The 144,179-nt window shown below is 38.5% G+C and overlaps 4 protein-coding genes across 4 annotated transcripts; 2 read left to right on the top strand and 2 right to left on the bottom strand.

The window, feature by feature from the left end:
• The first annotated feature begins 2,802 nt into the window (after nt 1-2,802).
• Nucleotides 2,803-4,400, top strand: pou4f3 (POU class 4 homeobox 3). The gene is made up of 2 exons (XM_026234039.1): nt 2,803-3,055; nt 3,354-4,400. The coding sequence occupies exons 1-2, from the start codon at nt 2,960-2,962 to the stop codon at nt 4,254-4,256; spliced, it is 999 nt and encodes a 332-aa protein (XP_026089824.1). The 5' UTR covers nt 2,803-2,959; the 3' UTR covers nt 4,257-4,400.
• A 13,457-nt stretch (nt 4,401-17,857) lies between these two features.
• Nucleotides 17,858-41,603, bottom strand: LOC113063874 (DNA repair protein RAD50-like). Its single transcript, XM_026234277.1, has 21 exons — nt 41,470-41,603; nt 40,063-40,191; nt 39,403-39,568; nt 38,761-38,954; nt 38,457-38,663; nt 38,156-38,338; nt 36,657-36,814; nt 35,824-35,999; nt 35,129-35,366; nt 28,935-29,124; nt 28,357-28,483; nt 27,741-27,934; nt 26,506-26,616; nt 26,321-26,413; nt 26,102-26,215; nt 25,695-25,822; nt 25,241-25,468; nt 19,908-19,993; nt 19,654-19,796; nt 19,185-19,318; nt 17,858-19,046 (listed from the first exon to the last, which is right to left on the bottom strand). The coding sequence occupies exons 1-21, from the start codon at nt 41,482-41,484 to the stop codon at nt 18,860-18,862; spliced, it is 3,201 nt and encodes a 1,066-aa protein (XP_026090062.1). The 5' UTR covers nt 41,485-41,603; the 3' UTR covers nt 17,858-18,859.
• Nucleotides 41,539-49,225, bottom strand: LOC113063875 (DNA repair protein RAD50-like). The gene is made up of 6 exons (XM_026234278.1): nt 49,152-49,225; nt 44,193-44,347; nt 43,765-43,848; nt 43,116-43,258; nt 42,400-42,585; nt 41,539-41,674 (listed from the first exon to the last, which is right to left on the bottom strand). The coding sequence occupies exons 2-6, from the start codon at nt 44,319-44,321 to the stop codon at nt 41,572-41,574; spliced, it is 645 nt and encodes a 214-aa protein (XP_026090063.1). The 5' UTR covers nt 44,322-44,347; nt 49,152-49,225; the 3' UTR covers nt 41,539-41,571.
• Nucleotides 49,226-61,777: 12,552 nt separating this feature from the next.
• Nucleotides 61,778-66,017, top strand: LOC113063877 (D(1)-like dopamine receptor). The gene is made up of 2 exons (XM_026234279.1): nt 61,778-62,368; nt 62,467-66,017. The coding sequence occupies exon 2, from the start codon at nt 62,693-62,695 to the stop codon at nt 64,019-64,021; it is 1,329 nt and encodes a 442-aa protein (XP_026090064.1). The 5' UTR covers nt 61,778-62,368; nt 62,467-62,692; the 3' UTR covers nt 64,022-66,017.
• The last annotated feature ends 78,162 nt before the right edge of the window (nt 66,018-144,179 follow it).

Genomic DNA, 144,179 nt, shown 5'->3' on the forward strand with positions numbered 1-144,179 from the left:
ATAATCATGTTTTTAAATAGTTCTTGTTATCAGTTATGTACATTTGAGCTTTATGTTACATCTTCTGTTGCTTAATGAAAGTTTTTTGCATTATTTAAGTATCACGTGTGTTACCATGATGGTGTTTTGTGTTTCCATAAATGTGCACCTTCTATATGTTAATATATACTTCTGCTTGTGGTGAAGCTACTTGTGATGAGCTTTGATACTTCATGTGGCTTTCTCTTATACAGTACCATCTTTATTATTATGGTGGTTGTCAGTATTTTCAAGGTACAAAACAGATTTAATTTTGTGTGTTGTTGAATTTACTGGTTTATATTCACATTTTCTTGTTTGTAAATTACAGCTTTATATTGTAAAATTAACAGTTTTTGTCGTAAATGTGTTTACAGTTTTCTGTATTTTTACAAAATTATTCTGGCAACCACAGCTGCCAAAAAGTTTTTGTAAAAACAACAAGAAATTTTTTACAGTGTGTAAAATGTGAGGGACTTTATATTAACTTGTATACTGAACTGTTGTATAAAAGCAATATCCCACAACCAAACGAATCATATACAGCCATAACAGACTCTTATGCCATGTCATAAAAGGGTCAAATTTTATAATGTTTTTAAAAAACATACTGAAATTTCACACAGCCATAAGAGGGTAGTGATATAATTACCTATTATGGTTTTCTTATCACAAGTATTTATTAAAGCCACAGCATGTATCCCTTTTTTACATCAATGAAAAATCCTATTTTTTAAACCATAACTTTAAGCAAATGTACATTGATAAACTAATAATAATGATATTTTAGAGCTGTAAAGAACAGATTTTGTGGAAATTTTAATCCATATGTCAACTGATCATGTGATTTATGTAATCAGAAACGGTAAAAATTTGCTCTGGCTTAAAGTTTGTTGTCCCAACGAAGGAGAAATATGAACCATATCACTGACCAATTACTTTATCTATTCTTATCATGCTCATTCATATGTCGTATGATATACACTGTTAAAGTCTTAGAGAATTCAGTCTCAAAGAAACTTGTGAACATGACTATTAAAACCTACAACCAAAAAAGAACCAAATGACAGATTAATAAACAAAACAAACCATTTATTTTGATGCTCAACTCAAGATTACCATCACAGTACGGAAAGGTAAGTGTTCATGTAAATCAAGATGAACCGATGAGCTATGAATGGGGCATTTTTAGGTTCTGCTTGTAAAATATTCATGGGTTGAAACTCTATCTTGAGAAGGATAGCGATGTGACTTTATCATAAAAGGCATCATAAGTAAGATGAGTTAATATAATGACACAGTTGGCATTACAAGTTGACTGTTTACAATTTTGCCAAGACAAAAAAGGTACACAGCGTTAATCTGCGTAATGAATGAGAAAATGCCAGAGAGGTAATGGATGCCTGCCACATAGCAGATAAATAATTGAGCGTCTGGGGGAACAGGAGATGTGGATGGGATCAGATGGTGCATCTGTGTCACTGCGCGGCCTGGCTTCTCTTTCTGCAGCCACCAGCATGCTCACCACGTCAGCCAGCCACAGAGAGAGAACAGGTGTTTACTTTCAGTGGCCAACAGCAATGCTATTCATTTATTGACCAAACAACTTTGAGCTGGTGGAGTTTTGCTGGAGAGTTCAGTGATGTTCAAATATTCCAACACTCTAAACTTGAGTCTTATTATGTTTATTATGACTTGTTTTGCTAATGCAACTCTTGTATACGATTTCTTCTAATATAGAGTTACAAATCATTTATTTGACTTTGGTACCAAAGGAAAACAACTTCATAAATCTTTATATTTAATAGAGCTGTTAAAGTGTTTTTGAGGGCTTCCTTCAATGCTCAACTGTTAGCAGGGCAGAAGAGAGGAACTCTCAGACTCCACAGCCAGTGAAGACTGGGGGTCAGCCAAGGTGAAGGTTCACTCTGAGTTAATACGGGTGTCGGTATGCCATTGAGATTTCTTTTTAAAAATATATTTTTTAAAGGACTAAAAAAACTAAAACTGTAATAGAACCTAATAACTGTATTTAGTTTTTACTTTTACTAATACACTAAACATTTTACACAGCACACCATATTTATAATGATTTTACAATAAATGTATAACAATGTATAAATGCTCTGACTTTAAAATTACATTTTAAACTAGATCGCTATTCGGTCACACATTTCATTTGATGTATTCCTTGCACTAACTGTGGAATAATACAGTTCTGGATATTTTTACTACATGAAACCAAAAACTCTATTTGTCTTGCTTTTGACATGAAAATAAAAAATACACTATTATTAAACTAAAATCAGCAATAATTATAATTATTATTAAGTGTTAAGAGGCATATATCATTAAAAGGTAGCAATTAGGGAGCACATATCCACTATTAACTAAAAGTTTCCTCGATTACTGATAGTACTATCTATCTGCTTTTTAAGTAGCCTACTAATAAATTGTCAATATGCTAGTAATATGCACATTAATAAAAAACTAAATATATATGCAAATCCCGCAAAACTACTGTATTAATATACTGATATAAAGACTTTTTTAACGGGTTTTTAAAATTCTGCACTTTATTGCGTAGTGTTTTATGCATAACTCAAATGTCCGTAAAATTACGAGCATATTATTTATTTATTTCTTTTACTCCCCAAAAATAAAAATAAAAAAATAAATCACTTCGCTGATAAAGAAAAAAGTATTTAAATACAAATAACATGTTTCGTATGGTACAGACACAGAAGCCTATGCGCGTCAGACCACTTGTAAGTTGAAGACCGGAGCAGGTGGAGGCGGGAGGGCGGTGTGAGGGTGGAGGTGGTGGGGGGAAGAGCCCGGGAGGCGCTGCCAATGGAAACAGCACACACGAGGAGCGTCGAGCCAGAGAGCCGCGTCGCCTCCATGTCAGGTCCACTCACCTGCAAGGTGCGCAACGAAGATGATGGCCATGAACGGCAAGCAGCACTTCTCCATGCACCCTGCGCTGCACCCGGGCTCCGAGGGCATGCGGCGGGTGTGCCTGCCTGCCCCGCAGGTACGTCTCACGCTAAACTCCTCGTACTGTCTTCGTTCTGTCACTTTGAGGTGTTTTGAGTAGCTCCAGCATCCATCCATCCATCCCTCCCTCCCCAGCCTCCCCTTTCTTTCCTCTGAACTCACACTCTATCTCTCTCCCTCTCTCGCTCTCTCTCCCACATGCCTATCCAAGCAAAGCTGCTGCTTTCATATTAATTTTTATGACCTGTGCTTTGAGGAGGGTGCTTGGGAATGTTCTTTAATCCGGAGTTGACACAATTCCCCACTGACTTCCATATGCGCGCTCTTACTTGCAGCTCCAGGGCAATATATTCAGCGGCTTTGATGAGAGTCTGTTGGCCCGCGCAGAAGCTCTGGTGGCGGCTGACATCGTGTCTCACGGCAAGAGTCACCCTTTCAAGACGGACGTCACCTACCATACCATGAGCAGCGTGCCCTGCACCTCCTCTTCGTCCACAGTGCCCATATCCCACACTTCATCCAACCTGCCCTCGCACCACCACCACCACCACCTCAGCCACCAGAGCCTGGAGGGGGATCTGCTCGACCACATTTCCTCCAGTTTATCGGTCAGCGGCATGGGTGCGCCGCCGGACCCGTCGGTGATGACCACTCAAGCCCACCAGCACCACCTGCAAATGAGTCACTTACACCAAGCCATGGCCATGGGCCACCCGCACACCCTGTCGGTCCACAACGGGATGCCGTGCGTCAACGACGTGGAGTCCGATCCCAGAGAGCTGGAGGCGTTCGCGGAGAGGTTCAAGCAGCGGAGGATAAAGCTCGGAGTGACCCAGGCGGATGTGGGCTCTGCCCTGGCCAACCTGAAGATCCCGGGGGTCGGCTCGCTGAGCCAAAGCACCATCTGCAGGTTCGAGTCCCTAACCCTGTCCCACAACAACATGATCGCTCTCAAACCCGTCCTCCAAGCCTGGCTGGAGGAGGCTGAAGCGGCTTACCGGGAGAAAAACGGCAAACCAGAGCTTTTTAACGGGAATGAGAGGAAACGAAAGCGCACGTCCATCGCGGCTCCGGAGAAGCGATCGCTCGAGGCGTACTTCGCCATCCAACCGCGACCGTCGTCGGAGAAAATCGCGGCTATCGCCGAGAAGTTGGATCTAAAGAAGAACGTGGTTCGGGTTTGGTTCTGTAATCAACGACAAAAACAGAAAAGGATGAAATATGCAGCAGTCCACTAGTGCTGTTAGAGCAAAGTAGACATTTTAGGAACACCACAGGGATCTAAAGCTTTTCTTTGAATCATTAGAAACCTACTCCAAGTAGCCTACTACATTTGGTGTCGCCTCCAACTGATGGAGCCAGTGTGCGAATTATTCCAGGGGGGCTGTACCCCTAAAAAGGCTTGGCAAGAAGTCAAGGGGTCTTAAAAATATATAAAAAATATATATGCATTTGCACATTTTAGTGAGGTCAAAAGTTGTATTACATCAGTCGTGGCCGTGTGTGCCTGTGGTAACCAACGCAACACTAGTTGCTTTAGAACTTTCACTAAACATTAATATCGGAATTTATGTAAAACTTATTTCGGTTTGAATAGTGGCGCAAAAAAGGAATTTTGGTTTGCGCGAGGTCGACAAATCTCAAACTATTACGTGCTTAAAATTACTGACAGCATCTTCTCAACTCACAGAAGGCCGAATAATTCGCACACTGTAGTAACTGACCATTTTTAAACAAATTTGAAATTATATTGATCCTTTACAGTTAACATTACAGTGTTCATGGTACTACGAGAAAGTAACACTACTGAAAACCGGGTAGCTACTTAATGTGTGATTTTTCTTTAGCTGATTGTGATTACACATCGTTATGGTTATAAAATAATTACAGGAACATGCACTGTGTAACATGGACACCGTAATGTAAAACGGATAATAATTTAGCACTATATTTGGCTACTTTTGAATCCTTGCTTTCATTTGAAATAATACAACTTTTAATATTATTATTTATTTATTTATTTTTTGCAGGAGATTAACTGCTACTAAAACTTTGTTTCAGTATTATCACACGTGAAATTATATTTTGAAGTGTGTACGTGTGTTTTTGGTATTTAAAAAAATATATTATACAATTTGCGCACAATGTCTACCTTATTGCATACTATCACATGGAATGTCATTTGAAATATATGTGTACTATAGCGCTTCTAATAATTGTTTGAATGTCTTGTCGGATGTGAATGCAATCACGGTGGAAATCACATAGGCTATTCTCACAAACTGTCACGATTTCTTTTTATTTTTTCGTGAACGATCATCAGTTGAAGTGAAACTAATATGCAAAAACTGATGATGTAATGAAGAATGCTGCTATCTGCATTAATATAGCCACTGCAATCACTCTCACGTTTAAACTTCACTTTACAAAATGTGTGACGTTGAAAGTTATTTAATAAATTGTTGATTTTTTTTCAAAGCCTTTGTGGGAGATTTATTTATCTATTTTATTATTTGAATCACACACATGCAAAACAGGATAACAAAGTGTATGATTTCCATTGTCAACATAGGAGTAAAAAAAAAAATAATAATAATAAAATCTCAGAAATACAATATGTATACAAATATAAACATACACCTGGATTGCACAGATTTCATTTTACATAAATTATCCAGAAAGCTGCTCGCATTAAAATAATTGTAATATCATTAATTTTTAAAGACTAGCGCTGTTTTATTAATAAGCTTCTTGTGATTAAACATTCATGAAAATAATATTGACTAATCACCAACTAATTTAAAGATAATTTATAGAGAACAAAAAGGAAAAAAATCAAATATGTATAATAATCAAGCTGTTTTTAAGCACCATTTCCTCTTTTCTATTTCGGATTGCCAACTTAAGCAGACACCGCTGAATAATAAATGTCTGTCACGGCTTTGTGCAGAGGGATTTGAAATTATTAAGTAATGACGATGCAATATTAATTGTATATTGGTATAAAACAGGCAGAGAGCTGAAGGGAGAGTTGTTAGTCAGGAAACGCTTCGTAGAGGCTCAAGGGAAGGAGGAAGAGACGATGCTCAGGTAAGACGATGATCATCCGAGTCATTCTGTGCCTCAGTTCACTGGCAGGTTTCAAGAAGTAGGCTAATTGGGAAGTTCTATTAGAATTCGTATTATTCTACTGTACATAATACAATAAAATGAAATAAATACGTATGTAATTTTATTGTGATAAAGTCAAATTAAAAGGTTAAATGTGATATGAAGCTAACATGTTTCCCGTTAATCAAATTCGCTTGACTCGAGTTTATTTTACATTTTATAGCCGAACGGGTTTAAATGGAAAACCTTTTATTTATTATTTTTTTTTACAGTAAAGAAAATGTTAAATAATTGTATATGCTGTTTTATTTGATAACCTTAAATGTTTTCATTATTTCCCTCTACTTTTCTCTTTCCTCTATTAATATACGTGAGTTGAAACAATCAAATTGTTTTTTAGCATGTATTAAATATTACGTTTATAAACATAATATGAAGTTAAAGGCTATATTCAATATTAGTATACTGTTTTAGTTTTCTTTACGCACGAAATAAATGCCAACATAATACATTTAAATGCATAACAAGTAACAAAACTAAATTGCACTGTATTTTTTTTTTATCCCAAATTATATTTTTTTCTTATTTGCAAAGAAGGACCGTCAGAACAAACGGAAGTTGTTAAACTAATGAGATTATGAAAGAGGGTTACATTCATTGGAGATGTCGGATCATTAAAAATTAAGAACTTTTTATTTATATCATAACCCAAACAATGGTGTAAACCAATCTATGATGAGCACAGAGCAGGGGCATGTGGCCAGTGGTGAGGACTAAATTATTGATGATCTATTGAAAGGTAGAGGCCTAGGCCAGTAACTCGTGTGTCACACGAAACATTCTATGGCAGGTAATGTGCGGACACTTGCCCCAACTTAGGTTATATTTGAGTTTTCCACAATTTCTCCGTTCAAAATATGGAATCATTTGGAACCAGTGAAATAGTCAGCGTCATAATAATCAGCTAAAACACATATTTACTTTTTTTATTTTTATTGGACATTTCAGTCCGCATGGGAACTCTATGTATTACAGTTAAATGAAATTATAATGCTCAAATATTTTCATTAAATTCCTTTTATTAAAAAACAAAAAACTAATTTGTTTTGGGCCATGTTATAAAATAGTATTCAAAATTAACTAGCTATAATTCAGAAGGAATCATTTATTTTCTGATTATGGAAATTGTCTTACATTAAACGTTTAAAAAACTTTACAGAATGCTTTTTAAATTCCACAACTAATTTTAATTAGAAAAACCGACACTTAATAATAAAAAATAATAAAATAAAATAAAACTGAAATCCTGACGAAGATCTTCCGAAAAGAGAATGGGTGAATCAAGGTCAAACACTTTATAACCGACTCCTAACACAGTTAAAATCGCTGTCCTTTATTTTTATAATAGGCTACTTGCGAACTTGAGGTTGCCGGAGACGTGCGTGTCTGAGAGAGACAGAGAGAGAGAAAAGTGATTTCATGTTATTATTTCACAGCAAAGAAGATGTGACAGAATGAGGGTGAAGCTATGCAACCATGCACTGTCTCTTGGAAGACGTGGCGCACCCCCTCTCTCTCTGCGGGACACGCGCTTGTTCTTGCGCCCATACTCCGGCTCTGCGCACGAGCACGGCGGAGTTAAGACACCGGCGCTTCAATTATTCATAGAGCGCCAGCAGCAACACAAGAGATAGCAGCCAATGCGGAGGCAGACAGCGAGCCCGGTGTGCTTTATTAGTCCGTTCCTATCATCATCACACGCCAAGCCACCTTAAGGCATTTGCCCGCGGTGTCTCAAAGCGATAACTCACGGGGTTATCCACGGGGTCCCCGTGACGGGGATAAGTTACCGGGAAACCTGAAGCCGTCCTTCAGAGGTGAATTATGGGCGTATATGTAGCCTATCCTAAAGCATTTATGTAGGCCCAGGCCTACCTGTTAACAGAAAAGCCTTATAATTAATTCAGATTGTCACAAAATTTGTTTTATGCTGTTGTTGTATTGAAGACCTATTTCGATCGAGTGAAATACTCTGAAAATGCATAAAAAAATCTTTAAAGTGAATGACAGCACAACAATTTAAAAATCTTAACAATCACATAACTCAACCGAGTTTGTAAGCTTTTTTAATGGAAAGAAAAATGTCTTATTATGACTGATCAGGGGTGGGTTTCCCAAAACCATAGTTGCTAACTAAGTTAGCAACTTTGTTTGTTGCAATGCAATTTCCTATTGCCAACCAACTAAGTTGCTAACAGGTTAGCAACTATGGTTTTGGGAAACGCACCACAGACTGATTATGGTTTTGTCTATTTTTACCAGTTTGTGTTTCAGTGCTCAGACAACGTTGACAGTTGTGAAACTGTATAATTTCTATTATTATTATTTTAAACTTAACTTTCTGTAAGTTTATATAAGTCTATTTTAAGTGCTGAGTGGATGATTACAGTTATAGTGAGGTTAATTTTGAGAAAATAAAAAGAAAGTCAAATGAAAAAGTATACCTGCTTTAAAAACATTCTAGTGATCATCTGATAATCTGTGATTAATTTCAAATTGGAACCTATAATATAGCTAATCATTTCCTCAATGGCGACAAAGCCATTTGACTTTCAAATGTGATCATTTTAATCAGCTCATCATGTAAAGAGCTTTCTGGAGCATTTCAGCCTTTGGTAGTGCGTGGTAATGAGTTGCTTTTAGAGTGTTGCTTTCATGTTCCCGTTTGATAGCTATGTTATAGTACATAGTTTGATTAATGGCACACGTCATTACGTCAACAAGTGACACCATCTGACGCCATCTGACGTCCCCTCCAGAAATTCACATATAATGTGTTGGGCGAGAGCCATGGGAACGGAGCAAAGCTGTAGTTAATGAGTAAGAGTGACACCTGTGATACTCATTGGTCTCAAGTCCCGTGGAAGAGCTCTGGAAAGATAAAAGGAGGAGTATGACACTGAAGGACGAGAGAGGACCAGATGTGGGTTTTATTTTGTGTTTTGGTTTTGTTTTTTTGCACAACAGTCACCCGCGAGGGGTCATATAAGAATTATATGCAACTAAAATAGGAATACTCCACATGTTTACATGGTAGATTCTTAATCAGAGTATTGTCTTAATTGTGTTAAAATCGGATTATTGTTGTCCATGTAAACATACTCATTGTCAAAAGATATCCAGGAAAAAGTCAGGAGATTGAAACAAACTAATTCAAAGGCTCCATCAGTGCACAGTGAAGTCTATTATAGAGAAGTGGAATGTATTTGGTACAACACAGACCCTCCCTGGACCAGGATGCCACTCCAAACTGGATAAAAGAGCCATGAGGAAACTGGTCATAGAGCTGACCAAGAGGCCAACATCAACTCTGAATCAGACCATTGTGTGCATGTGACAATATCAGCACAATATCAGAAATTCTCCACAAATGTGGCTTGTAGGGGAGGGTTGCAAGAAAAAAGCCACTCCTCAAGAAAGGCCACATACAGTCACAACTTAGCTTTGTCAAAACGCACCTTAAAGATTCTTAGGCAGATTAGAGTAAAATGTAATTATTTGGCCTCAACACCAAACAGTATGTCTGTTGGAAAACTAATACAGCTCAGCATCCAAATAACAGCATTCCTCCAGTCTGCAGCAGGGCCGGGATTACTTGACAGGATAGAAGAAAAATGGATGGAGCAAAATACAGTCACATTCATGAAGAAATTCTGCTGCCCTCTGAAAGAAAGTTGTCAATGGGAAGAAGGTTTACATTGCAAACATGCCAATGACCCAAAGCACTAAACAAAACAGAGCACACAGAGGTTGAAGGAGAAAAAGATGAATGTCCTTGCAAGGCCTAGTCAGAGCCCAGACTGAAAATCCATGGAATGACTTGAAGACTGCAGTCCACAAATGGTCACCATCAAAATTAATCTGAACTTGAGCAATTCTGCAAAGTTGGCAAATATTGTCTACTAGTTGTGCAAAGTTAGACATATCCCAACAGACTAAAGGGTATAATGAAAGCAATTTACTGATACAAGGGGACAATCCTTTTTCCAACTCAGTGATTCTGGTTATTTATAAAAAAAAAAAAAAAAAAAAAAAAAAAAATATATATATATATATATATATATATATATAAATGCTGGTGTTATATCTTTCACGTGGGTGGTATAAGTTGCACTGAGTAAATATCAGCTGGATAAACAAAAAAATATATATAAAAAAATAAACTGTGTCTGTCTTCATTTCAGGCTGCAAAGCAACAAAATGAGATTGTTTTAAAGGGAGGTGATTCATTATACCCACTATCTGTGTGTATATACAGTATATACAAAGCTGTTAATGTACTTAATTTTATGAACATGACTAAACTTTCATTTATAATTTAATAATTTTATTGTTATTTGTATAACACTTCTTACTTTTTCTACCATTCACAATGTGTTTGTGTGTGTGTGTGTGTGTGTGTGGAAGCTGATGTGGCTGTGTGACCTGTCCTTGTGTCCCCCCAGGTCTGTATGGTGTTAAATAATTACTGGCATAAACCTAAAGCAGGAGTTCTATAATAATCTTAGGAGACACACAATTGTGAATGCTATTGATTATTATTATTATTTATTTTTTGATGGATAAGTGATATACAGTAGTCCCGTGGATCCATGATGACAATACTCTACATTTACATATGTGTCTAATGATTGCAGATCTTTTCCTGATGTGTGCCAGCGGGGATCTTATTCAAGGACAATGTTTTTAACTCCTTACATTGGGCTTACTGTCCAAGACGTGGACAATATGCCTCCAACAAACAATGTGTTTTATTTTTGGCCTCATTTATCCACTAGACCTTATTTACCCTAAATCACTATTTGTAAATTTCACAAAGGTCTACAACTGATGTAGTTCAGTAGTTTATATTACTATTGTTGTGACTAATTCAAATTCCAGTATATTGTGTGTTGTGATTTCCTTCATTTACATTTATGCATTTAGCCAAAGTGACTTATAGTGCATTTATTTATTTATACATATATGAATTTATTTTTTTTACTAGCAGTGGGTTCCCTGGGAATTGAACCCATGACCTTTTGCACATCAAACGCAATGCTCTACCACTGAGCCACATGAACACCATATAGAGAAATAATATGGTGAAATGTTGGTCAATGAAGACTGTCAATATACTGTTCAGTTTTTTTTTTTTTTTTTTTTATTTAATTGTTTTCTTAAATTTGAAATAGAATGTAAAAGGGCATTCATTTAAGTTAACTTAAAAATTGGGACCTCACATTACTCAATTGAGGGAATGAGTTTACACGATCGAGTTCAGGGGTTTTCAGTGTGTGTGTGTTTGTGTGTGTGTGTGTGTGTGTGTATAAGCAAATATTCTAATACCATCATCCCTATCAGATTTTATGCTAAAATATCAGTGTCAAAGGCAATGGAAGATGTTAAAACTCTGATCTTAAAATTATAGTACACATTTAATGAACAACAGAAATACAAAGAAACACCTAAGGCTGAAATAATTAACAAAAAGCTCTGAAAAACAAGAAGAGAATCTTCTGAGTGAAAGTGACATACAGCCAAGTATGGTGACTCATACTCAGAATTCGTGCTCTGCATTTAACCCATCCAAAGTCCACAAACACACACAAACACACACACACTGTGAACACACAGTGGACAGCCATTAATTCTGCAGCACCCGGGGAGCAGTTGGGGGTTTGGTGCCTTGCTCAAGGGCACCTTAGTTGTGGTATTGCCGGCCAGAGACTCAAACCCACAACCCTAGGGTTAAGAGTCAAACTCTATAACAACTAGGCCAAAAATTCCTGTATAACATTTTTTGCTACATCCAATCCTAAATCATTTAAAACCATACTATACTGGTGAGGAGTCAGGGGAACTGCATTACCATACTCACTATGTGCAGAGGCTCTAGTTTTTAACCCAGGTACCAGAGAAGAGTAAGTCCAGGCTACATGACACCAGAAAACTGTAATAGAGTTGACCCTGCCGCTGATAGGCACTGGTATCTGATCATTCGCGCCCCTTTAAAAGCATGCCGGATTGTGGGACGTGTGCACACTTGGCTCTTGAATAGCCTCTGAATAATACATGCACCCATGCAGTGTGGTAATATCACTTCACATGAGCTCCCACTATGGGGCAATGATATACATGTCGCTGCTGTAAGCACAAGTGAAAGGAAGGGGCATTCTTCTTCCCAAAAGTAGTGCAACTGGTGGCACAGTGCTCTAACACCAGGTCATGGGTTTGATTCCCAGGAAACATAAAAATGATGAAATGTTACACTTAATGAACTGTGAACTTAAAGAGGAGCTGCATTTCAAATGTGACTACTGTCTCTTTGAAAATTAGTATTGATAAATATTAACAGCACCATTTAGCTATTAAACACCAGAATTTGATCAAGCTGTATCAAAGTGTCTGTGATCCACTTCCTGTAATATATACAGTATGTCCTCTGGAAAATATAAAATATAATAAAATATAAATTACAATGGATCTTAAAATATAAGGCACACAAAAAGTCATCATGTTTAGACAGTGTATATCTTAAATATTTAATGCTCAAATTCATTATTTTTTTTTAAATTCAGTACAAGTAATATAGATCACATTTTTTAATCAGAGACTGCACAGAAATATTGCACAAAATCTGAACCTTATATAAAAACAGACCATATTAAACAATTAAATATATTCAAGCAAAATTTGTTCATGCTCAAAATTATATAAATATTTTACTTGGCTTGGCTAAATATAATCTTAAGAAATCTCAGAAATAGAAAAAAAAGAGCTGAACATAGTCCAGCTAAGCTTGTGTTAATGTACTAGTGGTGTGAGGGAATAAAAGTCCAAGTGTATCATCTCACCTTACTATCCATGTCATTCATTTGCAGATGTTTTTGATAGATGATCTTTTCCTAGAAATATCAGGTACAATTAATATTGCAATCACGTTTTGCTCTGTATATTAAAATATTAATAGTTTTGGCTTACTATAATTAGTATACTAGTTAAATCTTACTCTGGTTTCCTTTTGGAAATGTTTCATTGCCTTGCTCAGCTCATTAATAAGCTCTCCCAGTAAAGCCTTATCGGTGTGTATTGCCAGAATCCTATGGCTTATCTCATCTTTCTTTAAGAAATAACTTTCCCCCTACAAATAACAGGTAAAATTAATATTGCAACCCCATTGGGTATATTAAAGTAGACAGTCCCAGCATACTAAAGGTACTATAATACACTTCGGTTAAATCTTACCTCGGTCTCCATTGGGACATTTTTCCTTGATGTAGACCGCTCATCAATGACCTCTTGTAGTAATGCCTTATCGCTGTGTCTCTCTGGAGTCTTAATGGTGTGTTTTGCAGGAGTCCTATAGGACTTAAAGGGTTAGTTCACCCAAATATTAAAATTATGTCATTAATAGCTCACCATCATGTCGTTCCAAACCTGTAAGACCTCCGTTTATCTTCAGAACACAGTTTAAGATATTTTAAATATAGTCCGAGAGCTTTCTGTCCCTCCATTGAAAATGTATGTATTTCAATCAGGACCACTTCTGTCAAGTATATTTATGACAATTATAATTGCATACCAATTGCAACACTCCACACGCCTGTCCATGCAGCCATGCTTGGACAGAGCAGGGAGAGCAGCAAGACTAAACCCTCCTGGGGTACAGAACAGAACCATTATAAGCATATATAATTACAATTCACAATAACATGAGTTGTAAACAAAATGTCATAGAGACTGCTTCCAATGAAGACACTGTAAAGAAAGAACAAGTTAAATCGGATTACAGGTTCAGTTGGTGGATTTGGGGTTGGAGGAGGGAGTTAATTGCAAGCAGAAATGCGATGGAAGGACACTGAAGAATGGGAATTTTAAATAGACCGCAGGTGTCGAGACTGGATTGGTACACGTCAGGAACAGCTGACTGTCAGCTGATGCGAGCGTGACTAACGTGGCCTGACTGAACTAACACGATGCTCGATAGTAAACTGTCCATGTCCAGAAAGATAATAAAAGCATCATCAAAGTAGTCCATGTGACATCAAAGGGTCAGTTAAAATTTATTAAAGCATCGAAAATACATTTTGGTCCAAAAAAAAAACAAACATTGACTTTATTCAGCATTGTCTTCTCTTCCGGGTCTGTTGTGAGCGCCTGCTGTGACTGTTGACGTACGACGCTACTGACATGTTTTCTTTGTTATTGGGCGCTCCAGAAAACACCTCAGTAGCACCTTGAACATGCTCACAACAGACCCAGAAGAGAAGACAATGCTGAATAAAGTCGTCATTTTTGAAAACATTTTGTCAAAATGTATTTTCGATGCTTCAACAAATTCTAACTGAGCCTCTGATGTCACATGGGCTACTTTGATGATGTTTTTCTTGCCTTTCTGGACATGGACAGTATACTATACGTATATTTTCAATGGAGGGACAGAAAGCTCTCGAACTAAATCTAAAATATCTTAAACTGTGTTCCAAAGATGAACGGAGGTCTCACGGGTTTGGAACGACATGAGGGTGAGTCATTAATGACACAATTTTGATATTTGGGTGAACTAACCCTTTAAGACTTCCCTCAATAAATAACAGGTAAAATGAATATTGCAGTCACATTCTACTCTTTATATTGAAGTATAGACAGTGTTGGCTTACTGTATTTACTAAACTTCAGTTAAATCTGACCTCTGTTTCATTTGGGACATATTTTGCCATGTCCAGCCCATCATTAAACTCTCCTATTAAAGTAATTTCACTGTGTTCTGCAGGAGCGCTGGGGACGAATACAGTGAAAGCAAGGAGTAGTATAGTCTTTAGTTTATATAGTGAGTTTCTCAAGACTTTGTTTGTTTGAAGGCCAGAGGTACCTGATTCCTCCACTGCCGAATGCTCTGTATATATACTCTCAGAAAGACAAGACTTGGCTACGAAGCTTCCTTTTTTTTTTTTTGCATCGTAAGCTAACAGTGCACTCAATGTATATCTTGAATGAGATGTGGTTGATATATCTTGAAAGATCATAATGATTTTGGGTAACAGGTCTGTAGATTAGGTGTTGAAGGCCACATTTTGACTTTATTCGCTTGTGCAAATAAGTTTCAGTACTGCAAAATCAAATTATCAATATTAATAGCTTTTTTGCAGCAAATCTGCATGTGTTTATGATTGCAGTTGTGTTGATACGCTGGAGATGCATTAGTCGTTCAGATGACGCCAGTAAATGTCAGACGATTAACAACATCTGAAATCAGATTTAAAGATGTTGGCTGGAAGAACTCAATTTCAGAAACACATATATGACAAGTAATCCCTTTAATGTCACATTAGTGAGTCTCATACAATGGCTTTTACAAATTTGGACACTCAAGTCACACCTAAAATGTATGAAATTCATTGCATAAAAATGTTCAAACCCAATGACATCTCTTATCGCACAACTAATTCATGAGGCATTTTTATTACATAAACAGATTATTTAAATTAACTTTAAAATAAATGCAACTAGGTCTGATCTTTAGATAAACTCCATAAACCGTAGAGCCATCATATACTTTGAAGCATTCAAATTTAGCTGGGAAAAATAATGTTAACATACGTTTATTGTTTGCTGATTAATGCATTAAAACAACACAATTAACACAATCTTTAAATAATTCATCAGGTAAAAGAAAATAAGAAAGAACCTATAACCATACAGTGGTAATGGTCAAAGGAGACGGTGTTTTTGACGTGAGTGGACGTTGCAGTGCTGGACAAAAAGTCAAAAAGCCACTCCATCAGGTGTGTCAAATTCAGTTCCTTAGAGAGCTACTGCTCTACAGAGTTTTGCTCCAACCCTAATTAAACAACTGAACAAGCTAATCAATTATATTTTGGAGCTGGATGGAGCTACACTCTCCAGCACTGAAGTTTAACACATGCGCTACATGCATCATGGGTTTCTCTCTAAAAATGCATAGTATATTTGTGCGCACTCAGCGTTCCACTGGAAAGATTTTTTCAGTCACTTAACAGAAATCCTGCACAAAATCTGAACTGTAAAACATCAGACCATATTTAAGATTGAAAAGGTATATATTTATATAAATTTATTTCTGGTACAAAATTATATACTGCTACAGACAACGTACACAAAATAATACTCTGAAAAAGACAAAAATAAATTTGATCTTTCATAAATAAATTTTACTTGAGCTGACTATATGTAATCTTAACAGTTGTCAAAAGATTTTTCAAGAAATCATGCAGAGGGATTTGATCATCTTCACTAGCAGGTTTGCAGGTTTGCTGAAATGAAGTAAATGTCATGGTTATTTAAAATGTATTAGGAAGGCGGAATTGTATAGTGAAGGCATCAAGTTCCAGAGATGAACTCACCACATGTTGCTTGTTATACATGTTTAAAGTTCTCATTAGTTTCTTGTCAGTACGGAAATGGTCAAACTTTTCACCAGACAGCCCAGAAACCTTTTCCAGTTCTTTCTCAGCCTGGCAGAAAATAACCTCACGCTTCTAAAATATTAGAAACACAAGTTAGACCAGGGCATCAATTCTTTGAATTTGATTGTTAGCATTAAAAAAAAATGTATCAGAAATAGAAAAAAAAAAGAGCAGAACATAGTCAAGCTAAGCTTAATATGGTGTATGGTTGTATTAATGTACTAGTGGTGTGAGGCAATAAAAGTCCAAGTGTATCATCTCACCTTACTATCAATGCCATTCATTTTCAGATGTTTCAGATAGATGATCTTTTCCTAGAAATAACAGGTACAATTAATATTGCAATCACATTCTGCTCTGTGTATTAAAAGCATAAAAAGATTTGGCTTACTATTGTTTCTAACTACTAGTTAAATCTTACCTTGGTTTCCGTTGGGATAGCTTCCATCGTCTTGTTCAGCTCATCAACAAGCTCTCCCAGTAAAGTCTTATCGGTGTGTTTCACCGGAGTGGTTGTGACAAGAGTGCTGGAGACGAATACAGCGACAGCGAGCAGTAGCATAGTCTTCATCATTGTGTCTGTCTGCTTGAGTTTCTCAAGACTTCGTTTGTTTGAAGGCCAGAGGTACCTGATTCCTCCACTGCCGAATGCTGTGTATATATACTCTCAGAAAGGCAAGAGTTGGCTACAAAGCTTCTTTTCTGCATCGTAAGCTAAGCTTCGTTCATTGGCTGATAACAGTGCGCTCACTTAATATCTTGATTGAGATGTGGTTGATGATTTTTCATATTGTCCTGATTTCCTGGAACTGACACCGACAAACTGCCTAGAAAGATCATGATGATTTTGGGTAACATGGCTGTAGATTAGGTGTTGAAGGCCACATCTTGGCTATGTTTGCTTGTGCAAATAAGTTTCAGTACTGCAAAATCAAATGATGAATACTGATAGCTTTTTGCAGCAAATCTGTATGTTCATGCTTGCAGCTGAGTTGATACGCTGGAGATGCATGCATTAGTCATACAGATGACGCCAGCAAACGTCTGACGATTAACAACATTTGAAATCTGATTTTAAAATTTTGGTTGGCTGAACTCAGTTGTCAAAGCCAATTTTAGAAACAAGTGTATATGACACACTCTAATGACACATTGGTGAATAAAAAATTGGCTTGAGAAAAAAAAAAACTCAATTCACACTCAAAATTGTGTGTGGATTTCATTGCTTAATAATCAACAAAACAACAACAAAAAATCATTTCTATTTCTTTTAATTCAATTTATTCTTCCCCTCATGTTCTAGAAGAATAAACACATCAATATAAAAAGACAAGAGTTAAATAATTCAAAACACTGTAGAAGACTAAATTTACATGTGCATTATTTAAAATAAATGCAACTTGATATTTTGATATCCAATGTAAAGCTAAAGTAGCTATATTTTCCCCAAATTATGTAATTATTTAAAAATTATATAATGTTTTTGTCGTCAGGCTGAGCAGATTTAAATATCGTTAGGATTTATGTGAATATTGCTTTAAGCTCACTTAAATTAAAAGATGAATAATTAGATTGATTAATTAATTATGATGAATTAGTACTTTTCAAATCAACAACAATAGACAAATACTTTTTGATGCAAAGATAACCTATCATGAAATAAAGCCACACATAATTAGAATATATATATATATATATATATATATATATATACAATTTACAAGAAGGCCAAACTACACTTTTAGTAGGTAGGTAAAGAAAGGCTGATAAGTCTTTTGTTTAGATAAAAAAGCCAGCGGAGACCAGGACATAAATACATAAATGCAGCCTCGTCTGGTCAGAGGAGAACTGGCCCCCAAACTGAGCCTGGTTTCTCCAAAGGTTTTTTCTCCATTCTGTCACCGATGGTATTTTGCTTTGCTTTGTTACAATCAGTATTGTTAAAAGCGCTATATAAATAAAAGTCAGTCACGTGACATTCAGCTGAGTATGGTGACCCATACTCAGAATTTGTGCTCTGCATTTAACCCATCCGAAGTGCACACACACAGAGCAGTGAAGACACACACACACACACACAATGTGAACGCACACCCGGAGCAGTGGGCAGCCATTTTTATGCTGCAGCGCCCAGGGAGCAGTTGGGGGTTCGGTGCCTTGCTCAAGGGCACCTAAGTCGTGGTATATAAAGCTGACTTGACTTGTAGACTAACAGTCTTTCTTCTCTCATCTGATCTGATGCATCAGTGCAGGTAGGAGTTGAGAGTGTTGATGCTACACTTTGTGATCTCTGAACACTGGTCCCGGTTCTTCCGGATCCTGTAGAAATACTCCACATAGTTGGATCGTCCCAGGAGCTCCACGAAATCCTCATCGTGGGTGATAACAAGAAGCTGGAAGTTACGCTGCTGAGAACGACTCTTAATTATCCTGCAGAGATACCAAAAGTACATCTTTCAGTTAAATAGCAAATAAAAGTTTTTTTTTTCCCATGTTCCATTGTGCTGAAAATAGACTATGTTTCCTGTTTAAATACTTGTTGTTGTTTCTGTTTTAATAAAGACTTACTCCACCAGTGCGTGTGCCAAAGACTCTATATTCTCTCTGTCTAGGTTGGTAGTTGGCTCATCCAGTGCCAGAATCCCACAGTTCAGACAGAACGTCTCAGCCAGAGCCAACCGTATGATGAGAGAGGCCAGAACCTGCAGACATGCAGTAAAGCCAAAGATTACATACATTTAATTGGATTTAATAAAACAGGACTGTTTTGCTTTTGTTTTGCAGTTAAACATTCTGATCTATTGACAATCTGATCTATCGACCGATAAAATCATCGGCCAGGTGTGCTATTGGCAGTTTGGTCAACACAATTTGCACTGCACAGATAAAGTTTTCATTAAATTTGCAAAACAATTGCACTTAATGTACATAACCAGGGGCGATTCAGTGAGTGAAAAGAACTTTCCAATGGAGTGGTAAGTAAATATACTGTGCATTTTTATAGAGAAACCCAAGATGCATGTATTGGCTTAATGACCTTTTGTCCAGCACTGCAACGTCCACGCATGTCAAAAGCGGTGTCTCCTTTGACCATTACCACTCTATAGTTATAGGTCCTTCTTTTCAGGCCAGCGGAGGCGTTTTCATCCACATCAGAGTGTATCTCCACATACTCGATGTCTGCGAGAGATCAGGAGACTTCTAAACAATGCCATTTTTACGGACTAATATTTTTATTTCAATAAATAATCAGCATGGGATAAATCAAGTCAAGAAGCAATCATGGCAGACCTTGTCCTCTGTACGTGCTCCGCCATAAATCTCTGATGATTTTATTAATTTCCTTCATCTTCATGCTGTGAAACTTCATTATCGTTCTATAATAAAAAAAACATGAAAATAAAAAAAACAAATAAAAACAATAATAATAAAAAAGACTTGTACATATACATATAATATTTGTATCATATTGATTACAGACTTTTTTTATTATTATTATTAATTGGTATCGGTCAATTCTGGATATTTACAGTAATTTTCACTCTCATTTGCTATATTTTTGCATTTAGATTACCTTTGCCATTATCTAACACCCCAAGCAAATCTCAATATAGGATTATTTTTTCAAACTGTAAATTATAATTAATTTAAATTAATCTGACTGATTTGAGTTTCTAGTATTTTATTATTAATAATAATGAATACAACTTATTATTAAGACAAAACAGTATTGAACTTTGGTATGGATTTAGACTTTAGCTTGTTAATATTAGTTAATGCATTAAGCATCATGAACTAAAATATATTTAAAGTATTTATAGCAATATACAGTATTTTTGTGTTAATCTTGATGTTGTGTATATGTATACTAATGTATACTAATATTTATTAGTTGTGGTTAATTTGTATGTATACTAATAAATGTTAAACGTCTTATTGATACCAGTGGAATTTTCATTTCAGTGCATAATACATACAGTAATAAAGCAATAAAACAGTAAATTATTCACAATAATGCAGTGGCAATAAAAACAATAAAATACTTATTAGAGCTATCTGTTAGAGTAATAACCCCCCCCCCCCAAAAAAAAGAAAACTTGTTAAACACTATTTTTACAGTAAGTCTTTTTTTTCTTCTTTTTATTAGAACTGATATTAGACGAAAGCTTGCACCTAAGCATGGTGTGTCCTATCAGATTGCCACACTTCCTCTAGTCTTTTGCACAAACAGCAATGATGGTATCATTGTGAGAAGAACGGGTCAGCTGGTTTAATGTCAGACACAATAGTTCATCAGAAGAAAACTGCTTTACCAGGCTCTAATCAACCAAAAGCCCAGAAAGCTACATATTTTGGACAGCTGTCCATTTACAGTGTCCATTTAAAGCATACGGCTGTACAGAATTTGATTAGTGATGTGCATAAATCCCAATTCTCAGCCTTGGCAAATGTGTAATCAATCTTTGAAGTGGCGATACCTGGCAGGCAGTTACAGAGACTAGTTCGTTTGGCTTTGATGTACTAGTGGTCGACCAATATGGGTTTTCAAATGTTCAGGGCAGATCCCTTAAAGATATTTTGCAATGCTTGAATATTCAAAATATAAAAATCAATCCATTTCAGAAGGGAAGAATGTTTTCCGTGTGCATTCCTCCTAATGCCAGGGTCGGTGCCTGTGAGGACCAGAACCCCCCATCAGACTAGTGTGCTATCCCTTCTAAATTTTCTTTAAATGCGGAACACAATTCTACTTAAACATAATTTTGATCATATCTGCACTGATAGTATAATTAAAAAAAAAAAAAAAAAAAAAATTCTCTTTGATTTAGCAATTACATGACAGCACATGCCTAGGTTATTTCAATTATAATCAGCTAGAATTTACCTCTTTTATTGGTGAGGTTTTTTTTTTTTTTTTGCATTTTACTGAATGCTTATATCATGCCAAGCTCATTTTAATAGGCTTAGTATTGTATTTTCTATAATATAACATAACATTATTTAATAGTGACTGTGTGACTGTGCAGCATTACTGTTGTTAAACTTGTTAGCATGCTCATGCCTTTTATGTGTTGTTGGTAAAGTAACTACTCAGCATCTGAATGATTATCTGAAGAGTCAATGTGCAGTGTAGTTCTGTATTTAAGTTCTGCTCCTGGTTTATGCGACACAGCAATGATGCTCAATAGAGATGTGCACGGTGTAATTCGGTGTGAATGTTTGAGCCTTTTGTGTCGCATACATAGGTCCATTTGTACAGCAGTGGTCTCAAACTCAAATTCTGGAGGGCCACAGGGTACAGTTGCTGGTAATATAATTAGAATATCATCCAAAAGTTGATTGAGCCATTGCTGTGTCGCATAAACCAGGAGCAGAACTTAAATACAGAACTGCAGTCCAGTCCTTTAGACAGTTCTGACACTGTCTGTTGATCAAGAGTGGCTTGACACAAGGAATGTGACAGCTGAAATCCATGTCTTGCATACGTCTGTGTGTAGTGGTTCTTGAAGCACTGACTCCAGCTGCAGTCCACTCTTTGTGAATCGCCCCACATTTTTGAATTGGTTTTGTTTCACAATCCTCTCCAAGGTGAGGTTATCCCTATTGCTTGTACACTTTTCATCATTCAATTTCGCCTCTCTATTAATGTGCTTGGACACAGAGCTCTGAGAACAGCCAGCCTCTTTTGCAGTGACCTTTTGTGTCTTGCCCTCCTTGTGCAAGGTGTCAATGGTCATCTTTTGGATAACTGTCAAGTCAGCAGTCTTCCCATGATTGTTTAGCCTACAGAACTAGACTGAGAGACCATTTAAAGGCTTTGCAGGCGTTTTGAGATAATTAGCTGATTAGAGTGTGGCACCAGATGTCGTCAATATTGAACCTTTTCACAATATTCTAATTCTATGAGATAGTGAATTAGGGATTTTCCTTAGTTGACAGTTATAGTCATCAAAATGAAAAGAAATAAACATTTGAAATATATCAGCCTCTGTGTAATGAATGAATTTATTATATACAAGTTTCACATTTTGAATGGAATTAGTGAAATAAATCAACTTTTTGATGATATTCTAATTATATGACCAGCACCTGTACATCTTCAACCATCTCCAACTAACACCAGCTTGGAAGGTTCTAGTGATCCTGAAAATCTTGATTAGCTGGATTCAGGTGTGTTTAATCAGGTTTGGAGCAAAATCTTGCAGAGCTGTGGCCCTCAATGAACTGAGTTTGAGAACACTGCTGTAAATGGTTCATGAAATAAATTCATAGATAGATATAAGTAAATAAATAAATAATCCTTCTGTCAATCGCCAAAGATAATCAAGTGGCGTAAAGTATTTTGAATTTATCTTAATAATAATATAATAATATACAACTACAGCTACTGTGTCTCCAATACTTGTTAATAAATATTTGAAATGACTGATCTTTAGTATACTGATAAGTGTGATGTATTAATGAGTAAAGAAAAAATCATTCACACAATTTAAACATAAGAAATTGAAAATAAACAAGAATAAGAAAAGATTATGGCTCTGCACTGAAGATAACGGCAGAGTGACATCCACAGACCTGCTGATGTAACTTCTGTGAATGCAAGGGATGATATCGATCTAAACCACTGATGATGACTTGAGACTTCCCCTGTATATTCCTCCATGGGAAACCAGCAACATCATTTTGACTGCCTTTTTATAATAATGCTAACTGCTTTATCAATATTAATGAAATTGTGTAGTAGTGCAGAAGCCAGAATGTTAATGAAGGTTGATGTGAATTTGAGTTTGTCACTTATTGAACTCGTTTACAAAACTGAAAAAACCTGGGGAGTTGCTTTGGAATTCATTTTGTAAATGTAAACACATTTATAGCTTCCCTATGTCCTCAGTGGAAAAACGTCATTATAATTTTATCAGAACCAGTATTGTTCCACAAAAAAATGAATTTAGTTCAATACTATTTCAACAATTGCATTGTAAAAATGTCAATAGAGACTGATGGCTCAAAAGTTATTTGAACCTGCTCTATCACCTGTCCATTACATCCAATTCCCTTACATCTTTCACGTATTTCTAATGGGCTTTGGCCCACACTCACACAAATCTTTAACACAGCTTTTACTTCTTGTAATTTTCTTTTTTTGAAGTTTCCTTGAGGAAAGGGTTTCCATGCAGCTAACCACTGGGGTTCTTCAGGGTTTGGTATCTGGTCCTCTCCTATTCTCAATATACACAAACTCTCTGCATTGCTCTATCCGTCATTCTAATTTGACAACCCCATCATTTAAGCTGGTATATCTGCTTGCCTTTCAGACATATTATAATATCAACGATTCCTCGGTCTTTGTTGATCTTCAGTCAACTAAAAAGTGACCACCTTACACCCCTTTTGGACTCATTCCACTGGTTGCCTATTGCCGCCTGCAGACCATGCTACAAGACACACTGGATAACTGGCCAATCAGAGCACACCTTGCTTTTCAGAAAGATGAGCTTTGTAAAAATCGGCGCGTTTCAGAAGGCGGGGCATAGAGGAGAAACTATTAAAACCAAATAAACAAGTTGCATGACACCAAATACACAAAATAATGTTATTTTTAGCAACATCGTATGACCCCTTCAAAACTCCCTAGCGCTACTGAATGAAATGATGATCCATTAAGTGGTATACTGTAGGACCATGCAAGATTCGTATGTGATGATGGAAGCAATCTAATTCCATCTATGTTTTGATCATTGTTCCGAGTCTGATCCTATCTTTTTCAAAAATTATTATTTTTTGTTCAAAATGTTGCTTTTTACATGAAACTTACCCACATTCAAGTGTTATAAAAATGACATGAAGCTAGAACAAAACAGGTTTTTTTTTGTTTTTTAAAGCAGAGGTTAGTCTCTGTTCTTTGTATTGACATCGCATGTTCACATGATCATACAACAAAATATTCTGAGTGCCATTCAAATCTTGTGAAAATGATACAAAATGCTGGCGGTGGCTGGCAACTTAGAAAAAACTAAAATACAAAACACACAAGAGTTAACAAACACCTGAAGACACTACTTCAACCTACCAATCAAAATAATTTCCTACTAATAAAAAGATGGCATTTTCTGTCTTTTACTTTTTTGCATCTTTATTTCTGGTCTAGCTTATAAAAGCTTAAGTATTTCTGTACTGTGAGTATTGTGTGTGCCTGTATGAAAAAGTTGTTTATGTTTCTCAGATGTAAATCACTTTGATAAAAGCATCTGGTTAAAGATTTTTCAGTAATTTCAGTAAAAATAAATAATTCTATATACACATAGTGTAATATATTGTTTATATTGTAAATATATTCTTCCTTATACTGTCATCACCTAAAGATAGCAAGATGACTGCTTTTGTGGTTACAAAAGTTGCAATGGTAAGTATTTTCTCATATCTTTGGGGAGTCCCTGTAATGAAACCCACCGGTTAGTGATGATTCAAATGCATCATTTGGGCTAAAAAGTCTGAGTCAGACATGGCCTGTTGCTGATTGCTGCTTACTGTCTGCTGAACCACATCAAAACCAAACCTCCACACTGACAAACCGCTACCTGAAACTACCTTCCAGGAAACCCCTGATAACAAAATCTACTTACTGGTCTAGGGCTTTATAGTAGATGTCCAGGTCCTTATTGGCCAACTCTGTTGTTCTCATCACAATCATTTTGTCTCTGTAGAGATCATCGGCCCGGCAATACTGGTCCTCACTGAGCTCTTTATGAAAACAGAGGATCTCGCCCTCGTAGCCTTTCTGACGACCAAGTGCCACATTGTGGTTCTCTTTCAGGTCCTCCAACTTTTGCTTTTTTACTTCTTGCTCCTCACTTGACAACAGAAGACATACTTTTCAAGATACACATTCATTTGATGTTCACTCTCACGCTTCCAAAAGGTGGTTAACATTAAAGTAATTAGGAGATGGATTCATGTAGGTTAGTTATGGTAACTAAAGGGCATATACTTGGCATTAAGTTGACCTTCTAAAAGTGGGTCAAACATTGTCAAGACTTCCAAACTTGCACTTGGTGCCTATTTTAAGTGATCTCATACTTGTACATTTGCAGATCTTGCATGTTGCCTTTCTCTTTAAGTAAGTCTTCATGTTTCCTGGACACTTCTTTTAGCTCCTCCACACGCTTCCGTAAGGTCAAGTTGTCCTGTAGCCAGCGCTCTTGAACCTGTTAAAAAACATGATTTAATAATCATATAACCACAAATAAAACAGCAAGCCATATACTTTATTTTAGGAATAAAATGTATGAATATTGTAATAAAATACACATTCAGACAAGTGGTCTCAGATGATTAATCAGGTGTAATTGCATAATTTATAATTAGCAGTCTAGTCGCATCCAATTAATTAAGAAGTCAGAAGATTTTCCAAATGTCAGCATTCTGATGTTACAAGTGTTCAATATGCTCTCAAAAGCAAAAACACAGGAAGCTTTGCTTGGCACCTTCTGAGTGTCAATATCTTGGCGAATGTTGCCGATGTCTTTACTGATCTTGTCTCGCTGTTTCTCAGCCTCATGTAGTCGTTTTTCTACCTCTTGTAGCTCATTTTTTTTTTGCTAAAGAAGTCAAAAAAAAAAAAAAAATACATGAAAATAAATGGTAGTGGGGGAAATAAACAAACTTGCATACAATGAATGACAGCTAAAAAAATTTTGTTGTACCTCTTTGTTGCTGTCTTTGCCGTCTTCTATGTACTTGGTAATCACATTTTCAAGAAGGGTCAGATTTTGTACTTTTTCCTTGATTGCACTGATCTAAAAGAAGATTGACATCATCCTGATTTAAAGTAAATGTCCACAACATTTCATATAGTACACTGTGGTAAAACAGAAAACATAAGTCAGACCTTTTTCTGTCCTTCCTCCTGTTTCTGCCTCTTGCGCTCAGCAAGGTCCTGTTTTTCATGCTGGAGCTTCTCCAGAGCAGCAGCTAGAGGAGACGCCTGCTCCTCTGCATCCTAACAAACAAACAAATCATCATGAAACAACAGAAACAATGATTGATGGCAGTACTGGTCAAATGCTTTTTTTTTTTTTTTTTTTGTATACTCACCAAGGCTGCAATTATTTGGTAAAAAAATACAGCAAAAATACAGCTGTTGTGAAAATTTTATTTTTTATGTCTTTCTCATTTTAAAATATATAAACATTTAATTTATTAATGTGATAAAAAAAACAAAAAACAAACAAACAAAAAAAAACTTAAATTTCAGCAACATTACTCCAGTCTTCAATGTCACATGATCCTTCATTCTAATATGCTGATTTCAAGAAACAGGAAATAGAACGTAAAAAAAAAAAAAAAAAAAAAAAAAAAAATATATATATATATATATATATATATATACTGTCGAGTGTCAGATTGAGTTATTACATATTTGATTAAAATCCATTTTATTTATCCATGGCACAGGCATGTTTTATATGTAGCCTAAGTAAATGTATCCAATGACTTGTTTGCACTATTTAGCCATAATTATTATTCTTTTTTTTACGGCAATAGTTTTTTTGGTAACACTTTACAAAGCAAAATTTATTAATGCATTAATTAACATTACCTAACAGGGAGCAATTATTATTATTATTATTTTAAAAATTAATCTAGTGTTCTTCAGCATTGTTGGTGCCATTCCATGAACCATTCCCCCACAGCAAACAGAACAGAACCAAACTGAACCGTGGCTCCAAAACCGTGATGCGAACCAAATCGTGGGATTGGTATATCAGCACACCCCTAGTGCGCACCATCACTCCTCAGAATTCTCTAAGAAGGAAGATATCAGCAAAACTGAGGAGTACTTCAAGCAATGCATCACCTTTTCCTTGATACTCAGGGAACCAAGGTCACATAAATAATAGGTTACTCAATGCTGCATCAGTAGCTGACACTGTGGGAACAGTATACTGCAATGCAATACAACCAGGTAACTGCTGGGCTTCTCAGAATGACAAACACGAAAGACTGACTACCTGCTCATAACTGTCACAACTGGAGGGTGTTTATGTCTTCTACTGATGCAGTGTTGAGTGAACCTATAGAATGAAACTAAAGGCACATTAAAGTGGAGTGGGCGTTCCTCACTTGAATGTCTCTGTGGAGTGTTTGGATCTCAGTGGTGAACGCCACACACTGCTCCTCCAACTGTTGACGTTTCTGCATATTGCTGGAGATCTGGAGCTTTCCTCCACGAATCTCATTTACGCTGCTCCTCAAGGCCTGGATCTGATCCTGTTTGTCCTGGATCAGTTTCCTCTTCGTCTCCATCTTACTGCAGGCTACACAGAAGGATCATCACATGGAAACACAGTAATAAACAGGGTCATATTGGCTTTAGAACTGATTTGACCAGTATCTGGGAATGTGACATGTAACACTTTGGGAAGTCCTGTGGTGTGACATGCTATATCTAAAATAATTTTCAAAAGCATTTTACCAATAGATATTTATATTAATAATGCATGCAGGTTTTATGACACTTATGAACTGAGTGCCTATCATTTGATCACAAAAGCAAATAACTATTTAAAAAAAAAAAAAAAGTAGTGAAGGCAAAGGTGATTTAAAATATTTGATCAAATAAATGCAGCCTTGGAGAGCATAAAAAAAAAAAATCTTACAGACCATAAACTTTTGAACGGTAGTGTACATTCACATGAGATTCACGGAGGTTTTATTCTACATAACCTGCTGAACCTACTTGTGTCCAGGCGGTGTTGGGTCTCTTGTTTCTCCTGGCTGACCTGCTGCATTGTACGACTGAGGTCAACTCCCTGCAACTTGGCTGCATGCTGAGCGATCTTCCTCTCTACATCCTTCAGGTCAAGCTACACATAAAAGAAAACATTCTGATTACGCACAGGTGGAGAAAAATACAGCTTGTTAAGTTGTATTGTATTGAATATTGTTTCCAGGTATAAGTCTCTACTCCATTTCAAGTGAGATTACTACAGTATATTAACAGCCATTTTTCTTTTTATAGCACACCTTAAAGCTGAACTTCAGAAAATCAGGGTGTACACTATCTTTTAAAGTCAGTCAGGCACCAATATTTTCAGGCACCAATATTTTCAGCTACTGTTAGATTCATGAAGTCTTAAGATTAAGAAAGATATACATTTGCAGTGCTGTGTATATTAAATCCGAATCACAATACTACATTATTCTGTGTTCTAGGTGTTAAATAAGTCTTTAAAGGACATGTTGTGTTGTACTGATGTGATATATGTGACTGGATTGTATTTTCAGTGTTTGGACTAAATGGAAATGAGTTCAAACCTGATAGCGATCCATGAGTAATAGGTCCTGCAGACAGGCTTTGGCTGTTTCTTCCTCAGACATCATTGTGCAGAGCAATGTTTTCTGCTCCTCAGTGTCACCTTTCAGCTTCTCAATGTCTCGATTCACACCCTGGAGTTCATTTCTGAGCTCTGGCAGATCTTTCTCCTGGAGCTTCACTATAGACTGCCTGTCAATACAGTAGATGGACATATTAGAAAATGATTAATCTATATCTTAAACTGTATGAATCTGATGAATGGATGAAAAAGGTAAAAATGTAGAAGGGTAGATGGATGGACGAAATGATAAATAGGTGAATGGATGAAGAATATTTGGATGGGTTATAATGAATAACAGGACAAAAAGGTCAATGGATGGATAAAGAGTAAACTGATAAATAGTTGAAGGAAAGGGTGGATGTATGGATAAATAGGGGAACAGATTAATGGATGGAAAAGGGTTAAATAGGCAAATGGATCAGGATAAACAAAGGGGTAAAACGGTAGACAGTAGATGTAGGGGTAAAAAGATGGATAGACGAATGCATTTAGGGGAAATTAGGTGAATGGATGAGTGGACAAATGAAGGGGTAAATAATTGAATGGATGGATGAGTGGATGGATGGATCAAGAGGTAAATGGATGGGTGGATGGTTGATGTGGTAAATAGGTAAATGGATGATGGATGGATGATGGATGGATGGATGAAGTAAATAGGTGGACGGATGGCTGGATGAATGAGTAAATATATGGAAGGACAGATAACTTAACGGAGTTAAGAGGTGGACAGGTGGATGTAAAATGGATAGGTGATGACAGCAGTTTTAACTCAGTGTTAGAGCAACTCTCATTATTTGCATGTGCTTTTAAATGTTTCATTCCGTGTGTTGGTGTGACCTGTGCTTTTTCAGAGCGCAGCATACACATAAAACTAAACTTGCGACAAAATAAAGTTTATAAATTACATGTAGACTCAGTTGGTTATGTATAAGGTGAAAGTAAACAGTTGAGAGGAAAACGTAAAGTATACATGCCTGTATATTAGATGCGTGCAGGTCTTAAAAAGACTATTAAACACGCAGCCTACTGTCATTACTGTAAAGGGATAGATCAGCCTAAAATTTCATTTCTGTCATTATCTACTCACTTTCACGTTGTCCCAAACCTGTATTAATTTCTTTCTTGTGCTGAACACAAAAGAAACCCATATTGAAGAATGTGGGTAACCATAAAAAAAAAAAAAAAACTAAAAAAGAAAAACTAAATCGAAGTCACTGTGGACCAGCAACTTGTAATGGGTGTCTGAGGCTGGAATCGAACTCAGGTCTTCTAGTCCACTGAACTACCTATTCACCGCTGGGCTATGGTGGATGATAGATAGTCGTTGGACCCAAGAGCAGAAGAACAACAAGAAGGCTTTGTCAATCGAACAAAAGGGTTTTACTGAAGGTTCCAAGTTCCCAAAGTACAACATAGAAGCCGGGCTTTCTCAGTGAAAATACAAAAAAAGATAGCACAAGACTGACCACAAGTCTAAGGAAGAGGCACACTTAAATAGGCAGAACACCAACAAGATAATAACCAGCAGGTGGTAGAAATCAATCACTAATTAGTGGTGACCCAGAGAGTTCTACAACGGCTGGGCCACCTAGAGGATGGGAGAGTCATTGCACCTCATGAGTGACAGGGCCGACTAATGGTTGGGGGAGTCATTACATGAGCAGCAACTAGAGGCTGGAGCCTTACAGGAGCCCCTCCTCCACGAACGGCTCCTGACGTTCCCTTAGCTATGTTGACCACGATGGTGGAACTCCCCGATGAGATCTGGATCGAGGATATCTCCGACTGGCACCCAGGACCGCTCCTCTGGGTCATACTGGGGTGTGGACCAAACTGACATTCAAAAGGGGACATGCCTAAGGAAGAGTGGTGTAAAGTGTTGTGTGCAAACTCAGCCCAGATCAACTGATAGCTCCAAGCAGTCTAATTGTTAGACACCAGGCATCTGAGAGTCTTCTCGATCTCCTGGTTGACCCTCTCAGTCTGTCCATTTTATCGGGGGTAAAATCCAGAGGATAGGCTAATGGATGCCCCAATGAGGTTACCGAAATACTTCCAGAATCGGTAGGTGAATTGTGATCCCCGGTCAGACACCATATTTTGGGGAAGGCCATGGATTCGGAAAACATGTTGCATCAACAATTCCACAGGCTGGCCCGCTGTGGGAATCTTGGGTAATGGTATTAGGTGACAGGATTTAATCAGTCTTCCACCACCAGAATTACAGAATTGACACTTGGGTAAACCAGTTACAAAGTCCAAAGATATGTGGGACCAGGGGCATCTAGAGATGGGTAGTGGGTGCAACAGGCCATGAGGGTGGCTTCTGGGTTCCTTGTTCAGGGCACACACAGCATATGCAGCAACAAAAGCCCGAACGTCTCGTTGCATGTTGGGCCACCAAAACCTTCTCTGGATGAGTTTCAATGTCCTTGTGCTCCCAGGATGGCCCGAAGAGAGAGAAGCATGGCCCCACTGTAATAATTCAGAACTCCCAGTATCAGGTACAAAAAGGCAACCAGGTGGGCCAATACCTGGGTCAGGATGTTGCTGTTGAGCCCTCTTAACTGTGGTCTCATTTCCCCACTGAATAGATGTCACCACTCTGGAGCTGGGTATGATAGGCTCAGGTATGTCCTACACTTCTGGTGGATCAAATTGTCTTGAAAGGGCATCAGGCTTTGAGTTCTTAGAACCTGGGTGACATGAGAGGGTAAAATCAAAACGATTAAAGAAGAGGGCCCAACGAGCCTGACATGAAGTTAATGTCTTGGCCTCACGGATGTAGGTGAGGTTTCTGTGGTCGGTCCAGCTAAAGAATGGGTGTTTGGCCCCCTCCAGCCACTGTCTCCACTCCTCAAGTGCCAACTTTACTGACAACAGTTCCAGGTTACCAAGGTCATAATTATTCTCGGCTGGGGAGAGTCATCGTGAAAAGTAAGCACAAGGGTGAAGTTTGTGGTCATTTCTAGCCCTCTGTGATAGAACAGCTCCTACCCCAACGTCCGAAGCATCCACTTTGACAACAAATGGCAATTCAGGATCTGGGTGAGTAAGAATGGGTGCGGACGTGAAGAGCTGCTTGAGTCGGTTGAATCCCTGATCTGCCCTCTCAGTCCACTTAAAAGGGCTTGATGTCATGGCAGCTTTTTCAGGAGGGCAGGTACCTGGTAGCAGATCTATTGCACAGTCATACGGTCTGTGGGGTGGCAGAGAAGCGGCACGGGTCTTGCTGAAAACTTCAGAGGTCTGTGTATTCTGAGGGGACTCGAGACAGCTCAGGAGGAATCACTGGGATGCTGGAGGATACAGGTCGTATCTTGGGGATAGTTAACACCTCTGTGGATTGGGCTGGTGGCTTGAAAGGGATGGGCAGCAGCTTGGAAGTGGTTGGGGAGTCAGAATTCGCCAGCAACTCAATTAGTACCCCAATCAACCACTGCCCTGGCTATCCAATCTATGTGGATTATGGAGGGATAACCATGGGAAACCAAGGATTAAGGGGAACTCTGGTGAATGAATCAATAAAAACTGTATCCTCTCCTTATGACAACCGATTTGGAGATGGAGGGGTGTAGTGCACTGACTCACCTGACCATAGCCCAGAGATTTCCCGTAAAATGCAGTTATGGTCAGGGGTTCATGAAGAGAGACGGGCTGAATTCTTAGGTGTCTGGCTAAAGTATAATCAATAAAATTTTCAGCAGCCCCTGAATCTAGGAAGGCCCGAAGCTTATGATGTTGGTTGCCCCAATTCAGTGACACATTGAGCGAAACCCCAGAAGCTGTTGGTTGGGGGAATGTGATTACTCTCGTCCCAGCCCCCCTCTTCTCAGACGAGAGTTGTCTTTTCCTGTCAGCTCAGGAGACTCAGTTTTTTCACCTAAGCATTGTAGGATCTTCAGTAAGGGTTTTACTGAATGTTCCAAGTTCCCAAAAAACAAAAGATGAACAGTAACAAAACCAGAAGCCTAACAAACTTGACTTCCTAGGCAAGGATTACACACGATAGGTTAGCTCAAGACTGAACACAAGTTTAAGGAAGAGGCACACTTAAATGGGCAGAACACCAACAAGATAATGACCAGCAGGTGGTAGAAATCAATCCCTGGTTAGTGGTGACCCAGATAGTTCTACAACAGCTGGGCCACCTAGTGGATGAGAGAGTCATTGCACCTCATGAGTGACAGCATCGACTAATGGTTGGGAGAGTCATTACATGAGCAGCAACTAGAGGCTGGAGCCTTACACAACTGTTTTGTTTTCCTTGTTCCTCAAAATAGCATTTATGTTCAGAAGAAAGAAACGCATTTAGGTTTAAAACCACTTTTGAGTGAGTCAGTGGTGGTATAAAAATAAAACACTATGAAGAAATGAAAGACAGCTGACCGAATTTTTATTTTTGGATGAACTCTTCCTTTAAAGGGGGGGTGAAATGCTATTTCATGCATACTGAGTTTTTTACACTGTTAAAGAGTTGGATTCCCATGCTAAACATGGACAAAGTTTCAAAAATTAAGTTGTACGTTTGAAGGAGTATTTTTGTTCCAAAAAAACCTCTTCCGGTTTGTCACAAGTTTCGGAAAGTTTTTTTCGAGTATGGCTCTGTGTGACGTTAGATGGAGCGGAATTTCCTTATATGGGTCATAAGTGCGCGCTCTTCTGCCGGAAGAGCGCGTGCTCCCTTATAGCAGAGCACTGGCTGAGCACAGCCTGATCAGAGCGAGAGCGTCGCGAAAAGTCACAAAAGAAGTGTGTTTTTGGTTGCCAGGGCAAGACAACCCTGCACAGATTACCAAAAGAGAAACAGCATTAAGGGACCAGTGGATGGAGTTTATTTTTACAGAGCATCAACGGAGTTGTGCAAGTGTTTTTGTTTGTTCCCTGCATTTCGGATTGCACGTCGTTTATTACTTAAGGATAATGCAGTCCCAACGGAAAAGGGTCACGATCGTGTGTTGGAACCACATGCGGTGAGTAAAACTGCTTCAAATATCTCTGTGTTGTTAACTTAGCTATCAGCGCGTAAGCACACCAAGTAAACAACATGCAATGTTGTCATCAAACTGCACTTTCCACATGTACAGCTTAAAAAAAAAAAAAAAAAAAAGACGACATAAAGTGGAACTTAGTCATTTTCCAAAACCGCTAAGCAAATATTTACAGTTTCAGTACATACCACATAGCATATCGCCTTTGCTGATGCTGCTCTTGTTAAATTTCAGCCTCTGGATCTGTGTCACAGCTTCCACGTGCTCTCAACTCAAAAGCCTACTGGCGCTCGTGATTCTTTAGCTCCGCCCACACGTCACGCCTCTAGGCGCTCGTGTTTTTCCGGGAAAAATCGGTACAGACTATCTTTCTCTTATAAATATAATAAAAATAAAGACTTTTTGGAGTTATGAAGGATGCAGTACTACTCTATAGGTACTCAAGATTAACAGGATATTGAGTGAAAACGAGCATTTCACCCCCCCTTTAATGTTAATAAAACAACAAAACAGAGAAAGATCACTCACTGCTCTTGACTGAAGAAATTTAATACAGCTGCTTTAGGAATCAGCTTATATAGTGTTTTAATTTTTATAATTGTTCATTAAATTTCTTGAATGCTCCTGTTAAATACACCTATTGTACCTAAAAATAAAGCACTGTTTGTTTTAGTTGTATATTATGAGTATTTGTCATTCCTTTATCTTTGTTACTAAACAATAAGAACAAAGATTTTTATCTTTGTCCTAAATATCTGCCATTCTTTTTTTGTTACCTTGAAAAGGCTTCTTCTTTATAATAGGGAAATTAGTTTGGCTGTAATGCTCAGAAAACTTGCAAAATAGTAAAACCAACATGATAAAATCATGAATCGTGATGCAATATTGATATTTTTCCATAGCGCCCACCCCTATCACGAAGTGGTGTAGGATGGATTGATAAATATATTGAGTAAAATGGATGGATGGTTGAATGACTTAATAGGTGGACTAACAAATAGATGGCCAAAAAGAAGTAGGCTGTCTGGATGTAAGAAGTGAGATATAGGTGGATACAAAGGTAAAGTTAAGGATGGATCAGTGGAGGATATTTGAATAGACAGATGAAAGAATGGACGGAAAGAAAGACATGAATTATTGCCTGATTGGCTTCAGTGCGACCATTTCTTCACGCCTATGCTCCTTCCTCTTCAGGTCATGCTCAGTGTTCTTTAGTTTGTCCGAGATGAGCCGCAGCTTGGACTGCATGTCATTAATGACGTCCTGGAGCTCTGCCTCTGATGGGAACTCACGCTGACATACGGGACAGCAGGGCTCGCCTTCCTCCGTCAGCTGACTGATGAACTGACTGTAGATGGCTGTCTCCCCCACCAGCATGGCTGCTCAGAAAAAAAAAAAATCCAGGCCAGAGATTAAGACACTGAGAATCACATTAAGAACATCTGAGAAAACTGGAGATGTTCTGAATTTGCATACATACAGGGTAATGCAACTGCTACAGACTACTTAATCTCAGCTGTGTGGGTAACATTAACATCTACAACATTAAAGTCCTCAGCCTGCTACTACATATCTACAGTTAATGCACTACTTGGTAAAAATGTTATATTATAAATACTAATTTACCATAAACCAGGCCCACACTGAATCTTCATCTGCAAAATCCACAAACTTGAGTGAAAATCTAAAGCCATCATTCACGAAATGCGTCCCCTGGCCCATGTGGGTTTGTGTAAGCTTTGGTATGAAACTTTAATTAATTTAATTCTGCTTACTTATATTAAATATTTTGAGTGGGTCTAAAAAGTTTTGTAAGAGCTGAACACACTTCCGTACCTCTCTGTTTTGAACACTTCTCCAACTCATCCTTCAGCTTGTTCAAGTCCGATTCAAAGTCCTGACTGCCACACACATTAAAAAGTCTCTCTTCATAACTGACCAACTGCTCTTCCTTGTGTTTGATTTCTGCAGTAAAGTTTGTCTTCTTCTGTTCTACTGATGCAAGTTCCTTACTGTGAAACAAAACCAAACATTTCTGCTCAAGTTGTCAAGCAATGCTAGTTTCGTTTCATTTTTCATACTTTTCAAGCCTGAAACAGTGCAATGCAATCAAAGGACAAGTTTAAAACCTAAAAAAGATACTTTAATATAATTGTGAATTAATTCAACACTGTAAAAGACACTGTAAGTTGGAGAAAAACTGTACATTATTGTATATAAACACATGTTTTACTGTTCTTTTATTTTTAAACAGTTCATGTACTCTACTACAACCGCAATTCTTTTTTAAATTAGAGATGTTTGTCTAGACAGTCCTATTATGCTATGTCTGTGTAAGCAAAACGTCACCATTTGAATACTACATTGCGTGTTCCACTGCCCTAAATATGAACTATTCTTCAGGAACCCGGAATCGAAACTGCGTATGTCTTGACGATATTACTTAAGAATGTGGGTGGTTGTGCAGTATTTTCTGTTATATCAAGGTCAGTGCTTGTGCATGTGTCCTTTATCATGTAGATGTTTAGATTGTGTTTCCTGCACAAAATATATTTAATCCTCACACTAAAAATCTGTGTTTATAGCATTCCCCATCTTGTTCAAATAAACGTCTACTATTATATACAAATGTTTGTTAAAAAAACAAATAGCTGAAAAGTGTGACAGACTTCGTTTCGCTGAGCAGTTCTCTGGTGGAGCTGATCTCTTTGGTTTTGGAGTAGATCCAGTCTTGTAGCTCTTTCTTGCTTGGGAAGTGTCCCAGCAGAGACACCAGCTCTTCATTATGTGTCGACTCGATCTTCTTCACTTGCTCCTCTTTTTCCATCTGGAATCCGAAAGCAGCAATAAACTATTCATTTTTTTGTTGTGTAAAATTGTCACTTTCCCAGACCCATTCTGGCAAAAGAACTCATAATAAAGCTGCTATATATATATATATATATATATATATATATACACACACACACACACACACACACACACACACACAGTAAAGACCAAAAGTTTGGACACACCTTCTCATTCAAAGAGTTTTCTTTATTTTCATGACTATGAAAATCACACTGTTGAACTGAATCACACTGAAGGCATCAAGGGCTATTTGACCAAGAAGGAGAGTGATGTGGTGCTGCGCCAGATGACCTGCCTCCACAGTCACCGGACCTGAACCCAATCCAGATGGTTTAGGGGTGAGCTGGAACGCAGACAGAAGGCAAAAGGGCCAACAAGTGCTAAGCATCTCTCGGGGAACTCCTTCAAGACTGTTGGAAGACCATTTCAGGTGACTAGCTCTTGAAGCTCATCAAGAGAATGCCAAGAGTGTGCAAAGCAGTAATCAAAGCAAAAGGTGGCTACTTTGAAGAACCTAGAATATGACATACTTTCAGTTGTTTCAAACTTTTTGGTTATGTATATAATTCCGTATATAATTCCACATGTGTTAATTCATAGTTTTGATGCCTTCAGTGTGAATCTACAAATTTCATAGTCATAAAAATAAAGAAAACTCTTTGAAGGAGAAGGTGTGTCCAAACCTTTGGTCTGTACTGTATATAATCTCTCATTTAGTGTTTCAATGTAAAAAAATTATGAAAATAGGACTGAAAAATGTAATCACTCTCACTTTATATTATAAACACTAGTATAAACACATTTTCTGTAGGAATTATTTTATAAATTGCACAATCTACAGAAAAGCAAAAAACAATAATTTAAAAGAAATCAATTAAATTATATAGTCAATTTATAAATCATATCTAAATAAATCATAGGTTAAATAAATCATTTAAAGCAGTGGTGGCCAACATCGGTCCTGGAGAGCCACAATCCTGCAGAGTTTTGCGCCAACCCAAATCGAACACACCTGAACAATCTAATCAAGGCCTAAGTGTTACTAGAAAGTGACAAGCAGGACTGTGGCTCTCCAAGACCAACGCTGGCCACCACTGATATAAAGACATGTACTGACATCTAGGTGTTACAGTTATATACTGCAAGCAATGTGCTGACATATGTATGTCATATGCAGGTCAGTTCTAATATTTCTGTTCAGATGTGCTACTGCCCAAAGACTTTTATTTTGTTTACGTTTGTTGCATTTGTTTTTTGGCATAAAAGTGAGGATTGACCACTAATTTGGCAAAAGAGTGATGGTGTGTGAGCTCACCTTGGTCTTTGTGAGCATCTCCATCTGTGTGCGTGCCACGGTGTGTATGTTGAGCAATTCCATCTCCTGGTCTAACTTGCGCTGGGCCTGATCCAGTTTAGTTTTCTCCTTCTGTAGTTCAATGACCTCTGCCTTTAGACTGTCCACCATACAGGACTGCACGGCATTATCAAGCTCACGCTCCTATAGACACACACACTTTAAGAGATTAAGTTGAGTAAACCAATAGAACATTGATACAAATACATTTGCATGCTCAAAGCAAGTCATGTGTGGACTAGTGCAGTAGCGCAAGCCTAACCGCTTTCTGAAGTTCAGTGTCTAGCTCTTGTAGTCTGCTTGAAGAGCCCTCCAGTCTTTGGAGGTCAGACTTGATGTTTTCCAGTTCCTGTTGTTTCTTGGCTTGTATGTCTGTCTTCAGCTCAATGGTTCTCTCTAGACCTGTCTTCTTATCTTGGAGATCATCGATGCTTTGCTGCTTCTGTTCCTCTTTCTGCTGCATATCATGCTGAAACCAAATTAAGAAATTCTTACCAAAAAATGGCAGCATGTTACAATACTAATTTTGAACTTAGAGTTATTATAAAGTTTTACTCAAACCATACCATAGTTTGGTTAAGGGCCTCCGTGTCTTGGTCCAGTCTTTCTTTGACTTGTCTGTGGAAGCTCTCGAGGTGTCGCTCATTAAGAGGAGTCCGGTCATAACCCTCCAACTCCAGGGAAGATGCTAAACTCTTGACCTGGGTGTCCCTCTTTTCAATGTTTTGTGTGTGAATATTCGCCTCCGACTGCAGACAGCCTTCAAACAAACAAAACATTTATGATGAACACCTCTGAAAAATAATAAACTTTGTATATTCTGCTAAAAGACCATATGACCAAATTCACTTTGGTTGTTCTTTAATAAAAGATTTGCCATATATATATATATATATATATATATATATATATATATATATATATATATATATATATATATATATATATATAACTACCCTTGTGTGTTTGATGTTTGTAAAAAGTTGTTTTGCCATTCAATCAAAGGAGTAATAAACAGATAAATATTTGTTAGTAGCAACCCTAGTGTAACTCATACATGAACCTAGCAAAATAATCATGGTTTTACCAGGCTGTGTTTCAAACTAAAAGGACATAATTTTCATCTAGCGACTCTTTTAAACATTACAATCCACTACAATCCACGTTTGAGGGTATTTAGGAAACTGATGTCCACAACTGATGACCACCTTGCTCAAATAGTAGTTTAGATTTGATGGGATTCATCCTCTGGCACTCTTGGCAAGCCTGTTCATGCTCACGCTCGCACTCCATTAGTTTATGTTCCTTCTCCTTCACAGTCCTCTGGTGGTTCTGATACATGTCCTGCAGCTGATCATCTGAGCCCTGAAACACCTAAAACAGCACAATACAGAATCAGCGTTCCTCAATGAATGAACAAATGGTGTGGCGCAAGGCTTTGTCCTGGGCCTCTTGCTTTTCTAGATATACAAGCTCCTGTTAGGTGATATTTTTAGTAAACATGGTTTTAGTTTAACATAATAATTCAATAATAGATAAATATCTCTCTTCTTTAGTACAATTAAAAGCTTGTGAAGAAATCTTCAGATGGGAAAGAGGGTGAAATGAAATCAAGACATGACTCTGACTGAAACTGAATTGAAAGATAAGCATGCAAAAGCAAATCCCTTGTTTCAACATCAAAAAATCAACATCAAATAAAAAGCATCCATTACTGAACATCCTGTACATGTTTTCTATGCAAAACACTTCCTCTGCTTTCAAACGATCATTATCTGGCTTTTATGACTAATACTGATAGTAGTGAAACTTTCACAACTGATGAAGACTGTACTTTTTTGGTTTTGTTTTTAATAAACTTTGGTTACCCGCTCCATCTTTTCCTCTAGTTCCCGGTTATCATCCTCCATCTGTTTCTTCCTGCTGTCCAGAGCTTTGATGTCATTATCCAACTTCATCAATTTGCTGAGGCTGCTCTCTATGCTTTCCAATTCATTCTGAAAATATGGAGAAGGTGTTTTTGTTAAGTATACATATTATAACTGCATAGGTCTGTGGGCTAAAATTCAACTGATGTGCAGTAACAGATATGTATTTTGACAATTTCAGCTCTGATTGTGGATTGTATCATAATGTGTATAGCTTCCATTTTTACACTGAAGTCATGTTCTGTTTGGTTCCAAAGTTTCAAATAAATAATAATTATATTTAATAAATACATAAATAAATTAATTAAATTAGTTATCTCTAACTTTTAATTTGTAAATAGGGTTGCAAGAAGGGCAAATTTCTGGAAACTTTCCCAAAAGTTACAAATGTTTTTAAGAAAAAAAAAAGTTTCCAAAAATTCAGGATTTTTTTCTGGAAATATTCAGACTCTTTGCAACTCTATTAGTAAATAATTATCTGACCAGATTATTAAAAAAAACAGAATTCCTTAAGTGTTACTTTAAATCCATGAATGTGTTTATTAAAAAATATACATTTTTGTCCAGCCAAAGATACTGTGATATATGCCTCAACTATTGGTGCAACAGTTCACATAAGTCAGGGTTTGATATGAATATTTGGGGTTGAGTTCGGTACAACAGGAATTATTATTATTATTATTATTATTTTTTTTAAAACAGTAATACATACATGTAGCATGAGCAGTTGATTTTAATTGATTTAAAGGGAAAACAGAATGGTCTGACTTTAGATTTGTGAAATGATGCTACATAAGACACCTGCACGAAACAAAAACAGCAGACGGACTGAATGAAAATGCTAATTTATTCTCTGACAGCAGGTGGCGCTTATGGAACAGCAGCAATAGTTTCCTTGGTTACTGCTGTAAACAAAACAGCTGTGCTTATAAGCACTACTTTAATATGCATTATATAGAGGTAAGCGGAAAAGAAAATGGCATCAAAAAATTTCTATAGACCTTTCATAGATACATTCATATGAACCCCAACAAATTTGTCTTCCTATATTTAGAGTGTCAAGAACAGTGAGCTTGATCTGCCTGGAACATAATTTTCTCCTCTTTACAGACTTCCTAAAACTTCAACACAGATACAATTTTGGGAAATGATTACAATGCATTTTGTGTGCAATTCAGGAATAGAGAAAAGGAAAAAAAATGGTTCTGATTTACATCTGGTCAAACTGCATTTCTAGAGTTCTGATTTAAAAACATCATAAATAATAAAAAGGTGGTTCTTCATGCTCTTGCTGGCCATCTGAACTGCTCGCTCTTGTTTTGTATTGGTGTGTTCTTTGTGTCTCACCTCCAATGAGTCCATCTGACTCTTGATGCATTGGACACTCTCTTTAGAGGAAGACAGCTGAGCCTCTTTAGTGGACAGCAGCTCTCTAAACTCTTGCGCTTTTTATTTGTTCTGTTTCAGGTACTTGAGCTCCGTCTGGCAGGTTTTGACAATGATGGTTTGCTTCTTCCTCAGCTCCCGCAGTTTGTCCAACACCTTTATGTACCTTCAAGCAAAGGTTTTGGTTATTTTCAGCCATTCATCTGTGATGATACCTTAACATGCGCAAAAGACAACATAGGACAAGCCAGTGTTAAAGAAAATTAACTGATTAACTACAGATTTAGTTTAACAGGGTTTTAACATATAATACATTTCAGTTAGGCTGGTCATCAGTATATTTGTATGAATAATTACACAGACATTATTAGTGGGGTTTCGCAAATTAATTCAAGAATGAATCTTTCATTCACATCCACTGTTTCAATCGTAAACATACATACATATATATATATATATATATATATATATATATATATATATATATATATATATGTGTGGATTTTTTTTTCTCAGCTAAGCAAAGATTTAGTATCTCTCCAATAACACATAAATAAACACTCATTTATCGCCACCTACTGGTGTAAGTCTACAGAATTAGAGCTATAGAGTCAAAGTTTTGTTGGCATGGTTGTTGATCATTTACAAAACATACTATATATTGTGTAGATATTAAAAGAACTAATTTTCCTAGATAAAATATATTTTGAGATAAAATCCTGCCTAGTTAATAAAAAAAAAAAATTATTATTATTACTGAAACTAATAATGAGAGGATGTAAAATGAAAACTAAACTATTATGCAAATTGTGGACCTTGAGAAAAAAAAAAAAAACACCTTACTTAAGGAATTAAGCATCCGAGAGAAATCTGTTGTCCAGATAAACGCACCTTGTAGCTGAGAAAATCTCATCAAACTTCTGCTTGAGGGCCTTTCCTTCACTGAGAGGCCAGTTGGACTCTTCTTGGTGGCAGAAGATGACATGGTTGATAACAGCCTTGGAGACGCCCAATGCTGAGATCATCTCACGGTCTATTTCAGCACAATTAAGGATCGGGCTCACTTTCCGTCCACGCCTGACAGCAAGAGAGGTCAAGGCATATTAACATCAAACATGGTCCTTCAAATAAGGACCATAATGTACACATTTCAAAGGCCAAGTAGGAGTCAAATTTGGTGGCGTGAGAAATTTTTTTTTTTGAAAGAAAAAGTTGAAAGTAAATTCCGCACACATTAAATCGATCAGAAGTAACAGTAAAAAAATGTTGTTACAAAATATTTTTATTCCACATAATTATTATTATTTCTTTGTATTCATTAAAGAATCCTGAAGAAAAAAAATAAATAAATGTGTAATTCTTGTCACATGAAATCTTGAGTGGAATACTTGTGACACTGAAGACTGAAGTAATCGCTTTTGCAAATTCAGATTTGCCATCGCAGGAATAAATTATATTTTAAAATATACTCAAATTTAAAACAGCTGCGATAATATCTCACATTAGAACTGTTTAACTGTATTTTTTATCTAATAAAGACTTTGTGAGTGTAAGAGACCATTTATAAATATGTACAAAATCTTACAGACCCCGCATGTTCAACCTACTCAATGACACCACCATGAGATTTAAACTCAGCTTTCTTGCCCTTCTGTATGCTTTGCATAAACCTCTCGATTGCCACAGGATCGCCATTCACGTCTCTAAAATGGAGTCTGATCTTTGCTTTTACATCTGTCTCATGAACATCCTACAACAGACCAACATAAAAAAAAAGAAAAGAAAGTGACGTGACATATAAAGCCCATCCAAAGTGCACACACACAGCAGTGAACACACACCTGGTGCTGTTAACACTATAAAAACAGTGTGAACCCTCCCAGCTCTAGCATGGACAATATGAATTAATGTTTGCAAGCTTGCAAAAGTTGAATAAAAGTCCGTTCACACAAAGGACAATAACTAAGTTATACAAAATTATTCTGTTAAGATAATACACACCACACCACAACTACAACGATAACGGCATAGAGGAATAATATCATTAGAATCACCTTAAAATTGTATTTATTTATTTTTTCAGCTGAAAAAAAATAAATCATTGACAGTCAATCAGAATCCATCCTACTTTAAAGAGCTTGAGCATTTAGAGTGGCTATTTATAATAAACAGATCTTTATATAGTTATGGTGGAATGGGCCTTAAGATTAGCAAATCTGCGGTTTCTTTATCGCATTACTCCTGTCAAGCACCTACTTTTGGATCATGGACAAATGTGTTTTCTTTGCTTCCTGGTGGAAAGACTCCTGAAGTTATGTACTTGAGACACTCAATTATGGTCTGCAAAGTCATAAAAAGAAATGTTTCATATATTTGACATAATATATATTTTTTTATTTTTTAGAGCTTAATTACATTATTTTTGTTAAGTATAATTTAAATATAAACACACTGTTAACAAAAAAAAATATATATATAAATATATATATATATATATATATATATATATATATATATTTATAAAATATATATATATATATATATATATATATATATATATATTTATAAAATATATAAATATAATATTTATTTTGTATTGCTTATGTAATACTTCAACATAAAAGCATTTTTTTTTCTTTTTTCTTTTTTACATTATATCAGCATAAAGACAGGAGTTTACAAACCGTTTTGCCAGCTCCATTAGGTCCCACAAGGACCGTCAGAGGCCTGAAGAAGGTGATCACTTGTTCGTCTTTATCCTCAACTCCAAAACTCCTTACTCCCAGGATATTCATCTTTTCAATCTTAGACATTTTGGACCAGTTCTTTGACTTGTAGCCTTGAAATTATATACAATTAAGTGCAGTGAAAATCCAGTGAAGTTAAATATACTTGCAAGCAGCAACTATGGGACCAAGCACTACAGAAGCAAGCATAAGACAAACTGCAGAAATGGCAGCCATTTTAGGATGATTGTAGTCAAAACGGCTGAAACCCCGAAAATACAACTCTGGTAACATGATTTATTGGCTTATAACTTTTGACCAATAAGTTGGCCCTGTTAATAAATCGATGTGGTTTGTTTTGTGTAAGTTGACAATGGCACACACAAAGAAAGCATTGCAGAGATACAGTCTCAAGTATCATTTCGACATCATGCCTCAAATTCTTGTTGTAGTATGTGGAAACGGTTTTGTCTACCAACACAAAATTCATTTTTGTCAGAATGGTCTGAAGATGGTATGGTCTGAAAAATCACACCAACGGTCATGGAGGAGTTCGAAAAAGTAGGTTTTTAAAGAGAATGAGGAAGTTTGGCTGACTATGACAACATTGGTATCACTGCCAATCTATTAATACCAGTCTCATTACAATAGGCAAAAAAACACAGAAAGCTATTAGCATTTATTAGAAATTGCATAATAACTTTTGACCACAAGGTGAAACTGTCTCAAAACTTAAAAAGTATTTTCAGGGCAATGTCTCAATGGCACATAAAAAGTTGCATAATGGTATACCATTGCAGTCGTAAAATATAGTATTTTATATTATAAATATCCATTGTAGTCAATGGCAATTTCATGTTTTGTTCAATTATAGCACCATCAAGAGGCACAATTTGTATGTATCCTTAGAGTGTGCTCATTCATATGTAGGTATGTCACATTTGGTGAAAATATCTCATTTTGTTTTGGAGTTATAGGAAGATAGACATTGATGGCCAACTTTGTTTACATTTGCTTGCCATTTACAATCAAGATTTTGGCAAGTGCGCATTATCATATAGCTGGCATACTAGGATTCTCAATTCTCTATGGTGGTTTCGTGTCGATCGGAGTAAGCCATTTTCCCAGGATGGGTCTTTGCCAGGATTTTTGTATTGCCTAAAATATCCAGATTTTGGCTGTTTTTGCTGTGAAGATCGATCATTGTATGACATTCATAAGAGCTATAGAGAGCAGAGCAGACTGCTCCTTATGCATTCAAATCACTCTCTTGGTACTATGGTGTCATACAATGATCGGTGCGCAGCGACGCTTCAAGTTGAATAAACAAACAAACACCTAACATACGTGTATTTGCATTGCTTTGATCATTCTCTGTAGATCTCACCTTCTCACACTCCACGATTGGTTGATTATGTACCATACCTGCATGTTATTGGTCAAACTACTTTGGATATTTTAGGCAATATAGATAGTGGCTATGAAGTTAATTTAAGGCCAAAATGATTTGCAGACACAAGGTAAGAGTTGTGGAAGTGTACATAAGAATTGCAAGCATAAATTAAATTTGAAATATAATCAAAATAAAATAATTTCAAGCGTAAGAAAAAAAAAAAATATTTGAAGCATTTTACTGTTACTCATGAGTGTGAAACTGCAGCTTCATGCTAAAGCAAAATAAATATGCATTCTTCTGACTTCCATTTTTCCACGCTTACACTTTTGGCACTTTGTTTAAACCAAAAGATGTTCAAAAGCACAGCATGTGATTGCAGTGATTACAGTGATTTGCAAGTGAAAACAACCGTTTAAAGAACTGCACAATGGATCGACTGAACAGTATATGTAATAAAACAAACTGTTGCAAATGTCTAGACAACTGTTTGTGCAGGTGGGGTAAAAAGTTCTGGAAATAAACCGGTATTTACAGCTCCATCTTTCTTTTCTCTGCGCTTACAATTTTGGCACAATTCTATCACTATAACTGAGTTTTGTAAGCGTTAGGGGGAGGGCGGGTCCACCACCTACTTGTAGCCAATCAAATGAGGCTTTTGCTGACTCTCCATTTACTCTTATCTGATTGGGTCAATAAACAAATCTGCCAAAACATTAATCTTAATTTCGTTCCGGATCGTTCTTGCTGTCAGAATGGTACTTTTAATGTACAGTCAACGAGTAAATATACAATAACTTCATTAGAATATGATACTTTTTAAGTTGTGTACCATTAGACCAGACTCCCATGTGTTTATACTGAATTGTTAGTTGGTGTTAACATTATTAGATTGGTTTGACTTTACAGACCACGTCTCTGTTTATGGAAACACTCAATTGTATATTTAGAGATTTTGGTATTGATTTTGATTAATTTAATGTAACTGATCAAGCTACTATATAAAAAGCCAGTATGAGCAACAAATGCTTTCTTTGTATGTTTTATATGTTTATTATGTACAGAGCTAAAGTCTGGTGGTTAAACAATGGTTTACAGATGATAAATGGTGCATAAGTTTCCACTAAGTTAGAGATAATGAACATTTTTATAATATTTAGTCAAATCCCCTTAAATTTCAACATTGTAAAGTAAAAAAAAAAAAAAGTATATATAGAGGTTGCATTTCAGCCCAATCCCAACGGCCCCCGACCGATCCATCAATTAGTGATGAAAGAATTGCCGCGCTGGTGGAAACAACATGAGACCGTGCTACTGCGACTGTCAAGATCGCCTCGACAGTGTTTTCCTGCAGCAGTAGCAGTGCCAATGGTGCAGCTGAACAGTTCTGCGTTCAAATACAGGCAATAGGCTTAAGCTTGTCGCAAAGCGCCTGCAAAAGTAATTACCATACATGTGACAGGGAAATAGTAAGGAGACATTTTAATCATTTACTAATAAACTAGTGTTTTCTGAGTCTCTGTCGCAAGGATGAAGTTGCCAAGCCTGACTCGCCATCTTCTCATTAGACGCGCCTTTAGAGAGAAGTGCATCTTTACGGATTATAAACAGTTTTTGTTTTCATTGTTGATATTGTGATTGCACACAATTAGACCCTTTGCAGTTACGAAAGATGGATTACTCTTACATTTCTGAGCAAAAATGATGGTGTATCCACTGAAAAAATGCAAGTGATCACGCTGGTGCCTCCATGTCCTGAAGCATCAACTATTGGATATAGCGCACATTTATCGAGTCTAACGTTTAAACATTGTTATATGCTTGAACTCTTTAATAGCTATAGATTTTATTTTAGGAAAGTCGTGATGATTTTAGAAGGCTAAATTGATCAAACATGGGCTCACTGTCTGCCGCTGGCCACTTGGTCTTTACTTAAAAAAATAAAAATAAAAAAATAAAAAAAAACCTGAAACTTATATTTAACAAAATGTACAAAAAAAAAGGCTCCAAAATTATTATTTTTTTATTACCTTAACTAAATTAATAATTAAACGAAATATAATCATTTAGCTATTACATACAAACTGAACTATTTTAATAGCTGAACCAGTAGTAAAAGCTGTTTAGGGACTGTTTAGCTGTTCAACTCAGACACTAGAGCATCCCTTCATTCAGACACATTGGAAGAACTGATCATAATCAGTGTAGAGGGGCCAAGTCTGGAAGATTGTGCTGCTAGAGAGAGTGTGGCTAGCTGGTTTAGCCAAGGCCAAGGATCAAGAAGGCCAAACCACAGGAGTTGGTCATCCGAGGGGCATGTGACTGCAATGGAGGATAGCCATGAGATGTTCAGTTTGAAGCCCTTACAACACTTAATTTAGATGTTCTTTTTATTTCATTTATCTTGAGATGTTTTAAGTTTACTGTGGCAGAGGGGGGGCGTGGTTTAGCGAAGTCTGCAGCGGGAGAGAGGATCAGGAGACGAGCGGTAAGTGAGTGGTTTGGGCAGAAATTATTATCACCTGTTTCTTGTTCTAGTAATTGGCGTGGAGAGGGTATAAAACGCCAGGAGAGATGGAAGCAAGTGAGAGAGAGTGGGACTGCTGACGGAAGCCGAGACCGGAAACCGGAAACCGGAAACCGGAAGCCGGAAGCCGGAAAGCGAAAGCACCAAGTGAACGCAGCAAAATAGAAGTCACCATATGGTGTTAGGAAACGTTTGATTTATTTTGTGTTAATAAATATACATAAGCAGTCCAGCCGACCCCTTGTCCTCTTCCTTACCCACACGAACTCACAACATTTACCTTTAAGCTCAGTGAAGCACTTTAAGCACCAACACTTTTTCAGTAAGTTACATTTATTGTAGAATTGTGCTTCAAATAAAGAACTTTATGTTGACCAGATTGTTAGTTAATCATTTAGGCTACAAGTCAATATTACCTATATGGACAATGAACAGATTTTTTTTTAAGTGAACATTTAAAACTGCAGTGTTAAATGCGATCCGGTCGAAAATTTGGGTGCACCTGACTTTTGTGCTGGTGCACCGAAGAAAAAGTTAGGTGCATCACTGCAGAAAGTTAGTCTTGAGCCCTGTAAGTGTAACAGTAAAATGCTGCAAATATATTTTCTAACACTTGAAACGCGATTTAAACAAAGCTTATCCTGCGCATACAAATTTAATTTACGCTTACAGTCTTAGGTACCCTTCCACAACTCTTACCCTGCGTATGCAAATATTTTTGGCATTAAATTACCTCCATAGTTCTATGGGCTGCCATAGACTCGCGGCGGAAGAATTAGAAGGAATAATGCTAACGGATACAATATGTGCCAGTTGCACCTTCGGTGCTTGGCCCCTAATTAAAGTTAGATAGTACAAAATAACTACTTAGACAAGGGGCATATGCAGGTTTATAATACATTCACATAATAATTATGCAGTTGTTCTAGAATGCTGTAGTTCTAATAAATGTGTAAAAAACATTAATATAGAATAGCATAAAGTTTAAATAAAATACCTCACACAGGATAAATAAAGCCGTAAAATCCACGTAAACAGAAGTTCCGGTTTGTTTTGATTGCACGCACTCATATGTTTCCCGTGACGGCGCAGTGACGTGCTTCCGCATTAAACTAACTGTCACATAAAACTACAAATCCCAAAATGCACAGTGGTGGTTTTCTTTTACAACGACTACGTTAAATACAAGTAATTCTATTTATAATCACATAATATTGGAAAATAAACGATATCCACTTATTTGCTCCGAAGCCACAGCTGTGGTCATAAAGTGCAATTTAATTTAATTAACTTGTCTTGATTTTACTGAAATAATACAGCTGAATAATCAAAAATGGTATTTTGAAGTAGTAGCTCAGCTCATTAAAACATTAGAAATTTTTGTCTTAAGATGCAACTTTTGAGGAAAACGCCTAGTCAATTAATCAATATTAAACACTGACACTACCAAAGTTAGGTTTGTAAATATGGCCCTGAAAAACATTAAGCATGTGTGAAGTGGTCAGACTGTTTCACTCTTCAAGGATTTCAAAGGCTTGAGGTGGACCTGCAGACTTCCCCACACAATCGCTCAGATCTGCACAACCTTCCTTCTCATGCTGATTCTTGGCTGTAAGTACTTTAAAGCTGGATCTACGTGATTTAATTTAATCCTGGCAATTTGAAGCCAGTGTAAAGTTTGACGCGTGTTCTTTGCTGGTCCGTGCAGTCACATTTGAAATCACGGTGGCTTGTCAAAACGACAGAATGTCGTTAATTTGTGACAATTTATTCTAATTTACTATTTTTTTTTATCCAATTACAATCAGCGTGATTTTGGCATAGTCTGCTGTTTATATTCACATTTATCTGGAGAGCAGATACCTCCATTGAATGTTTATTGTCGCTGTTATACCACATCCGTCCACTGCGTGGCGGTGTTTCGCTGCTGTTGGATAAGTGTAAGGCTGTTCAGTGTAGTTCTAAGTAGGTTGCAGTTTTTCTAAGTAGGTTTATAGAAAATGGAGATTATCAAATGGCACTTAACATGAAAAAGAAGAGGCACTATATATTTAATGGCATTTATTTATGGCAAAGCTTAATTTTCAGCAGCCATTAGCAAAAAGGCATTTTAAATGGAACATAAATTTGAGTAATACACAATATTACTGTTTTGATTGTATTGCTTAATCAAATAAATGCAGCTTTGCTGAGCATAAGAGACATATTTTTAGATTTTCACACACACACACACACACATATGTGTGTGTATGTATTATTTATTTATTATTACTAATACTGTATGTTGTTTTCCTTTGTAGCATTGCAACAGATGGGTAAGGGGGATGACGCTATACGTGAGGCACTTTATCACCTTCGAGACCTCATGGATTATGCACATCTCTTAAAATTTGTATGTACTATGCTTTACGAACATATTCATGACATCTTATTTTCTGCATTTACACTATTAATAATCATTCATTTCTGCATCCTTCAAAGAACTTGAATGTGATATACATACCGAATGTGCACATTGACAGCGGGGAGGTGAGTTTCCGGCACACACACACACAAAAAAAAGACATTTGTGTGTCGAGATCTCATATACTTGAGCAAGACAGGCCTGTTTTCTTGCAGATGTGCAGCTGTAAAGAGTTCATTGCTCAAGAGCTTCTGAAGACATTAGTTTCAGCAGAAATCACCGGTCAGGACGCTGCTGTTGAACCACGCACAGCCCTCAGACTCTTACAGCACAATATCAGATTTCTCCTCCAGGATTCGGTAAGTGATTTCTCTCAGATGTGTTTTGGAAACTGGGCCAATTATATATTCAGGTATGTTGGATTTCTATGGATTCACACTGTATTTTTTTTCTTCTCTGTTATTTTGCAAGATCGGTGAACACTGTCTAAAAGACAAAGTCATGGTTCGCAAGCCTGATTTGAGGATTAATCAAGAGCTGTTCATTCGTCGATGTTTCACATTTTTCCAGGATTGGATGTCCAGATGCACAAGCAGCAGTGACTTTTGATGCATTCACTTTGGCTTCTATCAAGTTGATTGTATTAAGTAACGATTTAAATATCTATTACTTTTATAAAAGTCTTGACAGGATGACCTAAAAGTTGAAATCTAATATTGATAAATGCTTTCAACCACGTTACTACTATTGCAATAAATAATAATGTGTGACCATGAAGCTTTTTTTGTCATGCTGTCAATGCACTTTATTTATTTAGATAACTTACTGATAGTAAAGTTGGCAGGGGGACAGATTTAATATAGAATTCTTATATAGATCCAGAGGAAGTACATCATGAAAGCAAGGTAACAGCTCCATTCAACGTTCATCAGTGTGTCAGTATGGTGACTTTTGTTTGTTAACCATTAAAAACAACAGGGTGCCTTTGCCTATGGGACAAGTAAATGCAATGTACAAAATATATAAAGGCATACAGTACCTTTAGCCGTGAATCCAGCACATAAACAGTCCCTGAAAAAAAAAGAATAATAATAAGCGCAGAGAGGTGAAGTGCGATGCGTGGGCGGAAAGTTATTTTGAGGTGGGTTGGGAAGCAAATCAGCTGGATCCGTGGGGAATGGGAAGGTTTCTAGCAGACACTTCACAGCTCTGTTACACAGAAGAGAGGCAGTGAGAGAGAAGGCAGCTCAGCAACGATTTAACAAGCTTCAGCTAAGACAGATGCTATCTTTCCCTGCCCTGACTCTACATGTGGAGATAGTCTGAAAAAAACAGGGCATGTGATTAAACACCCAGTTGATTGTGTCATCTTACAGTCATCTGACCGTAAGATTCAATATCTACTGAAAAACAAGCATTGTAGTCATTAGCAAGAAGAAAAGGTATAATATTAGTGCTCACCAATTCTGTATAAAAAAAAAAAATAGAGAGGAATCAATATTGTGAAATATTATTCCAAGTGTTATCTACTGTAATAAAGTTTAATGTAGTCCTGTGATGGCATTCTAATATGCTGATCAGGGATTATTATTATTATTATTATTATTATTTTTTTTTAGCAGTATTGAAAACAGAGCTGCAGAAAATAGTTATTTTTTTCTTGCAGAATATTAGCATTAATCTTTTCTTCATCCCATTCACTATTTTTTTTCTCCCTCTCAAAACAGTACTGTGCTAAATGGGAAAACATTTGTCTTTGATCTCACAACCTTGACAGTAGATTCAATAGATATGTTTATGTCTCATGCACAGTGCAGTAACGGAGAGATTATATGGAGGGGAATCTGAGAGTGTAAAACAATTTAAATACTGAGGATATCGACTTTAAAATTGTCCAAATGAATTATTAGCAATACATATTACTAATCAAAAAATTAAGTTTTGATATATTCATGGTAGGAAATTTACTAAATATATCCATGGAACATGATCTTTACTTAATAGCCTAATGATTTTGGCATTAAAGAAAAATCGATAATTTTAAAAAGGCCTTACAGTTAAAAGCCAATAACATTTTAAAAGAGGCCTTAAATTAAAGAACAGTGAATGAACCAATCATCTCTTTTCTCTAAAATGCACATGCTCATTAGCGCTACAGGTCTGAAAATAGAATTGATTTGCATGGTTTCAATGTAAATAGAACGTAAACTTGACCAAAAGTTTGAAGATGCAAGAAGATGTTACAACACTGAAACGATGAAGACTGCAGATTTTGAATGTTTAATTGCGACATCTGTAGCGTATTTCCTTTGGGCACGATTTGAGATTTTTTGATAAACAACAGCCAACAGCATGGTTTAAATATTAGATTGAAAGAGAAGAGAATCCCTCCGAAATCATCTTAGTTACTCTTTCAGAGTGTAGATCTGATCTGCTGTGAAACTCCCTGTTAAAAAAAAAAAAAAAAAAAAAAAAACCCACTGATAATAAGGGCTTTTACTTTGATTGAATAAATGATAACTTTAAATGGCAGGCCACATGTTCACGCTGACCTAATGTTGAAACTTTTTGATGTAAGACCCAGCAGCAGCTAGCAAAGTGACCATTTCACTTGTTATCAGAATGATTGCTGTTTTTTCTTCATTCTGGTTAGAGAGATATAGCAAAGCATCTGAACCAGATTCTGCAGCCAGAGAGATCATTCAGGATGAATTGTAATCTGAAAGAAGGAAAGGACGAATGAAAGAGGTCAGTAGTGTAGTTACAGTTAAATTGGCTATATGACCCCATATTCAATGCGCACTCTCCACTTGAATTCCTGCCAAATGCTCTTTGCCGTCACATGATATTTGTTGTCACATGATTCGTGGCTATTTTTAAGCATGTTCAAATGCATAGAGAAGATCGAGCAAACGGAACAACCTCCAGCCTAAAGGCCCAAAATACATGTTGCATTTGCTATAGACAATCAAATGTGTCCTTGTCATATACAGCAGTAATACAAATGTTTAAAAAAAAGCAATTGATTTACTGTAAATCCTCAAAATGCTTGCTTTCAATTTTCATCATTCCCTGTTGTTTGGTTTCCTTGAAATCGTCTCAAGCAAAAACTTGTCAATTCTCATCTGGAAATGCTTGGCGAAGCGAGAAATTAAACATAGTGCTCAATCTCGGAACAAGATTGATTCATTGGTGGCAGAGACGTACAGTATTAGCTGGCCAAGTGAAGGGAAGAAAATCAATACACAGTATTTCAAAGTTTTCAAAATAAAATATGTCTGGATCACATTGGACCAATTGGACCATCTTTTAAAAGTGTGAACTGGTGTATATTGGATTGGCGGAAATGTCAGTCAAAACATCAAAGTTGAAATGGCTGATGATTTAAACGGCAAGGTCACTTGTTCACCACACAGCCTCAAGTCAAATGCAGACCGGTTGCTGTTTGAAATGCGGCCCCCCTTCATCTATCCAATTTAGCAAACATTAAAATGGTAGAGAGGAGTTTGATTAAATTGCTCTCCCACCCTGTGTGCCTTTGGCCTGCTAATGGACCTGTCTGCATCACTTTGCTATTCTAATGACATATACTCTGAAAAAGTAGCTGCCTTTGAAAAGTCTTCTTGTTGTGGGTTGCCAGGAAAGTTGTAGCTTCTGTCACTCTCTATCTCTCGTTGCTGATAATTACTTCTGACAACTACATGCCAGTGTGTAGAACATCACCAGGCAGCAGTGTAATTAAGACACCCAGGTCATAATGGAGTCCTGATCCTGAGGACATTTTAAATGAACTCGGTGTCATTAGGGACACTCATTACTTTAGAAACTGTCTATTTTTGCCTCCTCATAGTCCCCAGACTGATTAGAGAGCATGGGCTGTGAGACGAGACAGGGGAAGTCATGTGAAGTGGCTCTTCAATGCAAACAGCAGGTCTAATCTGCTTTCTATTAGAACGTACTCATTTGAGTGTCATGCATGTGTCAGCCACATGGTAAACTGGACTATGAGAGGGAATATGAATTTCACCACTGTCTATCATTTTGACATTTTGATATATATATATATATATATATATATATATATATAAACACACACACACACACACACACACACACACAAACATGTTTGTTTTTGTGAAAAGTGGGGACATCCCATAGGCGTAATGGTTTTTATAATGTAGAAACTGTATATTCTATCGCTCTTCACCAACCCTAACCCTAACCCTCACAGGAAACTTTGTGCATTTTTACTTTCTCAAAAAACCTCATTCTGTATGATTTATAAGCGTTTTGAAAAATGGGGACATGGGTTATGTCCTCATAAGTCACCCTCTCCTTGTAATACCTGTGTCATACCCATGCCATTATACAGAGTTGTGTCCTGATATGTCACAAAAACAAGAGCACACACACACACACACACACCCCGCCCGGCCACTTTATTAGGTACACCTGTTCAATCGCTTGGTAATACAAATAGCTAATCAGCCAATAACATGACAGCAACTCAATGCATTTAGGCAGATGTGGTGAAGATGACTTGCTCAAGTTCAAACCGAGCATCAGAATGGGGAAGATAGGAGATTTAAGTGACTTTGAACGTGGAATGGTTGTTGGTGCCAGACGGGATGGTCTGAGTATTTCAAAAACTGCTGATCTACTGTGGATTTCACGCACAACCATCTCTCGGGTTTACAGAGAATGGTCCGAAAAAGAGAAAATATTCAGTGAGCGGTAGTTGTGTCAAAGAAAATGCCTGTCAGAGGAGAATGGGCAGACTGGTTAGAGATGATAGAAAGGCAACAGCAAGTCAAATAACCACTCAATACAACCAAGGTGTGAAGAACACCATCTCTGAACACACAACACATCGAGCCCTGAAGCAGATGGGCTACAGCAGCAGAAGACCACATCGGGTACCGCTCCTGCCGCTTACTACCAACGGAGCATTGTTTAAACGCCACGGCCTGCCTGAGTATTGTTACTTACCATCTCCACCCCTTTCTACTGATGGCTACTTCCAGCAGGATAATGCACCATGTCACAAAGCTCAAAACAGTCTGACGCTTCTGACTCAATTGATGTAAGTACGTTTTTTATATTTAAATTATTCTAAATAAACCAATATCCCGAGTTCTTCGCTTACTCCTAACAGTAAATTAGGTAAAACAGGAAAAGCATAACATTTCCGTCACAAGCTTGAGGCATTCGACCAATCACAACGTACTGGATAGCTGGCCAATCAGAGCACACCTCGCTTTTTTAGAACAATGAGCTTTGTAAAAATTGATGCTTTCCAGAAAGGTAGGACATAGAGCAGGGATCCTCAAATCTGGACCTCGAGATCCACCCTCCTGCAGAGTTTAGTTCTAACCCTAATCAAACACACCTGAGCATGCTAATCAATGCCAATCAATGTCTTTGGGATAATTAGAGAATCCCAGACAGGTGAGGTTGATCAGGGTTGGAGCTAAACACTGCAGTGCATTGGATATCCAGGGCAAGATTTGAGGAAGGGGGACATAGAGGATAAACAATAATGCACATTATATATAAAATAATGTGTTTTTTAACCTTAAACCACATAAACCCATTGAATTACATCAAATACACAAAATAATCTCCTGCAATGTCATATGACCCTTTTAAGATCTATCTATCTATCTGAATGTATTTATGTACTGTACATGTATATCTCTGTGTGTATATTCATGTCCAGATTTTGTCTTGTAGAGATTAAAAAGTGACCCTGAACAGAGAAAATGCAGAAAATTCCTGACATTATGCTCTTGAAATCCATCCAAGTGACAGGAACGAAATAATGTCAAAAATATAATCATTAGAAGAGCTTAACAAGACCTTCTCAAGGTTACATAAAGCATCACTTTCCTGGTGACACTGAGTAGCCCTTTTTAGGAACGGTTCTTTTTTTTAAACGTACATTTATTGTTTGTGTATCTCAGCTATATTTGACTTGAGCATTATTTTCAGACAACAAGGCTATAAAAACACTGACTTATATTTTAATTTATTTTGTGTGAACAGGAATATTGTCACACGCATCACTCTTATCTAAATCCTGGAGGCAACCTGAGCATGCATCAATCAGATGCTGTTTGAAAATCATCATAGTTGAAGGATCCTAAAGCAAGATTTCAGGTATTGGCGATGTAAAATGAAATATGTAATTGTGATCTGCACACAGAATAAATTTAAAAACAAAATGTATTTATGAATAGTTTATAATATGTTGTGTCTATATTCATGTTTGAGATTTTCTATTTCAAATTATGAAAATAGCTGATGCTTCAATCCTTGATCTTTTTATAATACTTTCTTTAAATTCACAGTAAAACCAGGCATAATTTGACAATATTTCTATGCCAAAACAATTGTTCTATGGAACTTTCTATTAATAGTTATAATAGTAAAAATGGGATATTTTCAGTATAAATATCTAAACATTGAGACGCAACACATAACCCTCTTTTTGATTAATATTTATTATATGATATTACTTGATGCTAAATTAGTGCTGACCTTGTTTCTCAATTAGGTAGCCTATACCTTAATTATAAATATAATCAGTTGTCAATTCTTCTGTTTCAACTTTCTATTCATCAAAGAATTTGCTTAATAACAACTGTATATGTAATAATATTTCACAATATTATATACTAATATTATATAATTAAGTATATATTGTGTGTTTACAGAATGAAATATGAATAAATGTATTGACAAAGATACATTTTGCATTCTTTAACAGCTCACTTTGGAGTGGGATGATAGTCTAATTTGTAGCAGATTTAATTGAATCTTTCATTTGTAGCGGATTTAAATGGAAATATGTTTTATGTATGAGAGTTCAGAGTATAAAACAATAAAAACAATACCTTTAAATATGTTCCTGAATATATTGGCAAGTTTATCTTGCCAGCAATGCCATTTTTCATAAATAAACAGCACTTGCATTAGACTGAACAAGTCAGATTTTTATTTATTTTTTGGTCTAAGGAAAGTGCTAGGCGATATAAACATTATCTGTAAAAATGAAAATGTTGGCAGGAGATCACAGTGCTTTCCCAAGGTTAAAGCAAACATCCGTTAGCAGGCACTGAGGGGAAAATGAATAGCCCTCTCTAGGGAATCTATCCTCTTTAAAATGTGCTCAAGAATACCTCAAGAGAAAAGCGCATCAGGCTGCCTCATGGGCTTTTTATTTTCTTGCCTTTTCGATTAGAGCTCCATTGTGAGCCTCAGGGAAAATCTTCAAAAGGCCATATACAAAGGTTTTCAGCTTGCATCCGAACCAAAAGCCCCATAAAACCACACTCCCAAGTCGTAACTATTAACGGACATGAAACTCGCCACAGTAGTACCGAATGGCCGTTGTGATACAGCAGCTTTCAACTGGAGGTTCAGAATTCAGTGTTGAATCTCTGCACTCGTCTAATACCCGCTGAAGACCTGAGATGTCAAAGAGGATCTGTGGTCCTTGATGTTCCAGGTCATAAGCTTGATCTTGCTTTTAACAGTGGGTGTTAACATGCAATTAGACTCTTTGTATCTCAAAAATGCACTACCTCTAGCCATCTTGGAAGAAATCTTGATGAGAGGAAACATCTGGGTGACACATATGAACCTTTTTTTATTTAAATGAGATCTTTGCTCTTCTTGGTGTCTGAAAGTTTCATTAGACAAGCCAAATGATTAGTGATCCGCCTGACGAGAAAAGCTTAAGTGTTTTGACTCTGTCAGTACAGCAGGTGCAAATAAAGAGGTTGAATAAAATGGTACAAAAATGAACCAAAGTGTGCCAATTACTGCTTTTAAACTTAATGAGAGCAATTGACTATTAAGCTGCAACCGTGCAAAAGTAAAGCTCTGGATATCTCAACACTGCATTTAAAAAATATATTTTCTCATCAGAATGTCTGTCTTTAAGTAAAAATATCTAAACATTGTTGAGATACTTTTAAAAAGCAAAAAGTTAACCCTGTTTCCAATTAATAAAATTAAAAACTAACATGATGCTACATTAGTGCTGACCTAGTTTCTCAGTTAAATAGCCCTTAAATGATAAATATAATTATGAATATTTATCAGTTCTGTTTAAATGAATGCTGTTCTTCTGAACGTTCTATTCAGCAAATAACATAACATTAACAGGTCTCTTCTTGCATTCATTTAGTGCAAAAACACACAATATAACTATTGATAAGTAACTGGCATTACCTATTTGAAAAACTAACTCAGATATTCTCTTGCAAATTAAAAAGTAATGTGTTACTTTGCTAGTTTCTTGAAAAAAGTAATCTGATTACATAACTCGTAATGCGTTACCCCCAACACTGACTTTGGTTAGCATATGATATTTAACATAGAAATGCATAAAATGCATACAAATCTTACCAACCTCAAACCTTTGAATGATACTGTGTGTGTTTATCACTTTGAGTTTGAAGGAGAACATGTCTTTTTATGTATTTTCACACACACACACACACACACACACACACACACACACACACACGCACACACACACACACACACACACACACACACACACACACACACACACACACACACACACACTTGTCTGGTCAGCTATCCTTGTGGGGACTCTCCATAGGCGTAATGGTTGTTATACTGTACAGACCGTATTTCCTATCGCCCTACACCAACCCTACCCCTAAACCTAACCCTCACAGGAAACTTTCTGCATTTTTAGATTTTCAAGAAACTTCATTCTGTGTAATTTATCAGCTTGTTTACCCGTGGGGACCTCAATTTAGGTCCCCACCGTGACACGAGTCCCCATGAGTCTGTGTGTTTTCAGGTTTAAGTCCCCACCAGAATAGAAAAACAAGTACACACACACACACACACACACACATATATATATATATATATATATATATATATATATATATATATATATATATATATATATATATATAACAGGAAATTCTAAGATTGCTCATCACAAATAATTGTGCCTCTGTTATACTCGACGAATTGACTGAACCCATCAATAGCTTTGTGTTTGTCTGTCCTCTCCTGGACATCTTTTTTAGTTCACTGAGCTTCTTGGAAAACACTTAGCTGTAAATAGCATGTGATTTTTCCCAACCAAATAATGTCTTATCAGCTGAATTTTTTATCATTAGCTCTCAGATGTAGCTTATGTTACTCTTAGCAGCTACAGACAAAGTTTTTCAGGAGATTATGGACTAATACTTTAAAACAATTCAGATAAAGTTACATTTTCTACCACGCTGTCCTTGCCAAGGCAAAACAACCAAAGAACTTTACCTTTGGAAGGTATATTACAACTCTATGTAGGCTCTGATAACACTGACAAAGACATGAGGAATAAAAGGCTCATTTGTGCTGTGGCCTGAAACTGTCACTTGATTCTTGCTGACTTTTGTACTTGGGCTAAATGAACTTGAAAATCCTTCTAATTCAATGGCTATCAAATCCTTCTTTGAAACCAATGGAAAGCTTGACCCCCATGTACTAAGAGTCAGGGAAGTCCAATGAGAAGGCTTGTGGTAAGCCCTAGGATTTATTTGCGGTCGCTGTCCAAGGTACTGTCATTAACCTAATGTTCTGGTGGATGAAGCACAACATCTGACTTGACTTAGAACTGAAGCTGCTCTATATTAAAACCACAAGCAATTTAAATATGTATAATTTTGTTCATACAATTTTTACTTTTCATTGACAAAATGTACCTAAAGTATCATATATTTATATATATATATATATATATATATATATATATATATATATATATATATATATATATATATATATATATATATATATATATATATATATATATATGTATATATGTACCATGTATGGTACTATATAATTATTATTGGTTAAATATGCTTATCATTCGAGACCATGGTATATGCCAAAGTGTTGTGGTATTGCCATCTGATAATATGACTTCTGTACTCTTTATTAATTTTTAAAATGATATTAAGTTCATTTTGATTTTTTTTTGTTTTCTTTTGAATTTGCTAATTTGAAAAATTATGATGTTTTGAAGATTTTCACATTGAAATACAGTGGCAGGGTGATTGCAGGGAACCAAGTTTCTATGCTGTCATACTGAGGTTCATTCACATCCCTAAATAATCTGTTCCAGCAGATGGCCTCATTGAACCATTTCATAAGTATAAGCCTGCTAAACCATGTTTCCTAAAATAACCTGTTCTGCTCTGTTTTTAAGGATATTTCATTGGAATTGCATTCCATGTTCTGAAAACATATGATTGTGTTGTTCATTAAGCTGTATCGATGAATAGCTATTAAAAACTAACTAAATAAATAATAATAAAAAAATAATAATAATAAGGTGCATGTGTAATTATATTGCAACTAGGAGAAATGCAATGTTTATAATTAATATTTTAATAACTGATTTGTGAGGGGTTTTGATGGCAAGCCATGATAATGTTTACTTCTTCAGAATAACTACTATTGTTTTTTTGGATTTTAGATTTTTTTATTACTTTTTATTACATTTTTTTTTTTCAATAGCAAGTATTCATTAAATACTAGGGCTAAATTATTTTGCTACTGCTAGATAATAGTACCTACTTATGAGAAACTAATATCTATAATTGTCTATAATATTTATAATTTATTATTATTATTATTTGTCAATTGTCAGTTGAAGAATTTAATGACAAAAAAAAGCAACAACAAAAAATGAATTAGATTAAACAAAATTTAATTACATTTTTTACAAAGTGACCAGTTGCAAAAGAACATACATTTTGAAATATTGCTTATTGGAATTGGATTTGAAATTGGAAAAATATCCTAGATACTATTTGATTTCTTACTAGTGTTTAAAAAGAAGTAGCCTACTAGTAACATAAAATTCGTTTGAAAGAATACATGTTATAACGGCTCGCTATAACCCCAGACCTGTCAGAGCTTCTCAGAGCAAGCCCAGCACAGAAGTAAAACTCAAGGAAACTATTGCACTGACAAAAACATACCCAATGATGCCCAAGACTATTTGCATCAGACAGACATGCAATTTTAACGGTGCAGAAAATGAAATCAATAGATCCTTTATTTATTTATTTTTTTAATGAATTGTAAAGTTGTCATTGCTCGAATGCTGGTAATGCATATGTGATGCTGCGCGACAGGATGAGAGAGTATGAGCTGTAATTCAACATGATGTGCACGGGACGAAAGCAGCCTTTCCTCACAGGACCCATGCAAACGCTTTAAAATCACTTTTAAGGAAAACTTAAAGGAAGCAAGATGTTTTTCTTCACGCGCGAATGGATCGAGGACAAATCGGACGCCTGAAACGTGAGAAGTGCGACAAATCGCGACTCTGTTGGCTTTACTGTTGAGTCTGGTGCGTTTGCAGCTAATGATCAGTGGAATCGAGATGCGCTGAACGCAACGCAAAGAGGAATGAAATACTTTGTTTGTTGTCGGTTAAGTGTAGCCTTTTGGCAAAGCGCTTGAGAAAAGGAGAAATGTTGTTGGACAGAAACGATGTATAATGCGCACCTCTTACTGTTTCTCAAACGAACTGTCTGTCACCCGTTGTCTCTCTGGAACGGAGTCTGCATTGGGAACAACATGCCACGGACGCACTTTTGCTGTCATTAACGGGGACAAATCAGACCACCGTGGCTGCAATCCGATCAATAGACTATCGATGAGCACATATATAAGGCTAATCATCACGCCTGCCTATGTTTGCTTAACCTGTTTGGGAGAGTATGCTGTGGGACAATAAACAAACTGCTGACAAGGTACTGTAAGCAGAAACGTCTTAATTAGACACTAAACAGTCTACAAGCAAGATCAAGTGATTATTATGCTAAATGTATGTCTTTTTTTCTTCTTTTAGTCATATTATGTTCATTGGGAAGATCTGTGGGAGTTCATGGATCTATTATTGAGCTCCTCAAGAGATTTTTACATGGAAATTATGAAACGTGTTTTACAAGATGACTGCTACAGTCAGCATAGCGTCAGGCAAACCAGATCAACTAGTTGCTCCGATTCCTGTGTAAGCACTCTCGGTTTGGTGTGGAGTTATGGGGTGACTGCTCATTCGACTTGATGAAAAAGCCATGGATGTGAACTACTCCACGGTCCTGGACAGCAGTGTGTCGCAGCGCAATTCATCAAAGCGAGTTCTGACTGGTTGTTTTCTCTCGCTCCTCATCCTGACCACGCTACTGGGCAACACTTTGGTCTGTGCTGCTGTTACAAAGTTTCGCCACCTGCGCTCAAAAGTCACCAACTTCTTTGTTATATCGCTGGCTATTTCTGACTTGCTGGTGGCCATTTTGGTGATGCCATGGAAAGCGGCCTCTGAGATTGTAGGGTTTTGGCCATTTGGCGCCTTCTGCGATGTCTGGGTGGCCTTTGACATCATGTGTTCCACTGCCTCCATCTTGAATCTGTGCGTCATCAGCGTGGACCGCTACTGGGCAATTTCTAGCCCGTTCCGCTACGAGCGCAAGATGACACCCAAGGTGGCGTTCATCATGATAAGTGTGGCGTGGACACTGTCCATCCTTATCTCCTTCATCCCTGTGCAGCTGAACTGGCACAAAGCCCAGGTGGAGCTGAACGGCACCTACGGCGAGCTTCCCCCAGACAACTGCGACTCCAGCCTTAATCGGACATATGCCATCTCCTCCTCCCTGATCAGTTTTTACATTCCTGTGGCCATTATGTTGGTCACTTACACCCGCATCTATCGCATTGCCCAGAAGCAGATACGCCGAATCTCGGCACTAGAAAGAGCGGCTGAAAGTGCCAAGAACCGCCACAGTAGCATGGGTAACAATGCCAGTATGGAGTCTGAAAGTTCCTTCAAGATGTCCTTCAAGCGTGAAACCAAAGTCCTCAAGACCCTCTCGGTCATCATGGGCGTTTTTGTATTCTGCTGGCTGCCCTTCTTTGTCTTAAACTGCATGGTTCCCTTCTGTAACCCCAACGAGAACTCTGACTTCTTCTGCATCAGTTCCACCACCTTCGATGTCTTTGTCTGGTTCGGTTGGGCCAACTCCTCACTCAACCCCATCATCTATGCCTTCAATGCTGACTTCCGAAAGGCATTCTCCATCCTGCTGGGCTGCCATCGACTTTGTCCGGGCAGCAATGCAATAGAGATTGTGAGTATCAACAACAACGGTGGCCCTCCGTCTACTTCTCAGTATCAGCCTAAGGGCCACATCCCCAAAGAGGGCAATAACAGCAACTATGTAATCCCTCACAGTATCCTCTGCCAGGAGGAGGAGAACCAGAAGAGAGAGGATGACTCTGGTATAAAAACCTTTGAGAAACTGTCACCTTCCATGTCAGGCAATTTGGATAGCGATGCGGATGTCTCGCTGGAAAAGATAAACCCCATAACAAAAAATGGGCAGCACAAATCCATAACCTGCTGAGCACTGGGTGAGATCTGACCCCAACAAAGAATCCTTGTTTCTATACAGTACGGAATCCAAAAAAAGCTTCACTGAGGACCTTAAAAACGTTTCTTGGACTAAATGAAACTTGCAGCAAACAAAAAGAATGTTCCAATTGAAGGCACTTTATGCTGGATAACTATCTGCAAAATATTCAGAGGATTTATTATTGATGTTAACAGGTTAGTTGTCTCTAGACATAAATGGAAAGTAATGTGAATGAACCATGTATGCATATGTATACATGTTATGCATTTGAAATGTGTATACATGCGCACGCCCATGTGGTTGTGGTAGAACTGCTGATGTTAATATAAGGACAAGAGTTAATTAGTAAAATATCTTGTAGGTGAGTTTATGTAAACGGCTTACGAATAGAGAAATTTGGCTGCGTCTACAGTTGACGATAAAATGTACATAGTGTTGTTTATATATTTTTCACCATTTATCAGAGTTGGCTAAGTCGGCATCTCCTTGCGCTGCTAGTTGTGAAATTGTATGTGCAAACCACCCTATAATGTAACCTGAGAGCAGTAGCTTTTCTCATCCTAGTCGTCTACGTGTGCTTTCGTGTGATGTCAAACAGAGGAGCAGTGTATTTTTCTGCTATGTGATTTATCAGCTGTGGAACTGGCCAAAATATTTGGATGTAATTTTGATGTCAAAACCCCCTTTCCTTACCCAACCCAACCGCTTTCCTCACCATCAAACCCTTCACTTGTCACAGCACAGGGAAAATATGATCCTACTGGTAATCTCATCAGTCATTACCTACAGTTCAATTGTCATTATTCTCATGCTTTTTAAAAGGCAAACATGTTTTATTTTAAACCCTGTGCGTAAGAGACCTGCCGGTGTACTTTTATCCATCACAGTGTATTTAAATGAAAGAAGACGCCTCATGTGGATCCTAGTTCTGATTGTCCTTTGATTCCATCCACTCTAAATGTACAAACATAGTTTCAGGCACCATGACTGCCTTTAAACAGTTTCTTTTGCCAACTATGTGGATGAACTTTGTTCTAGGACAGTGTGAAATACCACTAATGCATAACAGAAAAATGTAATTACTGTATTTAATGCAACGCATCTGTCCGGCTACCCATAAACATGTTGTCCTTTCCAAAAAAACACCATAAGAAGCTCTCTGTAGGTCATTCTAGAGCCTCAAAGCATATCCAGGATGAAAACCATCTTGCATCATGCATATAGTTATTGTGCAGAATCCAGCCCCTGAACTGTCATGTCAGCTGTCAGAATCTGTGGCGTATGAACTGCCGTCCCAGTTTTAATAATTTGTTGAGCTGTTTTGTTGGGTTATGCAACTGCCCTTGATCTAAGTTAATTCCAGGGCCTACCATCCAGTGAGCGCTTCCCATAAACATCGGGTTTTGACCGAACTGATACGCATGAGCTTGTTCTCAGAGTGCATTAGAAAAAAAAAAAAAAACAAGCAAGATGCAAACCACAACAAAATGACTACTGTAAATCAATCAAGGTAGCTTTTAGATCACTTTGCCCCTTTAGAGCTGATCGTATAAACCCATTTAGTTAACACTGTCTCTCATAACTCACATAGTTCACGGTGTCTCTAAAGAGAAAGTCTCTCATATTTCGCCTTCGATCATACCCTGTGCCAAAATGCCGAGGACATCATGATCAGCGGCCTTTGCCAGCTTCCTTCTCACTTAGCCTAATGTTCTCCATCTCTCTAAAAGCTTGACAGAATGAACTACAACCACTCTGTATGTCTGACTCCGAACTAACTGAATGGAGTAAATATGTACGTGCGACTTGCATAGCTTGGAGAGAGAGACTAGATGAACAGAGACTTCAGTACACATATTTGTCTAAAAATGGACATCTGCTCCAGGGAATTTTCCAAAAGACTCTGTTTACTCATCTGCCTGTCATCGACCCGTTTTTCACAATGCTGCTATGGAAATATACAATATACAAATAGCGCTAATATTTAATATATTTAATATATATGCTAATATTTAAGATGGTTGGTTTCAGCAGCATTTAGTTAAGCAACATCAGATTTATTCTCTCAGATGAGGAGATTAGCATTTAAAATGGACCTCTGTGGCATTTAGAAAAGTCCCAGTTGCTGCTTTTACTGCAAATGCTAAGGTATTCCCAGAAACGCTGGGGAATCACGGGTGGTCCTTAATTAGAAGTAAAAAATAACAATGAGCCAAGTGTCTTTTTTCTTTTTTTTTCTTTTTTTTACCAAAGATTACAAGTTTATCTTTTGATTTTGCAGGTGTTGTTGTATGTAATTAGACAAACCCGTGATTTCAGGTTGAGAGCTGTTGTGTTCTGTTCCTGTCAGAGGAGGTTGAAAATGACAACTGGTGACAATGGCAAGAGCTTATGATACTGTGTGACAGTGGCAGCACAAACCCTGGATCATAACTTTATCAGCTGCATTGTACCACTATTCATTCCAAGGTGATACAACCTTAACCTCAGATGCTCAACGAATTAGCGCATTGTAACATTAACAGACCAACTGTTATAAGATGTTCAAATAGAAATGTGAAAACAAGTGCTTTTTATCTTTAAGTCCTTAATTATGAGTAGAGAAAACAAATGTATGTGCTGTTTTCATGTGGGTTTGTCATGCAGTCAAAGCGCTGTGCTGGTTTCCGTGATTCCATTGCGTAGGATGTGTTCCTGGATTAACGTGTTTAGTTTTTCCTGGAAAAACTTCTTGCCCTGTCGTTAACATGAACTACCCCCAAAACAGACAGGAATGATTGGTTGAAAATGTTTTTGAATCCCCAACCCCAGCAGTGAAGGAATATTCTGGGTTCAGTACAAGTTCAAACAACCACGTAAAATAATTGTAATCATTTTAGAGTCATGGTATTGTTGTGATGACAAAACGGTAAATTTGGATATAATTTTACTTAAAAAAATTATAGATGTACACTAAAATCATGCTAACATGCATATTGTGACTGTATTTACAGATTGGCCCCATTGTTTTCTACTTCTATTCTTTCTTTTTGAAAGACAAGATAATCAACATTATGCCACAAATGTTGTTGACCTGGAATATTCCTATTGCTAACCCTAAACCTAACCTAAAATTGGATTGGTTGTAAGGAATGTTGTTCCAGGACCACTGAGGATGTCAATCTCGAAATATGTTCTACTTGGAAAAATCACGGTCACTGTACTGGTTCTTCACGGCATACCCAGCAAATTTATTACAGTACCTAGTTTACAGTTTGTATAAAACAACCCCATCCCCCTTTCTATTTGCTAAATAAAAGTGTATGTTGTTTTATAATCTTTTTTGCTGTATGCGTTCCCTTGTTTTCACTAAACCAGATTCCACGGAATCTGTTATGAGGTATGATACTGTCAATTCTTTATTTAAAGGTTAACTCTTTGTGGAAAATCAATCGTTATTGAGTACAACATCAAAGACACACTTTGTCAGATAGAAGTGTGTCCTCAGTTGGGTAATTTACATAACTTTTTGTACTGAGAAGGAAAATTCAACTTCTTTGATTGATTACACTTTTAATAACATTTGTCATTCTGTGGCCTGAAGGCTTGTACGATGAGAGGTATGAGGAGTGATGTGACATGTCATAGGGCCCCTGGAGTAAACTGGAGTTAAGTGTTTTATCTGAGGGCAAAATAGTATGGTCAGAGGAGAGACTATAATATTTATAACAAGGGCAAGAATTAGCTCTGACTCCCCTGCTGTTCCACCTGGATATGCATCAATGACATGAGTTCATCCAAAAATCAATAAAAAACTAATTCTAACATTACTTAAAACCTGTCCCAAAACTGAATGACTTGCTTTGTGACTTGCATTTTTGGGTAAACCATCCCTTTAATGCTCTTTGTCTGGATTCAACCACCCTTTTTTGAGTGTTCTGTGATCAGATTCTCGTTATCGATTTAATTCAAAGTTTAAAACAGGATGCCAGCAGAATTTGAACCATGAAGTGTTATTTTACCCTCAATGTTGGCAAAAAGGTTTCAGTCCTTAATAAATATGCTGTACGCAGGAGTTTAGCTTTAGTTACAATATTTGTCGAAGGTCAAAATAAATGAGGAGGAGATGTGAATAAATATAACACCACAATCAAAACATTACATCCGGATGGGATTAGATTTCTCAGAGGATCACGGAGTTATCCAAAGAACAGTTGGTAATTTGCTTCATAATTTATACTGAGATTGTGTGAGAAAAACACAGATGTGTTCAATTCAGATGAGATTAAAACAAAGTAAGTCTGGGAAAAACACCAATTTACCTGACCTCTTCAGGGAAGACTAATGCTATCTGAATAGTACCATTTCAGAAATTCCATACAAACGAAAATACTATCTTTCATTCTTGTAGAAATGTAGACCTATTCAGGTGGCACTTGTTCATGCATCCAAAGTGACTGGTTTATATTATCATTTATTTATATTATTATATGTTATTTATATTAATCAAAGAGGACAAAAGAAAAGTTACACTAAAAGTAGTCCATATATGACTTGTGTACTATTTTCTAAGTCTTCTGAAGCTACAAAGTACTTAAGCTTCAGTTGTAAAGAAAAGATCAGCCAGGGCATTCTGCTAAATATCTAGATTTTTGCTCCTCGGTTGAAGAGAAGGTGACAAAATTAATTGAAGAATTTCAAATTCTGAACAAATTCCTTTAATAATGGTTGGTACAAATGCATTCTCTCCATTATTTATTCAGCAAAAAAATTAAAAATAAATAAATAATGAAACATAATTATAATTATAATAATGTTCCATAACAAATGTTAATCCCTGATTCCAAATCCCTTTTAATGTTACAATGCTATATGAAGTTATGAATATAGACTATTTATTTTGGTTTGTTAGGACAGTATAGGTCTGTTACTACAATAGCTGCTGTTTTAGTGCTGGGGCAACACTTTGTTCCCCAAGCCCTAGCAGTTTTTCACATTTATTTATTTTCATTTATTGATTTAGCAGAGGCCAAAGTGACTTAAAAATTAGAATAATACAAAAACAAATTAATCCAATAGGAAGAAAGTAGTACAAGCAGTCCTTCTACACCAAATTTAGTACAACATTAGAGCAGAAGTGTATGCATAAGTATTTATGTAAGTGTAAGTATTTATTTTTTTTGCACAAACAAACAAAAGTGCTGGGCTATATATATATATATATATATATGTGTGTGTGTGCGTATGTATATATATATATATATATATATATATATATATATATATATATATATATATATATATATATACATTATTTGTAATATTTATACAGTAATAGTAATAGGTGATTATATATATCTATCTACAAGGACATACTGTAATGCAGACACAGATAATTGTTGAGATTCTACAGCAGGATACTGTTACATCACAGCCTCTTCGTGCTCTCATTCACCATGATTTCACAGTATTCAGCTGACATTTGTAGTTCTAAGTAATTGCAATACATTTAAATAGGTAAACAAATAATACAAAATTACTGTGAAAGTATTGTAACTAAAAGCCAAGGACGATACGCTGTATTCTCATTTTAACTATAGGTAGATTGTGTAATCTAAATTAATTAAAAGCATAAAAGCACAAAACATGTGGACCAATCATGAATGAGTGCATTTTTGGCACTAATCTCATTGTACTGCAATTTTAGCAGGTTGTTCCGAATGCTTATTTTACATAGAACAGAACAGTGCCGTTTTCAAAACAGCTGAATGACTCTAAGTCAGTGCATACAGAGGCTGCCTGTAAGGCATTTTGGTTTAGCTCCTATTTTAATCCATAAAGAGTTGCAGTGCTGGCCATTCAAGTGTAAAGTACTATATCATGTATAGTCAAAATGCATTGCTCTCCATTGATGCCAGTTTGAGAATATGATGAGTAATAATATCCACAGACTTAGCACACAGCCCTGAGGGCTCTCGACGGTAGATATCTGACCCAGTCTTTATTTCTGAGTGGACCCAACATACAAACTCATCAACATGCACCAGAGTTCACAAGGTCCTGTTTGGAAAAACACATAGTCAAGGTTAATGACAGGCCCAGGGCAATGCTCATTGTGGTGGAAAAGGGATGTCTATGATCCGTTGTAACGTTCTTATGTAACTGTCAGTCGGGTCTCGATTTCACCACTGAATGCAGTTTCGGAAACAGTGCTTGTAGAGTGTTCACTAAAAATATCACTTATGCAAAGACACCAGCTCCCCTTCGCTTGCATTAGTAGGTAGATGTTGTTACTTCTATCCTTGGCTGTTCACCAGGTGCCAAATAACATGATTTAATTTTCCCAGGACCCATGTGACAGCTGTAGCATTCACATTATTTCCAATATGAGTCAGCGGGGAACTCAAACTCAAATAATATTGCTCTTGCCAGTTTTGATGCTGTGGTGCCCTTGCTGAAAGGCAGTGAGATGACATTGTGATGTGACTTTGACTGAGCGACGCTCTGAAACCAACGCTTCTCGTCCTCTCTAAGAACAGAGAACTTTTCCTTACTGCAGTTGCGTTCAGCGCAAATATAGTGCAATATAGTTGTCTCTGCTGCTGTGGAAAATTAAATATTAATAAAGCAATTTGAAGACAACTCAAATATTTATTTGTTTACACTTCCTTTGTTGTTGAATTTTTTAGTTAATATTCTGTGACTACTGTGAAATGTGCTTGGAAACGATGCACCCCAATAGCTCACTGTAAAGCTTAGTGTGGTGTGCATCAAGAGTGTTTTATTTTTTCTTCTCTCAACTCTGTAGGCACTCTGACATTACAGTGCTAGACTGATTTTTAGTATAAGGCCATCCGGTTCATGGGTTTGATAAGAGGGGATGTTTCAAACACCTACTGGCAACACTAGCACAGTGAAGGAATTTAAAACACACTGCACAATTCCAAGATTCTAAATTGTGCATATACTCAGACTGACAGGCATCATTATATCACTTAAGAAAATGGAGAAGAAATTTGTATTACATTTATATTACATTTTGGGGAATTGGTGGCTGATTCATATGATCTATTTATGCCCAAGGGTTAAATTTAATGGTGGCTCTTCATGGTTACATTTTGTTTCTAAAAATGGTACATTTCCGTAGGAAACACATTGTACAAGTTCATGCAAAATCACAAACTCACACACACACACACACACACACACACACACACACACACACACACACACACACACACACACACACACACACACACACACACACTCGCACACACACACACACGCACACACACACACACACACACACACACACACACACACACACACATTTACATTTAGTCATTTAACAGCAATAACAAGTTAGTTAGCTTAATGTTATTGTTTAATCATACAATAAATAAAAAGGAAAAAAAAATCAATAAAATGAAAAGATTGAACAGGAAAAGAATAGAGCCAGTGTCAGGATGTCATTATGGACCTGTTTTGCTCCTGATTCTCTTTCAGTGTTCCCTTATTTGGCTATGTTCCAGTTCTTGTTCTCTCATTATTAGTTGATTCCCTGCACCTGTCTGTCCCTTGTTAAGTTTAGTATAAATGTGAAGTCTCCCCCTTTTTTTTTCTCCAGTCTTAAAATTCTTCTTTGTGCTCTGTGTTCTACGACGCCAGTTTAAACATCTCGTGCAGAGTGCTGTCATCTAAAGATGGTCCTTGATCGAATTTCACCGCTTTGTGAAGTAGACACGGATACCTGTTCAACATATGTCCCGAGGGGGATCTTGTCAGTGCCACTTCGGACCCTGTGCCCAGCCCATCATCTCTTCGCTGCGGAGACAGCGGAGCCTATAGAACTGAGCCTATAGAACTGAGGATCGCCATGGAGCCAGAGTTACTGATGATGCCAAGTCACCTTTATTTATGTAGCGCTTTAAACAAAAAAGATTGCGTCAAAGGAACTGAACAACATTAATTAGGAAAACAGTGTGTCAATAATGCAAAATGACAGTTAAAGGCAGCTCATCATTGAATTCAGTGATGTCATCATCTCAGTTCAGTTTAAATATTATCTTTGCAATCACTTGCAATCAAGTCAATTATATTGCTGTAAATAAAGTGTCCCCAACCAAACCAGACGCAACAGCGGCAGAACAGCGGGAACCAAAATACCATTGGTGACAGAATGGAGAAAAAACCTTGGGAGAAACCAGGCTCAGTCGGGGGGCCAGTTCTCCTCTGAACAGACGAAACCAGTGGTTCAATTCCAGGCTGCAGCAAAGTCAGATTGTGTAGAAGAATAATCTGTTTCCTGTGGTCTTGTCCCGGTGGTCATCCGAGACAAGGTCTTTACAGGGGATCTGTATCTCGGGCTCTAGTTGTCCTGGTCTCCGCTGTATTTCACGGCTGTAGAGGTCCTCTCTAGGTGCTGATCCACCATCTGGTCTGGATACGTACCGGATCCGGGCGACTGCAGTGACCCTCTGATCTGGATACAGACTAGATCTGGTGGCCACGGTGACCTAGGAATAAGAGAGAAACAGACTAATATTAGTGTAGATGCCATTCTTGTAATGATGTAGAAAGTACATTGGGTGTTATGGGAAGTGTTCCTGGTTCCAGTTTACCTAATTAATGCAGCCTAAAAATCATTTAATGGATTTGGATATTAGAAGTGTATAGTGTGTTGTGTAAGCCAGGTTAAAGAGATGGGTTTTTAATCTACATTTAAACCATTCAGGGTTTTATAAGTAATAAGCAATATTTTAAAATACATATGATGTTTGAAAGGGAGCCAGTGCAGTCTTGACAGGACCGGGCTAATATGGTCATACTTCCTGGTTCTAGTAAGAACTCTAGCTGCTGCATTTTGGACTAACTGGAGTTTGTTTACTAAGCATGCAGAACAACCACCCAATAAAGCATTACAATAATTGAGGTCATAAACGCATGGATTAAAATTTCTGCATTTGACATTGAGAGCATGGGCAGTAATTTAGAAATATATTTGAGATGGATTAATGCAGTTTTACACATGCTAGAAACGTGGCTTTCTAAGGAAAGATTGCTATCAAATAGCACACCTAGGTTCCTAACTGATGACGAAGAATTAACAGAGCAGCCATCAAGTCTTAGACAGCGTTCTAGGATATTACATGCAGAGTTTTTAGGTCCTATAAGGTCAAGGTGTGCGAGCCGGCAACAATTCCCATCATGAAGGAGAAGGAGAAAGCCGCAGATGGTGTGAGTGCAGAGAGGAGCTCCGCTCCCTGCACTGCGGTTGAAGGTGAGCTGTGTATGGCGCGGTGACTGTGCCACACTAAAGAGGAGGGCTCCCTTTCCTAAGTTCTGGCCTGAAAGCACAGAGGCTCACAAAGGCCCACCCTCCTGACAGCTCTATCCTCCTCCTCCGCTGTTGTCTGGCAGCCCCTCTACTCATCCTCAGCTGTGATCGGAGTATCCCCCTTGAGTCCGCCTCCGCCTCCGACTCCTTTGGGAAACCCCGAATCGGTGAACAATGTTGGTAATGACGGAACACCCTGAAGGAGGGAATGGAGATGTCATGTCGGTGATTGACAAAATTAGGGATATCGCTTCTATAGACCAATCTATTTCGAGTTTAAACTAAACGAGCCAATGTATATTGGCATGAGATTAGTGCATCCAGCTGCCGCTGATCACAGTGTGAGTATAGTAAGGCAGCAGGTGCAATGCATACCAGGTTTTAGCTGAGGAGCTGAGCTGGGACCCGGTGGCTCAGTGGTGGTACAGCAACTGTGAGTGGTTATAGTAAGGCAGCAGGTGCAATGCATACCAGGTTTTAGCTGAGGAGCTGAGCTGGGACCCGGTGGCTCAGTGGTGGTACAGCAACTGTGAGTGGTTATAGTAAGGCAGCAGGTGCAATGCATACCAGGTTTTAGCTGAGGAGCTGAGCTGGGACCCGGCGGCTCAGTGGTGGTACAGCAACCATGGCAACAGGACGTGACGTCCCCATTCCCTCCTTCAGGGAATGAGGGTTACCATACGTAACTGAGACGTTCCCTTTCAATCGGTCAATCTCAACCCAAATTTAGATCCCTACCAATGTGTCATGGGTGCTGCCCCTTCCAGTGCCCTGTGCGAGCCCTGCACCCCTATTAGGTGTAGGAACAAACGCACCTGTGAAGCACTTTTAGAGACATTTGCTCTTTAGGAAGTGCCCTTTTAGTGCTGAGGCACACAGGGGAATTGGCCGCTTGCACCACGACAGGGTGTAGTGCAGTGCGAAAAGCTGGTATGCATTGCACCTGCTGCCTTATTATACTCACGCTGTGATCAGCGGCAGCTGGATGCAATAATCGCATGCCAATGTGCATTGGTTCGTTTAGTTTCCACTCAAAGTAAATTGGTCTAGCAAAGCGATATCTCCAATTTCATCTTTCACTGATGTGATGTCGAGAGTGACCGACTGAAAGGGAACTTTCCTTTCCTTGTCTTGCATGAAAGGGAAAGTCCCTCTCTATACTCCACTTATGATCCCCACCAGCTCATTCTCATCCGTGCATCAGCAGCGGCGGGTCCTTAACCGCGGGAAGCAGTTGGCTGTCCCTCTTTCCTCGAAAGAGCTTTTACATAGAAAAACGCTCTCAATGCACGCAGATCGCCCCCTCCAGGACACTGTGCATGTGCTCTTCATCCAAATAAGAGACGCAAAGACTGTGTGTGTCATCAGGTGTCAGATAACGCCGACACGGATGTACACACTGTTTAAACGCCTTGCAAGTGGATGCCATAATAAACAAAGAAAGATTGCTCTTACCGTGGTCGTTTCTCAGATGCACGCTTCAAACAAAACAGTCAATGGAGAGGAAGAAGATGACATGTTCTCCTGGCACTTATTTATATTCGCGCCGGGAGTGACGTCAGAGGCTGTCGCCAGCCAACGCGTTGGTGTTTTTCAAAGTATGCTTCAGACATGGGTCACGATGAGGTGTTCCCCAAAGTGCCCCCTAGAGGACACAGTTTGAAAAGGAACTCAGCTAGGGTTTTACTTTGTTTGAATGTATTACATGGTGCTTGTCATTGCAAAACACATGATGAAAAGGTGTTATGGGTTGTTACCAAGGTGTTGCTGTGTGGTTGTTAATATATCCTGGGTGATTGTTTGTTTACTTCCATGAAATTTACCATCTCCATTGAAATCAATGTATATGAAGCAGTCTCTGACATAGGGTGACCTTAAACACGATGATACTTGAAAGAATGAATTGGTCTGACATCATTGTGAACAAAATCAGGTCGGAATTAGTTTCAAGGGTTTGAAATAGCTTTCAAAAAAATCTAACTTTCTGGAGAACTACCATTTGTCTGTTCTCTTCTGTTCAGTCATCAAGGTCAGACACGAGTTAAAGCATGAACACAGAATAAAGCTACTTTACAGTGGAACCTTAAGTTGCAGTTCCAATTGAAACAACACTCACAGTCGTCTTTTATGTTTAATACTGTAAAGCTTATTGCTTTAAAATAATCTATTGTATAAAGTGCTATATAAAAAACACAAATATTTGAACTGGCTCTTACCTTAAAAGCAATGAACAAAATAGAACTTCAGCATGGGTATATCAAGACCATACGCTGCACGATTTAAGATACCATTCATTTTTTAAATCTGGGAATGAGCAACAGCACCACCAGTTATGTATGCACTCCTTGAATTTCTATTAATTTTTGACTTGGCTGCATTGAAAAAATCTTGACTCAAACCCTGATGTTACTCATTCAGGCTCTAGAACGCCCATCGATGTCATTCTTCTTCAAAGCATCTTACCCAGCATGCTCCTCTTGAGCCTTGTTTGCTCTTACTTGGGAACAGCACTTAAAATGCACGAGCTAAGAATAAAACAGCTCCGATGTGCTCTCCCAGACTCACTCCTGCAGTGTTTAAATGGGTGTAGAGAATCCAGTGGGAGATTCCTCCACTGGCATCTTAATTCATGTCATGCAGTTCTATCCTGTCCTGAGCGCCCAGGGAAAACAAACTAGCAATCCACCCGCCCGCCCCGAAAGAACCTAAAATACTCGCTCTGTTGACTTGTCATGGAACTAAATCTGCTTCAGACTCACATTAGTCACTCTGATGGAGCACATTAACAGTGTGCTGCACATCTGGAAAACCAAGGACAGTCAGAGGACACTAGTGTGACACCACTAAAATGAATCTAAAAGGAACACTTCTGAACTTCAAGCATGAGCTATGTCAGTTTTCCCCTTTCTGCTTGTCATTTCAGGGCTTTGTAAGATGTTCTTTTAGAATATTGCATCGTAGACAGGGATGAATGGATATCGCTCTCCCTTTATGAATATTAATGAGATTTAGTTGATGAGACATCCTGTCTGCGTTGCAGTGCTGTGCAGGCAGCGCTGCTCATAACAGACCGCTGAACGACATGGTCACTGATGTACACTAGCTTGACTTGTTCCTATGAGAAACTCAGAAATGACATAAATGACATAAATGACACAAAATAATAAATGGCTGGGTCAAGATGTTACCTAGTGTGACATGCTTTAGAGATGAAAAAGAACACAGTAATTTCTCTGATTAATATAATACCCTCAGGCTTTGGAAGTTTTTTCCTTTTAAGATGAAAAATTATGAAAAATGAATAAGGAAAGAATTTTATTAAAAAAAAAAAAACATCAGTTTTCTCAGATATCTGAGTGCAAATGCATCTGCTTATTAAACGACGTGGAGCTGGATGGGAAAATGCGAATGGCGATGGACTAAAACTAGCAAACACACATGTGCAGCGCCTTGCGTTGCATTGCACCAGGTGTATGATAGGGCCCTAAGTGTTACATGATCCTTTAGACATCATTCTTATAATATAAAGCATTAAGCAGCAAAAAGTTTTCAACTTTGAAATGAAAAATAATCATCATTAATAACTGACCATCAATAGTAATTGATAACAATTGAGCACCATATCAGAATATAAGAATGCTTTCTGAAGGATCATGTGACACTTATATAAAATAGTAATTTAAAATGCCTCATTAATGTTAAGTATTCTACACATCACAACATTTTGTTAGATAGAAGTATTGTTATTCTTTCATTATCTGTTAAATGATGAAATCGTTTAACTTTCAGTTTATATTATACACATGACTTATACACTTACATTACCTAACTCTATCAAATCTATCGAGTGTTTCATAAAAAGGGGTCTTTAAAATTTTACACAAAAATTATGTTGTGTGGAACAGTATGCTGCCATATACAGTAAATGTTCTCACTGTACCTTATGACTTATACCATGGTAAGACCTCTGTTTACAATTTCACATGATATCTCTCTCTCTCTCTCTCTCTCTCTCTCTTACACACACACAGAGGTTACTATCTGATTTAAATAACTTTTACTGTAACAATATTTCATTACACTTAGCTATACATTTTGTAAATTGCAAACTATGCAGCCCTATCTATAGAAAAGTATAGATTTGCCAAACGATTCACTGACAAACCTTTAAGATTAATTCAGTTAAATCATAGACAGACATATTAAACTGAAGAAATTAAGAGTTTGATTGTTATTATGAAAGGCAGTTATCGTGAATTAAATTTTTACATAGATGGAACACTAATTTTGTGTTCTGAAAAGCTTTTCTTTTATGATTTAATGTATTGTACCAGTGCAATTGAAAACACGCTAAAATATTAGAAAAAAAGTCCAATTATAAAAAAAAAATGTTTTTTGAAAATAGTTTTTACTTGATTGTGAAAATTGCAGTTAATAAATACAGTAAAATTATAATTGATTAAGGTGCATACTCTCACATGTAGCCAGATTAAACATTTTTGAAAAATAAATAAATAAACAAAAAATTCTTTATTGTAACCATTCTTATTTCTCATTTTCCCATTTCTTAATAAATAAGAGTTAAGTACAGTCTGGGTATTTAAAGGCATCATACATGAGCAAGAAATTGAACAGCATCAGTTTAAATATGCATGATCGCATACTCATATCTACTGACTACTTGCTTGTTCTCTCACAACTTCAGAATAAACTGTAAATCATAAAATATAGCAATTGGTCTGGAATTAACACAAGCTAGCTATAGCAGAGAGCAGCTTCATCCTAACAATGTATGAGCTGCAAAATCAGTGTGAATCATCAGCCTGCAGGTTATCATACATATTCTCACACAAATTTAATAAGCACCACAATTACCACACAACACCATAGCAGTAATGGAGACTGTGAAGCATATATACATGGTTTGTGGTCATAATTTAACAGTTTTTTTTTTTTTTTTTTTGATGTGTCATTGTATTCTATGTACTGTTATGTATAACTTGTTTTGTAAAGCATGATTCTTCAAGTCTGAGTGAATTCAGACAAAACTGTAGTTACTATTGCATTCTGTGTATGTTAAGTCACTTCATATCCTGAATGATGGAAAAAAAAAGATTTCAAATTATTCAGACTTTGCAGATGTTAAGGCATAAACAATTTAAGTATTGATAATTATTCAAAAGTGCCATTTCCACTTGAATTTGAAAGATAAAACTGTTCATTATTATTATTATTACTATAATTATTATTGTTGTGGTTGTTGTCATTCTTCAACTATTCAATTCAATTAAATTCAGTTCAAGTTTATTTGTATAGCACTTTTTACAATACAAATCGTTACAAAGCAACTTTACAGAAAATTACGTTTCTACAATATTTAGTAGTAGCTTATTAGTGGTGACTGTCAGTTTGTGCACGTATGACAGGATTTTTCAGAAAAATGTATATGTTGTATATAAGTATCTACATGGCATTTCTCATTTCTTATTGACACAAAAATTTATAAAATAGAGCCATCTTTTACACATGTTTTTCCCTTGGAAAATCATTCAAATCTATTGGAAGTATCTCTTCATTTACCAAGCTTCTTTCGAGTTTCAGGACAGTGTCATGAAGGTGTTAGCAGGGGGTTGCCCTCAGACTAGTATAATTGCAACACTAAATTAAGTTTTAGAGAGCAGAATGCATAAACAAACTCAGTGAGTCATCAGTATTGTGATGTGTGCACAAGGTCAGGGTCTGGGCTTTGTGACTTTGGCCTTTCTAACTGAAAGTGTTACGGCAGGTGCATGCATGGTTGAATTATAAAGAGATGAAACTAGGCTGCGGCACTTTTGGTGACCCAGAGGGGAAGTCCTGGTGGGAGACCTCACTGTGGTGTGATATACAATTCCTGCATAAGCAAGTGTGTCACACTAAACACACACACCTGCACTCACAAACTTAAAAGGGACTCATTATGTTGCAATGTGGTGTATCTGTGTGCAGCTTGGACCAGCATGAATTTACACTCCAAAACTGTTTATGGAGACCAGAAGTGATCATTTTATCAGGGGGATTTCCATACACATAAGCCTGTACTTAGAAGGTGCTATAATTGGACTCTATGAGGCTGTGAGGTCTCAAACCTCGATGCTGGCGATGCTGAAGGTTCAGTCATAATTGCTTTTGGGTCATCTTTTGCTCAGGGGTCATGTTTCTTTATTGCTTTTGGCCTGTCAGCCTAATGAGATTGATAAAGTCACGGTGATGTTAACAAATTAGCTTTTTTTCAGCCCTCTTGAGGCTTTGACAGTTTGTGGTTCATTTTCATGAGAAAGCAGAAAGTCTATCCAAGCGGACTTAAACAGCTCTCTATTGCAGTTCAGAATCCTGCCTATAAAAAAGCAATTCTGTTTTATCCAGCCTATGGGGTTTTTGAGTCACAGATACTAAGACTGGCAATTGTCTCTGAAATGTTGTTTCAACAGAGTTGTCTGGTAAAATATTTTAATTGAACAAAGTTGCTTATTTGTTAAAGGGTTGTCAAATCCCAACATGCATTGCAGCATGCATATAATACGTCATTACTGATTTAATGTCACGGTTGTTAAACCGTGATCTCTGGGTTTTGCACTTTGTGGATGAAGTCTGTGTGTCACGCGTCAGCACTGATTAGTTTGTGGGCGTCTCCGTTAATTGTCATCAGCAACAGCTGTCACTCATTACTCATCCCTATATAATGGCTTATATATATATATATATATATATATATATATATATATATATATATATATATATATATATATATATAATATTCCTGTGCCACCCTCTCCTGCTGCCTACTCACCTCCGCCTTCTGGATTCATCACTCCTCTCCACCTTCTTGGGCAGTACCTTCCTCCCAGCGTTATTTGTGTTCCAGTTTTGTATTGTCTTCATATTCTCATTAAACATTGTTAAACTCGCCCTGGCTTCCAGCTCCTCCTTCACCCAGTCGTCACATTTAAGATATTGGTTTGGAGTAGTTTGATATTGGTTTGGAGTAATTTGCTGGCTTTGTGTTTGCTGTCATTATTTATTTGTTGTGTTAAGAGCTAATCTGTTAATCTTTTTATTTAATGGTGTTTGTTCGGCCCTTTTTACACTTGGCCACATGAATGTGTCTCCATAAAAAAAATAGAAATCCAATCTTTACAAAGTTTGATTTGAAGCAAAAATATATTTCTAAAATTGGACAAAAAGAAAAAGGTACAAGAGTGTACTTTAATGAGAGAAAGAACTACAATGAACTGTGGTAAACACTGAACATAGTAACATTATGACATTAAAAACAATGAAGAAATATAAACTATCTATTTGAAGTTGTTGATTGAATATATGGGAACCATGTATGTTAAGATTTTTGCAAAATAAGCATATTGTTTATTTAGTTAAATTTGTTTTCAACAGAAGAAAGAAAGACATGAATCTTGAATGACATGGGGGTGAGTAAATTATCAGGATTGTTTTTTATTCTGGAAGTGAACTAACCCTTTAACATAAATAATAATTGCATTTTGCATCATATTCTGAGTTTGCATTTGACTGTTTTTATTCATTTTGATGAATCCTCAATATGTGAAATGAGTAAATGCATGTTCCCATTTAGTATAGAACTAAAGTTAGCATCATGTTCACACAGCGCACACAACATGGGCAGGAGAGCTGTCAGTCAATAACTGTGAAAAAAAATAATAATAACTGACATAATTATTTGAAAATAAAAAATATATATATATATAAAAAAAAAAAAATCCTAAAATAAAAAGAAATCAGATTACGTGACTCACAATACCTGTAATCCACTACCCACAACACTGATCATAGGTAATATAATTTTGTTTTTTTTGTTTTTACAGTTGTCTGGTCATGCTGCTAACTAAATTACAACTTACTTGGCTACCTACCTACTAAACTTACCTTCTCCAATGCACAATCCTTCTTCCTTTGTCTCAGTTGCCTCAGCTAATTTGAACTGTAGTGTGTTATTTGATCTAATATTTAAAGTTAAAATATTGTAAATGTTCTAAATTGGCTATACTAATTTCATATTATAAATGTGTAATTACAAAAACAATAAAAAACTTTCCAAACAACTTTCAATATAAATTCAAGTATATTTTATCATGCGTTATGAGACTTGAACTGTATTTCAAAGAGAATAGAGATAATTATGAAATTACATATAAAGCATTCTCAAATGTAAATGCATTTAATGTCACGGTTGGGTTAAGGGAAAAACACAAGGAAAGGGTAAGATCCAATAGCAGGTAAGGTTTATTGCACAAACAGGTTAAATACAAAATAAAACTGTCTTGAGAGACAAACCAAACAAAAAGGGAACCGGATGAAACGGGGAACTCGGAAGAACGAGAAGGTAGAGGAAGTCTGGGGAAACGAGAGCATGAGACACATAGGGTAAGGACTCCATAAAGACGACAGAGAAAGACAGCTCTATATAGGGAGACTAATGACTAAGGATAGTCAACACCTGTGCGATCTAATTGGAGTGCAATTACTGTGACGACATGACCAGACAAGCGGAATTAAAGTGCCTATGGTGAAGTGCCTAAGGAGAAGTGCGCTCACTAGGGGACACCCAGGAAACAGAGACTGATAGCGTGACATTACCCCCTCCCCTACGGAGCAGCTACCAGATGCTCCACCTGAAACCCCGGAAAACCCAACAGAAAAAGAGGTAGGAGGGAGGTGAAGCGGAGGCGGACTAGGGGGAGGGACGGAGGGTCAGAAAACAGAGACAAACAACCAGGTGGAATGGAGAGACAGAGACAAAGACAGGACAACCAGGTAAAATGGAAGAAAAGAGACGGAACAACCAGACGTGATGGAAAGGTAGAGACAGGAAGGTGTAACACAAAACAAGGAGTCCAGGAGGGTGGTGGACCGGCGGAAGGAAAGAGGGGAGGGACGGAGGGCCAGGTCCAACGGAGGAAAATAGAAAAAACAAAAAACAAATGAAAACAAAAACATTGGTAAATGGAGGACATTAGGTGATGCCCACCCGGGCGGAACAGAGGGCCATCACCCCCATGTGGTCAAAGCAGAAGCCCCCCCAGGACGGAGCGGAAGGCCACCACCTCCACGTGGTCGCGGCCGAAGTCCCCCAGGGCGGAGCGGATGACCACCACGTCCTCTTGGTCACCGCCGGAGTCCCCCAGGACGGAGCGGATGACCACCACGTCCTCATGGTCACCGTGGGAGTCCCCCAGGGCGAAGTGGTCTCGGGCACCGCATCGGGAAAGGTTTCGGGCCCCGCCTCGGTCTCCGGAACCGCAACGGACACCGCCTCGGCCTTGGGCACCGCCTCGGCCTCCGGAACAGCATCGGGCACCGCCTCGGGCACCGCCTCGGCATCGGCCTCTGGAACGGCCTCGGGCACCGCCTCGGCCTCGGGAACAGCATCGGGCACCGCGTCGGCCTCTGGAACGGCCTTGGGCACCGCCTCGGCATCGGGCACCGCCTCGGCATCGGCCTCTGGAACAGCCTCGGGCACCGCCTCGGGCACCGCCTCGGGAACAGCATCGGCCTCTGGAACAGCATCGGGCACCGCCTCGGCATCGGGCACCGCATCGGCCTCTGGAACAGCATCGGGCACCGCCTCGGCATCGGGCACCGCCTCGGGAACTGCATCGGGAACTGCATCGGGAACAGCATCGGCATCGGCCTCTGGAATAGCATCGGGCTCCGCCTCGGCATCGGGCACCGCATCAGCATCGGGCACCGCCTCGGCAACAGCATCGGCCTCGGGAACAGCATCGGGCTCCGCCTCGGCATCGGGCACCGCGTCGGCCTCTGGAACAGCATCGGGCACCGCCTCGGCATCGGGCACCGCCTCGGCATCGGCCTCTGGAACAGCCTCGGGCACAGCATCGGCCTCGGGAACAGCATCGGCCTCGACCTCTGGAACAGCATCGGGCTCCGCCTCGGCATCGGGCACCGCATCGGCCTCTGGAACAGCATCGGGCACCGCCTTGGCATCGGGCACCGCCTCGGCATCGGGCACCGCCTCGGCCTCTGGAACAGCATCGGGCACCGCCTCGGCCTCTGGAACAGCATCGGGCACCGCCTCGGCATCGGGCACCGCCTCGGCCTCTGGAACAGCATCGGGCACCGCCTCGGCATCGGGCACCGCCTCGGCATCGGGCACCGCCTCGGCATCGGGCACCGCCTCGGCATCGGGCACCGCATCGGCCTCTGGAACAGCATCGGGCACCGCCTCGGCATCGGGCACCGCCTCGGCATCGGGCACCGCATCGGCCTCTGGAACAGCATCGGGCACCGCCTCGGCATCGGGCACCGCATCGGCCTCTGGAACAGCATCGGGCACCGCCTCGGCATCGGGCACCGCCTCGGCCTCTGGAACAGCATCGGGCACCGCCTCGGCATCGGGCACCGCCTCGGCCTCTGGAACAGCATCGGGCACCGCCTCGGCATCGGGCACCGCCTCGGGAACAGCATCGGCATCGGCCTCTGGAACAGCATCGGGCTCCGCCTCGGCATCGGGCACCGCATCGGCATCGGGCACCGCCTCGGCATCGGGCACCGCCTCGGGAACTGCATCGGCATCGGGAACTGCATCGGGCTCCGCCTCGGCATCGGGCACCGCCTCGGGAACTGCATCCGCCTCGGGAACTGCATCGGGAACAGCATCGGGCACCGCCTCGGGAACAGCATCGGCCTCGGGAACAGCATCGGCCTCGGCATCGGGCACCGCCTCGGCATCGGGCACCGCCTCGGGAACTGCATCGGCATCAGCATCGGGCACCGCCTCGGCATCGGGCACCGCCTCGGGAACTGCATCGGCATCGGGAACAGCATCGGGCACCGCCTCGGCATCGGGCACCGCCTCGGCATCGGGCACCGCCTCGGCATCGGGCACCGCCTCGGGAACTGCATCGGCAACAGCATCGGGCACCGCCTCGGCATCGGGCACCGCCTCGGGAACAGCATCGGCCTCGGGAACAGCATCGGGCTCCGCCTCGGCATCGGGCACCGCATCGGCCTCTGGAACAGCATCGGGCACCGCCTCGGCATCGGGCACCTCCTCGGGAACTGCATCGGGCACCGCCTCGGCATTGGGCACCACCTCGGGCACCGCCTCGGGAACAGCATCGGTATCGGCCTCTGGAACAGCGTCGGGCACCGCCTCGGCATTGGGCACCGCCTCGGGCTCCGCCTCGGGAACTGCATCGGGCTCCGCCTCGGGAACTGCATCGGGCTCCGCCTCGGGAACTGCATCGGGCTCCGCCTCGGGAACTGCATCGGGCTCCGCCTCGGGAACTGCATCGGGCTCCGCCTCGGGAACTGCATCGGGCTCCGCCTCGGGAACTGCATCGGGCTCCGCCTCGGGAACTGCATCGGGCTCCGCCTCGGGAACAGCCTCGGCCTCTGGGACTTTCTCCAGGCCTTGAGGGACGGTCGACGCCTGTCTCCTCCTCCTCCGTCCTCCACGATGGCGAGTCGGCGGCACCTTGTCTGGAGACTCAGGCGTTGAGTCGTCCATCTTAAGCTGTGGCTCTGGGCTGGCGACAATCCTGTGCTGTGGTGCTAGGCTGGCGGCCATCTTGTGCTGTGGCGCTGGGCTGGCGGCCATCTTGTGCTGTGGCGCTGGGCTGGCGGCCATCTTGTACTGTGGCGCTGGGCTGGCGGCCATCTTGTGCGGTGGCGCTGGGCAGGTGGCAGTCTTGTCTGGAACTTCTGGTGTGGTTGTTGCATCCCACTGAGCACGATGGTGCAGGTATTTGGTAAACCCCCAAAAGTCCAGGATCTCTAACCCCTTCATCTCCCATTGAGGTAAAGGATCATCCAGGCAATTATTAAACAAATCTTTAAGTGCTGCATCATTGTAACCTAACCCGACTGCCAAAGTCCAAAACAATTGCGCCAGGCCACCCACCTCGCTTCCCTTTTGATGAAGGGTGGTTAAGTTCCGGAATCTCCTCCTCCGTTCCTCCATGGTGGCTGGGGAACAGATTTGAAATCTCACACCGCTGGATCTAGGCATGATGGAGTCCTTCTGTCACGGTTGGGTTAAGGGAAAAACACAAGGAAAGGGTAAGATCCAATAGCAGGTAAGGTTTATTGCACAAACAGGTTAAATACAAAATAAAACTGTCTTGAGAGACAAACCAAACAAAAAGGGAACCGGATGAAACGGGGAACTCGGAAGAACGAGAAGGTAGAGGAAGTCTGGGGAAACGAGAGCATGAGACACATAGGGTAAGGACTCCATAAAGACGACAGAGAAAGACAGCTCTATATAGGGAGACTAATGACTAAGGATAGTCAACACCTGTGCGATCTAATTGGAGTGCAATTACTGTGACGACATGACCAGACAAGCGGAATTAAAGTGCCTATGGTGAAGTGCCTAAGGAGAAGTGCGCTCACTAGGGGACACCCAGGAAACAGAGACTGATAGCGTGACATTTAATACATATTTCAACCATAATACATTTCCGTTTAAATAACATAAATAACATGCAATTAAGTGTCAGAAAATATATAACAACTGAAAATAGATAATAAAACAACTCTTTTTAAAGTCTCATTTTTTTTACACAATAGAAGCATGTGTTGGCATGGCTGCTCTTTGTCAATGACCAGTTACCCAGCAACAGTCATCCAGCGGCTGCTGCTTTTTAGACAAAATCCAAAGTGATGGTGCAAATCTAACAGTGCTCACAAACCTTAAAGCAGCATATCTGCAATGACGATTGCTGGAGGAAGCGTCATGCTGTGGGACGTCATGAGCAGAGACTCAGCATTGTTTAAAACAGAAGGAAGGAAAACAAAAAACTGATTCTTCCATTTACTCACCCTCATGTCATATTATAATGTATGACTTTTGTGGGTTTTTTATTTATTTATTTATTTTCACCAGCGGAACACAAAAGGAGATTATTAAGTGAATGAATTTTCTGCTTGGTGAATTCATAATTCAACACAATGGCAAATAATGCAAATATTTAAAATGATAATTACCCCCCCCCCCACCCAAAATTACTTATGTCATCATTATACTCATAACATGCAATTAAGTATCCAAAAATATAATATTAAGTTCATAAGTATATTCATTTAAAGTATTTTTTTTTCCATAATAAAAAAAAAAAAAAAAAAAAAAAACTATTCTTGATGAGTTTTTTTCCATTCTCTAATCATTTTTGTCCACCCATTGAAAGTCTATGCAATTAACCTTTTTCAAACTTCACAAAGCTTAGAAACATATTCTGAAAGTAATTTATATGAATTGAGCAATGTAGTCAAATTGTTCTGAAAAGATATGATCGCTTTACTGTATATGATGATCAGATTTAATTTAGAATGTGTTCACATATAAATATTAATCCATGCACATATACAGTAGCGCACATCAAATATGGGAACTAGAAGCTTAACTGTGCTTTCTTGACACATGAGAACAGACCTTATTGGTACTTGAGTGTCACGTAAGGCACATTTTGTCTGATCAAGTATCTCTAATAGACCTTAGTCAGGTTAATGGCATACTGAATTTTGCCCATATAAAAATAAGGCTGTGAGAGACTTAGAGAAATGAAATATGGAGCTATCTCGACTAAGGTCCAGCGTGGGAAACATTTCTGTGATGTGATTACACGATACATGTACAAATTAAACCAACACCACATGCTGGGACTGTTCTATATTAAGAGACAAACCAAAACAGACTAGATGTGAAATACTCCCTAGTGGCACTTTTGCTGAATAATTGTCAAAGCACAGATCAATGTTATACACACTGGATCTGAGTAAACATTTACCATAAACAATGTTCTCATATTCCTGCCAGGGAAGTTCTTTAACATTAAGGATGTACTGACATCTTGGCATGATAACATATAACACACACACACACACACACACACACACACGCTAACACATTCTGTGCATTTATCAAACACTTTTATCCAAAGTGTCTTCATCAAAGCAATTCATCAAAGAACCAGAAATATTCATAATATATACTGCCTGGTTTATTTCACAACTAGATTAGGAAACAAGCAAGAAGTAGGATATATAAATGCTAAATCCATAAATGTGTAAGATGACGGAACAATTAAATGTATGAAGACAGAGCTGCCTGATCATGATGAAATTGATATGAATATTGAATATATATAAATTAATTAAATTACACTGTAATAAGAGTCTCTTAAAATCAGAAACAAAACTTTGAAATAGCTTTGAAAGTTAATGATTGGAGTAAGGTCCTCTTAAGCGAAAAAATAGAAAAGGTTGTGATTATTATAGAAAATTAAAATATAAAATATAATATAAATACAGTTATTCACTAGTACACCCAATAACACATATGGTAAATTTGTCCATTTGGCAAGCAGTTGTTCCATCTGCTTGGATGGTGGCTACAGTTATCCCAATTCATAAATCTGGTGATAAATCAAAATTGAATAATTATAGGGCAATTAACAGTCTTCTGATAATATCTAAATTAGCACCAGAAATCGCTAGAGTTTACGTATCTAAGGGTTACTTTGTATTCTACTTTTTAACTATTAAAAGTCGCGTAAGAAAGTTGTTGTAACAATATACAACTCCATATACATCGGGAAGAAGGAGGCGGGAACCGGCGCACAATCAAAATACATTTTAATAATCACAAAATAAATACAAAACGGCGCACCAGCCCCTCGCGGACGACTGGTGCGCGCAAATAAAAACCAAAACATAAAATATGTCCCAGGCCTGGTCCTCTCTCGTCCTTCACGGTCGTCACTCCAGTTTTATATCCTTCCATCTCCTACGTGGGACTCGATACTAGCGGTGGGGCTCAGGTGTAGCTCATCTCCAATCACTACACCTGGCCTCACTCCTCGTTCCCATGCCTCTCGGCCCCGCCCCACTCGCCACATACCCCCATCGCCCCTCGCAGGCCGGGGGGTACTCCCGAGACTGCGCTCTACTCCCCCCCCCCCCCCCCCCCCCTTCCCTCCGGGGGAGACCGCTCACGGGGACCTGCGGGAACCTGGGGGTAGGACAGACGAGGCGAGAGAAAAGGAGATGGAAGGAGGAGCGACAGGGACGAGAGAGGGGAGAGAGGGAAAAAAAAAAAAAAAAAAAAAATCCGGTTCCCAGACGCACTGCTGCTCGGCCCTCCACCGGCTGGGTGATCTCCTCCGCGGTGCCCGGCGGTGGCACTGGACGGCCCTCGGCGGACGGCACGACACTCCTCCGCCGCCCGGTGGACGGCGACGGCTCCTCCGATTTTGGGCAGCGGCAGGAGTCCCCCGTTCCCTGCCCCTCCGGATTCCGTCACGGAGGCGGCAGGCTCCGGCCCCCTGGCGAACGGCGCCGACTCCTCCGCTCCCTCACGGGCGGCAGCCGCCCCTCCTTGTCGTGGGCGGTCGGCAGCGAGCTCGCCCGTCCCCGGCAACTCGCTCCAGCCCACCGCCTCGAGCGTCAATGGCGGCACATACCTCGCCAGCTCGAGGGCACCGCGGATTCACCACAGCGGCGAGGGATCTTCAGCAGCGCGTCCCTCCTTCTCCCGGGCTTCGGCACCACTGTACCAATATACAACTCCATATACATCGGGAAGAAGGAGGCGGGAACCGGCGCACAATCAAAATACATTTTAATAATCACAAAATAAATACAAAATGGCGCACCAGCCCCTCGAGGACGACTGGTGCGCGCAAATAAAAACCAAAACATAAAATATGTCCCAGGCCTGGTCCTTCACGGTCGTCACTCCAGTTTTATATCCTTCCATCTCCTACGTGGGACTCGATACTAGCGGTGGGGCTCAGGTGTAGCTCATCACCAATCACTACACCTGGCCTCACTCCTCGTTCCCACGCCTCTCGGCCCCGCCCCACTCGCCACAGTTGTCTAGTTTAATTTAAAGAATTGTAAGTAGATTAGGCCTTTTCTGAAAGTCAGTGCTGCCAGTTTGTATTTACATTCAATGATTTAACCCTTTTCTTCGGTGTCGCACTCGATGGGCGTGGCACGTAACATAACAAATAAGAATGTTTTCATTTCATTAGGTTTGCTAGAGTTTATCTGCTAAAACATCCAGCACTCATCTCACTCAAATCGTATTATGAGATAAAGTGACATTGCAGGATAAAAAAAGTTTTCAGATGACTTTAAAAAAGTCACTACATAATGACTTTTTTGACTTTTGTAGCAGCTCCCTTTTAAAATCCTCAACACCAAGATGCATGATCAAAATCTGTGAACTTTATATGCTGAGCTAGTAACATTGTATGCAGTTTGCAACCTACAGGTAAAATATAGACGTTTTTTAAAATATTTTTTTACTTAACTTACTTGATTTGACTTCCAATTATAGTAACATAATTTGGTTCATATTGTATTTGTGGTGAGTGATAGTCTGGTACCTATACACAAAAACAAAAAATCTCTATTTTCTGTTGGCCTTTACATTTCGCCCTTGTGAGTCATTCCTGTCTCTATTTACATTTCCATTTAAGTGGTTTGATTTATGTCTTCACCATCTGGTGCTCAGTTATTATAATGGCCTACTTTTCCCCAACCTTAACGTTTGTCTGCAAGTTCAGCACAAAACTTCCCTCCTCTTCTGAACACATTCGCGATCTGAATTGAGCTTTGCACTAGAGACTCATTTGCCTCAGCGAGTCAAAATTCATTCTGATGCAGTTCAGTGCCTCAGCATGGTGAGGTGAGAGCTCAGTAAATTACACTTTAAAGTGTTTTATCCCCACTGAGCTACTTTAATGAAACTGTTTCCATCCAGTCACAGGGTGTAATTTATTACTCAAAGATAAATGCGTTTCTATAAACTCCAACAATAGGTAACATCATTCCATATGGTCGTTTTTCAATAAAACCTATTTGGTCAACTGATGACTATACACTATGTAAGGGGTTTTCAAACTTTTTGGTATCAAGGACCTCCTTTTGTGATTATGGGGATGATATTATTTTAAAATAAATAATAGTTTTAAATTAAAGTCAATTCAAGTCAATTCATTTATAGAGCACAACATTAACACAACCATTGTTGATCCAAGGTGCTTTACAATAAAGGTTACCTAAAAAGCAACGGAGATCAGAATATCTTTTGTGTTGTCATTGTACTTAGGCAATCTAATAATCATCAGAAACTATTAAATGTAATATTTAATTAATATCTTAGTTAGCATGTGAAATTTGACAACCCTAATAATGCATGAAAATGTTTTAAGATGATTCACTTTTAATTGTATTGTATTGTATTGCAGGCCCTTGGAAACCATTTGAAAACCCCTGGACTATGCAGTTGGTAAGATACTTTAGTATGTGTAAATGTAAAGCTGGCATTGAAGGTAGAGAAGAAAATCTAAAACCCATTGAATAAATATGTGTAAAATAAAAATAAATAAATACATAAAAAAACTTTAGCACTTTGCCTGCAACTTACAGCAGCAACTTTGGCACAAGCAGCACTCATAATTTATATATATATAAATAGCTACAACTCCTATTAAAAAGGCATTGTGAACCAACACTATTTATAATCTGTTGCTTCATTGACCCCCATAAAAGAATGAACCATTAACATTGTAACCAGTTCATTGAAATTGGAGGCCTGTAGTGTCCGCTGAACTGGGTCATGGGCCCCAGCTCTCAAGTTAATTTCAGAGACACTGCTGTAATTGCAAAGAGCTTGGTCAATACCCATAAGTCACACTAATGAGAGGTATTACCATAATGAGAACAAGAAAAAGAGAGGGAAGGAGGGGACAGAAATGAGACAGGAAACTGGGATTTGCCATATGGAACATATCACCACCCGTAAACAAACCCTTATTCAGCCTTCAGAATAATATAAAACAGGTGCAGCTGCCATTACAGGGTGTATAACCTATTCGAGTTAAGGTGGAGGGACAATGACATTTACAGCTTTCCTAAAGCTTGGTTAAGATATCTAATGAAAATGTTCAAATAAAGCTTTGAAAACGTTTCATGGAAAGGTAAACCTCACATTTCAGCCTTTAAGTAAAGAAAAGATATGTAAAAATGATAGTTGATTAGTAAATTATTATATGTATTTCATCTGCTCCATAAATAATTCTAGATAACTTACCTGAACTGTTTAAATGTGTAGAATCCACATAAGCTTGTTTTTCATCAACCGGTCAAAATTTACAGCAGGGCATGCAAATTTGGTCCATTTTTAGGCTGACAGACACTGGACACAGATTGAATGTAAATATAATTCTTATGGAAAATTCTTATGCACACGTGAGACTGTTACTGAAATCTGTGCTTTATGCTGGACAGTATTTATTTATCGTGAGTTGTTCAAAACGTGATAATCTAATACCATTTTAATGATAATTAAAAGATGAAACGGTAATACTAACCATCGGGAATTTATCGTCAATATTATCGTCAAACCGGAAATGGTAAAGGGTACAGGGTGGGGTGCCTTCTAGCAGAGCTCATGGGCACTCAAGCTAGAGACTATGACAACTTAAAAAAAGGAAAAAGGAAAAGGATGAATTGTTCAGTAGGTCCAACCAATAAATTGCTCCCTTACAGTGGGCTATTTATTTATGTTGTTGCCTTTGAATTATGTGTGATTGAGAATGCTTCATTCATTTAAACATTTGTTAAAATAAACAAACCAAAAAAAACAAAAACAGATTTGTTTGCCACCAAGACTCCATTAATATCATTCTTCAGATAAGGAATGGAGGAACAAGAGCGTAACTGAGAGGGTAAGAGTAATGTCAGTTCATCTTGACAAGAGAGGCAATTTGAGTCAGACTGAGTCACGAGTGCTGATGTAATGGAATTTTGCAGCCAATGGGCAACAGGAAGTTCATTTTATATAATAAAGACAGCCAGAATGATGCTAATGCTCAGGAAGAAGACTAGTCTTTCAGATTTTTGTGTTCTAATCTTGAATGCCTGTTGCAGGAACCACACATTGCCAGTACTAAAAGCTTTTCCAAAATCTCATTGTGTTTAGTTATTTTCCAAACATAAAGTATGCAGTAATTTCCCTTCATAAAACCAGGTCATGCTGACGCATGGCTATTCTGTCACTCTCCTTCATATTTGATAAGCTCAAACTGTAGCTCCAGGCTTTACATTTTATTTGTGGACAATACAATAAAAATATGCATCACAATATGTAATGTTATATCACTTTAAAGGTAAAAATCGTCATATAGTTATTTTCTAGTTGTATTTATTTTATTTTATTGTGTGTGTGTATGTGTATGTATGTACAGTATATATTGGCATTGATGTTTGCCTACAAAACTGCCATTGGCTCTGCACCCATTTACCTAAATTTGTTACTTCACACTTATGTGCCATCTAGAAGCTTGCATTCTGCAAGTGAACGTCGCTTGATTGTGGCATCCCAAAGAAGCACAAAGTCTCTTTTACGGAGTTTTAAATTAAATGTTCCCTCCTGGTGGAATGACCTCCCCAAGTCCTTAGCCATCTTCAAGAATCGGCTTAAAACACATCACTTCCATCTTTATTTGACCCTCTAACTTTAACACTCACTATTCAAATTCTATTCTTAAAAAATCTAACTACCTTTCTAATCTTTTTGTATTCTATTTTTCTTTTCATTTATTATGCAATTATATATGTGTGTGTATGTGTAAAGACCTCTAACTAGCTTGCTCTATTCTTTTTTATTATTCTATCTGTTTTCTTTTTTTTATTATATTATATTATGCTACGTGTACTGTGTTAACCTATCTGAGACTTGCTATAGCACTTATATAGCATTGCTCTTTTTGTTTTTGATTGCTTCCACTGTCTTCATCTGTAAGTCGCTTTGGATAAAAGTGTTTGCTAAATTTATAAATGTATATATATATATATATATATATATATATATGTATGGACACAATCCTTAAATATGAATAGATTTGGCTCACTGTCCAAGACAAAAAGCTGTTGAGGGCAATTGGTTGAAAAGTGTCTTCTCACCAGTCCTTTAATGAGACTCCTGGGACTGCATGTCTTTCTCAAGTTTTGACGGTTCCTTGTGCAAATGGGGAGAAACTTTTAATATGAATGAAAAACTGCAGATTTATTTATAAATTAAACTGTATAGACAGGACAATTTGGAAGGTAGAATGTATTTATCAATGCTAACAAAATATTCCAAAGATGACTACAACTGAAATAGAGTTATTTTTACAAACCAGTAGTTAACTACGCTGCATGCTACAAAAATAAATTAGCTACAAAATGAATCTACTTTAGAGGAAATGTCTTTTTTAATATATAACTGATTATATCTGATCATGTAATGTACAATTCACATTTTATATAATTTAATGAGTCAATGATGACAAAGGATGACAGTTTGAATCAACTAAAACAGATTTCATGTAAATCAAAAACATAATGTGAAGAACAGCAGTAATTTTCTCAAAACACATTAATTGCATTTTAACTACAATATTTCGGACATCTGGAAATCATAATTCCTGTTTCAGTGCAACATTTTTGTTATTATTTTTGGAAGTTGCATTTTATTAGGATGTTAGTGAGTCTGGGAAAAGGACAACAACTGGTTGAACTATAAAAAAGACTAAACAGAGAAAGGTTTTGCACTTTGGCCTTGACTTGATTTCTGGATCACAAATGCTTCAAAATAGCAGTTTCTTTAAAGATGGGATTAAAGCTCTGCACACACTTCAACTGTGCCTTTGTGAGCAAACACACATGGGAAAGTTGAAAGACAAACTGTAGCTTTCATAAGCTTTTCCTACAAGACAGCATGATTAAATATAATAAGGCAGTTAAAGATTAAATATTTCTTAGATCTCATCAATACAAATTCTAATAGTCCAAAAGTCTCATTCAATACAATTAACACAGTGTTTATTCCTGCCATAAGCACAAGTCCTGGTATTATACAGACAACCTGTGAAGTTTTTTTTTTATTTTTTTATTTATTCATGTATTTATTATATATATATATAACATCTTTAGAGCTAGTATATCACTCTCCACCTTGCTTATGTGAAGTTTGAAAGATTTTTATAGTCAAAATTCTCACAAAGCCAAATCTATATAGTCCATAGTCTCAAATAATCACAGTTAGTTTGGGAACCAGTTTTCACTATTAAATAAGTAATGACTATGAACTTTTCATCAAAAAACATCTAATTTGCTGCTTATGAATAGTTAAAAAGGTAGAATTCCACCAATCCATTATTTAAAAAAAAAGTGCCCAACACGGCTCCAGGGGGTTAATAAAGGCCTCCTGAAGTAAATTAATGTGTTTGTCTAAGAAAAATATCCATACTGAAAACTCTATAAACTATAATCTCGCTGCCTTTTTAAACACACATATTCAAATATTAATCTAAATGCTACAGTGTGGATTACATCTATATGTCCGTTAACAGTAAATTGCTGCAAAAGCATTTCTGACTTCTTTTTACTTCTAATCAAAGAATGACAATTGGGATGCTGAATCAATGTTCAGTCCCTTGTATGTTAAATGCTTACGAATGCAAGCATGTGAAAATAAGTTGCAGGCTGCACTTGACTTAACGGCCACAGGTAATAACGAGGGTTTCTGAATTCTACATATAGACCTTTTAACCTTGTTTATTGTTCACTGACTACTGCAAGTATGCCATTCGTGCATTTATCTCATCAAAAAGTGTAAACATTGAGCCACCTATGCACCATCAAAACATTTAGAGTAGTCTGCTCAGATCTGTAAATCTTTCCTGCTCAACCAATAGTGAGAGTTTGGGGGTGTAGCCAGTAAGCCAGAGGGAGTTAAGGGTGGAAGGGGACCATGGCTGGACTCCACTTCATTTTAGACACACACTAGTGAACTTCCTCAAACACTTCCCCTCAGAAGAATCCCCTCCCCTATTTTGAAGTGTGTTCCACTTAGTGTAGTTTATATGAACAGACCCTTGACTATAGGCAAAGCCTGAACCAACTCAAGGGTAAGGCTAAAAGCCGCCAAATGTATTACAATCATAAACCCATATTTTTAGGCAACAACCTGACATAGGTGTCATGTAGGCTAATCAAATATGATTATTGGGACTGAAGGTTACACTTTAGAATAGGTACTGTAACACCTATTAGTTGCTTAGCATGCATAGTACTAGAATGTTAAGAACATATTAATGCCTTACTCTACTTGACTTTATTCTACATCCCTAATCTTACCCAATACCTAAACCTAACAAGTACCTTACTAACTATTAATAAGCAGCAAATTAAGAATTTATTGATAGAAATGTCGTAGTTAATAGTTGACAAGTTTTACCTATTTCTAAAGTGTTACCGATTTAGTTTGTTTGTGGAGTTTGTTTAGTGGCATTTTTGCCCCAAGTCCCCATGGCTAAGTCTTCCCCAGCCTTACAAATGCTCCACCTATGCCCTCAACCTCTCAATTTTGATAGAGGGAGCAGGTCTACTTCTTATGTACACTTCAAGCTGCTCCATTTACCACCTTGATGCTGTGTCAAGTAAAAATAATTTCAACTTTTAAATGCAGCACCGCTCAGCAATGTCAGTTCTAAAATATTGGACCAATCAGAATACCCCAATATGCAGGGGAAGCATTGCAAACTATTGATAACTGTAGCAAGTTGGCATGGCGATGTAAACGTTTATGACATGTATTTGATGTAAACATGGTGGAGGACGTGTGCTGTACCTGCAACAACATTGTGAATAAAAAAATAAAAATAAAAATAAATAACATTTACAATTAACATGATAACACAATATCCATTAACTATTCAATGACCCTTGGCTGTCAGATCAACATATTTCTTTCCTCTTCAATATGTTAGGAAGGATTGTTGATTAGAAATAAAATTTAATGTTGAGTGTGTATATGAGGATATTAACGTGATCATAAGGCAAAGCGGTCAAACTGTTCAGTAAATTTCTCCTTCAATTTTCAGCCTGACTGTTTTGTCTGTATTAACATCTTTAACTTCATCTCCCTGGCAGGCATTTACGCCACACAAAGGCTGCTGGGAAATGCGAAGCATGTTCATCCTCCCGTTTATTACATCATCTAGGTCTTTCACACACGCTCTCATGAGCTCTTGGGTCAGGCATTATCTCGTTCATTGGTGGGCTAATCTTAACACAGCCTGTCATGTCTTTCGTCGCCCATATGCTGGTGAGGGTCGACAGGGTAGGAGAGTGAATCACTCCAGCTGAGGCGAGTCAGTGCAGGAAGCAGTAATGGCTTTGATGTTTGTATGTGAGTGGGAAGATCCTACTGACCCCAGATGGAGGACTGTTTAAAGTCGTCTGTGGTTGATGCTACAGGACAGTTCTGCTCTACTAGTTCTTCCCTACAGCGAGTCCCTGGAGACGGCTGCGCGCAGACTCTCTTCATGTGTGCCGCTGAGCTGCATGTTAACTATTTCATGTTTCCTTGAGGAAGAGAAAAGGAATCAGATAGTAAAAGACATCAGCATCAAAAGAGAAATATCAAACCTTCAGTATGTTATATTGAACGCTCCATGGCAGCAGATGAAAAACACATTTTGCTGTTGCTAGAGACCCATTCATTACAATTTAATTTGTCCTCTGCTTTTAAACTCCATGCACACTGGAATAAATTACTGTCATCCACAGTAACATTTGCTGACATAACTGCCAACATTGTTGTCTGATTAAAAATTTGATTTTAGACAATTTTTGCTGACACAGTGCAAGTTCAGAATACACACAGTCTATCTATAAGTTGGCAATGTTCAGATGGAACACTATATAAAGCACAACACTGCATACTGAATACTAATTCTATATAAATATATTTTGTGAAACTATATGAATTATGCAGCTAAACAATTTCAAACAGTATATTTATATAATTAATCCAGTATCTTAACTATTGGCAATCAAATAATGAGTTTAAAAAAAAGGTCTTGAAAATTGATATCACTGATATTACTTTGTTAATCCAGCACATTGCTTTGTGGGATACTGTATGCCATTTGGTGTGTGCTCTGTTGTATACTGCATGTTTAGCAAAGTTAAATTCATCTAGGTCAGTGCACACAGAAAAAAAAAAGAATAGTATGCAAGCAAACTGTAAAAATTGATTTTTCATAATTGTAAATAAAGGATTATTGCAATATGTTTTGCAAGAAAATAAAATTTCAGACTTTCTACTTAAGAATTTTGTTCACTTCAGTGTTTTTTTTTTATGTTTGAAGGTGTAATCCAGAATAATTAAACAAATGTACACTCTTAACTGTTTACTCAGTACCATCACCAAGACATCGTTCCTTCTTTCCTCAGTCATCAATTCCCATTTCCATGTGTTCACAGATTGATTTCTTATATGGAGTGACTGGAGCAAATGCAGGGTTGCAGGCTTGAAATTTGACAAGATTATGCAACATGGCTAGACCTCACTGGTGGAAGTTGCTTATGCCTGAACTGCAAGAGGGTAAAGAAGAGCTGAAGAAATCTACTAGGACTCGTCTGGAAATGACAAAGGTGAGAGGAAGGTTGGACTGGAGAGTGGGAAAGCGTTTACAGTGGAAGAGACAGACGTGTTAGATGTCAAAGGGAGTGTACAGGAGCCTGGCCTCTTAGGATGAATGCTACAAGACAGCAACACTAAATCACATTGACTTATGCCAAGTGAACAGGATAGTGTATACAGAGCGCGTGTGATGAAAGCTGACATATTAATAAGTCTTGAATAATTTATTTTGTACATCACTACAGAATTCATGAAGCCCAATGACATTAAGCACCTGTACTTAGTCACATATTATAGCACTACTACTATGTCAAGCTGAAATTAACATAATTACAAAATGACAGACAGTAGATCCTACTCAGGTTGGTTCACGAGACATTTTTGTTTCAATGGTAATGCTAATAATGCCATGTCAGATCCAATGGATACATTTTGGCAGGCACAAAAGAAATAATAAAAATTATAATAAATCAAATATGTACTATTTAGGTGCTAATTTGTATGCATCCTTTAGAGGTAAGAAATTGTTGCGGTTCATGATTGTTAATGTAAAAATCACACACACACACACACACACACACACACACACACATATATATATATATATATATATATATATATATATATATATATATATATATACACACACACACACACACACACACACACACACAGGTAAATGGTATATATTCCTGATCTTGTATCGACTGTTGGGTTTCGGAAAATTTGATTGATATGGCACGAGACAAAAAGTATGCCTCATGAATATTCCAAGGCCCTAATTAAAGTTTAAAAAATCTAATTGTTAATGGCCACGGTTGGGTTTCTGGTCTTGTGTGTGGTTGGATAATATAAAGCCATACATAACTGTAATTCTCTGTATATATGTATGCATATATATATATATATATATATATATAATGTTTTATGTAAAATACAGCAGGGGTTTGAAGTGCTGCTCACCTTTAAGACGGTTCCTTGATGTAGTAATTTCATACATGCTCTGAAGCAGCTAATCGCAGAGCTTGCTTGAGAACTACTTTTAATAACGACATTTCTTGATTCAATGAGGCAACCCGCCCAAAACATAATGCCCTACTATATGCCACACAATTATGTGCAGTAAATTACAGTTAACATTTCTAGCTGAACTATCATAAAAAAAAAAAGAAAACATTACATTAAAGGGGGGGGGGGGGGGGGGGTGAAATGCTATTTCATGCATACTGAGTTTTTTACACTGTTAAAGAGTTGGATTCCCATGCTAAACATGGACAAATGGTTTGTCACAAGTTTCGGAAAGTTCTTTTCGAGTATGGCTCTGTGTGACATTAGATGCGGCGGAATTTCCTTATATGGGTCCTGAGGGCACTTCTGCCGGAAGAGCGCGCGCTCCCGTATAGCAGAGCACTGAGAGGCTGAGCACAGACATTCACTGATCAGAGCGAGAGCGTCGCGAAATGTCACAAAAGATGTGTGTTTTTGGTTGCTAGGGCAAGACAACCCTGCACAGATTACCAAAAGAGAAACAGCATTAAGGGACCAGTGGATGGAGTTTATTTTTTACAGAGCATCGACGGAGTTGTGCAAGTGTTTTTGTTTGTTCCCTGCATTTCGAAGATGCTTGTTTTACAAACAAGGCCCAGTTTGACACCGGATTTGCACAACGTTTATTTCTTAAGGATAATGCAGTCCCAACGAAAAAGGGTCACGATTGTGTGTTGGAACCCGCATGCGGTGAGTAAAACTGCTTCAAATATTTCTGTGTTGTTAACTTAGCTATCGGCGCGTATGCACATCAAGTAAACAACATGCGATGTTGTCATCAAACTGCACTTTCCACATGTACAGCTTAAAAAAAAAAAAAAAAAGACGACAAAGTGGAAATTAGTCATTTTCCAAAACCGCTAAGCAAATATATACAGTTTCAGTACATACCATATAGAGACGTCGTTGCTGATGCTGCTCTTGTTAAATTTCAGCCTCGGGATCATAAATATACGCTGACTGTTAGCCATGGTTTGTTTGGGATGATGTTTTTTTCCTCACGGTAATGTCACAGCTTCCAAACGCTCTCAACGCAAAAGCTTACTCGCGCTCGTGATTCTTTAGCTCCACCCACAAGTCACGCCTCCAGCCGGTCGTGTTTTTCTGGGAAAAATCGGTACAGACTATCTTTCTCTTGTGAATATAATAAAACTAAAGACTTTTTGGAGTTATGAAGGATGCAGTACTACTCTATAGGTACTCAAGATTAACAGGATATTGAGTGAAAATGAGCATTTCACCCCACCTTTAAGGTTCCCTTTATAAAGGGTTTATAAAGGTATTCATAACTGAAGGATAAATTATAGCAAATATATATGTATTATGCATTAATAGCATGTGAATTAAAAAAAAGGCTAGCTATTTGCATGTATTGCATTAAAATTACCCATTTTTATCATGCATTTATGTTGCTTATCAATGATTTTTAATGCATTTGTAAATGAGTTATTAGTCAATTTATACACACATTAAAAACCCTTTATAAAGGGAACTTAATTGTAAAATTAAAAAAAAAAAATAATAATTAAAATCTGGGCCAACACAAACAAGCGTCAGCAAACCATTTCTGAATCACATGACTGTAGCATCTAATGAAGCGTTGAGGCACAGAGATGCACAACAAATTTAGACTAGGCTACATTACATAAGAACCTTGGGAGTTCTCCAACAGATACAGAAAGAAAGACTTTGATTAAACGTGGCAAAATGAATCATGGCAGGCACAGTCTAGGCTGGAATTGGTGATAAGATAAACTGACTTGCCCTCCCGATGCATTCAGAGCTGCTCTCCAAATGCGAGAATTGTTGTATGTGCAGATATTCTTGAGTGCTGTTGGCCCTAAAGGTTTTTCCTTATGTTGACTTGTTTCAGCTCTACTTCTCTGAAAGCAGACTTCGCCTCTGTGCCCGAGCAAATGAAAGGTGACAGTCTTCATGGCTTTTGGAGATTCTTATAAAAGATGGCATGAATGCAGAAATGAAATGTCATTTTCTCCCCTTCTCAAGAGCTGAATTCACAAGGAAACATTAAACATGGGTAACATCAACTGAGAAACTGATGTACCTTGACAACAGCAAACAAATACGTTTAGAATGTAATACAAATCACTGAAAAAAACTGCCCACTACATTCCTTGCAAGAAAGTGAAAATTGTCACTATATTATTTTCTGTGAGTAAGTACTATAATATACAGTGTTTATAGTGAAAAATGGCTTGATACTTTCAAAAAACTCAAGTCACTCTCTACATGAATTTCATCACAAGATGTTAAACACACAGACAAACACACACAGACAAACACACACACACAAACACGTTTGTTTTTGTGAAAAGTGGGGACATCCCATAGGCGTAATGGTTTTTATACTGTAGAAATTGTACATTCTATCGCCCTTCACCAACCCTACCCCTAAAAGTATGGAAATCACCAATCTAATTCCACCAAACAAACAACAGATTTAGCTCATTCTACATCACGTCTGTTGTCTCTTCAATTAATTTGCAAGATACAAATCCATGTAGATTAATTTCAGGAGCAGATGTTGTGTGCAAGCAACAAGAACGACATCAATATCACACAAAATTATTATGCCTACGGGTTTAACCTCTCGTTGAGGAATTCCATAACTGTGATAGCCTTTCTTTTTTTTCTGTACATTGGATTCTCCAAATTGGTGACTGAAATGCAATTACTGAATTAAGCACTAGCAATAGTGGTGTCCTCTAACTCTTTAATAACTTACCTCTAATAACCACTGAATTTACTTCAAAAGAGACATTGTAAGCAATGCAGGTAACCCTAAATTAAGTATATTGTATAATTTAGGTAAGAAAAATAGTTTATTATGACTGACACAACCAGACTACATTGGGTTATGCCAACAGAAATAACTTTGAAAGGTCAATTAGAAAGGAATATCCCAATAAAAACACAGGCAACGGAGAAACAGAAACAAGCAATAGCAAATGCATTTGTAAAATAACACAATAATCAGACATTACATTAAAACAATTAATACATTAATACAATTTATTTATTTATTTATTTTGACATGTTGGCTGGTTAATTGTGATAAATGAAATAAATTATAGTCTTTACACTTGGCCTCTCATTGACATTGTGGTTGAAGAAAGAGAAGAAGCCTTGCATTAATTGCTCTGTCTTTTAAGGGAAACTTCCTGTCCATTTTTTTTACTTCATCTTCACTGGTATGGACATAGAGAAGCCCATTTTATCCCAAGGGAAATTAAACCCCTTTTGCTCTTGCTGTTACTCTCACTCCCACCAAATCTCATCCAGACGGACACCTTTTCTCCGATGAGATTATCTGGTATAGCCCATATTAATCTCAGTCAAAACTTTTACCCGGAGCACCTACTTTAATCCTCTATCAGAATTTTCTCAAATTGTCCTACTGAGGCTAATTCCAAGTGAGTAATCCCCAGCTCAAGTAGTCGGCACTATTCTTAAAAACATATCGCCAAGGATTTAAAATGGGCACTTCTCCATGGAACCATTTAATAGTGGATTTTAATACTGAATGAGGTTCTGTCATACAAATGACCTTTCGAGCACTTCCCCCTTGTCTTGAGAGGTTGAACCACTGGTGTGACTGCGTAAGCAGCTGATTAGCACTATCCATCACTCCAGTTATTTATTTTAATTATTGCCTACTAAATTTTACTCTCTTCCAATTACACAGGAGTACTTCAAAAAATGAGTTGTAATGTGTGTGTGCTGTGGAGAATGCCCATCCGTAAAACTCAGCTTTGTTGCCTTATTGATTTACCTGACAAAATGTTGTGAAAGTTCTTGGTTAAAACTAAACTGATGCTAATTCATCATATATATTTTTTAATTAGCATAATCCCTGTCAAACTTGTTTAATTTGCATGTCATCTTTTTGTATATCTTTGTATCTGTTTTGTAATACTATGAAAAAATATATAGTCAACACATTTCATACTGCATTGAAAGGCATCACTGTTGTGATGACTTTGCTCAGTTCTGATGACAGAGACATTTCTCCATATAACCCTGTGCATATCACAAATCAATTTTATCATAGGGTGTGTTGTGTAAAGGCTGATGGTTCTTGTCATACTTTATGACTGATATTCCTTCTTAGAGAAAAATGCTATCCGTGAGGATTTCCAGTCTGGATTTAGACCGTATCATAGTACTGAGACTGCTCTCCTTAGGAGCTACAAATGACCTGCTCTTATTATCTGATCTTGGTTGTATCTCTCTATTAGTTTTATTGGATCGTAGTGCTGCATTCAACACTATTGACCACAACATTCTTTTGCGTAGACTAGACAACTTTGATGGCATTAATGGAAGTGCATTAGCATGGTTTAAAGGGGGGGTGAAATGCTCATTTTGACTCAATATCCTGTTAATCTTGAGTACCTATAGAGTAGTACTGCACCCTTCATAACTCCAAAAAGTCTTTATTTTTATTATATTTATAAGAGAAAGTTAGTCTGTACCGATTTTTCCCGTAAAAACATGAGCGCCTAGAGGCGTGACGTGTGGGCGGAGCTAAAGAATCACGAGCGCCAGTAGGCTTTCGCGTTGAGAGCATGTGGAAGCTGTGACACAGATCCAGAGGCTGAAATTTAACAAGAGCAGCATCAGCAAATGCGTCTCTATGTGGTATGTACTAAAACTGTATATATTTGCTTAGCGGTTTTGGAAAATGACTAAGTTCCACTTTATGTCGTCTTTTTTTTTTTTTTTTTTTTAAGCTGTACATGTGGAAAGTGCCGTTTGATGACAACATCGATGTTGTTTACTTCATGTGCTCACGCGCCGATAGCTAAGTTCACAACACAGAGATATTTGAAGCAGTTTTACTCACCGCATTTGGTTCCAACACACGATCGTGACCCTTTTTCGTTGCGACTGCATTATCCTTTAGAAATAAACGATGTTCAAATCCTTTGTCAAACTGGGCCTTGTTTGTAAAACAAGCATCTTCGAAATGCAGGGAACAAACAAAAACACTTGCACAACTCCGTTGATGCTCTGTAAAAATAAACTCCATCCACTGGTCCTTTAATGCTATTTCTCTTTTGGTAATCTGTGCAGGGTTGTCTTGCCCTAGCAACCAAAAACACACTTCTTTTGTGACTTTTCGCGATGCTTTCGCTATACGGGAGCGCGCGCTCTTCCGGCAGAAGTGCCTTAGGACCCATATAAGGAAATTCCGCTCCATCTAACATCACACAGAGCCATACTCAAAAAAAACTTTCTGAAACTTGTGACAAACCGGAAGAGGTTTTTTTGGAACAAAAATACTCCTTCAAACGTACAACTTAATTTGTGAAACTTTGTCCATGTTTAGCATGGGAATCCAACTCTTTAACAGTGTAAAAAACTCAGTATGCATGAAATAGCATTTCACCCCCCCTTTAAATCATACTTATATAACCTCCATATAGATCATAAGTGCAGTATGGAGTACCACAAGGCTCAGTTCTAGGGCCGTTACTCTTCATGCTTTACTTGTTAAGTCAGAATGCAATAATAAGTAATGTTAAATTTGAACTGCTGGTTTTGTCTGGCCAGAGGAAAACTGGTCCCCTGACTGAGCCTGGTTTCTCCAAGGGTTTTCTCTCCATTCTGTTACAGATGGAGTTTTGGTTCCTTGCTGCTGTAGCCTTTGGCTTGCTTAGTTGGGGACACTTCATTTACAGTGATATCATTGACTTGACTGCAAATGATTGCACAGATACTGTTAAAACTGAACTGAGCTGAAAATGATGACATCACTGAGTTCAATGATGAACTGCCTTTAACTGTCATTTTGTATTATTGACCCACTGTTTTCCTAATGAAGGTTCTTGTACTTGTTTCAATGTATCCCAATCTTTCTAATCCTTTTTTCAGAATTTAGACAGACTGATTTAATTATTTATATGAGGCAGGAAAAACCAAGGATGTGGAAGGAATTTTTCCAAAGACAAAAAACTCAAGATGGATTAGCACTTCCCAATTTCAGATATTATTATTGGGCTGCAAATATCTCAAAAGTTATTTATTGGCTTTAAAACTCCAAAGATGTCTGTTGTATTTCAGAGGCAAACTCTTGCACTTCTTCATCCATATCTGCTTTGGCTTTATCCAAATTACATTGTATTACATTGTATACTCAATGCCCAGTTGTAGTAAACATTAGGGATGGGTATCGTTAAGGTTTTAACGGTATTACTACTCTTACCGATACTGCTTAACGGTCCGGTACTTTAATGGTATTCTTATCTGTACTTTGTGTTGTGTGTGTGCGTTTTTTTTTTTTAAGAATTTGATTTTATTTTGATTCTTTATTTTATTTTATTTTTTTAGGTAAAATTAATAATGGGCTTGTCTTGGACCAGAGGTGTTAGGAGGAGTTGGTTGGTTCATAGTAGCTGCAGCTTACACATACATATATATATATATATATATATATATATACATATATATAATAAAAAGGTTGCAAAATGTGGCAATTGGCTATTTTGTAAACTAACTTGAGGTGCTGTGCATTTAAGTTAGCCAAATAAATGTTTACATTTACATACAGATTTTTACTTATTTGGAATTTTAAAAACAAGTAGAAAATATGTTGATTTCATTCTAATTTTTCCCAAAATAAATCAACAGAATTTCTACGTAAGGTTAGCAAACTGGGATTATGCATGCATTTCTAATGTGCAATCATGTCTTACAGTAGTATTATATACACTGTATCTTGTGTCATATTACAATCAGTTAATCAGTCAGTTTGCGACTACATTAATTAATTGCACATTTATCATTTACATGTGCAAGGCTCTCGTTTAAAACAACTGACTTAAAATGTCAGGTTATCTGAATTCATAATAATTGAAGAGTTTACCTTCAGGTGTCAGCCATAAGATTACATTGCCAGATAACAAACTAAAATGACATTCATACCAGTTGCCTCCTTAGATAAGAGAATCCATTCCACAACGTGCTGACAGTTTCCTGGTCCTGTGATTGACAATGCTCTAAAACCACAAATTATCTCTCCAACCAGCCTTGCGAGCCTCGGAGAGATTGTTCTGTTACCTTTCAAAGAAAAAAAGAAACAGGAAAAAACAAAACAAGAGAAGGAGCGGGGGCTTTTTTCAAGAGGAACCAAGAAAATAACATGAGAATTGAAATATGAGATCACGTAATCCAAAGTATCCTTAAAGACTTTAATTCCACTTCAAAACAAATAACATGATAGCTAAATCGCATCAATACACGTGTACCATTAAATCAACATTAATCCAGGATGAAGAACATACAGAAACTAAAGGCTTACAGGGAAACAAAGGAGCAAACGAGGTGATCAATCTACACAGGTGAACGGAATGAAGGTGATTAACTAATAATTCCAATAATAATTCCAAACCATTCCAAATAAGGACAAACAGGAACATACACGTGACAGGTATAGAGTATAGAAAATAAAAACAAAAAATCTGATCTATAGAGCACTGAGGTAAGCTGACCTTTCAACAGACACTTTTTAAACTTATAACTGATAAGATGTGTACACTGACATGTATTCAAGGTGTATGGAAAATATGCTGTTACTTTTAATTTCAATCCATGCTGTATTTCATAAAACATTTTGATTAGCTATTGGGTGATATACTGCTGTGGACATTTAGGCAGCAGATCTTTCTAGTACAGGAATCTAGTGTATATCAGTGGTTCCCAGCCATGTTCCTGGAGGCCCCCCGCACTGTACATTTTACATCTCTCCTTCATTCCGACACTCCCATATCAGGTCTTGGAGTATCTAATAAATAGCTGATGATCTGAATCAGGCGTGTTTGATTAAGGTGCCATGGAAAACATACAGTGTTGGAGGGCCTCCAGGAAAGTGGTTGGGAACCACTGGTGTATATTAATCTCAATTAATATGCCTATATGCTGAAAGACTTAAGTGATGTATTAGATTATATCTTTAACTTTTGATTATATCTTTAACTCTTTATTCATTGCTGTACCAAAGAGAACGTTGTTGTTTGCTCCTAGAATGTCTATGATATTCAGTTATTCATGCTTTGTAAAAAAAAAAAAAAAAAAAAACACCAGCGCGCATTAGGCATATGCATGATATTTATGATTTAAATAAGAAATCAAAGTGCATACAATGATATGATCTGATTCAAGAGGGATCGCAATTATAAATAATTGCTGGTCTGAAGACAATGTGGGTGGATGCATTCAAAGGATCATGAATACAATCAGTCACAGCATAATGTGTCATGTGTTGCCAGAACCTCGAATGGCCATTGTGAAAACAGGAGGAAGAAACAAAATAAGATACAAAAGATAAGCTAGGAAAAAGTGCATTTTTAAGTCTGATCGATGAAGAATTTGATTTAAGGATTTTTCACTTAATATTTTATTTCACAGTCCTTTCTGCATGTACATACTAAGGCTTTCCACACTTGAAATAGTTAACCCTGGATCATTGTGGTTCATGGCTGAACGTAATCCTGGGTTACCTTGGTTCGCATTTCGAACTGCTCATAATTTACCCAGTTTTAACTATATATCCTGGGTAATCATGAGCTGATGTTTCACACTGTAGGTCCGTAACCCCCTGGGTTAACATTCTGATTTGCATTTTTGCTGTGTCAGAGTCATTAATCGGACAAATGCAGCATGTGACCTGTTTACATTAAGGCTCTAGCATTGTGTATCCTCAGTCACCATGATTTTGCTTGATTCAAGTGAGACATGTTCCTGGATCAACATCTTTTGAAAAATAAAAATAGGATAATAATAATAATAATAATAATAGCAATAATAATAATAGCAATAATAATAGCAACACTAATAATAATAGCCTAATGGGTTGCTATGGTCTCACATAAACTCATGGCCACGAGAAAGATATGTTGTTCCCTTAACAGAAAAAGTGGTGGCCATGAGAAATGGATGTTATTCCTTCAACATAGCATCTCGAGGCCACGACATAAGGATGTTGTTACCTCGAGAAAATGATCGCATAGCCACGACATATTATCACGTTACCACAAGTTATAATGTCGTGGCCATGACTAAATTAAGTGAACCGACCATGTCACCTTAGAGGCACCATAGATTTCCCTAATCTAAAGTGATACATTTTTTTCACATACAAGAAACTGAAGAAATTATCACTTTTATTCAGCAAGGATGTATTTAATTAATTAAAAGTGACAGTAAAGAAATTCATAATGTCACAAGCTTTCTATTTCAGCTATATGCTCTTCTTTTGAACTTTCTATTCATCTAATAATCCTGAAAGAAATTGTTTTAAACATTGCTAGTAATCAGAAATGCTTCTTGAGGAGCAAATCAGCATTTTAGAATGATTTCTGAAGGATTATATGACACTGAAGACTTGAGTAATGATGCTGAAAATTCTTTCTTTTTTTCTTTCTCTCTTCTTTCTTTCTCTCTTTCTTTCTTTCTTTCTTTCTTTCTTTCTTTCTTTCTTTCTTTCTTTCTTTCTATCTTTATTTAATAACTGCAGCTTTTAAAAATCTTTTAAAAACATAACAAAAAATTTGATCTAATCGGTCTAAAACCGATCTAAAACTTTTGAAGTTATGTATATAAACAAATTATCAAAAATGAAGAACAGTGGAACTGGAATCATAACCAAAACCAAATTCCTTGTTATTCCTACTCCTGTTATTGACTCAGTAGGAATACTCCCTGGTTTTACAAAACCTCACTGCAGCATGTTTTTCACTGGGAATCAGTACGCTATTAAACATCCACTATAATTTTTAATCTTTACAGCTCCAAAACTCAGTCTCCTCTGAAGAATTTCTGAATGTCAAGGGAAGCAGAGCCACCTCCTCCATCCCACTTCATGAATTAAATATCATCTTTTATTCAAAGGGAGAAGATGAGGTCACACTATTTTATTTGGCCCCACAGTGCCTGATGACAGGACGAGTTATTTAATAACTTAATAATAATTTATTAACATAGTTTCATTTTTATTATATATATATATATATATATATATATATATATATATATATATATATATATATATATATATATATATATATATACATTTTTTCCTTCAGAGAAATTATGAAATATTATAAACCCTATCATCTCTTACTACAGTTTTGGTGCAACATATGTACAACTTATGTACAAAATCACAAACCGTGAAGCAACAGCTGTTTTCAGTACATAAATCATCACATAAAATAAGTGCATAATTTTATTTCTCATTATCATACTTAAAATAATGCTTAGTTTTTAGGTTAACTATTTCTTTAAGCATAAAACATAAAAAAAAATAATTACTGATAATAAAAAAAAAAACCAACAGGTACAAGGAATTAAGGGAAATATAGGGGACAGCAGCAATGACCATGGCCTTTGAAAGAGGCTCTATGATGTCACTTCCTCACCATGGGCTGTTGTGCTTCTGCATGTTTGCATTTTGATTTGTTTTTTTCATATTTTGTCATCCCTCTAGGCTGCATTAGTCACTTCATAGAGTGCCCTGCACTGGTGTCGAATCTTACATAATACCCCCTTAACTGACAAACAGACTCACACATGCAAACACACCCTGCAAACAGGCTACAGACACATTTGGTGGGAGCCACAGTGGTAAACTCATGAAACCATGCCTCAGGTTTCTCATTCTCCTCACACCTGCTGTCATCCTCTTTCCCTCCTCAAATTATAGACTCCCTTTCTCTATCTCACCCCATTTCACCTGCTCCCTCCATCTCACATATGTGAGTTGATTGTATGCTAATAATTACAGCTAAGCCAACCTATTTTCTGTCTCAACATCCAAATATCCCATCATACAATGTAAAAATTAAGGATAACGTTTAATTTACCTGTTTATTCAAAGAGACAGTGATATATGTGACTACAATATAAAAGGAAAATATTTAAACAGGATATATATATATATATATATATATATATATATATATATTTTTTTTTTTTTTTAAAAAACGTGTAAAGTTCTTAGAAATGGTTATTCATTTTCAACAAATTTTCAGTTATATGTAAAACTGTCATGTGGTGTAACCATCAAGTGAAGGGAAATGTGATAACATTTTAACATTTTATCTACAGATGGCAAGTTGAAGTTGAGAAACCGTGTTCAGTTTATTTCACAGATCAGATGCAAACTAAATAAAACACAAAGAAGTATTAAAGACAATGAACCAATCAGAAAAAAATGAAGCAGAGGAAGCAACTGACAAAACAGTAAACATGACTATGTCAAACATCAGAAAAAAGACATGAAAACATGAAGAAGTTTATATGGTGAATTTTATACATGGACAAAACCTAAAACAGACATGACACCCCCACCCCCCACCCCCCTTCTCTAATAGGTGACTCCCAACACCCAAACAATGCACCAAATTAAAACCAAAAAAAAAAATAATAATAAAAAAAAATTATCCAGGAGTGTTGCAGTGTGGAGGAGGATAAGAGGATGCCCAGGCCCATGAAGTGGAAATGGGCTTGCATTTTGGCATGATGGTGAACCTGGTATTTGCCTGACAAAGTTATTTGAACTGAAACATTGTTGTTGTTTTTTTATGCTTTGAATAGAGGGACAATAAAAGTGTGCATATATTTTTCTATTATATGATGATGAACCTGGACAATGAAATAAAAGTGGTCCTGGCATAAACTGTAGAGCAGTGGACAAGACCATAGACCATGGGCCTGCCTGTACCAGGGAAGATAAGATGGCCGCAGGGATGGAATAAGGAGACTCTGACGTGGCGACTATGATGTGATAAGGCTCTTGCATGGTGGTCATGATATAAGGAGACTCTGACATGGCAGCCATGATGGTTTTTCCTACTTTGTAAGGTAAGGCACTAAGGAAGAGGGCATGGTCAATATACTCCATTTAAGTTGCTGAATAATCATTTTCAGAAAAAAATTACGATAAATGTCTTTTTTAGGGCAACATCACTAAATTCCACCTAATATCAAAGTCCACAAAACTTTGTGACATAATTCATCAAGGGACAATTCTATGTTATGTATGCATTGTATTTGCACATGTTAATGTATTAATTGAATAAACTAACCAGTAAAAAAAAAAAAAAAAAAAAAAAAGTGTCATAAATTACAAAGGTAAGATTCATCATTTAAGCTGCGTGTTACCTACATTTTTCAAAATTGTATTTTTGCTTCAGTTACTTTTTCAGGATTATTTAATTAATCAATTTTATACAATGCACACATCATATTTTACCCAAGTTGCTCTTCCTTTGTGCCTCACTGCATCAGGTGTTGACAGTCACAGTAACCCGTGCCAAAACATGGCGCACACCTGGCAGGCGGATGTGATTCGGACTCTCACATCAAATCGGTGAGTCACCACTGTGCCAGCAGCAGTCTCCCGGACAACCAGGTCCCATTCAAAAACACCTATCCCTGTGGTCTGTCAGAATCGGAACGCAATCTCTGATTTAAAGGTTTCTAAAAAAAGAACTGCCTCATTTTTTTTTCTTTTTCTCAATGTTCTGAACCTCTGGTGGATCTCGATGTGTAACAAGCCTCCGCTATCACTCATCTGAAAAGGCAGGTCCACTATAGTGTCTAAAATTCTTGACTACATGCTCTTACTTCTCCATAAGTACAGCTGTATGGCTACACCATTAACTAAAAAAAAAAAAAAAAAAAAAACGTATTATTTGTGTGTGAGCATTGATGTCAGAGTGTGTTGTCTCATGGCCATCTCACTCACGGTGTCTAATGAACCATGGTCCTGAACGAGTTCAAAGGTCTCCCAGTTAAAAACCTATGTAAGACCACATCATTATGTATAATGATAAATGCACTCGAATATTACACCTAGAAGAACAATTCACAGTCCACCTATATACAGGATAGTAATTTATCTCAAGTGGAATATCCTATTTAAATGCATTATCTAGAGATCTAAGATCAACACAAGAAATAATAGTTACTGTATGCAATGAAGCACCTAATCACTTATTGTATGCAAAATGCAATAATTTAATGAAAAAAGTCGCACTTCATGACATTTTTGATCACAAAATTCAACCTTTTTCATCCTAAATTCAGATTTTTTATAGTTTTATATAGTGATTGAATATTAATTAATAATGTATTGCTTTATTTACTTACTGATCCATTTTTTATGTTTCTGTATATTGGTTGGCTGACTTTTTTTTTGGGGGGGGGGGGGGTGGATTATTATTAACTTTGCAATTATATGTCAACTCTCATTGGAATATTTGATCAAGATTTTCCCCTTAAATTTTTCTTAAAATTATTACCTTATATAACAACAGCAATAATTATTAGACAAAATGACTTTAATATATTTAATATTATATAATATTTATCTTTAATATTTCAGAGATTTTAATGATTTTTTCTTTTTTTTTTTAATGCTATGAAGTGAATTGAAGTGACACGGGGCCAAGCATGGTGACACATACTCGGAATTGGTGTGTGGTGTGCATTCTGGCGCACTTTGGCTGCTGTCGCATCATCCAGGTGGATGCTGCACACTGGTGGCGGATGAAGAGATCCCCCCTTACTATGCAAAGTGCTTTGAGTATATATTAGTATATAAATGTAACAAATTATTATTATTATTATCCCATATCAGGACAGTTGTATCACCCAACATACAGTCATGACCTTATGGTTAGAGATTCTGATTCGTAATCTAAAGGTTTTGAGTTTGAGTCTCAGGCTGGCAGGAATTGTAGGAATACAGTGCTTTCTCCACCCTCAATACCAAGACTGAGGTGCCCTTCAGCAAGGCACTGAACCCCCAACTGCTCCTTGGGTGCCGCAGCATAAATGGCTGCCCACTGCTCCGGGTGTGTGTTTACAGAGTGTGTGTGTGTGTTCACTCCTGTGTTAGTGCACTTTGGATGGGTTAAATACAAAGCACGAATTCCGAGTATCGGAATTCACTATACTTGGCTGTATGTCATGTCACATACTCTACATAGATACATATAGTACCAAAATTACACACTTTCTCTCACACAAACATGCTTAATGTAGAATTGTTATACATATGTATGTGTATTGATTTTATGTGTGGCATTAACTTTTTAATATATTTTTGAATAAATTTGTCCCATTATTACTAACATTTTTCAACAATTCGCCATTTCCTTGAAACCATAGTTCTAGTGAACATTTTCAAACTCATATGGTTGGATTGTAAGGTTGTGCAAATGAATGATGATAATCTGTCAATAATTGTGATCTTAAATGGACATGATCTTCAAAATAATTTGAAAAAGTTATTACTCCACATACTGTGCATGACGTCAACAATGACAGTTTGATATTACTGAACCAGCATGGTTAAAATTACAGAGGTGCAACATCTCATTGCAGTTTCGGGAAACAGTCATGACTAGCTAGTTAATTTCTTTATGATATTCATGTTTCTACATGCTATGCTATGACTTGCAGTGTCTATACACCAAGCCTAAGCAGCCTCTTTCCCTCATGTCATCACACCTTTTCCAACAGGCAAATGTCTTTTCTGCGGTGCTTTGAGGTCCATACTAGTCAATGGCAGCTGAATCCCAGAAGCCAAGGGCATCAAACATTCGCTTTGGATCTAATCAAATGACACCCAATCTCATTTGTAAAATGTCAATATTATATCTGGCAAAATGGCAAGTGACAGACAGCCATCGACTACAGTGTGCAGTCAACTTTATAATGTAATAAAGCTTCAATTTGGCAAAAGTGATGGAAAGTGTCACAATGGACTCCACCTGTGGTGAGAGGTTACTGTAACACAAAAAAAAAAAAAAAAAATCGTAATCTGACTGCAAACCGTCAGTGCAGGAGCACTCCCACATGGTTTATTTTTAGACAATATACTTGTTTTAATGCTGTGATCGAAAACACACTCACCCTCAGGGATATGACAGATGTCTTTTTTTCCCCTCTGTGCTGTAGTCGGTTCTGCTGAACTTGTGTCACCTCTTTCTAAAATGCCAATGAATTAGTTATAAGCTCTGTTTCAAAACCTAGTGAGCTGCACTGTTTTCTTCCTACATAGGCAGCTGTCATCTAAAAACTGCATTCTAAGTGAAATGTGAACAATTTGGAACATTTCACATAGGCAGCAGTATGAACAGTGTATCTCATGCAAAGTGCACAGGAAGACAATCCAAGCTTATTGAAAACACGTCTGTGGTGACGTTTCTACAACACCTTACCTCATGTTTTGCTGCAGTTTCAAAGTAAAATGTCCAGTAAATGGTGCTAAAATGCTCATTCAATACCTTGGCCCAGTCAGATTGTAATAAGTGCTGGAGTGTAAATGAAGCTCATGGCGAAGAAGATATATATAACAAGTTCTTTTAATGATCACGGGAGAAAAAGGGCACATCCAAACACAAATCCAAATAAACGAACGTCACATTAATAGCAGACAAAAAGGAACTGAAAAGACAGGGTTTTTAAACTCAAGGAAAGTAATGAGAGGAAAGGAAACAGTTGGGGATTAATCAATTAATGAAACGAGGAATGGAACATGACCAAATAGGGATAACACAAAAGGAACAGAAGCCCATGACTGTGACACAGATGTGGCGGTTCAGAAATCAAATGTCCGCGTGGTGACAATAAAAGGATAATGCTCTATCATGTTGGAAAATAACATACCCTACAGCAAATCCAACCTTAAACCTACCCAATAGTGTTAACAAATGCAAAAGTGGTATAAAGATACAACCATGCTATTTTAACTTCATTATACGCTGTTTTGTCTAATTTTATTTCCTCATGATTTGTACAGGAGCGCAGATTGTTTCAACTCAGTAGTGCACATTACTATCCAACCTCTAGCATTATCTGTGCAAAATACTTTTTATGGTTTTTTATTTCTAACTGTTGGCACACGGTCCGCTTGCGTGTGACGTCATTCTTAGTTCCAACAGCTGAGGTAAAAGGAACACAGTATAAGAATTACAGAACCTCAGACACTTTTATCTTCTGAGACGGACATTACGCACACAGTGCATTACCATACAGACATCTGTCTCCACATCCCACTGACGGGAAAATGCGGGAAAACGCCTCTCTCACCTATGCATCAGTTCCTTTTAATTCCCTTCCTTCCCCTTCCCCTTCCTCTTCATCTTACCCTTACGCAGTGCCAGTGCAAGTGAACCAACAGTCATATATAGTCGTATAATTTGAAATGGTATAATGGTCTCATTCTTACAAAAGTAGACAAAAAGATAATACAGATCCTTGTAGTTATGAGATATTTTGCTCACTTTAGAGGGTGTGCCATTTCCCAGTGTCTTTCATACAAAATGCCTTTTGTCTCAAGAGTTAATAACTATACATGATCAATGCAAAGTCAAATTTGTTAGTTTCTGTCTCCATCTCACGGATGTTTTTCTTGGTCTAAGGTACTTAAAAAAAAGTTGCAAGAGGTTCAGGGCAATTCTGTCAGCCCATAGCATGAAGTGTGTCCACTCACTTCATACTATATATATATATATATATATATATATATATATATATATATATATATATATATATATATATATATATATATATATATATATTATGTAATTTATTTTTTTATTCAGGTCTTTGTGTGAAAATAAATAAAAGTTGTCAGAGATTTACTGCCTATGGTGTTAATTTCAACTTGATTCTGCAGCAATCTGGGTAGCAGGAAGTTAGCCTCACTGCTCCGGGTGTGTGTTTACTGTGTGTGTGTGTGTTCACTGCTGTATGTGTGTGCACTTTGGATGGGTTAAAAGCAGAGCACGAATTCTGAGTATGGGTCACCATACACCATACCATACCACTATGTCAAGTCACTCACTCACTCACTCACTCAATTGCATTCAACAGAATGAGTTTTTTTATTAGCATCTTGCTAAGATACATGCTAATGCTCTAGCTTGTGTAATATTTAGCAAAAAAAAATCTGGACTGGAAAATCTGGAATCTGGAAAGATCGAAATGTTAATAAAAAAATATATATTTGCAAAAGTAAAAATCTTTTTTTTTTACATTATAAAAGTAGTTACTATAATTTTTTATAGATATAATGCATCCTTGCTATTAATATATATATATATATATATATATATATATATATATATATATATATATATATATATATATATATATATATATATATTTATTTATTTATTTATTTAATTTATTTTTTCACCCGAAGTGTACACAAAAATGTTTGGCAGCACAACTGTTTTTAACACTGATAATAATCAGAAATGTTTCTTAAGCAGCAAATCAGCATATTAAAATGATTTCTGAAGGATCATGTGACACTGAAGACTGGAGTAATGTTGGAAATTCACCTTTTAATAAACAATGAACCCATTCTCAAAGAACTTGCATTCTGATGGTTTCTTACTTCTTTCACTGCTGCCTGCTTCAGCTTTTCCCAGACATCCTCATCTTTCAGCTTTCCCTTCAATCTAGGGTACATAATAGTGGCCTACTCATAACAACTAGTCTCAGCCTCAGACATCACATCCATGGACAGTTGGCTAAAAAGTGGAAACACTACAGGAGTGTCGAAGTCATCTTCGGATTGGTTGAATTATACGGGATTTCCGGGAGACGTGTGTGCTGCGTTCTTTAACGTTCCGTCTGTAAACACAAATTCTGTGGCACTAAACCACCTCACGAAAAAAGAATGCCATTGAGTTTACAACTTGTGACATCGAGCACATTATCAGGATCAACTAAATGCTGGATATTCAATAGTATGTCAAATATTTAAAGTAGCGGCATTCAATTTTAAAAATATATCTGAGCGTTTTACTCACCGATAGGCAAGTGTAGAAATCCAGACTAAAATCCAGTTCTCACAGAGGACATTCCTCCAGAGCAGACACAATAAAGTTCCAGGTCAACAGCTTCTCCACACAGAATAAAGAAGCTCTCACACATGGGAACAAATGAGCAAAAAGTTCATAAGCCACTGACCAGCATTTGCAGAGAAATCAGTCATCAGAATGGATAACTGGTCAAACAGAGATAAAACAACACATAACAACTAACCGGGAAAACGTTAAGTCAGAAGGACAAAACACAATAGCAATGAGAAAACAAAAATGAGCATTAGAAAAAGGAAAAAGTTCAATTAAAGAATTAGAATCAGCCATGAGCGCGTGCATGACAACCAGCTGCAGCCGACACACAAAAAAGCAACAAAAAAACGTGTAGAAAGAGTAACAGATCAAACCTGCGACCCGACAGTACTCCTCCCTCCAGGGACGCTACCTGGCAGACCGCTGGAGGAATGAGACTGACAGCAATGAAAATCCTCAATCAGCGCATGGTCCAGTATGTCCCAAGTTGAGACCCAAGATCTCTCCTCTGGGCCACATCCTTACCAGTCCATTAGATATTGAAAACCAAGTCCATGGTATCTGGAATCAAGAATCCATCTGAAAAAGAAGGCACGTGTGCCTTCAACCATCAGCGGAGGATGGGAAGAGACATAGAAACAGAAAGAGCATCAGGAGATCAGCTGGTGGATGCACCCAGCTGTCAAAAAAATTCCTTCCAAAAATGGGAAATGAACTGGGGCCCCATGTCAGAGACCACATACTCCGGAAGACCATGAATCCAAAAAACATGGTCAATGACCACCCTGGCCATCCCCTAGCAGAGGGAAGTTTGAGAAGGGAAATAAAGTGAACCGCTTTAGAAAAGTGATCCACCATGGTAAGGAATAGGGAGGGGATGAAGCAGACCAATGGGAGATTGATTAGATGTTTTATTCTGAGCACAAACCTTGCATGCCCCCAAGAAACTGACGAACATCCTCAACCATGGGAGGCCACCAAAAACACTGGTGGATGGCTGCCAGCGACCTCCTAACACCCGGATGACATGTGAGATTAGAAGAGTGGCCCCATCGTAGGACGGTGGTGCAGACTGAATAAGGCATAAATAATTGACACGCTGGGCAATCCTAAGGGGGTTCAACTAGAGCCAGTGCCTGTTTAACCTGTCTTTCAACACCCCAAACGACAGACCCCACCAAACAATCTGAAGCCAAGATTGTATCAGGAAGGGGCATGTCCCCAGGGCTGCCGAACTGCCTGGACAGGGCATCGCGTTTGAAGTTCTTAGAACTTGGTCTATTAGTCAAAACAAAATTTAAATGGCCAAAAAATAAAGCCCAGCGGGCCTGTCTGGTGTTTAGACATTTAGCAGACCTAATATATTCCAGATTTTTATGATCAGTCCACACCCGAAATGGAGTAGCCATCCCCTCCAGCCAATGATGCCACTCACCCAAAGCCAGACGTACTGGCAGCAGCTTTCTGTTGCCAATATCATGATTTAATTCTGAAGGGGAAAGGGGATCAGAAAAATAAGCACACAGATGTAACTTATTATCCTGAGGGGATCTTTGGGAGAAAACTGCTCCGACACCCACCTCTGAAGCATGCACCTTCACCACAAATTGTCTGTTAGTATCAGGCAAAATTAAAATTGCAGCAGTAGTAGATCAGACTAACATATCATGAAAATCTGTTTGAGCAGCATTAGACCAGCAAAATCTAATCCTGGTGGAGATTAGAGCTGTCAGAGGTGCTGCAACCAGGCCAAAATTCCTGATAAAGCATCTATATAAGTTTGCAAAGCCAAGAAATTGTTGCAGTTCTTTTCTAGAGCCAGGTATTGGCCAGTCGGAAACAGCTCACACCTTCGCAGGATCCATGTAAATACCCTCCGTCAAAATGATGGAACCTAAGAACGAAACCGACTAGGCATGAAAAGTACACTTCTCCACCTTCACAAACAATTGATTCTCTAGCAGCTGCTGAAGCACTCGTCTGATGTGCTGAACATGCACCTGAAAAGAACAAGAAAAAATAAAAATGTCAGCTAGGTACACAGAAATAAAATCATTGATCATGTCCCTAAGCACATCATTTTTGAGCGCCTGAAAGTCAGCCGGGGCATTAACCAATCCGAATGGTAAAACCTAATATGTGCCCCGTAGGTATATTAAAAGCCATCTTCCATTCATCCCTCTCCCTTATCCGGACAAGATGATAAGCATTGCGTAGATCCAATTAGATTAAGAACTTTGCATCCCCCAAGACCTTGAAGGCTCTAGACATCAAAGGCAGGGAGTACCAGATCTTAATAGTTATGTCATTCAGTCCCCGATAGTCAATACAACGGTGCAAAGAGCCATCCTTCTTTTTTATGTAAAAGAAACCCACACCTGCCAGAGAAGAAGAGGGACAAATCAGACCTGCTGCCAGAGACCCCATGGTCTCAGGCTCAGGTGTGGACAGGGAGAAAAGACATCCACGAAGCCGAGAAGAACCCAGGATGAGATCAATAGCACAATCATATGGACGATGGGGAGGAAGAGAAACAGCTCAGAATGACTGAAGACCGCACACAGATCGTAATAAATAGCAGGCACTTGGAATACTGTAGATCTGTTTCCTCCTCCTGCCACACAGAAGAAACAGAAACAGAAGACAAAGCAGAAACAAGACAAACAGTGTGACAATGAGAGCTTCAAGATAAAATGGTATTACCGTAATTCCTCAAATAAAAACTTGTAGTCAAATAAATGCCGGGCCTCTTACAGTGGCCGGGGGCGTGGTCAACACGGACAAATAAAGGCCAGTCTTAAAGAGCTAGATAGGGAACGTACACGCCCACTGCTGGAGCGTTTTCTCATTCTTGAGTCAAGAACCGGTTGCATTGGTTTTCGGATCTCCAGTACACTTAACCGTTAACCTTTTCTGGCAGACACGTCCGATTCGATAACCGAGGAGCTGATGATACTGCTCATGCATGATTCAGTGTGAAGCAGACTGACACAGAGCATGTCTGCACCGAACTGGTTATTTTGGTGATTGATTCCTAACTGATTTGGTGCTAATGTTATGATCTCTGTCCACTGGAATGCTATCGCTTTTAATTTAAAACGGGTTATTTAAAACAATTACTTATAAAAATAAAAGCCTGCCTCTAATAAAAGCCTGCTTCAAATAAAAGCCTGTTACCTTCTGCTGTTCAGGTAAATAAAGGCCCAGTCTTTCATTTGAGGAATTACTATCTGTCCAGTTTATATACGGACAACCATGGGTGACCCAACACAATAGCTACAGAAGACAAATTGAACAAATAAAATTTTAATCCCTCTTTATGATTACCGGAAATAATAACACTCCACAGACCAGTAATGTGAGTGACAGTCATTAACTCATGTCCGTTAAGTGAGTGAGCTGTAAGTGGAGACAGAAGATAAAAAATAGGAAAGCCTTGTTGATGAGCACAAGTAGATTCCATAAATTTCCCCTTAGCTCCCGAATCAACAAGTGTAAAACATCTGATAACAAAATTATTATACAAAACCATGAATGGAATAGTGGTACCTGAGCCAACTATACCGAAACGTGTATAGCCTATGCGTCACTAGTATGACATGTCTGAGTGAATTTTCCCAGTTGACGGCCCAACAACATACCCTGGAGATTCAACAGCTGCTCGAAACGTGGTCTCTTCTGCTGTGTCCATGCTGGCTAATGTGTTATTTCAGGGTTCTCTGGGATAAAGGACTCAAATGCAGAAATGCTACTCAAGCTGATTTATTCAGTATCATCATAAGATCAGAATCCCGGCCAAAATCAAGGTCCAGACAGGCGACCACACCACACAAAGCAGCTTTAACAATCAGGAACAGCCAGGTGTAGAAATCCAAACCTAAAAGCTAATTCTCAGAAAGACATTACTCCAGAGCAGACACAATAAAGTTCCAGGTCAACAGTCTCTCCACACAGAATAAAGAAGCTCTCACACATGGGTACAAATAAGCACAAAGTCCACAAGCCACTGGACAGCATTTGTGGAGAAATCAGTCATCAGATGGGATAACTGGGTCTGTGAGTCTGTGCTGGCTCCATAGTAAGAGATGGCCCTTTTTGTTGATACACACAGTCGTTGCGGTGTTGACTGTCCAAACCAACACGTGTTTGCCTTGGATCAGTCAAATCCTCTTGAAGGCCAAAAGCATCATCAACAACTTCAGGCAGTTGATATACCAATGCAGTCAGGGGTCCAGACCCAGGAAGCTGCATGCCCATTGCATACAGCCAACACGTCTCTCTCCAACTTGTTATATATTGATGCTTGGTCAGGACACATTGGCGTAGATTTTTGACACACAGGGTATCCCTTTAGCATAATTTTTTGAAGCACAGGGTCCTCCATTGTTTTCGGTTGTTTGTCTTAAAACACATAACAGGCAAATAAATGTACAGTCACAGGTATTTATTGCAAAAACCAACCATAAACAAGCAGTATAAAAGCATTACAAACATGTCATGTTGCATTCCAAATGGTAGGTTCAGGGGAAGGGGTTGGGTTACCTGCTCATAAATGTGTAAATAGTGTAATATAAATACAACTGTTGTGACTGTTTACATTGAACAATCACACCCCAACATAACGGTGCTCCTCAATAAATTTAAATGTTGTGAAAAAGTTCACTTATTTCAGTAATTCAACTCAAATTGTGAAACTCTGGTATTAAATACATTAAATGCAGACATACTAAAGTAGTTTAAGTCTTTGGTTCTTATAATTGTGATGATTTGGCTCACATTTAACAAAAACCCACAAATTCTAACAAATTAGAATATGGTGACATGACAATCAGCTAATCAACTCAAAACACCTGCAAATGTTTCCTGAGCCTTCAAAATGGTCTCACAGTTTGGTTCACTAAGCTATACAAGCATGGGAAAGACTGACACCCTTCACAAGGAGCCACAAACATTCATTGCCAAAGAAGCTGGCTGTTCACAGAGTGCTGTATCCAAGCATGAGAACAGAAAGTTGAGTGGAAGGACAAAGTGTAGTGAAAAAAAGAGAGAACCGAGAAAACCGCAGCCCTGTGAGTATTGTCAAGCGAAATCTATTCAAGAATTTGAGTGAAATTCACAGGGAATGAACTGAGGCTGGAGTCAAGGCATCAAGAGCCACCACACACAGACGTGTCAAGGAATTTGGATTTAGTTGTTGTATTTCTCTTGTTAAACCACTCCTGAGGTGTCTTACCTAGGCTAAGGAGAAGAAGAACTGGACTGTTGCACAGTGGTCCAAAGTCCTCTTTTCAGATGAAAGCAAAGTGTGTATTTCATTTGGAAACCCAGGTCCTAGAGTCTGGAGGAAGGTTGAAGAAGCTCATAGCCCAAGTTGCTTTAAGTAAAGTGTTAAGTTTCCACAGTCTGTGATGATTTGGGGTGCAATGGCATCTGCTGGTTTTGAAGACATTTTTGAGCACTTCATGCTTCCTTCTGCTGACCAGATTTTTGTAAATCCGGATTTCATTTTCCAACAGCTTTCATTTATTGAACATTCACAAGCCTCCAGGTTTTTGAAAGGGCATGGGGGTAAGTGATTACCCTTTCGAGTCGATTAACGCATATATGCGTTTTGAGTCATTTTCACCTGATAACCCCGAAAAGAAGTTAAATTACACTCTCAGTTTTAATCGTACAGATAAGAGCAATACATCAGTCGAATCTCTAAAGGGTCTAGTTTTTTTTGGATACAGACATAATAACAAAAAACATTTGTGCACTTATAAAATAAAGATAACAAACAAGGTGCGCTGTCTACAGTCTTTGTCTCCGCTGATCGTCATGTACAAACATTTCATTAAAATGAACTGTAACTCCGTGAATACTCAACGAAGAGACATGAGAGAGATATCTATAGAAAGCCTGGAATGTCTACTTTTAAACTAAACAAGTGCTGCCGAAAACAAATATTCTGAGATAAAGTAATCCATATGAAAACAACGCAATGTCTGTTTTTCATATCTCCGCTCATTATATCTAATGTGACCACGCCCCCGCGCTTAACGCGCTATTCAGATTCAAACTGAAGCGCGCGGCTTGAATACGCCCACACAGAAGAAAAAGCAGCCAGACTATTCTTCAAGTTTTTATTTTATTTTACTGTTTGCTTCGCGATGAGAGGACTAAGACATAATTCACCCCAAACAGATGTGATGTGGTTGAGGATTTGAGAAATGGATTTCCTCAGAAAAAAGAATGAAGCACTTTATTCAGCAGAGATCATAAACATGAGTAAGTCTCTTTTTATTTATTTGTACTAGTTTTCACATAACGTGTAAACATTTTACTAGTTAGACTTTTTCCAAATACTTTTTCCAAACTATAATTCCTGACTAAATGTATAATCAAATGAAACATTATGAAGTTTCAATAACAATATACAATACTATACCATTCAAAAGCTTGATGTAAATAATATAAATGTGACAAATAGAGATAACTCTAACAAATGTAAAAACAATGCAGTTCTTTCGATTTATTCCCCCTAAAAAAACCTGAAAAATATTATCAGCTCTTTTCAACATTATTAATAATAATAATAATGATGATGATAATAAATGGGGTTTATTTGGTAGAAAATAAGATTGTTAAAAGGATTTCTGAAGGATTGTGTGACTAGAGAAAGGATGCCAAAAAATTTGAAAGTCAGCTTTGATTGTTCCTAATAAACTGTTTAACTGCTCCCCCAAGTGGATATTAAATTATGTTGTGGGATAATTAAATATATTCTTAATAAACTACAAACATAAAATTATATACTTTTATTTTGTTCTCACATTCTTTCTTGTAAGTCCTCCCTCAGAGTGGCACAGTTGAATGAGAGGCTCATTATGCAGCTCATTATGCAGGCCTTTGTCTTCTCAGGTGTAAATCACAATGATATTCATGATAGTTGACGCCTACTCGCATATGACTTTTACCAACAAAAAGTGTTTTAGAAAATTTAAATCAATATATTGTTTTCTGTGAGTGAGTAAACAAGATGATTTTCACATCATTCAGAAAGAAAAATTCTAGGCTACAAGCTCCAGTTCTCAACTTTTCCGGCAACCAATTTTATGTATGTGTTTTATTGCCTTATTCAAGTGATTTAACATTTTTAGTTTTTCACTAACCATGCATAAAATTTTTTTCCTCAAAAATACAATCATGTACATGCATGCATTTCACATATTATTATAGCCCAGTTTGTGCTGATTACAGTGATATTAGACTTTACCCATTTAGATATTTATAAGAAACTGAAAAAAGCACAAATATCAGGGCATGACAAAACTTCTCAAGGCCCCAAAAATACCCTTAGACTCCAGAGGGTTAATGACAAACTTTTCATATATATATATATATATATATATATATATATATATATATATATATATATATATACAAAATGCTCAACTGATTGATCATTTGTATAATTGCAAAATGAAATCTCGTAAATAGGCATGAAGATGTTGACTAATAATAATAATTAGCATTATGAGTATTCTATGAAGCTGTTAAAAGCTATCAAGTAAAGCTAAAAGTGTTATAGAAATAACATTGACTTGAATAAAATGACTTTTGTTTATGTGGGTCAATGTCAAATATCATATTGAATGTGCAATATTCATAATTTTCATGCTTTCTTTGTACTGAATTTTTCAAACTGCAGGCTCATTACATTCACACCATAATATTATTGACAGCAATAAAAACAAACAACAATTATTTTCTAGATTATTTTCATATGAAGCATAAGTCTCAAAATGCTTCAGGCTATCTACTGAAAACCAAAAAATCCAGTCATGTAAATGGCAGACACACATAACATGGAAATAAGAGGGGACTTTTCTTTTCTGCCTTATCTGTGGTAGGTGGAAGAAAAGCCTTCTGCTAACATTCGATTTGGGTTGGCAATTTGCTGGAAGATTTCGTAGTAGCCAGACTGATTCATTTTTTTGTGATGAGACTAGTATAGCTGTGTCTAGAGGATTTTTTGAACAGGGAGGCCTTGCCATATAGTCAGTCATGTAGCCAGACTTCTGACATGCATCATAAAGTCTAGTCCTCATAACATATTATTTAACTTAAAGACTTGAATTGTAAAAGAGAGAGCGAGAGAGAGAGAGAGAGAGAGAGAGAGAGAGAGAGAGAGAGAGAGAGAAAAGGTTTATATAAGTTAGTTCAGGGGCAGAAAATTCTGAAAATTTTGTGTTTTAACATTCAAAGATAAAATGTTGCCCTCTATAGGTGCTGCACAGTCATAGAAGTGTAATAACAGGGGTCATATTATGCTTTTTTTTAAAGATCATTATTATGTGTATTTGGTGTAACAAAATATGTTGACATGCTTTAATGTTCAAAAAACACATTTGTATATAACACACACACACACACACACACACACACACACACACACACACACACACACATATATATATATATATATATATATATATATATATATATATATATATATATATATATATATACACACAGTACAGACCAGAAGTTTGGACACACCTTCTCATTCAGAGTTTTTTTTATTTTCATGACTATGAAAATCGTAGAGTCACACTGAAGGCATCAAGTGATATTTGACCAAGAAGGAGAGTGATGGGATGGTGCGCCAGATGACCTGCCTCCACAGTCACTGGACCTGAACCCAATCAAGATGGTTTAGGGGTGAGCTGGACCACAGAAAGAAGGCAAAAGGGCCAACAAGTGCTAAGCATCTCTCGGGGAACTCCTTCAAGACTGTTGGAAGACCATTTCAGGTGACTACCTCTTGAAGCTCATCAAGAGAATGCCAAGAGTGTGCAAAGCAGTAATCAAAGCAATTTTAATAGTCATATATATATATATATATATATATATATATATATATATATATATATATATATATATATATATATATATAGGGCACGAAGCTCTAGAGGATGCGTACATGGTGGTCATAAAGGGATGGACATGATCAGAAATCAGGTAGGCTGTGTCATTTAAACAATGCCCAATTGGCACTAAGGGGCCTAAATTGTGCCAAGACCCCACAACCACCAGCCTGCACAGTGGTAACAAGGCATGATGGATCCATATTCTCATTCTGTTTATGCCAAATTCTGACTCTACCATCTGAATGTCTCAACAGAAATCGAGACTCAGACCCAGGCAACATTTTTCCAGTCTTCAACTGTCCAATGTTGGTGAGCTTGTGCAAATTGTAGCCTCTTTTTCCTATTTATAGTGGAGATGAGTGGTACCCAGTGGGGTCTTCTGCTGTTGTAGCCCATCCGCCTCAAGGTTGTGCGTGTTGTGGCTTCACAAATGCTTTGCTGCATACCTCGGTTGTAACGAGTGGTCATTTCAGTCAAAGTGGCTCTTCTATCAGCATGAATCAGTCGGCCCATTCTCCTCTGACCTCTAGCATCAACAAGGCATATATATATATATATATATATATATATATATATATATATATATATATATATATATATATGTGTGTGTGTGTGTGTGTGTGTGTGTGTGTGTGTGTGTGTGTGTATCAAATAATTTACTGTATAATTGATCCAGAGACAAATATAGCCTCCAGCATTCCCTTGAACTAACACAATGAGTGATTTTGATTGAATACAGTATGCATTCTCATTTAGGGTGACCGTATCAAACTTCGTTATTTACATCACATTTTCTGTTGGAGCGATCTAGACACTAGAAGACCTAATCAAAGTTTTTTTTTTGTTTGTTGTTTTTTTTTGCTACTGAGCTAGCTGCCAAGAATCTCTGTTGATGTTTTACCATGTGATGAGGATACACTCCCAATAGACTCGCTTAATGTTGTAATAAAATTATATGAATGATATGACTCCGTTGAATGACATAATATAATTTAAAATAATCATGCTTTGGGAGAGACGCCTCACTGAAATTAGATTTTGGGGATGTCTACAAATGAACATTATAGTAAAGTTAATATAGCATCACTACTTTTAGTTAATTACTCCAACACTGCAGTCAAGAGCTTTTGATATGTTGTGTGCATATTTACTTTGGTCAACCAAAGGATCTGTGATGGCAGGACATTTGCATCACGCTTGCCATGGAATTTGCATCAATTCTTTTGGCTAAATGAGGCAGGCTGATACACATGTTCTCATGAAGTGCTTTGCCAATTTCTAGTAACGAATCCAAACTAGCAAGGCTACTGTAAGTTCAGCATTGGCTAATGTCTTTTTAATAGAACATGGCCATGTTTAATTGTCTTGGACATTTTGAATTTAATTAAAGCCATTTTGAAGGCAAATAAATGCTAATTAACCTTATGACACAATACATTTCATCAGGAACATTACGGGTGATTACCATCTGATCTCCTTCTATTTCTGTAAGACAACAATTTATTGCATACACACAATCCAGTCTCCATATGCCAATGTGACAGGTTTATGGGAATTGTGAATGCTGCATAAATGCGTGCTCTGTGAGGTGATGGATATTTTTAATAGGATACAGGGAAATTGATACTTAAATGATTTGTGTGGAAAGAATCAAGATATCATGAAAACCTCAATCGTTTCTGCTAAAGAAATGAATGAAAAACTAATGTAGACTCCTGCTCGTCAGCACAGAGGGGTTAATAACGGCCTGTGTGGCCATTACAGGACAGGTAGACAGTTCAGAGAGGGCATTGTTGGCCATGAGAGAGCAAGCAGAGAGTTCAGGGATGGCCTTCTTGGTCATTACAGGACAGGCAGGGAGCTCAAGAAGTACCTCTGTGGTTGAGATCGGACAGGCAGGAAACTCACATGCTGGCACCAACACAGAACTAAGCTCTGGGGCTTGAGTGAACTCTTGTCTGAACCCTGCTGCTTGCACCAACATCAGTGGTGGTTCTGTCACACTGGACATCAGCCTCGGTTGATCAGAGCCTGGGCACTGGCTTCAAGTGCATCATTCATGATGGCCGGGAACACTGGCATGGCATCCATTAATGCTGAAGACTCTGGCATAATGTCCATGATGCTTTTTGAAAAAAAAAAAAAAAAACAGATACAAAGTTGATACTCAAAGACAAAAGGACATATGTATGGTGCGCAGTACTTCATAAAAAGAAACATAAATAAATAAATTAATTAATTAATAAAGGAGTTGATGTTATTATCAGAATGGAGTCAGGTGGCTGACAGGAGGGGTTGAGGAATACGAGGCCTTTCTGATGTACAATGAAGCAGTTGCTCAGTTCCCATCATAACATTCATCTTAATGGCAGTTTGGCTAGTGTAAGTTCAACATCGCTCTCCACCATGGCCCCCATCGACTCGGAGCTCACGTGGAAGGGACCAGAGCCGCCATCTCGCCAAGGCAGAAGAAGAAAGGCGAGGCGGTGCCTGATGCTGTTCCGGAGGCCGAGGTGGTGCCCGATGCCGAGGCGGTGTCTGTTGCTGTTCCGAAAGCCGAGGCGGTGCCCGATGCTGTTCCGGATGCCGAGGCAGTGTCCGTTGCTGTTCTGGAGGCCGAGGCGGGGCCCGATGCTGTTCCGGAGGCCGAGCGGTGCCCGATGCTGTTCCGGAGGCCGAGGCGGTGCCCGATGCTGTTCCGGAGGCCGAGGTGGTGCCCGATGCCGAGGCGGTGTCTGTTGCTGTTCCGGAGGCCGAGGCGGGGCCCGATGCTGTTCCGGAGGCCGAGGCGTTGCCCAATGCTGTTCCGGAGGCCGAGGCGGTGCCCGATGCTGTTCCAGAGCCCGAAGTGGTGCCTGATGCCGAGGCGGTGTCCGTTGCTGTTCCGGAGGCCGAGGCGGTGCCCGATGCTGTTCCGGAGGCCGAGGCGGTGCCCGATGCTGTGCCGGAGGCTGTTCCCAATGCGGTGCCCAAGACCGCTCCCGAGGCCATTACTGAGGCGGTGCCCGAGGCCATTCCAAAGGCGGTGCCTGAAGCCGAGGTGTCTCACGTCTCCACAGGCAGTCCAAAGTCAAGTCAGGTGCCCATTGACTTTACAGAGTTGAGTCAGATCCCGGTTGACCCTCTTGAGTCGAGACTGGTGTTCATGGACCCTCTTGAGTCAGGGTTAGTCACCGTTGACCATCCAGAGTCAGGGCTAGTCACTGATGACCCTCCAGAGTAAGGCCAATCACTGATGACCCTCCAGAGCCAGGGCCAGTCACCGATGACCCTCCAGAGCCAGGGCCAGTCACCAATGACCCTCCAGAGTCAAGTCAAGTCACTGGGTGGTCTGCTGCTCCGCCCTGGGGGACTACGGCCTCAACCACAGGGGCGTGCTTGTCTTCTGCTCTGCCCTGTTGGAGTCCGGCATCGACCACAGGGGCATGGTGGTCATCTGCTCCGCCCTGGGGGACTCCGACATCGACCACGAGGACGTGGTGGTCATCTGCTCCGCCCTGGGGGACTCTGGCGACGACCACAAGGACGTGGTGGTCTTCTGCTCCGCCCTGGGGGGCTTCCGCTCTGACCACACTAATATGGTGGTCTTCTGCTCTGCCCTGGGGGGGGCTTCATGTTACTGTTTGCTTTTTGTTTTGTGTCTTCACTCCTGTCTCTGTTCCCCTCTGTTAGTCTGGCCCTCCTTCCCTCCCCCTGAGCCTCCGCCTGTCCGCCTCCCTCCTGGTCTCTGTGTTGTTTATCGTGGAGTGTCTGGAAGCCGCTCCGTAGAGGGGGGGTTCTGTCACAGTGTCTGGGTTGTGTTTCCTTGGGTGTCCACTAGGTGTCCTCTGTTCCCAAAGTGTCTGTCATCTTATCACTTCCTGTTCCCTTATTTGGTCACCTTCCTCCTTGTTTTAGTTAATTGATTGTTCCCCCACCTGTCCCCCACCCATTATCCTTCTGTGTATAAATACCCGGTCTGTCTTAGTCTTTGTCACGGAGTCCTTGTCGTATGCGTGATACTTCCCTGAGTCTGCTCTTGCTGTATGCTCTTGTTCTTGTTATGTTTATTGGATATCCTGGTTATGACCCTGCCTGTACTGTTTACCCCTTTTTGGATTGCCCGTCAATAAACCTCGTACCTGCATTTGGATCTCTCCTGTGTTTCTTGTATCAGCGAACGTGACAGTACATGACACAGAAAAAAAGGCCACGACATATCAGAATATCAACTATACTATTGTCAGACTCTGTTCCATGTCTTGTGTTGTGTTTTCATTTACATCATTTGCCTGAACATCTTAGCCAGCGGAAGTGGGAAAAAAGTGTTTATTACTTTGAAATATGGATATTTTCGTACAAAATTCCATGGATCCGCTACAGGAGGCCTTTATTCACCCCCCAGAGCTGTGTGAGGCAAGTTTTATTATGGATGCGTGCACTTTAATTCAAGTATTCCGAACTGTTGACATCCAACACCTGCTTACCCCCGACTAAAAGGCTTGAAGTGGCCAGGACAATTTTTAATATAACTCTGACTGGATTTGTCTGAAAGAATTAAGTCACATACACCTAGGTGTAATGGGGCGAACGAGATGTGTGATGTGTGGATCCATAGGCAAGGCTTTATTTCCAAGACGTGGTCATATAACAGGCATAGGTCAAACAATGGCAAACAGGTATAACGTGGGCAAAACACAAGAGTAGTCCAGTAAACATGCATTGTCAATCTCCGGCAAATTTCCAAACAGGATAATCCAAAGGGGCAATCGAAACAGAAGTGATAGTCCAGACGAGAGGTAAAAGGTATCCAAACAGGGTGAGATAAGAGGAGAATTCCAAGACAGGCAAAATCATTCAGGGCAGGCAGAGAACTGGCCAAACTAGAAAACAGACATCTGAAGACACTGCATGGGATACTGTCTCTCAGAGGTGAACATGCTCTGTGTAATGTTTCATCTTCAAACATGTGAGTGAACTGGACGGGAATAGACTTTTATAAATACATGTTACTGTAAACTGCAAACTATCACTGTGTATCTAAAAACAATATTGAAAGTAAGACATAAATTATACTTTAATCTTTATAGCACGTTACCGATCAAGTCAAAAGACATCACCTTTATCTCTGTAGTGCTTTATACAGTGCAGTTTATTTCAGAGATACTGAATAACAAAAATATTGAAGTAATATAATATATAAATAACATAATTTGTTGGCAGAGACTATTTACATTCACTCCGCCCACCAATGCCAGGCTGTGATAAACAGCACTTCAAAAGATGCCCATTTTTCTGTAACATCAGTAGCGCAGCAGGTAAAAGACGTGTGATGATTGATATTGACACGAGCGATCCGAGTTCGAGGGAGCCCTTTACCAAAACTTGTTCAAGGCTATTCATTTCACCACTACATAGATCAGAAAGGCATTTATTTTCAATAAAAATAAAGGAAATATCTGATCATTTGAAATAAAACCTCATTAATAATACAGGGTTATTAGGTGGTCAGCAGTATAGGTTTAGGGAGGTTTTTGTCCAAATAAAGTTGAATTAATTTAATAATATTTTAAAGTTTGATATACTATATGATATTTTATAATATATTACAGTACGGAAATATAAATATCTACTATTTACACAATAATTATTAGCTCCGTTCAGTATGTAAAGTCCATTAATTATGAAATGAGTTCAGTTGGGCAATATAGCATTGTTTACTAGTCTGAAACCTTAATTAACAAGCCTTTTTAAAAAGAATGTTTAGTACATTTATTTATTAGGTAACTACCTCAGCAGCTGTGCTGAATCAACACTTTAGCACACTAAATTTTTTGCTTATTGAATACTGATTCACACACTATTCTTTGAAAAATTGTAGGCACTATACACTGTGTACTGGGCAGTATGCAGTAAGTAAGTATTTTATTTCGAACACAGCCTATAGCTTATGTAGGGTGTGTGATTGGCAGCAGTTGTGTGTAATCAGTGCAATGGATGATGGGATATGTACACTGTAAACCCTGATAAGTTCACAGAACTCAAAAAATATTTTGTAACAGATTACACAAAAACATTTAAGTGATGTTTTTAAATGTTTTAAGTTTACATAAACTTAAAAAAATTAATTCCAGTTGCCTTAAATTATCTCAGAGTTATCTTAAACAATTATATATCTGAACTTATAATTAGGGAGTCATTCACTCATAATTTTATCTATTTTTCAACTCCTATAATGTGGGAAATACACTCAAAATTAGGCTTTTGCTGTCCATCCTCAGTCTAACCACAGGCTCTACTCTTCACCACAACGGTAACACTACAAATCCAACATAACATAAACCTTTGTAAAATCTAATATAACACAACATTTATGTATTAACTTATGTCCCTCTATGTTAATCTTGTGTAAAAACACACAAAATAACACTTAATTTCTATATTTATTTTCCTTGTTTTCTGATGCAAAGCATGCTGGGAACTAGAAAACACAATCATTTTAAGTTCACCTCACTACAACAAATTTTTGAGTTAACAGAACTTATTTAAATTAAGTCCAATGAACTTTCGTTATTATTTGAGTGCAATTAACTAATTTCATTTGATTAATTTCACTGTTCGGTTTTACAGTGTAGTCCGGGATGACATGCAACAGTTTGTGTGGTGCAGAGGTTCTCAATTCCAGTCCTTGCACCCCACTGCTCTGCATATTTTGCCCGTCTCGTTGTTAACACACCTGATTCAGATAATCAGCTCGTTAGAAGTGAAGTCCATGCATGAACTGTGTTCACATTGATATAGTCTTTACACAGAGTTCATTGCTCCCTACACCCTGAGCATGGGAAATCTGTTGAAGTTTACCTCACTTCGGAACATTCATTCACTGATTTGTGCTGCGCAGCGTCTTTACACACAGACTAGTGTGACATCATATACCTCTGTAAATAAATACAATTTAAATTCTCGTCTCGCACACTTCAATGCACTTTGATTGGAACATATGTTAGTTTCGAACTGGAATCATGACGGAATATCCTGTGATGTACATTTCGCAGGGCACTTACGTTCGAATAGAACAAACGTCTGAAGCGCTGATACATTACCTTCAGAGAGAAGCAAATATGCATTAACTCAACCATCTTTTATGACAGCTAAGATCTGTGGGACTGTGGTATACCAGATGTCAGTAACCATAACTCCATGTTTAATCCATTACACTGACAATCACCTGAGCTCTCAAGCTAGTACAATGTTATAAGCAACATACTCAATAGTGCTCTGAGGCTGCCACTTCATGCTAGTTTCTCACATACATTTTTCTTGGTCTGATTCAGTTCCTCAGTTAAATGAATTTAACATGAATCAATGAATATAAACTACAAGAACATATCATGTAGCTTGATAACAGGTAATACTAGTGCATATATTAGGTTACACCCCACCCACTGTTTGTTTGCACGGCATGTGCATGCAAATTACTTTATAATAAATACAAATTATCCAGTTCTTTATACATTGGCGGCAAACAGGCCATTATTTATTGTGGTGCATTATTAGATTATGTGAGTAGATAAATTCACAGGATAGTGTGTGCAGTTATTTCTTTTCGGGCTGCACTCATTAATTGTTGAGCACCACAGGTTTCTCAAACATACAACCAGCTGCCATTGGTCAAACAAACAAATAGCCCCTCTTAAAACTCACTGAATTGGCCAAAGACATATAGAAGCCTGTCTGCCGCGAAAACAAACAAACAAACAAACAAAGATTAGAAGTTTATGTTTATGAAGTCACATTATCACTTGTAATAACGATGTTTTAATTTAGTACATCTAAAACATTTTAACTTTGGAAATGTAAATATAATATCAAATACCACACTGCAATTAAAACAGTAAAATGTATTTAATTTAAAAAAACCTTTTTAATTTAATATCATACAAAGTGCACTTTTTAAAAGTCACGAAAGAGTAATATTTGCCAGCCGTTCCTCTAGACCGCAGTGTGTGACACATTTTATTGAGGACTGTTTCCTGAACCTGCAGTTCTAAATAGCCTACAGTGGGTCTGTGCTCAAAGACTGTTTTAAGTAAATTTTTTATAATAAATTGGCACTGATGATTTAAAAAACGAGAGTTTTAAGCAGTGTAGAATTGCACTGTTTGTTGTTTGTCCGATCACAAATGCAGACATGGTTTTATATTTATGCGGCGCTATACGCAATGCAACATGTTAAAACACAGCATAAGTCATTATGATCAGTTATTATGTCCCCACTGGATGCAACAAATGCCTCATTTGTAATGGGTTTTTATTGGTTTTGTGTTGTTGTGCTGGGAGACAGCATCACAGTATGTTAAGGGGTGTAACATTTCCATCACACGTTTGGGGTATTCAGCCAATCACAGCGCATTGGACAGCTGGCCAATCAGAGCACACCTCACTTTTCAGAATGATGAGTTTTGTAAAAAATTGTTGCATCTCGGAAAGGCGGGGCATAAAGGAGCAGCAATAATGTACATTATGTGGAAAATAATGTGTTTTTTAACCTTAAACTGCATAAACACATTGCCTTACAACAAATAAACCACATAATGTTCTTTTTAGTGCATATGACCCCTTTAAGTACACATAAGAGATTTTTAATTGTATTAAATTTTATAGTATCACGTACATGTCAGAGTCTGTTGAATGTTTGTTTTTCTCACTGTGACTCTGTTTCTGTTCCCCGCTATTCAGTTAATTTGTCCCAGGTGTTTCCTATGTTGTTTCAATTGACCTGGGTGTCATAAATAGTTACAAACAAACTGAGGTGGAAATTGGCTTCCATAGGGATGCCCAGACAATGCAGTGTTTTGATAGAACTTTAGAGCAATGGTGTTTACACTGGGAATCAACCTACAAATGTCTTTCTCGTGGCATAAAACCTTTAAATATTAAGCCGGGAAACCCGAAAGTATTATAAACAACAACAACAACAGCAAAAAAAAAAAAAAAAAAAAAGGAACTGCATTAAAGGTAAAAAACAAAAATGTCTTGAGACCCCTGGGTTCTGTTCCATTCAGCTGCACACTGTGTGCACTTTGTCTAGCTGTTTTTGAACGCATCCTAAAGTATTTTTGTAAAGGATCTGTGTCCTTGTTATAATGGAACTCAGTTTGTCTCCTCAAATATTTAGTAAAACCGTATCAGTGGAATTACAACGCTGCATTGAAAATTTGACATGATCAGAGAGAGAAACGTCTGTTTCAGCTTGCTAGTAACCAACTCCAAAAGTAGACATGTTCTGTTGGCTTTAAAAAGTCATATAAGGTATCTACGTGTACATACAACAACATTACATTCAACACCTTGTCAAAGACCCGAGTTAAAGTCGGAAATTACAGGCTGGAAGAAAAGACACAATGGTAACATAGTTTTTTCCCTCTCTCTTCACTTCAGCAGTATTGCAGAACAGGGGGAAATGTGGTGACTAACTTTTGTTGACAGCTAATCAATAGGGGATAGTGTCTTTGAGCTTTTAGGGGCGGCTATATAAACTTGCACTAGGCAAAAAAAAAAAATAATAATAATAATAAAAAAAATTAAGGTTTTTTTTTTTCTTTTTTTGCTGAGGTGTCTTGCCAAAGACTCCATAAAAGAAACATGGCAAAAATGTGAACATGGGTAAAAATAATATGTAGAGTTCTGAGTTCTGCTAACACATGCCAAGTGGCGTGTAAAGAGAGAGTATAATGTATGCTTGAAGCTGTTTGAATATTTGCTTAGTAACAAATATACCATATTACAATTGCATTATTCAGAACAGCCTAGCAGTGTCCCTCTAATATGCCGATAAACAGAATGGTAAAACATTGTGAATAAAGGCTAAATTCAGGATAATGTAGGTTGTGTAAGATTAATTTATAGAAAGCCTAGGTTTTGATTGTTTGTGTGTGTTTGTGTGCACAATTAAGACTAACATTTTGTAACATTTTCAACACACTTATAAAAAGCCCAACTTTGAACAAAGACAACCAAAGATATGGTACATTCACTGATAAAAGAGACGCCAGCCTGACAAACACACAACATGTCTGGAGGACCTGTGGTTTTGTGCTGAATGTCCTTGCAATGGGGTTACGAACAAAGAATTATTACAAAATGCATAGCAGAGAAAGACAAAAGTCCCCAAGGTCCCTCGAACATTCTGATAAATAGAATGGTAAAACATGGTGAATAATGATTTAGTGCCAGGCTGTTTGAAGGGGCGTGTCTGCTGTGAGACTCCAAGTTAACGACAACTGTTGTGATTGGCTGACATCTTTGCATACGAAATGCGTATTATATGTGGAACTCCTCTCAAATATATATATATATATATATATATATATATATATATATATATATATATATATATATATATATATATATATATATATATATATATATATTTACTGTTACAGCTGTCAAGATTAAGGAATCGTGGAAGTGTTGATTATATTATTATTTTTCGATCTTTTCCCATCACATGAAAGGCTGCAGTGATGAGCATTGAGTAGACAGAGTCTGTTTATCGAGTGAATGCAGTGATCTCGTCATTATTGCAACACGTTTTCTCTCACAAAATGCTTTCACCACAACTAACAGCAAACACATGAATACTCCACATGAATACAGTAAGAGCTTTGTTGTGCAGAATAACAGTGTCATTCATTGTAATGGCAGTTTGGGCAAGTGTGCAGATATACTCGCGATGTGTGACAGCTCCAAAAAAATAAAGGGAGAGTTCTTTGATCGCTCTCTGTAGTTAAATCACAATTTAAATAACTGATTTGTTTCATGCTACTAAGAGAAACAACGTGAAGTTGATCGTTTAGTAACTGGCTTGATTCACTGATACATAAACAGTATCAAACGATTTAGAAAGAAAAATCTGTGTGAACTTGAATGATTAGCTACACATCAGAAATCACTGATCACAGATCAGGCATTAATGAACACTGTTACTCAATGTTTTTAGCGGTGCTGTCGAATCCATATCGTAAAAAGTCTGTTTGTAACGCCTGTGCTGACATTGCGACTGAATTATATGCAATTATTTGGCAAAGCAGAGAAAGGGGAGGTAACATTTCTCCTTATAACGTCACAAGGAGGAGATTCAAGATCAGCCCGTTTGAGCTTCCATTTTCTCAAAGGCAGAGAAAGATAGCAAAATCTTGATTTACACCGATTAAAATTTCTAGAAACGTGGGCACCATATACAGGCTAGGGGAACTCAGAAAGTGAAAATGTCATGTCATGGGACCTTTATCAAGTCTCAGTGAACTTGAGATGAAAAAAAAAAAAAACTGAACACACACACACACACACACAGTTTGTCCACTTATTCACCAAACACTATCTACAATAGGAGTTTATAATCCAGGACTGTTAGAACAACATCTAAAAAAGTAATTTGCATGCTGTAATCACAATTAGCTTGTAACTCTCTCCGCCTCATCAGAAAAAATTTGCCAGGCTCTCAGGAACCAAATCAGCGGGGTCAAGGGTATAGAAAGGTATAGGTATAGAAAAGGTATAGAATCCCCTCTGCCACACCCCGTTCTACCCATTCTTCTCGTAAGAGGGCTACTTCGGCTGGTGGCCAGGGTGATCTGAGGGTTACTGTGTGGGCCTCCCCGACGAGGGAACCTCCTTGGGCCACACCCCCCTCACATACGCCGCAGCCGGTTGAGTTCCCGGATGAGTTTGCTGGACCCTCTCAGGCTCCTGACATCTCATTCGGGGCTCGTGAAGAGGACCGTATGTCAATCACTGCATCACAAGGTGGGCTTGAGTCCTCGGGAGATGAGGGTTCGGCTGCGTTGCCTCCCTCAGGAGTGCCAGCGTTGCTAGCGACCTCGCTCTCCGGGTGACGAAGGTCACTGCGCGCTCCTTGGGTCAGGTGATGTCCACTTTGGTGGTCCAGGAGCGCCACCTATGGCTGAACCTGGCAGACATGAGGGAGTCTGATCGGGCTCAGCTCCTCAACTCCCCGGTCTCCCAGGATGGCCTTTTCGGCAACGCGGTAGAGAGCTTTGCCCAGCAGTTCTCTGCTGCCTAGAAGCAGTCTGAGGCCATCAGACACATCCTGCCCCGGCGGCCCACTGCTGCTTCCACCCCGCCGCCAGCGCAACCTCAGCCTGCTTGTCGCCGAGGGCGCCCCCCTGTGCCCTCCTCCACTCTCGCCTGGCCACAGCAGCAGCCTTCACCCCGGCCGCAGCGAGGAGATGGCCGCAGAAGGGTGGCGCAACCCGTCACTGCCCCTAAACCTGGCAAACGCCAGGCCAAGCGGAGTTCCTGAGACGGGCGACCCGGAGTTGGAGACGTCAGCTCATCAGGAGATGGTAGCAGGACCACTCCTTCCCCGGAGGAGGGCCGGGGGAGAATCCTTTGTTCTCATTTTCTTTTTGTTCCGCCATTGGCCCAGCGGCCGGTTGTACCCAAACCTTCACTAAAAGAGCTGTTTCCTCTACATCCGGGTCCCAAGAGGCCACGAACGACAGCTAGCGACGTGCTTCCTCGCCGCTCTCGTTCTCCTCTCCCCTTGCCAGTTTCCATGCAAAGACGGCTCAAGAACGCTTCGCCTTCTCATGCCTTCTCATGCCCTCTTTGCCACTTGGAGTCAGACGAGTGCCCGCACTCCGCCCCGGCTAAGGGGTTCTATGCCTCCCATGCCGGGGCTGTCTGCTCCACCACGCTGCCCCATTGTGGGTACGCCTGTAGTCCCCTTGACCCCGCTGGTTTGGTTCCTGAGAGCCTGGATAGAGCTCCCCAGGCCTTCCCGCTGGCTCATCCGAATGCTCAGGTTCGGCTACACGATTCAGTTTGCCCGGGTTCCCCCCAGGTTTTGGGGTGTCCACGTGACGATGGTGGGCAAAGATGCCCCTGTCATGCGCGCGGAGGTCGCGACCCTGCTGGCAAAGGGTGCGATAGAGCCGGTCCCTCCAGCCGACATGAAGTCCGGCTTTTACAGCCCTTACTTCATAGTACCCAAGAAGACAGGTGGGTTACGGCCAATCCTGGACCTGCGTGCCTTGAACCGAGCTCTGCACAGACTCCCATTCAAGATGCTAACGCCCAAACGCATTTTTGAAAGCATTCGTCCGATGGATTGGTTTGCAGCGATCAACCTGAAGGACACGCACTTTCATGTCTCTATTCTTCCTCGACACAAACCGTTTCTTCGGTTTGCTTTCGAGGGGCAGGCATATCAGTACAAGGTTCTCCCATTTGGGTTGGCCCTGTCTCCCCGCGTCTTTACGAAGGTCGCGGAGGGAGCCCTGGCTCCACTCAGGGAACAAGGTGTCCGTATCCTCAACTACCTCGACGACTGACTGATCCTAGCTCACTCTCAAGAGCGGTTGTGCGAGCACAGGGATCTGGTGCTCAGACACCTCGTCCGACTGGGTCTTCAGGTCAACTGGGAAGAGGATGTCTTTTCTCAGTATGGAAATAGACTCAGTCGCCATGTTCGCGCAGCTTACGAACGAGCATGCGCAGTCACTGCTGAATTGCCTGAGACAATTCGAGGGCAAGAGAGCTGTTCCACTGAAACTGTTTCAGAGGCTCCTGGGGCATATGGCGTCCGCGGCGGCAGTTATACCGCTCGGGCTACTCCATATGAGACCGCTTCAGCACTGGCTTCAAGACCGAGTCCCGAGATGGGCATGGCAACAGGGCACGCTCCGAGTGACCATCACTCCAGCTTTCCGCCGATACTTCACCCCATGGTTGGACCCCTCATTTCTACGGGCCGGTGTGCCCCTAGAACCAGTGTCCAGACATGTTGTTGTATCAACAGATGCCTTTGCCATTGGCTGGGGTGCCATGTGCAACAGGCATGCTGCGTCAGGCTCCTGGACAGGACCCCGACTTCAGTGGCATGTCAATAGCCTCGAGTTGCTAGCAGTACGTCTTGCTCTGCACCGCTTCAGGGCCCTGCTGAAGGACAAGCACGTTCTGGTCTGTACGGACAACACTGCGACCGTAGCATACATCAACCGTCAGGGTGGTCTACTATCCCGCCGCAAGTCACAACTCGCTCGCCATCTCCTCCAGTGGAGTCACAAGCATCTGAGGTCACTTCGTGCCATTCACATTCCGGGAAGGCTCAATCGTGCAGCCGACGAGCTCTCATCACAGCAGTCTCGCCCCGGGGAATGGAGACTCCACCCACAGTCGGTTCAGCTGATTTGGGAACACTTCGGAGACGCTCAGGTAGACCTGTTTGCCTCTCCAGAAAATTCCCACTGCCAGTTGTTTTACTCCCTGACCGAGGGCACCCTCGGCACGGATGCCCTGGCACACAGCTGGCCACTGGACCTGCGCAAGTATGCGTTTCCCCCAGTGAGCCTTCTTGCACAGACGTTGTGCAAGATCAGGGAGGACGAGGAGCAGGTCCTCATGGTTGCGCCTTTTTGGCCCGGCCGGACCTGGTTCCCCGAACTTGTACTCCTCGCGACAGCCCCTCCCTGGCCAATTCCTCTGAGGAAGGACCTTCTTTCTCAGAGACGGGGCACCCTCTGGCACCCACGTCCCGATCTGTGGAACCTACATGTGTGGGTTCTGGACGGGTCACGGAAGGTTTAGGTACCTTGCCACCGCAGGTGGTAGCTACCATCACTTCAGCTAGAGCCATGTCCACCAGACATGCCTATGCTTTGAAGTGGAACCTCTTCGTCACTTGGTGTTCTTCACGGGGTGAGGACCCCTGCAAATGCCCGATTGGGTCAGTGCTCTCCTTTCTTCAGGAGGGGTTGGAATGAAGGCTGTCTCCTTCCACCCTCAAGGTCTATGTGGCTGCCATTTCGGCTCACCATGACCCTGTTGAAGGTAAGTCTCTTGGGAGGCACGATCTGATCATCAGGTTCCTGAGAGGAGTAAGGAGGCTCCCAGCCCTGGCGCTGCTCTGTCCAGTACGTGCGCTTCGCACCTACGTGGACAGAACTCGGTGCCTTAGGACCTCAGACCAGCTCTTTGTCTGTTACGGAGGCCAGCAGAAGGGAAAGGCTGTCTCCAAGCAGAGGTTATCCCACTGGATAGTGGATGCTATTGTCCTTGCTTATCAGGCTCGAGACCTGCCATGCCCCCTAGGGGTGAGAGCGCACTCAACTAGGAGCATAGCTTCCTCCTGGGCGCTGGCGCTTGGCGCCTCGCTAGCAGACATCTGTAGACATCTCTCAGCAGCATGTGTCTTTCCCTTGGCAAGCCCCTTGCCAGCTCTGTCGTTGAAACTTCCACCCTGCGGGCTGGGTACCTCAGAGTTCTTATGTATCAGCACCTTGGTAGATACCTGCCTTCTGTAAGTCCTCCCACGGGCAGGCAGCCTGCTAGCATATGTCCAGCTGGACTATGCTACCCAGTGTATTCTGTGCGAGCTATAGGCCCTCACTCGTACTGGCCTCACGACAGGGTGCTATCACTCACACAGGTTGCTGGAAGACAGCCATGTGGCGTTTTGTAAGGGACCCCATTTGTAACGTTGAACGTGACCGACTGAAAGGGAACTTCTTGGTTACGTATGTAACCCTCGTTCCCTGAAGGAGGGAACGGAGACGTTACGTCCCCTTTCCACATCGCTGTTCCGCTGAACGGTCGGGTCACTGGCTCGGCTCCTCAGCGAAGACTTGAATGCGAGTTGCTCGCGTTGCTCCTTATATACTCGCGATGCAAATTCCGCAGACCAAGGTACTTTGTGTACCATTGGCTCGTTTTGTACCACTTGAAGGTGATTGGGCTCTTGGGCGAGATCCCATTTGTAACATCTCCATTCCCTCCTTCAGGGAACGAGGGTTACATACGTAACCAAGACGTTTCTTGTTAAAGCTTGAAATTAGTTTTGTGAATAAAAGGTTATAATTTGTGCTCAAAATTTTGCCCTTTATTACATTAAAGAGATGTATTATTTGCATACAGAAAGCTGACGTTATGCATTCAGATTTTTAGTTTCTTAATTATTAGATAATTTGAACTTTTCATTCACAAAATGCAAAATGTCTCTTTAAGCCTATAAATTCAACTATAAATGTATGTACTCCAAACTTTAAATTACACAGTAAATGAATTACAATTACAATTGTATAACATCCCTTGTTGAAATTAGTTTTTGGTTTCATTCAGTATCACTGAATCAACCTAAAACCATCAAAACTGCCTTTTGTGGGTTAAATCTTAATAGCTCTTTAAATTAACAATAGCATATTAGAGATGTGGTATGGCGAGATGGAAATACAATGTTGTAATATAATTTAATTAATAAACCACATTTTAAACATGGACCCTCAGGCTATAATTTATGTCTTTAGAGAATGTGTTACTATGTATGAATTTATTTTAGGCTCTGAAAAAAAAAGAAAGAAAGAAAAAAAAAAAGAAACCCAATTATAGATTTGTATTGCCGTAGGCATTCTGTTTCCATTCGAGCAGCCAGCTCAGTGTGCTTTAAATAGCATAAGCATAGACCACATGGTACATATCTGTATTCTTTGATAAAGATCACAGCTTTGGATTATCAGTTGTTAGGAGTGTTAAGGGTTAATTCCTGGAGTGCCAGAAAGTGTTGTGGATTCCTAGTCACAAAAATTGGAAATGTGATTTAGGGTTGAATAGTGGAATACCATAAGGAATACCTCCCAGGTTCTTTGTTCGTCCTACTGTGCTTTTATAATACCTCATACATTTCTGAAAGTCCTGTTATGTGCATGAGAGCTTGAGCATGTAAATCACAAGTTTAATGCTTGTTTGTCCTGTCCCTGTATTACAGCACATGGAAAAACAAATGCTTCGATCAATAGTATCACTACTGCATCAAAGTTTCCACGTAATAATTTGTAGCACTTTATAATAAGATTCAGTTTATTAACATTAGTCATGCATTATGTATCACAAACTAAATATCTTGTATTAACCTAGGTTACTGTTAAAGTTAAACTTTTAGTTGTCAAGACCATACATTCAATATAATATAATATAATATAATATAATATAATATAATATAATATAATATAATATAATATAATATAATATAACAAATACTTATGTATTTAAAAAAACAAAAACTTTAAATGCAAACGTTATTATTATTATTATTATTATTATTATTATTAAACTCAGACAATCAATTGCATGTTATTTACAGTTAAAATAAAATGCATATCGGTTGACATTTATATTAAATAAAATTTGTTGAAATTAGTAGAATCTAAGTACATCTTTATATGTTATTTCATAATTCTGTTTCTAATTTCATTGTTAAAGTGTACTGTCTAATGTAGTGACAAGCATTTACGATAAACTAAAATTTATTTTAATGTCATTTCTTCTGAATCTTGCATATTTATTATAAAATATATTTGTAATTACACATTTGTAATAATGAAGATGCAGGCAGATGTCTACAACAAACAGTTTTATTTGTATGTATGTCCTTTATGCACCTGTTTGAACTATAGTCTGTAAAAAGGAAGATGTGAGCTCTTAAGCAGAACCTGATTTTACCAAGTGAGACATGTTCAAATATGTTGACCTAGGAACACATCTAACTCGGCAAAATCAGGACGTGCGAGCTCTTAAGGCATCACAAACAGAAAACAAACTTGGAACATTTAAAGCTGACTGCTTTCTCCACACTACCCCTCATTGCTTATGTAACAGGGACCTGCCATTGCAGATCAGCGTCAGGGTGGACGTACAGAGTGAGGCAGTATGGCCCTTGTTAATGCTGACCCAGTTTCTTATGTATCTGCCCTGGCGGGAGTCGCATGTGTCCCTCCGTTTTATCTGGCTGAAAGACTATGATTTATAAGAAGATCCACCTGACACAAATATATAGAGCTCTGTGGTGACTCAATAAATGTGAGACGGACTGGTTTACAGCTGAATTCTTTGTGCATTGTGCATTGACAGATAGATAGATATTTCAAATGCAGCAGCACTTTATTAATATATTGACTTAGTCCCTGACAGCTGCTTCTCTCTTGCTTGTTTGACCATGTGAAAGCTATATCAAAAGAAGATGTATTAATGACAAAAGGCTTGATGTCAGACGTGATGTATGCATTATTGTCAGACTCACTTTGCATACTTCACATGAGAAAAATTATGAAATGAAAAGAGCTGAAAGACGGAAGGAGAGTGAGGGGGGAGATTGGCCTGGATGAGTGACATCATGATGTGCTGTGTGACCTCAGAGGGCAAATCGTCCGTGTCTATATTTAGCTTTCTGTGATGTTACCCGATGAAAACTCTGCCAGGGTCATGGGCTGAGCTAGCCAGCTGCTTGCTGGTCGGAGGATCTCCAATGTTATTTAAATCTGTAAAGAGTGTTTTTTGTTTTTGTTTTTTTTTGCATACGTGACCAACCACTGGCCTCCAGCTCTGACAGCATGCACACAAATAAAAATTAAAAAAAATAAATAAATAAAAAACTCCAATGCCTGTT

Source organism: Carassius auratus, chromosome 46 (assembly GCF_003368295.1).
Source record: "Carassius auratus strain Wakin chromosome 46, ASM336829v1, whole genome shotgun sequence".
Taxonomy (NCBI): Eukaryota; Metazoa; Chordata; class Actinopteri; order Cypriniformes; family Cyprinidae; genus Carassius; species Carassius auratus.

Coding starts and splice junctions, on each gene's coding strand:
- pou4f3 (XM_026234039.1), top strand. CDS start 2,960: ATGATGGCCATGAACGGCAAGCAGCACTTCTCCATGCACCCTGCGCTG. Junction 3,056..3,353: donor TGTGCCTGCCTGCCCCGCAG/GTACGTCTCACG, acceptor TCTTACTTGCAG/CTCCAGGGCAATATATTCAG.
- LOC113063874 (XM_026234277.1), bottom strand. Junction 38,664..38,760: donor AGGCCCTTAACCAAACTATG/GTATGGTTTGAG, acceptor ATTTGGTTTCAG/CATGATATGCAGCAGAAAGA. Junction 19,319..19,653: donor GTTGCAGTGCTGGACAAAAG/GTCATTAAGCCA, acceptor GCATGTCTGCAG/GTTCTGGCCTCTCTCATCAT.
- LOC113063875 (XM_026234278.1), bottom strand. CDS start 44,321: ATGTCTAAGATTGAAAAGATGAATATCCTGGGAGTAAGGAGTTTTGGA. Junction 43,849..44,192: donor CTAATGGAGCTGGCAAAACG/GTTTGTAAACTC, acceptor ATGACTTTGCAG/ACCATAATTGAGTGTCTCAA. Junction 42,586..43,115: donor TCTCATGGTGGTGTCATTGA/GTAGGTTGAACA, acceptor TCTTGCTGTCAG/GCGTGGACGGAAAGTGAGCC.
- LOC113063877 (XM_026234279.1), top strand. CDS start 62,693: ATGGATGTGAACTACTCCACGGTCCTGGACAGCAGTGTGTCGCAGCGC.